Source organism: Taudactylus pleione, unplaced genomic scaffold (assembly GCF_031769625.1).
Source record: "Taudactylus pleione unplaced genomic scaffold, aTauple2 ptg000095l, whole genome shotgun sequence".
Taxonomy (NCBI): domain Eukaryota; kingdom Metazoa; phylum Chordata; class Amphibia; order Anura; family Myobatrachidae; genus Taudactylus; species Taudactylus pleione.
The window spans coordinates 5218947-5351206 of NW_028284497.1; the positions used below are offsets into that span (position 1 = coordinate 5218947).

General features: G+C 45.0%; 2 protein-coding genes across 4 annotated transcripts; one reads left to right on the top strand and one right to left on the bottom strand.

Moving 5' to 3' along the window:
• The first annotated feature begins 51954 nt into the window (after positions 1-51954).
• SDR39U1 (short chain dehydrogenase/reductase family 39U member 1) lies at positions 51955-70044 on the top strand. Its single transcript, XM_088469917.1, has 6 exons — positions 51955-52240; positions 56537-56643; positions 57878-57960; positions 64290-64411; positions 67171-67326; positions 69519-70044. Exons 1-6 carry the CDS (start codon positions 52225-52227, stop codon positions 69944-69946), a joined length of 912 nt encoding a protein of 303 aa, XP_088326043.1. The 5' UTR covers positions 51955-52224; the 3' UTR covers positions 69947-70044.
• Positions 70045-72295: 2251 nt separating this feature from the next.
• LOC148526527 (protein KHNYN-like) lies at positions 72296-116344 on the bottom strand. 3 transcript variants are annotated; one of them, XM_088469919.1, is made up of 9 exons: positions 116291-116344; positions 115260-115330; positions 114317-114583; positions 111484-113063; positions 83360-83490; positions 80280-80376; positions 74494-74601; positions 74252-74359; positions 72296-74176 (listed from the first exon to the last, which is right to left on the bottom strand). In XM_088469919.1, exons 3-9 carry the CDS (start codon positions 114557-114559, stop codon positions 73891-73893), a joined length of 2553 nt encoding a protein of 850 aa, XP_088326045.1. In that variant the 5' UTR covers positions 114560-114583; positions 115260-115330; positions 116291-116344; the 3' UTR covers positions 72296-73890. The 3 variants fall into 3 exon arrangements, 2 of the variants coding, with proteins under 2 accessions (XP_088326045.1, XP_088326044.1); XM_088469918.1 differs by lacking the exons at positions 115260-115330; positions 116291-116344 and adding an exon at positions 115218-115254; XR_015878223.1 differs by lacking the exons at positions 72296-74176; positions 115260-115330; positions 116291-116344 and adding an exon at positions 115218-115254 and having other exon boundaries at positions 74279-74359; positions 74494-74588.
• Between the last annotated feature and the right edge of the window lie 15916 nt (positions 116345-132260).

The following is a 132260-nucleotide window of genomic DNA, read 5'->3' on the forward strand; positions in this document are numbered from 1 at the left end:
CTTATACACACAGAGGGCTATTGCCCAAGGAGTCACGGTGCTTGTATATACAAAGGGCTACTTAATAAAAAAAAATTCCCTTTTTTAATAATATTATTTTTACTTTTTTTTTACACTGGAGTACTTATATGGAGGCCGAACGTCAGGCCGAACGTCATCCAAGTCTCGCGAGAATCCAACGCCGGGAGGATGCCGATCGGCTTAGAAGTAGGATCTGAGTCAGGTGGGACTTGGGTCCCCTATGTTTGGACTTTGGAGCGGTTCAGATTCCACAGAATACGAACCGCTCATCCCTAGGTTATACTTCCACACAACAAAGGGCCTGATTCAGTAAGGATCGCTATTGCGATCGCTATAGCGAATACGCATGCAGTCTCATTGCGAAGATATGCTAATGATTGCAATCGCAATGCCATATGTAGCCTAACATAAGGATGCCCACCTTACCTTACACACATCCGTAATACTTAGCAAGACTGTGAAACCATCGGTAACATGGAGTACCCTCGCAGCCTCACGCACACTTGCACAAGGTCTGACCTTACTCAGAAATTGCTAACCTCATGGCATCGCAATGGAGAAAATATGCATGCCGTTGTAATGGCGTTCAAACGCACTGGCTCGTCTGCTTTTTGCCAACCACCCCCCCGTCACCACCCCCAAACGGTACTTCCTGTCAATCACTCTGCGATGGGTCTGCGTAATCACAATGGAGTCTTCGCACACGCAAACTGCGATGTATACGCATGCGCAGAATGCAACATTCGGCTGCAGTTGCGACCGGTAATGAATCAGGCCCAAAGTCTGTAGTTGTGACAACAGACCCTTACTGAACACTCCCTACATAGAAACACCCCGTTACAGGCCAGTTATGCCTATTCACTTGCTAGTGGAGAGGTCACTGAAATGTGTACGACTCCCGCAGTGACATACTCCTGTTTCTGGAGCATACACAGCGTGAAAATCTGCAAAATACGCTCTGTAGATAGGCATATGCTCAACTCTGCTTTGGCTGCATAGAGTTGCCCTGTGGTCTTGAAGTGGTCAGTAAGTAAAGTTATGAATTCTTATTCATTAATATTGTATACATGATAACTATCAATGTGTTACTTCTCCAGTTATCATTTGTCAGCTTTCCTACATCATTAGCATATTATGTATGTGCAGAATCTGCAATAAACCACAGCATCCAACCAGATATTTGCTTTCCTTGTCTAACATCCACTAGAGTTGGTCATTAGCCTTAAAGTCTGCAGTTTTACATTAAGACAGATTAACCCATCTTACAGTAATTCAAATAGTTTTCCCAAATGTACAAAACTTCATACACAGCATATGACTTTGGACGTTGGATGTAAATAAGTAATCATCAGACCCATCAATTATAATGTGTCAGCAGAATAATAGTTGCAGGAGTATAGGGAGGAGTAGATAGAATAACTTTTTCATTGTTCTGCCAGAAGTATGAACATTACTCCTGCAAATGATGTGGTTATACTACAGTAACTGACAGGGTCGTAACAGGGCTTAACAGCGCCCTGTCCTCTCTGTCCAGCGGCCGGCAGCGCACTGAGCTGTGCACGGCAAGCGCCGGAGTTATAGACTCTGGGCACTAGAATGCGCCCAGAGTCTATAGAGTATGCGCAGGTCACCGGGAAAATGGCCACCGCGGCCATTTTCCCACTACTGCACATGCGCAAACTACGGGAAAGATGGCCGCAGCGGCCATTTTCCAGTCATTTTTACAGCGCCAGACACCCGCGCTGACTTGGGACTCCGGAGAGGTAAGTAATACTATGAGTGCAGGGTGTGTGGTGCGGGGCCCCCCTTGACCCAAGGGCCCATATGTACCGCACACCCTGCACCCATTATAGATATGCCCCTGGGCTCTGGGGGAAGGCAGTCATTATCATCACCAGTACGCATTTGCACAAGCTTTACACTCAGGGCCTGATTAAGGTTTGTGGGGGCCCCAAGGCAACTAGCTTATGGAGACTCCCAACCATCCCCCTCCCCTACCACGCCCGTCCTACCATCTCATCCCCTCTGCTGTCCGTCCAGGTGCTGTGCAGTCCTGTGTCACAGTGCAGGCATTTTGCTCCTCTGGACCGTGCCCTCTTCCCTACCATATATCCAGTACTGCCTATACTTGGTGCAAGAGGTCCAATTGAAAGTGGACAATCTTTGCATTTGCTGAACTCTGAATAACCTGCAATTCCATCAACGCTCTCGTGGAACACTTATTCAGCGTGCAAAAGCCCTGCTGCTTCGGTATCTTCTGTACATGTGCAGCAGGCATCTGGGGGATAGCATCAACTATATATATTTGTAGACATTATTTTCGCAGAGCTTATCTGGGAACACATTTTTTTAGTGCACATCAGTTTATGCTCCAGTCCTGGTTTATTTTATATCTAACCTGCATATACCCCTACCACTTCATTATAATCCATCAGTGTTTAATACACTTCACTTTATAAAGGAAGTATAGTTACTGAATGGTCTACATTAGAAATTATTATATCATAAGTACCCCATCAGGCTTTGGGGGAGATGTATTAACGGCAAAATGCGGTAAAACCCCCGAAAATGCAGTTTTCGGGGGTTTTAGCGCATTCCCTGTATGTATTAAGCAGCAGAATGCATGACTTTATTCTGTACAACATTACTCTTTTTATTTGGCATTCTATAAGGTCTTTGATGAATTCCAGTCCTGTACATCTTAGACTGCTGGGCAATGAGCTGCACAATTGGGAACTCCTCTTCAGAAATCAACTGGGACAATGGGCCTGATTCAGAGGTGCTGGAGTCACGGGAGCGATATTATACCAATTCTAGTTTCAGCTTTCCCCTTGTGCACCAGCATGCGCCGAATGTGCAGGCCTGCTAATGCTGCGGACATCGGCAGCACCATCGGACATTAGAGAAACCCTATGGTTATTCAGAATGTTAGACGGTACATGACTGTCGTGCCAGTAGAACGGCGTCTCCCGATGCAGTCTCTGACACTGGCTTGCCCCTTTCACCCCAGTCAACATGCCGCAGATGAAAGCCATCTCCCAGTCACCACCCAGGAACACCTATCAAAATTCCATGGATCTCCATGCGGCAGGATACATGCGCAGTGTGACACGTGCAGATTTAAATTGAACTAATTACTTGGGCCCCTCCCTCCATCTTGTGTGCAGCCCAGCATCACTGTGCGTGCCCCTACAGTGATGAAAAAGGGGTGCTTCTCAAGGACACCCCCCTTTTCTAATGACCACGCCCCTTTTTCAGCGAGCGCAAAACAGTGCCCCTCACTGAGAGCCGCACAGCCCACCCTAAAAAGATGACTTTATACAATTTTTTTTTATTTTTGTATTATTTGGCAATGACCGGGTACCCAGGAATCAAAGCAATTGGCAGCTCAATACACACACCAGAAGAGGGGTAATGACTGCAGAGCCATCATTGTATCCGGAGATTTATTTACCTGTCAGAAAGAATTGATGTCTGACACCAGGCATCATTACTACGCAATGAGTTTCCAAAGCTACTCATTGACAGGTGTTTTGGCTGCATGATTTAAAATGGTAATGATATTAAAGGCAATTTAAATTCATTGCCGTTTTAAATCCTGCAGCAAAATTGTCAACAATTGGAGGCTTTGAAAACACGTTGCTTAGTAAATTTAGCCCATAGGACCTTATACAGAGTTGAACGCCAGTCGGCCACAGATGCTCCCATTTTGCATGTATGGGAAAGAATGCATGTATTCATCCATACGCAGAGTTATATGCATCTTTGTGGCTGGATCACCTCCTATCCATTCGCTGAGTTTCATAGCCTTCATCATCATCAGGGCGCATGTGTACGGCCTATACGTGGTTTAACAAATGCACCTGGAATCATGCATTTATACTAGGGATGTGCGCCGGACCATTTTTGCTGGATTTGGATTTGGCTCCGATTCGTCGTCTGGCTTTGGATTTGCCAATTCTGCCGTGACTGGTTTTGGAGTTTTTACAAAAATTTACGAAAAAAGCTAAAATCACATAATTTGGGCTTTTATTTGTTCCTAGAGTATTATTCACCTCAATAACATTCATTTCCATTCATTTACAGTCAATTTAGACCACCTCACAGCTTACAATATTGTTTTCACCATTATTGGCCAAAGGCTGCAGTGAGCTGGTTGGTTACTAAGTGACAGAGCAGTGACACACAGACACCACAGTTTAAAGAACGTGTATGAAACATTGCCACACAGCAGTGGCAAAAATGAAATGTAGTGCAAGATGGAATTGTCCTTGGGCCCTCCAACCCACCCTTATGTTGGATATTAAAGAGGAAATGCACACTTTAACAAACCAAGCATTTCAGCGACAGGGACTTCCACTTTTGTGGCTGAGGTGCTTGGTTTGTTTGACAAGCTACCAATCGGCTCAAGGCAACAGCTCTACAGTGGCAAGATGTCACCGTCATTGCCATCCTCACCCTCATCAATGTGTACATCATCCTTACACAATATTAATTCATCCCCGCTGGAATCCACCATTACAGAAGACTCTGTACTGTGACGTAATTGCCAGGAAAGGTCTTCCTCGTGGAATTTCCAGTTAATTTTGCTGAACATCATCTTTTCCACATTTTGAGGAAGTAGCCCCCTACTCCGTTCGCTCACAAGGTTCCCGGCTGTGCTGAAAACTCTCTCCGAGTACACACTGGAGGGTGGGCAGCTGAAGAAATTGAAGGAGGAGACGTCGTAATGCTTGTGATACTTGCCAACTTGCTCACCAGCAGCTCTTTGCATCTTTTAAGATCTGGGTCAGTTGGAAAGAAAGACACAGCATACGACTTACATCTGGGATCAAGCATTGTTGCAAAAAGTAGTGATCAGATTTCAAGATCATGGCCACCTGTGGATCCTGGCGAAGCGAATAAAGGACTTGATCTACAAGTCCGGCATGCTTTGCGGATTCGCTTTGTTTAATCTCCTCCTTCAATTTCTCCAGCTGATTTTCCAAAAGCCTCATTAGGGGAATCACCTTACGTAAGCTAGCAGTGTCAGCACTCACTTCACATGTGGCTACTTCAAATGGTTTGAGTACCTTGCACAAGACAGAAAGTACTCTCCACTGTGTTGGGCTAAGGTACATTCCCCCTCCTCTCCCAATGTTATGGCTTGTTGTATAGCTATGGATGGCTTTTTGCTGTTCCTCCATCCGCTGAAGCATATAAAGGGTGTAGTTCCACCTTGTTACCACCTCTTGCTTCAGGTGATGGCAGGGCAAATGAAACTGCTTTAGCAGGTGCGGCAATCTCCTGCATGCTGTTGCTGAATGCCGAAAATGTCCCAAAATTTTTCAGGCCACAGACAGCATCTCCTGCATACCCCTGTAATTTAAATAAAAAACCCTGCACCACTAAGTTGATCGTGTGAGCAAAACAGGGGATGTGTTAAAATTTACCCAGCTGTAATGCTTTAACAATATTTGTGGCGTTATCAGAAATCACAAATCCTGAGGAGAGTCTAAGTGCGGTAAGCCATGTTTCTATGACATCTCTTAGTTTTTCTAAGAGGTTGTCAGTGGTATGCCTCTTATTAAATCTGGTGATACACAGAGTAGCCTGCCTCTGAATGAGCTGGCGTTGTTTGTTAGATACTGCTACTGCTGCTGCTGAAGGCAATTCACTCATCCAGTGGGCTGTCACAGTCATGTAATCTTTAGTTTGCCCACTACCGCTTGTCCACATATCTGTGGTTAAGAGGACAGTTGTTACAATGGCATTTTGTAGGGCAATAATTAGGTTCTTTTTAACGTCCTGGTACAGCCGAGGACTGGCTTTTCGGGTAAAATTAAACCAAGATGGAATTTGGTACAGGGGACACGGGACCACAATTAATTGTGTAAATAATTGCGGATATTGGACGCAGATCTAATAATAGCATAGCCGTCATGGCATGAGTGATCCGCTGTGCGACTGGGTGAGAGCTGTCATACTTGCTTCCCCTTGCAAAGGATTGTTCAACAGTTAACTGTTTTGTTAAACTACTACTCGTAGTCTTCAAGGTCCACTTCTGGGATGAAGATCCACCCCGAGCAGCAGCAGTAGCAGGCCTAGTGCTCAAGGATTCTTCTGAGGTCCTGGAAAAGGGAGGAGTCACCTAGCAAATTGAAAGCCGGAATACCTCTGATCATTATTGTAGATATTGAGGAGGAAAGTGTTGGCGGTGGAAATTGCAGATGCTGGGATCTAGTAGAGAGAAGGGAGCAAGCTAGACTGCTTGTTGTCATTTTTTTAACACCAGTTTCTGATCTTATAAAATACTTGTCATGAGCTTGCTGCAGATGACGTAATAGCGTGGAGGTTCCTAAATGCTTAATGTCCCTCTCTATACTTACTGTGGTTTCACAACGACTACAGATGGCTTGACAAATGTCAGGATTTGGGTAAAAATAATTCCAGACATAAGAGGTGAATTTGATGGTCCTATGCCCAGGCATGACAGTGGCCTTCATTTTATCATAGCCAAGAGGTGCTTCTACCATTGCCTGATGTACACAAACAACATTCTCATCCTCAATATCCTCATTAGCGTCAGCTACAGAAATATCCCCCTCATCCCCTTGCAATTCCACATTGGCATCCTCAATTTCTATGTCATCAGCAATACTTATGATGCTCATCCCCACAAATACAGAGCGAGCAGAAACTGTGAAAGGCGGCTTCTTGAAAGGTCAGGCTCACACATAACACTTGTGGACACACTAAGGGGTAAATTTACTAAAGTGAGAGTTTTTAGAAATGGAGATGTTGCCCATAGAAACCAATCAGAATTTAGCAATTATCTTCTAGAAGGTGCTAGTTAAATGTTAAGTAGAATCTGATTGGTTGCTATGGGCAATATCTCCACTTCTAAAAACTGTCACTTCAGTAAATATACCCCTTAGACTCTTCTCAGGGATTTCTGACATTTGTGTTTCTGAATGCACAGTTTGATCTACTGCCTTAGTGGTTTCAGTATTTTTTTAGGGATGTGCAGGCTCGGATAGGTTCGAATTTGCACGCCGAGTTCGGATTTTTCCCTCCAAAAATCAGATATCAGAAAGAGGCAAAACGTCATCTTTCATGGACAAACATCATCATTCCTGGACAAAAGTCCATGGAAGATGATGTTTGTCCATGAAAGATGATGTTTTGCCTCTTTCTAAGACCCGATTTTTGGAGGGAAAAATCTGAACTCGTCGTGCAAATTCGAACCTATCCGAGCCTGCACATCCCTAGTTTTTTACACTTCTTCTATAGTCAGAGTGAAAAGGTCTTCCATTGTCATGAGAGGCAGAAGATACCTCACTGACAGTTGCAGAACCACCACTAAGAAATAAAGGCCAAGGCCTGAGCCTTTCCTTGCCACTGCGTGTGGTGAATGGTATGTTGCCAATTGGATACTTTTCTGCACTAACCTTTAGAGTTTTTTTTGTCTTAACCCCTATGAAATCTTGATTTTTTTATTTCAGATACCCTAATTTTTTTAAAGCCTCTACGCCCTTGAGCATCAGCTTTAGATGATGGTGAGTAACTAGAATCGTCATCATGACTGTTTCCAGCAGCTGCACTGCTAGCATCTTCTTGCTGCTTCTGTTCTACACTCGGTTGGTTGTCGTGATTCATATTGATGAAAACACTCAAGTTATACAAAACTACTAAGTTATGAATATTATATATTTATTTACTAATCAACACTCACTGCGAGTCACAGTACTTGTGTGTTATGGAGTCATGGTGCTTGTACACACAGAGGGATATTGCCCAAGGAGTCAAGGTGCTTATACACACGAGGGCTATTGCCCAAGGAGTCAAGGTGCTTATACACACAGAGGGCTATTGCCCAAGGAGTCAAGGTGCTTATACACACAGAGGGCTATTGCCCAAGTAGTCAAGGTGCTTATACACACAGAAGGATATTGCCCAAGGAGTCACGGTGCTTATACACACAGAGGGCTATTGCCCAAGGAGTCATGGTGCTTATACACACAGAGGGCTATTGCCCAAGGAGTCACGGTGCTTATACACACAGAGTGCTATTGCCCAAGGAGTCATGGTGCTTATACACACAGAGGGCTATTGCCCAAGGAGTCACGGTGCTTATACACACAGAGGGCTATTGCCCAAGGAGTCACGGTGCTTATACACACAGAGGGCTATTGCCCAAGGAGTCATGGTGCTTATACACACAGAGGGCTATGCCCAGTGAAATGGTGCCAAATCCCAGGCACGGCGCCTTATAAGGAGGCCGAACGTCATCCAAGTCTCGCGAGAATCCGACGTCGGGAGGATGACGTTCGGCTTAGAAGTAGGATCTGAGTCATGTTCGGAGCAGATCAGATTCCACAGATTCCGAACCGCTCATCCCTAGTTTATACTTCCACACAACAAAGAGCCTGATTCAGTAAGGATCGCTATTGCAATCGCTATAGTGAATACACACGCAGTCTCATTGTGAAGATATGCTAATGTTTCCAATCGCAATGCCATATGGAGCCTAACATAAGGCTGCCCACCTTACCTAACACACATCCGTAATACTTAGCAAGACTGTGAAACCATCGGTAACATGGAGTACCCTCGCAGCCTCACGCACACTTGCACAAGGTTTGACCTTACTCAGAAATTGCTAACCTCATGGCATCGCAATGGAGAAAATATGCATGCCGTTGTAACGGCATTCAAATGCACTGGCTTGTCTGCGTTTTGCCGACCACCCCCCCGTCACCACCCCCAAACGGTACTTCCTGTCAATCACTCTGCGATGGGTCTGCGTAATCACAATGGAGTCTTCGCACACGCACACTGTGATGTTTTATGCTTGCGCAAAATGCAACATTTCGGCTGATTGTGTGCGTATTCGCAGTTGCGACCGGTAATGAATCAGGCCCAAAGTCTGTAGTTGTGACAACAGACCCTTACTGAACACTCCCTACATAGAAACACCCGTTACAGGCCAGTTATGCCTATTCACTTGCTAGTGGAGAGGCCACTGAAATGTGTACGACTCCCGCAGTGACATACGCCTGTTTCTGGAGCATACACAACGTGAAAATCTGCAAAATATGCTCTGCAGATAGGCATATGCTCAACTCTGCTTTGGCTGCATAGAGTTGCCCTGTGGTCTTGAAGTGGTCAGTAAATAAAGTTATAAATTCTTATTCATTAATATTGTATACATGATAACTATCAATGTGTTACTTCTCCAGTTATCATTTGTCAGCTTTCCTACATCATTAGCATTTTATGTATGTGCAGAATCTGCAATAAACCACAGCATCCAACCAGATATTTGCTTTCCTTGTCTAACATCCACTAGAGTTGGTCATTAGCCTTAAAGTCTGCAGTTTTACATTAAGACATATTAACCCATCTTACAGTAATTCAAATAATTTTACCAAATGTACAAAACTTCATACACAGCATATGACTTTGGACGTTGGATGTAAATAAGTAATCATCAGACCCATCAATTATAATGTGTCAGCAGAATAATAGTTGCAGGAGTATAGGGATGAGTAGATATAATAACTTTTTCATTGTTCTGCCAGAAGTATGAACATTACTCCTGCAAATGATGTGGTTATACTACAGTAACTGACAGGGTCGTAACAGGGCTTAACAGCGCCCTGTCCTGCCCCTGCTCTCTTTGCGCATTACATCATGACATTGAGCATATGTGTGCGGGGCCGCCAGCATGCGGAAGTGCAACGGTGCTCAGAGTGTCTTTAAGACCTCTGGACAGCTGTACACACGGCACGGGTATCTGCCTGTAGCAAAATGATGCCAGAGGGATGAAAAAAAACATACTATTTGCAGATATTGTAATTGCTGTCGCTTTATGGTTTAAAAAAATAAATGCTGCTTTTTATCTGTATTCAGATGCATTTATGCAGTCACACCACCCGCAGTCATCCGCTGTGAAAAGCAGGGCCGTAACTAGGGTAGTGCGACCATTGCCATGGCACAGGGCAGCGCAGGGCAGGGGGCGCTGTTTGGGTCTGTCAATTTTCCTGTTTATTATCATTCTCACTTGTAGCTTCCTCTTCTTTTATACCCAGCATCTCCTGGCTGCCACAGGGGTACCCCTATCTCTTCCCTGGCCCTTCCCCATGAAGCCAATGCCCTTTTTCAGGTGCATTAACTTATGTGCCTATTTAAGAAATGGGGGGTGAGCAATGCTCTTTCTAGCACAGGGCACCAAAAAGTTTAGGGCTCTGGCAGGGGCGTTTCTAGAGAGGAGGGGGCCCTTGTGCAATGTCCGACGTGGGCCCCCTCCTCTCTGTCCAGCGGCCGGCAGCGCACTGAGCTGTGCACGGCAAGCGCTGGAGTTATAGACTCTGGGCACTAGAGTGCGCCCAGAGTCTATAGAGTATGCGCAGGTCACCGGGAAAATGGCCACCGCGGCCATTTTCCCACCACTGCACATGCGCAAACTACGGGAAGATGGCCGTAGCGGCCATTTTCCAGTCATTTTTACAGCGCCAGACCCCCGCGCTGACTTGGGACTCCGGAGAGGTAAGTAATACTATGAGTGCAGGGTGTGTGGTGCGGGGCCCCCCTCGACCCAAGGGCCCATGTGTACCGCACACCCTGCACCCATTATAGATACGCCCCTGGGCTCTGGGGTAAGGCAGTCATTATCATCACCAGTACGCATTTGCACAAGCTTTACACTCAGGGCCGGATTAAGGTTTGTGGGGGCCCCAAGGCAACTAGCTTATGGAGACTCCCAACCATCCCCCTCCCCTACCATGCCCCTCACCATCTCATCCCCTCTGCTGTCCGTCCAGGTGCTGTGCAGTCCTGTGTCACAGTGCAGGCATGTTGCTCCTCTGGACCGTGCCCTCTGCCCTACCATATATCCAGTACTGCCTATACTTGGTGCAAGAGGTCCAATTGAAAGTGGACAATCTTTGCATTTGCTGAACTCTGAATAACCTGCAATTCCATCAACGCTCTCGTGGAACACTTATTCAGCGTGCAAAAGCCCTGCTGCTTCGGTATCTTCTGTACATGTGCAGCACACCTCTGGGGGATAGCATCAACTATATATATTTGTAGACATTATTTTCGCAGAGCTTATCTGGGAACACATTTTTTTAGTGCACATCAGTTTATGCACCAGTCCTGGTTTATTTTATATCTAACCTGCATATACCCCTACCACTTCATTATAATCCATCAGTGTTTAATACACTTCACTTTATAAAGGAAGTATAGTTACTGAATGGTCTACATTAGAACTTATTATTTCATTAGTACCCCATCAGGCTTTATGTGCATGACTTTATTCTGTACAACATTACTCTTCTTATTTGGCATTCTATAAGTTCTTTGATGAATTCCAGTCCTGTACGTCTTAGACTGCTGGGCAATGAGCTGCACAATTGGGAACTCCTCTTCAGAAATCAACTGGGACAATGGGCCTGATTCAGAGGTGCCGGAGTCACGGGAGCGATATTATACCAATGCTAGTTTCAGCTTTCCCCTTGTGTACCAGCATGCGCCGAATGTGTAGGCCTGCTAATGCTGCGGACATCGGCAGCACCATTGGACATTAGAGAAACCCTATGGTTATTCAGAATGTTAGACGGTACATGACTGTCGTGCCAGTAGAACGGCGTCTCCCGATGCAGTCTCTGACACTGACTTGCCCCTTTCACCCCAGTCAACATGCCGCAGATGAAAGCCATCTCCCAGTCACCACCCAGGAACACCTATCAAAATTCCATGGATCTCCATGCGGCAGGATACATGCGTAGTGTGACACGTGCAGATTTAAATTGAACTAATTACTTGGGCCCCTGCTTATTGGAGGGGCCCAGGTTCGATGCCGCCCCCCCTCCCTCTTGTGTGCAGCCCAGCATCACTGTGCATGCCCCTACAGTGATGAAAAAGGGGTGCTTCTCAAGGACACCCCCCTTTTCTAATGACCACGCCCCTTCTTCAGCGAGCACAAAACAGTGCCCCTCACTGAGAGCCGCACAGCCCACCCTAAAAGATCACTGTATACAATGTTTTTTTATTTTTGTATTATTTGGCAATGACCGGGTACCCAGGAATCAAAGCAATTGGCAGCTCAATACACACACCAGAAGAGGGGTAATGACTGCAGAGCCATCATTGTATCCGGAGATTTATTTACCTGTCAGAAAGAATTGATGTCTGACACCAGGCATCATTACTACGCAATGAGTTTCCAAAGCTACTCATTGACAGGTGTTTTGGCTGCATGATTTAAAATGGTAATGATATTAAAGGCAATTTAAATTCATTGCCGTTTTAAGTCCTGCAGCAAAATTGTCAACAATTGGAGGCTTTGAAAACACGCTGCTTTGTAAATTTAGCCCATAGGACCTTATGCAGAGTTGAACGCCAGTCGGCCACAGATGCTCCCATTTTGCATGTATGGGAAAAAATGCATGTATTCATCCATACGCAGAGTTATATGCATCTTTGTGGCTGGATCACCTCCTATCCATTCGCTGAGTTTCATATCCTTCATCATCATCAGGGCGCATGTGTACGGCCTAAACGTGGTTTAACAAATGCACCTGGAATCATGCGTTTATACTAGGGATGTGCGCCGGACCATTTTTGCTGGATTTGGATTTGGCTCCGATTCGTCGTCTGGCTTTGGATTTGCCAATTCTGCCGTGACTGGTTTTGGAGTTTTTACAAAAATTTACGAAAAAAGCTAAAATCACATATTTTGGGCTTTTATTTGTTCCTAGAGTATTATTCACCTCAATAACATTCATTTCCATTCATTTACAGTCAATTTAGACCACCTCACAGCTTACAATATTGTTTTCACCATTATTGGCCAAAGGCTGCAGTGAGCTGGTTGGTTACTAAGTGACAGAGCAGTGACACACAGACACCACAGTTTAAAGAACATGTATGAAACATTGCCACACAGCAGTGGCAAAAATGAAACGTAGTGCAAGATGGAATTGTCCTTGGGCCCTCCAACCCACCCTTATGTTGGATATTAAAGAGGACATGCACACTTTAACAAACCAAGCATTTCAGCGACAGGGACTGCCACTTTTGTGGCTGAGGTGCTTGGTTTGTTTGACAAGCTACCAATCGGCTCAAGGCAACAGCTCTACAGTGGCAAGATGTCACCGTCATTGCCATCCTCACCCTCATCAATGTGTACATCATCCTTACACAATATTAATTCATCCCCGCTGGAATCCACCATTACAGAAGACTCTGTACTGTGACGTAATTGCCAGGAAAGGTCCTCCTCGTGGATTTTCCAGTTAATTTTGCTGAACATCATCTTTTCCACATTTTGAGGAAGTAGCCCCCTACTCCGTTCGCTCACAAGGTTCCCGGCTGTGCTGAAAACTCTCTCCGAGTACACACTGGAGGGTGGGCAGCTGAAGAAATTGAAGGAGGAGACGTCGTAATGCTTGTGATACTTGCCAACTTGCTCACCAGCAGCTCTTTGCATCTTTTAAGATCTGGGTCAGTTGGAAAGAAAGACACAGCATACGACTTACATCTGGGATCAAGCATTGTTGCAAAAAGTAGTGATCAGATTTCAAGATCATGGCCACCTGTGGATCCTGGCGAAGCGAATAAAGGACTTGATCTACAAGTCCGGCATGCTTTGGGGATTCGCTTTGTTTAATCTCCTCCTTCAATTTCTCCAGCTGATTTTCCAAAAGCCTCATTAGGGGAATCACCTTACGTAAGCTAGCAGTGTCAGCACTCACTTCACATGTGGCTACTTCAAATGGTTTGAGTACCTTGCACAAGACAGAAAGTACTCTCCACTGTGTTGGGCTAAGGTACATTCCCCCTCCTCTCCCAATGTTATGGCTTGTTGTATAGCTATGGATGGCTTTTTGCTGTTCCTCCATCCGCTGAAGCATATAAAGGGTGGAGTTCCACCTTATTACCACTTCTTGCTTCAGGTGATGGCAGGGCAAATGAAACTGCTTTTGCAGGTGCGGCAATCTCCTGCATGCTGTTGCTGAATGCCGAAAATGTCCCAAATTTTTTCAGGCCACAGACAGCATCTCCTGCATACCCCTGTAATTTAAATAAAAAACCCTGCACCACTAAGTTGATCGTGTGAGCAAAACAGGGGATGTGTTAAAATTTACCCAGCTGTAATGCTTTAACAATATTTGTGGCGTTATCAGAAATCACAAATCCTGAGGAGAGTCTAAGTGCGGTAAGCCATGTTTCTATGACATCTCTTAGTTTTTCTAAGAGGTTGTCAGTGGTATGCCTCTTATTAAATCTGGTGATACACAGAGTAGCCTGCCTCTGAATGAGCTGGCGTTGTTTGTTAGATACTGCTGCTGCTGCTGAAGGCAATTCACTCATCCAGTGGGCTGTCACAGTCATGTAATCTTTAGTTTGCCCACTACCGCTTGTCCACATATCTGTGGTTAAGAGGACAGTTGTTACAATGGCATTTTGTAGGGCAATAATTAGGTTCTTTTTAACGTCCTGGAGGAATGGCTTTTCGGGTAAAATTAAACCAAGATGGAATTTGGTACAGGGGACACGGGACCACAATTAATTGTGTAAATAATTGCGGATATTGGACACAGATCTAATAATAGCATAGCCGTCATGGCATGAGTGATCCGCTGTGCGACTGGGTGAGAGCTGTCATACTTGCTTCCCCTTGCAAAGGATTGTTCAACAGTTAACTGTTTTGTTAAACTACTACTCGTAGTCTTCTAGGTCCACTTCTGGGATGAAGATCCACCCCGAGCAGCAGCAGTAGCAGGCCTAGTGCTCAAGGATTCTTCTGAGGTCCTGGAAAAGGGAGGAGTCCCCTAGCAAATTGAATGCCGGAATACCTCTGATCATTATTGTGGATATTGAGGAGGAAGGTGTTGGCGGTGGAAATTGCAGATGCTGGGATCTAGTAGATAGAAGGGAGCAAGCTAGACTGCTTGTTGTCATTTTTTTAACACCAGTTTCTGATCTTATAAAATACTTGTCATGAGCTTGCTGCAGATGACGTAATAGCGTGGAGGTTCCTAAATGCTTAATGTCCCTCTCTATACTTACTGTGGTTTCACAACGACTATAGATGGCTTGACAAATGTCAGGATTTGGGTAAAAATAATTCCAGACATAAGAGGTGAATTTGATGGTCCTATGCCCAGGCATGACAATGGCCTTCATTTTATCATAGCCAAGAGGTGCTTCTACCATTGCCTGACGTACACAAACAACATTCTCATCCTCAATATCCTCATTAGCGTCAGCTACAGAAATATCCCCCTCATCCCCTTGCAATTCCACATTGGCATCCTCAATTTCTATGTCATCAGCAATACTTATGATGCTCATCCCCACAAATACAGAGTGAGCAGAAACTGTGAAAGGCGGCTTCTTGAAAGGTCAGGCTCACACATAACACTTGTGGACACACTAAGGGGTAAATTTACTAAAGTGAGAGTTTTTAGAAATGGAGATGTTGCCCATAGAAACCAATCAGAATTTAGCAATTATCTTCTAGAAGGTGCTAGTTAAATGTTAAGTAGAATCTGATTGGTTGCTATGGGCAATATCTCCACTTCTAAAAACTCTCACTTCAGTAAATATACCCCTTAGACTCTTCTCAGGGATTTCTGACAGTTGTGTTTCTGAATGCACAGTTTGATCTACTGCCTTAGTGGTTTTCAGTATTTTTTTATGGATGTGCAGGCTCGGATAGGTTCGAATTTGCACACCGAGTTCGGATTTTTCCCTCCAAAAATCAGATCTCAGAAAGAGGCAAAACGTCATCTTTCATGGACAAACATCATCATTCCTGGACAAAAGTCCATGGAAGATGATGTTTGTCCATGAAAGATGACGTTTTGCCTCTTTCTAAGACCCGATTTTTGAAGGGAAAAACCTGAACTCGGCGTGCAAATTCGAACCTATCCGAGCCTGCACATCCCTAGTTTTTTACACTTCTTCTATAGTCAGAGTGAAAAAGGTCTTCCATTGTCAGGAGAGGCAGAAGATACCTCACTGACAGTTGCAGAACCACCACTAAGAAATAAAGGCCAAGGCCTGAGCCTTTCCTTGCCACTGCGTGTGGTGAATGGTATGTTGCCAATTGGATACTTTTCTGCACTAACCTTTAGAGTTTTTTTGTCTTAACCCATATGAAATCTTGATTTTTTTATTTCAGATACCCTAATTTTTTTAAAGCCTCTACGCCCTTGAGCATCAGCTTTAGATGATGGTGATTAACTAGAATCGTCATCATGACTGGTTCCAGCAGCTGCACTGCTAGCATCTTCTTGCTGCTTCTGTTCCACACTCGGTTGGTTGTCGTGATTCATATTGATGAAAACACTCAAGTTATACAAAACTACTAAGTTATGAATATTATATATTTATTTACTAATCAATACTCACTGCGAGTCACAGTACTTGTGTGTTATGGAGTCATGGTGCTTGTACACACAGAGGGATATTGCCCAAGAAGTCAAGGTGCTTATACACACAGAGGGCTATTGCCCAAGGAGTCAAGGTGCTTATACACACAGAGGGCTTTTGCCCAAGGAGTCAAGGTGCTTATACACACAGAGGGCTATTGCCCAAGAAGTCAAGGTGCTTATACACACAGAGGGCTTTTGCCCAAGGAGTCACGGTGCTTATACACACAGAGGGCTATTGCCCTAGGAGTCACGGTGCTTATACACACAGAGGGCTATTGCCCAAGTAGTCAAGGTGCTTATACACACAGAGGGATATTGCCCAAGGAGTCACGGTGCTTATACACACAGAGGGCTATTGCCCAAGGAGTCACGGTGCTTATACACACAGAGAGCTATTGCCCAAGGAGTCATGGTGCTTATACACACAGAGGGCTATGCCCAGTGAAATGGTGCCAAATCCCAGGCACGGCGCCTTATATGGAGGCCGAACGTCATCCAAGTCTCGCGAGAATCCGACGTCGGGAAGATGACGTTCGGCTTAGAAGTATGATCTGAGTCATGTTCGGAGCAGATCAGATTCCACAGATTCCGAACCGCTCATCCCTAGTTTATACTTCCACACAACAAAGAGCCTGATTCAGTAAGGATCGCTATTGCGATCGCTATAGTGAATACACACGCAGTCTCATTGTGAAGATATGCTAATGTTTGCAATCGCAATGCCATATGGAGCCTAACATAAGGCTGCCCACCTTACCTAACACACATCCGTAATACTTAGCAAGACTGTGAAACCATCGGTAACATGGAGTACCCTCGCAGCCTCACGCACACTTGCACAAGGTTTGACCTTACTCAGAAATTGCTAACCTCATGGCATCGCAATGGAGAAAATATGCATGCCGTTGTAACGGCGTTCAAATGCACTGGCTTGTCTGCGTTTTGCCGACCACCCCCCCGTCACCACCCCCAAACGGTACTTCCTGTCAATCACTCTGTGATGGTTCTGCGTAATCACAATGGAGTCTTCGCACACGCACACTGTGATGTTTTATGCTTGCGCAAAACACAACATTTCGGCTGATTGTGTGCGTATTCGCAGTTGCGACCGGTAATGAATCAGGCCCAAAGTCTGTAGTTGTGACAACAGACCCTTACTGAACACTCCCTACATAGAAACACCCCGTTACAGGCCAGTTACAGGGTCGGACTGGCCCACAGGGGTACAGGAGAAACCCCCGGTGGGCCCCAGTGCCTGAGGGCCCACCCCCTTCTTTAGGGATCAGGTTCCAGACTGTGCACTTGAATTATACTGCACAGGACTATTGTGTATTTTCTACAATGTATTGCTGTTATTAATGTGGTACATTATCATGCAGTCACTAGCAGTATTTGCTATATCTATATATATATATACATATTATATATATATTTATTTAAAGGGGCCCAGATTTACTATATATATATATATATATATATATATATATATATATATAAATCCAGGTAGACCCGGCACTCCCACCAACAAGAAGGTAATGCTCCGGTGCCCTCCAGGGCAAACAGCCCAAAATATAATAATCCACAAACGGAGGCACTCACGAGACTGAAGTTTCCAAAGTTTTAAAAGTCCTTTAATCCTACGTTTCTGGAATTACCCGTCGTCAGGGACATACAGCATACAATAAAAGACCACAATCCCCACATCTATATACCCACAATGCATCCCCAATCAATCATGAAATGCAACACACCTATAAGGTGATATCACCCACCTGTGAAAAAGCGGGCCCGCTTTTTCACAGGTGGGTGATATCACCTTATAGGTGTGTTGCATTTCATGATTGATTGGGGATGCATTGTGGGTATATAGATGTGGGGATTGTGGTCTTTTATTGTATGCTGTATGTCCCTGACGACGGGTAATTCCCGAAACGTAGGATTAAAGGACTTTTAAAACTTTGGAAACTTCAGTCTCGTGAGTGCCTCCGTTTGTGGATTATTATATATATATATATATTTTAAGGGGCCCCCTCTGGAAGCTGGCCATACCCCTAAGTATGGGCCCCTATCACTGCATTCCCCCGGTGGGCCCTTCATGCCCCAGTCCGACACTGGCCAGTTATGCCTATTCACTTGCTAGTGGAGAGGCCACTGAAATGTGTACGACTCCCGCAGTGACATACGCCTGTTTCTGGAGCATACACAGCGTGAAAATCTGCAAAATACGCTCTGCAGATAGGCATATGCTCAACTCTGCTTTGGCTGCATAGAGTTGCCCTGTGGTCTTGAAGTGGTCAGTAAATAAAGTTATAAATTCTTATTCATTAATATTGTATACATGATAACTATCAATGTGTTACTTCTCCAGTTATCATTTGTCAGCTTTCCTACATCATTAGCATTTTATGTATGTGCAGAATCTGCAATAAACCACAGCATCCAACCAGATATTTGCTTTCCTTGTCTAACATCCACTAGAGTTGGTCATTAGCCTTAAAGTCTGCAGTTTTACATTAAGACATATTAACCCATCTTACAGTAATTCAAATAATTTTACCAAATGTACAAAACTTCATACACTACATATGACTTTGGACGTTGGATGTAAATAAGTAATCATCAGACCCATCAATTATAATGTGTCAGCAGAATAATAGTTGCAGGAGTATAGGGATGAGTAGATATAATAACTTTTTCATTGTTCTGCCAGAAGTATGAACATTACTCCTGCAACTGATGTGGTTATACTACAGTAACTGACAGGGTCGTAACAGGGCTTAACAGCGCCCTGTCCTGCCCCTGCTCTCTTTGCGCATTACATCATGACATTGAGCATATGTGTGCGGGGCCGCCAGCCATGCGGAAGTGCAGCGGTGCTCAGAGTGTCTTTAAGACCTCTGGGCAGCTGTACACACGGCACGGGTATCTGCCTGTAGCAAAATGATGCCAGAGGGATGAAAAAAAACATACTATTTGCAGATATTGTAATTGCTGTCGCTTTATGGTTTAAAAAAATAAATGCTGCTTTTTATCTGTATTCAGATGCATTTATGCAGTCACACCACCCGCAGTCATCTGCTGTGAAAAGCAGGGCCGTAACTAGGGTAGTGCGACCATTGCCATGGCACAGGGCACCGCAGGGCAGGGGGCGCTGTTTGGGTCTGTCAATTTTCCTGTTTATTATCATTCTCACTTGTAGCTTCCTCTTCTTTTATACCCAGCATCTCCTGGCTGCCACAGGGGTACCCCTATCTCTTCCCCATGAAGCCATGGCCCTTTTTCAGGTGCACTAACTTATGTGCCTATTTAAGAAATGGGGGGTGAGCAATGCTCTTTCTAGCACAGGGCACCAAAAAGTTTAGGGCTCTGGCAGGGGCGTTTCTAGAGAGGAGGGGGCCCTTGTGCATTGTCCGATGCGGGCCCCCTCCTCTCTGTCCAGCGGCCGGCAGCGCACTGAGCTGTGCGCGGCAAGCGCTGGAGTTATAGACTCTGGGCACTAGAGTGCGCCCAGAGTCTATAGAGTATGCGCAGGTCACCGGGAAAATGGCCGCCGCGGCCATTTTCCCACTACTGCACATGCGCAAACTACGGGAAGATGGCCGCAGCGGCCATTTTCCAGTCATTTTTACAGCACCAGACCCCCGCGCTGACTTGGGACTCCAGAGAGGTAAGTAATACTATGAGTGCAGGGTGTGTGGTGCGGGGCCCCCCTCGACCCAAGGGCCCATGTGTACCGCACACCCTGCACCCATTATAGATACGCCCCTGGGCTCTGGGGGAAGGCAGTCATTATCATCACCAGTACGCATTTGCACAAGCTTTACACTCAGGGCCGGATTAAGGTTTGTGGGGGCCCCAAGGCAACTAGCTTATGGAGACTCCCAACCATCCCCCTCCTCTACCATGCCCGTGCTCACCATCTCATCCCCTCTGCTGTCCGTCCAGGTGCTGTGCAGTCCTGTGTCACAGTGCAGGCATGTTGCTCCTCTGGACCGTGCCCTCTGCCCTACCATATATCCACTACTGCCTATACTTGGTGCAAGAGGTCCAATTGAAAGTGGACAATCTTTGCATTTGCTGAACTCTGAATAACCTGCAATTCCATCAACGCTCTCGTGGAACATTTATTCAGCGTGCAAAAGCCCTGCTGCTTCGGTATCTTCTGTACATGTGCAGCACACCTCTGGGGGATAGCATCAACTATATATATTTGTAGACATTATTTTCGCAGAGCTTATCTGGGAACACATTTTTTTAGTGCACATCAGTTTATGCACCAGTCCTAGTTTATTTTATATCTAACCTGCATATACCCCTACCACTTCATTATAATCCATCAGTGTTTAATACACTTCACTTTATAAAGGAAGTATAGTTACTGAATGGTCTACATTAGAACTTATTATTTCATTAGTACCCCATCAGGCTTTGGGGGAGATGTATTAACGGCAAAATGCGGTAAAACCCCCGAAAATGCAGTTTTCGGGGGTTTTAGCGCATTCCCTGTATGTATTAAGCAGCAGAATGCGCTGCATTCTGCTGCTTCGCGTCGCTAGGTAACACCACCTTCAGGTGGCGTTACCCAATAGAAGCCTATGGGCTTCTTTGCGCGACGCTCGGAACTGGGAGGGATCCGATCGGATCCCTCCCATGAGCCCCCGCGGCCCGCGGCCTTCTGCGCAGGCGCAGAAGGACTTCTGGGTGCTCAACCCGGAAGTCCCTCTGCCCGGCAGCATCGCAAAGGACAGCTCTCATCGAGAGAGCTGTCCATTGTGAAATCCTTGGTACATACCGCGGTAATGAACCGCGGTATGTACGCGAAGTCGGGGGGATGTACCGCAACGGCGATGTCGCCGTTAATACATCTCCCCCTTTATGTGCATGACTTTATTCTGTACAACATTACTCTTTTTATTTGGCATTCTATAAGGTCTTTGATGAATTCCAGTCCTGTACGTCTTAGACTGCTGGGCAATGAGCTGCACAATTGGGAACTCCTCTTCAGAAATCAACTGGGACAATGGGCCTGATTCAGAGGTGCTGGAGTCACGGGAGCGATATTATACCAATGCTAGTTTCAGCTTTCCCCTTGTGCACCAGCATGCGCCGAATGTGTAGGCCTGCTAATGCTGCGGACATCGGCAGCACCATCGGACATTAGAGAAACCCTATGGTTATTCAGAATGTTAGACGGTACATGACTGTCATGCCAGTAGAATGGTGTCTCCCGATGCAGTCTCTGACACTGGCTTGCCCCTTTCACCCCAGTCAACATGCCGCAGATGAAAGCCATCTCCCAGTCACCACCCAGGAACACCTATAAAAATTCCATGGATCTCCATGCAGCGGGATACATGCGTAGTGTGACACGTGCAGATTTAAATTAAACTAATTACTTGGGCCCCTGCTTATTGGAGGGGCCCAGGTTCGATGCCGCCCCCCCTCCCTCTTGTGTGCAGCCCAGTATCGCTGTGCATGCCCCTACAGTGATGAAAAGGGGGCACTTCTCAAGGACACCCCCCTTTTCTAATGACCACGCCCCTTCTTCAGCGAGCACAAAACAGTGCCCCTCACTGAGAGCCGCACAGCCCACCCTAAAAAGATCACTTTATACAATGTTTTTTTATTTTTGTATTATTTGGCAATGACCGGGTACCCAGGAATCAAAGCAATTGGCAGCTCAATACACACACCAGAAGAGGGGTAATGACTGCAGAGCCATCATTGTATCAGGAGATTTATTTACCTGTCAGATAGAATTGATGTCTGACACCAGGCATCATTACTACGCAATGAGTTTCCAAAGCTACTCATTGACAGATGTTTTGGCTGCATGATTTAAAATGGTAATGATATTAAAGGCAATTTAAATTCATTGCCGTTTTAAATCCTGCAGCAAAGTTGTCAACAATTGGAGGCTTTGAAAACATGCTGCTTAGTAAATTTAGCCCATAGGACCTTATGCAGAGTTGAACGCCAGTCGGCCACAGATGCTCCCATTTTGCATGTATGGGAAAAAATGCATGTATTCATCCATACGCAGAGTTATATGCATCTTTGTGGCTGGATCACCTCCTATCCATTCGCTGAATTTCATAGCCTTCATCATCATCAGTGCGCATGTGTATGGCCTATACATGGTTTAACAAATGCACCTGGAATCATTCGTTTATACTAGGGATGTGCGCCGGACCATTTTTGCTGGATTTGGATTTGGCTCCGATTCGTCGTCTGGCTTTGGATTTGCCAATTCTGCCGTGACTGGTTTTGGAGTTTTTACAAAAATGTACGAAAAAAGCTAAGATCACATAATTTGGGCTTTTATTTGTTCCTAGAGTATTATTAACCTCAATAACGTTAATTTCCATTCATTTACAGTCAATTTAGACCACCTCACAGCTTACAATATTGTTTTCACCATTATTGGCCAAAGGCTGCAGTGAGCTGGCTGGTTACTAAGTGACAGAGCAGCGACACACAGACACCACAGTTAAAAGAACATGTATGAAACATTGCCACACAGCAGTGGCAAAAATGAAACGTAGTGCAAGATGGAATTGTCCTTGGGCCCTCCAACCCACACTTATGTTGGATATTAAAGAGGACATGCACACTTTAACAAACCAAGCATTTCAGCGACAGGGACTGCCACTTTTGTGGCTGAGGTGCTTGGTTTCTTTGACAGGCTACCAATCGGCTCAAGGCAACAGCTCTACAGTGGCAAGATGTCACCGTCATTACCATCCTCACCCTCATCAATGTGTACATCATCCTTACACAATATGAATTCATCCCCGCTGGAATCCACCATTACAGAAGACTCTGTACTGTGACGTAATTGCCTGGAAAGGTCTTCCTCGAGGAATTTCCAGTTCATTTTGCTGAACATCATCTTTTCCACATTTTGAGGAAGTAGCCCCCTACTCCGTTCGCTCACAAGGTCCCTTGCTGTGCTGAAAACTCTCTCTGAGTACACACTGGAGGGTGGGCAGCTGAAGAAATTGAAGGAGGAGACTTTGTATTGCTTGTGATACCAACTTGCTCACCAGCAGCTCTTTGCATCTTTTAAGATCTGGGTCAGTTGGAAAGAAAGACACAGCATACGACTTACATCTGGGATCAAGCATTGTTGGAAAAAGTAGTGATCAGATTTCAAGATCATGGCCACCTGTGGATCCTGGTGAAGCGAATAAAGGACTTGATCTACAAGTCCGGCATGTTTTGCGGATTCGCTTTTTATCTCCTCCTTCAATTTCTCCAGCTGATTTTCCAAAAGCCTCATTAGGGGAATCACCTTACGTAAGCTAGCAGTGTCAGCACTCACTTCACATGTGGCTACTTCAAATGGTTTGAGTACCTTGCACAAGACAGAAAGTACTCTCCACTGTGTTGGGCTAAGGTACATTCCCCCTCCTCTCCCAATGTTATGGCTTGTTGTATAGCTATAGCAATATTTGTGGCGTTATCAGAAATCACAAATCCTGAGGAGAGTCTAAGTGCGGTAAGCCATGTTTCTATGACATCTCTTAGTTTTTCTAAGAGGTTGTCAGCGGTATGCCTCTTATTAAATCTGGTGATACACATAGTAGCCTGCCTCTGAATGAGCTGGCGTTGTTTGTTAGATACTGCTGCTGCTGAAGGCGATTCACTCACCCAGTGGGCTGTCACAGTCATGTAATCTTTAGTTTGCCCACTACCGCTTGTCCACATATCTGTGGTTAAGAGGACAGTTGTTACAATGGCATTTTGTAGGGCAATAATTAGGTTCTTTTTAACGTCCTGGTACAGCCGAGGAATGGCTTTTCGGGTAAAATGAAACCAAGATGGAATTTGGTACCGGGGACACAGGACCACAATTAATTGTGTAAATAATTGCGGATATTGGACGCAGATCTAATAATAGCATAGCCGTCATGGCATGAGTGATCCGCTGTGCGACTGGGTGAGAGCTGTCATACTTGCTTCCCCTTGCAAAGGATTGTTCAACAGTTAATTGTTTTGTTAAACTACTACTCGTAGTCTTCTAGGTCCACTTCTGGGATGAAGATCCACCCTGAGCAGCAGAAGTAGTAGGCCTAGTGCTCAAGGATTCTTCTGAGGAGTCCTGGAAAGGGGAGGAGTCACCTAGCAAATTGAATGCCGGAATACCTCTGATCATTATTGTGGATATTGAGAAGGAAGGTGTTGGCAGTAGAAATTGCAGATGCTGGGATCTAGTAGAGAGAAGGGAGCAAGCTAGACTGCTTGTTGTCATTTTTTTAACACCAGTTTCTGATCTTATAAAATACTTGTCATGAGCTTGCTGCAGATGATGTAATAGCGTGGAGGTTCCTAAATGCTTAATGTCCCTCTCTATACTTACTGTGGTTTCACAACGGCTACAGATGGCTTGAAAATGTCAGGATTTGGGTAAAAATAATTCCAGACATAAGAGGTGAATTTGATGGTCCTATGCCCAGGCATGACAGTGGCCTTCATTTTATCATAGCCAAGAGGTGCTTCCACCATTGCCTGACGTACACAAACAACATTCTCATCCTCTTTAGCGTCAGCTACAGAAATATCCCCCTCATCCTCTTGCAATTCCACATTGGCATCCTCAATTTCTATGTCATCAGCAATACTTATGATGCTCATCCCCACAAATACAGAGCGAGCAGAAACTGTGAAAGGCGGCTTCTTGAAAGATCAGGCTTACACATAACACTTGTGGACACACGGGAGGCAATCGGGAAGCCGACTGCCTAAATACCGGCAGTCGGCTTCCCGACTGTCTTATCCCGGCAAGGGTGAAATGCCGGGCGTCTAGATGTAGACGCCCGCATTTCCCCGACACCGGGAGACCGGCGCCCGGCATCACGATCGTAGTGATGCCGGGCGCCGCGAGCGGACAGCCGCGGGGGGGAGGGTTAGGTTTAGGGCTCCAGGGGGGGACTTAGGGCTAGGCACCCCCCCGGGAGGGTTAGGCTAGGGGGAGGGAGGGTTAGGGTTAGGCACCCCCGGGGGGGACTTAGGGTTAGGCACCCCCCTGTGGGACTTAGGTTTAGGCAGCGGGGAAGAGGGTGGTTAGGGTTAGGCACTTAGAGGGGGGATTAGGGTTAGGCACTTGGGGGGGAAGTTAGGGTCAGGCACCCCTAAGGAGGGTTAGGGTTAGGGGGGTTAGGTTAGGTTAGTAAATACTTACATATCCACGATCGGGATTTCCAGCGATGTCGGGCTTCCGCTGCATCGCACTCTGCTCCTGTCGGGCTGCCGCTGACGGGAATCGAACCGCCGGCCAGGCGGCCGGCGGTATTTCATACCAATCCCTGACACACTAAGGGGTAAATTTACTAAAGTTAGAGTTTTTAGAATGGAGATGTTGCCCATAGAAACCAATCAGAATTTAACAATTATCTTCTAGAAGGTGCTAGTTAAATGTTAAGTAGAATCTGATTGGTTGCTATGGCCAACATCTCCACTTCTAAAAACTCTCACTTCAGTAAATATACCCATTAGACTCTCCTCAGGGATTTCTGACATTTGTGTTTCTGAACGCACAGTTTGATCTACTGCCTTAGTGGTTTTCAGTATTTGTTTAGGGATGTGCAGGCTCGGATAGGTTCGAATTTGCACGCCAAGTTCGGATTTTTCCCTCCAAAAATCAGATCTCAGAAAGAGGCAAAACGTCATCTTTCAAGGACAAACATCATCATTCCTGGACAAAAGTCCATGGAAGATGATGTTTGTCCATGAAAGATGATGTTTTGCCTCTTTCTAAGACCCGATTTTTGGAGGGAAAAATCTGAACTCGGCGTGCAAATTCGAACCTATCCGAGCCTGCACATCCCTAGTTTTTTTACACTTCTTCTATAGTCACAGTGAAAAGGTCTTCCATTATCATGAGAGGCAGAAGATGCCTCACTGACAGTTGCAGAACCACCACTAAGAAATAAAGGCCAAGGCCTGAGCCTTTCCTTGCCACTGCGTGTGGTAAATGGTATGTTGCCAATTGTATGCTTTTCTGCACTAACCTTTAGAGGTTTTTTTGTCTTTACCCCTATGAAATCTTGATTTTTTTATTTCAGGTACCCTAATATTTTTAAAGCCTCTACGCCCTTGAGCATCAGCTTTAGATGATGGTGAATAACTAGAATCGTCATCATGACTGGCTCCAGCAGCTGCACTGCTAGCATCTTCTTGCTGCTTCTGTTCTACACTCAAGTTGTACAAAACTACTAAGTTATGAATATTATGTATTTATTTACTGATCAACACACTGCGAGTCACAGTACTTGTGTTTTATGGAGTCATGGTGCTTATACACACAGAGGGATATTGCCAAAGGAGTCACGGTGCTTATACACACAGAGGGCTATTGCCCAAGGAGTCAAGGTGCTTATACACACAGAGGGATATTGCCCAAGGAGTCACGGTGCTTGTATACACAGAGGGCTACGGCCCAAGGAGTCACGGTGCTTGTACACACAGAGGACTATTGCCCAAGGAGTCACGGTGCTTATACACAGAGGGCTATTGCCCAAGGAGTGACGGTGCTTATACACACAGAGGGCTATTGCCCAAGGAGTCGCATGCTTGTATACACAGAGGGCTATTGCCCAAGGAGTCACGGTGCTTGCAGTGGCGTCAGAAGGGGGGTGCGGGGGGTGCGGGCCGCACTCGGGTGTCACCCGCCGAGGGGTGACACCAAGGTGCAGGCTCCCCCTCGGTGACAGGAGGCGGGTGCTGCACTGTAACATCATGTGCAGCACTCGGCTCCTGTCACAGAGAAGGAGCCTGCACTGCCCGCACCTCCGGCACCCCCCATTGATAACTAACTACCGGCGGTCTCGGGACGCGAAGCCACGCCCCGTTCCCAAGGCCACGCCTCCTCCATCGAGGCCACGCCCCTTTTCGGCTAAGTGCGCAGCTCCGCCGCGCTCAAGGCATCCCTCCCTGCACCGGGTGTCACCGCGGGGAGGGACGCCACTGGGTGCTTGTATAGACAAAGGGCTACTTATTAACTTTTAATACATTTTTTCCCTTTTTTTATATTATTTTTACTTTTTTTTACACTGGAGTACTTAATCAGTAGCAGAGTAGCGCAGTATACATTCAGCGTGCAGTGTGACCCCCACATAGTCACTTAACAGTTAACTTAACAGCACAGCCACTGTAGTATGGAGTCAGGACACAGGCTACTATAGCCACTTTAGCAGAGCAGAGAAGTACAGCAGACATCAGCATGCAGTGTGCCCCCACAGTCACTTATTATCACAACAGCACAGCCTCTAGTCACTCTGAACACAGCCACTTCTATCGTAGAGTAGTGCACAGCGTGCGAGTAACAGTGAAATGGTGCCAAATCCCAGGCGCGGCGCCTTATATGGAGGCCGAACGTCATCCAAGTCTCGCGAGAATCCGATGTCGGGAGGATGACGTTCGGCTTAGAAGTAGGATCTGAGTCAGGTGGGACTTGGGTCCCCTATGTTCGGAGCAGATCAGATTCCACAGAATCCGAACCACTCATCCCTAGTTTATACTTCCACACAACAAAGAGCCTGATTCAGTAAGGATCGCTATTGCGATCACTATAGTGAATACACACGCAGTCTCATTGCGAACATATGCTAATGTTTGCAATCGCAATGCCATATGTAGCCTAACATAAGGCTGCCCACCTCACCTTACACACATCCGTAATACTTAGCAAGACTGTGAAACCATCGGTAACATGGAGTACCCTCGCAGCCTCACGCACACTTGCACAAGGTCTGACCTTACTCAGAAATTGCTAACCTCATGGATCGCAATGGAGAAAGTATGCATGCCCTTGTAACGGCGTTCAAACGCACTGGCTCGTCTGTGTTTTGCCGACCACCCCCCATCACCACCCCCAAACGGTACTTCCTGTCAATCACTCTGCGATGGGTTTGCGTAATCACAATGGAGTATTCGCGCACACACACTGTGATGTATACGCATGTGCAGAACGCAACATTCGGCTGCAGTTGCGACCGGTAATGAATCAGGCCCAAAGTCTGTAGTTGTGACAACAGACCCTTACTGAACACTGCCTCCATAGAAACACCCTGTTACAGGGCAGTTATGCCTATTCACTTGCTAGTGGAGAGGCCACTGAAATGTGTACGACTCCCGCAGTGACATACTCCTGTTTCTGGAGCATACACAGCGTGAAAATCTGCAAAATACGCTCTGTAGATAGGCATATGCTCAACTCTGCTTTGGCTGCATAGAGTTGCCCTGTGGTCTTGAAGTGGTCAGTAAGTAAAGTTATACATTCTTATTCATTAATATTGTATACATGATAACTATCAATGTGTTACTTCTCCAGTTATCATTTGTCAGCTTTCCTACATCATTAGCATTTTATGTATATGCAGAATCTGCAATAAACCACAGCATCCAACCAGATATTTGCTTTCCTTGTCTAACATCCACTAGAGTTGGTCATTAACAAACAAAAAATACAACACTGCGCACTGGGCTCTTAACTAGTTGTTTGTGGTGAGCTGCTGATAGTAAGAAAGGGGGAGTGTCTTCCCTCTTAAAGTATATCACAAAAGGGGAGGATACAATCGGCGCTCAACCAATGAGGGTATGGAACAATATTGTATAGCGTAGGAATCAATGAAAATAGATCAAAAATGATGTGCCCATATAAATGTGAATCAAAGTAGATGGTATTATGGAGGTGAGTCTCCGTACGGAGGGGGACGCGGGCAGTGATCGGGCACGGCTGACTCCAGCTTTTTCCCCTCCAGTAACAGGGGACCACCAGGGTTAGCATCCTGAGTGTGGGATAGGTCTTTGGTTAGATACATCACCCGCTCGGGAACTAGCCGATGGGACCCAGTCCGGAGTCCCTGCACTGACCTACTGTGTGGTATTTTCTCCTACCCGGGCAGAAGACCAAGTACACCTGCAAAAAGTTATTTCTACTTTATTATTGACTTATTACATAGATCATCTATTTACAACAGTTCACAGCAGCAGATTAATTCACCAGCGGGACGCCGCTATTGGACATAATTTACTTTCATCCTCGGTCAATAGGGTCTCATTATCATCTACATTGTGCTGACGGACGATCTGAGCACAGAACATTTGTGGTTGCTACTAGCAACATCATATACCATCATTTGAGTCTGTCCTACGGATTCAGCAGGCGACTTTTTCTTAGAGTTGGTCATTAGCCTTAAAGTCTGCAGTTTTACATTAAGACATATTAACCCATCTTACAGTAATTCAAATAGTTTTACCAAATGTACAAAACTTCATACACAGCATATGACTTTGGATGTTGGATGTAAATAAGTAATCATCAGACCCATCAATTATAATGTGTCAGCAGAATAATAGTTGCAGGAGTATAGGGAGGAGTAGATAGAATAACTTCTTCATTGTTCTGCCAGATGTATGAACATTACTCCTGCAAATGATGTGGTTATACTACAGTAAGTGACAGGGTCGTAACAGGGCTTAACAGCGCCCTGTCCTGCCCCTGCCCCCTTTGCGTATTACATCATGACATTGAGCAGAGCCGTAACTAGACTTTTTGGTGCCCTGTGCCAGAAAGAGCATTGGCGCCCACCTCATTTTTCAAAAGGACATGTTGCACCCAAAAAAGGGGAATTGGCTCATGGGGAAGAACCAGGGAAGAGATAGGGGAGGCCAGGAGATGCTGGGGATGAAATAAGAGGAAGCTATAAGTGAGAATGATAATAAACAGAAATTTGACAGGCCCAAACAGCGCCCCCTGACCTGTGGTGCCCTGTGCGATGGCACCGGCCGCACTACCCTAGCTATGGCCATGACGTTGAGCATATGTGTGCGGGGCCGCCAGCATGCGGAAGTTAAGACACTCTGTATACCCGGGACAGGTATCTGCCTGTAGCAAAATGATGCCAGAGGGAAGGTCAGATGAAAAAAAACATACTATTTGCAGATATTACCAGTTATTTTATATAGCGCACACATATTCCGCAGCGCTTTACAGAGACACTATTTGACCATTCACATCAGTCCCTGCCCCAGTGGAGTTTACAATCTATGGGCCTGATTCAGACCCACTCGCGAGCGGCTGTCCGCTCGCAAGTGGGTCGATGTTATGGACTGAGCATGCGCACGACGGAGGGAGCTCCGTCGTGCGCATGCGCCAGACGCGACGAGCGAAGGAAAGTCCTTCGCTCGTTGTGTCCGATCAAAGGGGGCGTGCTGTCAATGTTGATTGACAGCACGCCCCCTTTGGTGGGCGTGCTGGGGGCGTGCCCCCCTGACGGGGGCGTTCCCACGGGAACGCCTCCCGTCAAAAGCCGGCCCACTGACATCACTAGTGATGTCAGTGGGAGTGAGTTTGGCTCTGATAGAGCCAAAATCACTCCGGAGCTTGCGGTTGAAAACCTCAACCGCAGGCTCCGGCTCGCAATTTCGATGGTCGCGATGGTCACGACCATCGCGGCCATCACAATGCACGCTCGTATAGCCGGTGGGTGGTGACCCACAGCTATACGAGCGTCCAGGAGGACGCTCCATTTTCATGGAGCCCGGCCCTCATTCAGAGCGTGCGCTCTACTCAGAGCGTACGGCTCTGAATGAGGGCCTATGGCCCTCATTCAGAGCCGTAAGCTCTGAGCAGAGCGCACGCTCTGAATGAGGGCCGGGCTCCATTTTCATGGAGCGTCCTCCTGGACGCTCGTATAGCTGTGGGTCACCACCCACAAGCTATACGAGCGTGCAGTCACCCCACCCGCAGTCATCCGCTGGGAAAAGCAGGGCCGTAACTAGGGTGGTGCGACCTGTGCCATGGCACAGGGCACCACAGGGCAGGGGGCGCCATTTGGGCCGGTCACTTTTCCTGTTTATTATTATTCTCACTTGTAGCTTCCTCTTCTTTTATCCCCAGCATCTCCTGGCTGCCCCAGGAGTACCCCTATTTCTTCCGTGGCCCTTCCCCATGAAGCCATGGCCCTTTTTCAGGTGCACTAACTTAATTATTAAAAAATTAGGGGGGGGGCAATGCTCTTTCTGGCACAGGGCTCTGGGGAAAGCAGTCATTATCATCACCAGTACGCATTTGCACAAGCTTTACACTCAGGGCCGGATTAAGGTTTGTGGGGGCCCCAAGCCCTACCATCCACCTCCAGTCCCATGTCCGTGCTCACCATCTTATCCCCTCTGCTGTCCGTCCAGGTGCTGTGCAGTCCTGTGTCACAGTGCAGGCATGTTGCTCCTCTGGATTGTCCCCTCTGCCCTACCAGTAATCCAGTACTGCCTATACTTGGTGCAAGAGTTCCAATTGAAAGTGGACAGATCTTTGCATATGCATATAACTTCCATCAACGCTCTCGCGGAACACTTATTCAGCATGCAAAACCCCCACTGATTTGCAGTAAAAGCCCTGCTGAATCGCAGTAAAAGCCCTGCTGAATCGCAGTAAAAGCCCTGCTGCTTCGCAGTAAAAGCCCTGCAGCTTCGCAGTAAAAGCCCTGCTGCTTCGGTATCTTCTGTACATGTGCAGCAGGCATCTGGGGGATAGCATCAACTATATATATTTGTAGACATTATTTTCTCAGAGCTTATCTGGGAACACATTTTTCTAGTGCACATCAGTTTATGCACCAGTCCTGGTTTATTTTATATCTAACCTGCATATACCCCTACCACTTCATTATAATCCATCAGTGTTTAATACACTTCATTTTATAAAGGAAGTATAGTTACTGAATGGTCTACATTAGAACTTATTATTTTATTAGTACCCCATCAGGCTTTATGTGCATGACTTTATTCTGTACAACATTACTCTTTTTATTTGGCATTCTATAAGGTCTTTGATGAATTCCAGTCCTGTACGTCTTAGACTGCTGGGCAATGAGCTGCACAATTCGGAACTCCTCTTCAGAAATCAACTGGGACAATGGACCTGATTCAGAGGTGCCGGAGTCACGGGAGCGATATTATGAAATGCTAGTTTCAGCTTTCCCCTTGTGCACAAGCATGCACCGAATGTGCAAGCCTGCTAATGCTGCAGTCGATGCGGACATCGGCAGCACCATCAGACATTAGAGAATCACTATGGTCATTCAGAATGTTAGACGGTACATGACTGCCGGTGCCAGTAGAACTGCGTCTCCCGATGCAGTCTCTGACACTGTCTTGCCCGTCATCCCAGTCAACATGCCGAAGATGAAAGCCATCTCCCAGTCTCCACCCAGGAACACCTATCAAAATCCCATGGATCTCCATGTGGCGGGATACATGTGCAGTGTGACACGTGCAGATTTAAATCACTGGGCGCTTGCACCCACCTCTGAATCAGGCCCAGAGTACCTGTTTACCATAGTTATCTCACACACAGATCCACAAGCTCCTCTTAGGCGCTTACGCCAGGATAGTCAATGCTCTTTTAGCTACTGAGGCACATTTTGTGATGCGGCAACACGTATTCAGGCTCATGTCTATGAAATCAATTTCTTGACCACTTTCTGTTCTCTAGTTGTTTTAGCTTCTTATTTATATTAGATGTCTGATTCTCTTTATATTATCCCAGTTTTTTTTTTATTGTCTACCAGTGACATGACCTCAACTTGTTTACCATTTAAAAATCCACACTGTCTGTCCATGACCTTTGACCAGGAGCACATTAATGCCAGATGCAGTTTGTGTGCAGTGGGCCATCTTCTCTGAGCAGTGGGCCCCACCACATCCTACATGGTGCCAAGGGGCAGAGAGGAGGGGGGAGCGGGCACTAATTACTCGGGCCCCTGCTTATTGGAGGGGCCCAGGTTCGATGCCACCCCCCCTCCCTCTTATCTGTCAACAGCCAAGCACACGCTGCTGTGTGCTGGGTTTTAGTGGGAGACCAGGAAGACTGCTGCAGAGCAGCAGAAGTCTCCTCTCCTATGTCTGTGGGGGAAGCGATCACACTGATGGCGCCCCCTGAATTTGCGCTGGGCTGAGAGACTTACAGCGCCCCCCATTCCCAACGCAGCTGCGCTGCAAATAGGGTTTTTTTTTCTAAGGGGGAGTGATCACGCCTCCCATGATTAGGCCATGACCCCTGATAGTAATGGGGCCTGGGCTGGCTCTCTACGGCCCTGCCTGGTGCCGGCAACTGGGTCCCCTCCTCTGTAGTGCCATCTTTCCAGTGATTTTCGGGAAGAAGGCGTATGCGCACAAGTTAGCAAAGGCTCTGACATAGTGCCAGAGTCTTTGCTTCCACTGTGCTGCGTCATCACCAGCATCAGGTAGGCATACTCTGGGTACAGAGTGTGTGTAGTCCGGAGGCACCTGGGTACAGGGGCATGTGTGCACTGCGCACCCTGCACCCATTGTAAATGCCTATACTTACCGACTATTATTATCTGCTTCCCAGGAGACACAGCTGGACACCGGGGATGGATTAAGGCCTGTGTAGGCCTCTGGGCAACAAACTTATGTGGACTTGTGTGTTCCTATGTCATTTGGTCCTGCCCCCATAATGGCAAACTGCCACGAACTGCGTGAGCGCGAGGAGGGGCGGGGCTAATTGTTTCGCACCATTTAGCCCCCTCCCTCCATACGGAGCCACGAATCATGGCGTTTATGCCGCGATTCCCAGCAATTATCTCCCCTTCCTGCCCACTTCACTAGGATATGCGCGTGATGCGCGAGATCCGGATACTCTTCTGGGGGTGCAGGGGGCTTCCAGAAAATTCAGGAGCCTCCTTTTGACGTGTTTTACTGATTGTGACTCTGACAGTTAATCCTGAAATTGAGAGACAAAATGTAAGTTTCTCAAATCAATTTAAGTTAAAAACAGATGGGTTAGACACACACAAATACTCCTCCAGCACACTGCCATAAACCAGTGTAATTATTTATAAAATGCAGAAGTTTTGATACACACAATTTATACACTACGCCACGCGCCATTAGAGTAGCATATCACATAAATGTAAATGTGTGCAACTAAGACTTCTGCATTTTATATATAGATAGAATGCAGGCTTCTTTGTAATTGTTTATGGCAGTGCGCTGAGGAAATCTTTTTTTCTGTTTTTCTTGACTAGGCACAGTGTGTGTGTATATATATATATATATATATATATATATATATATGCAACCAGTGTCATTGATTATAGCGACCAGCGTGTTTCGTAGAAATAGACTGGAGCACCAAACGCGTTTCATCCAATCAGGACTTCACCCCTTTGATGAAATCCTGATCGGATGAAACGCGTTGGTGGCTCCATTCTACTTGCTTCATGAACTATTTTGCATTCTGATCCAGATAAGCACTTGCCTTTTAACTATTTATTCCTATATGTATTTTAAATATGTTTTATAGATTGAGATTGGAAAAATTAATACAATTTTTGCACACATGTATGGCTATATAGTGGACGGTTGTTATTTTTAGAAATGAATAGCTTATATTTTTTAATCCTTAATTTATTGTGTCCAATAATAATGTATTGTTATTCACTATATTGCACTTTGGTACACATATATTAGGGGTGTGCACCGGACACTTTTCGTGTTTTGTGTTTTGGTTTTGGATCTGGATCTTTCTTCGTGTTTTGGATCTGGATTGGTTTTGCCAAAACCACCCTTCCGTGTTTTGGGTTCTGGGTTTTGTGTTTTGGATCTGGATTTTTTCTTAAAAAATAAAAAAAACCGCTAAAATCACATAAATGGGCCTTTTTTTGTTCCTACGCTATTAATAACCCCAATAACATTAATTTCCACTCATTTCCACTCTATTCTGAACACCTCACACCTCACAATATTGTTTTTAGGCCAAAAGGTTGTACCGAGGAAGCTGGATGACTATGCTAAGCGACACAAGGGGGCGGCACAAACACGTGGCCCATCTAGGAGTGGCACTGCAGTGGCAGACAGGAAGCCAATCAGCGTTATGGTGCCCATTTGCATGTAGCACGAACCCGGGAGATCCGTGCTACATGCATCTGTGTGATTGGCACAGAGCAATGACAGGTCCGTGAGACCCGTCTGTGCTGCTGTGGTAAGAAAAAAAAAAAAAAACCTGTGTAAAAAAAGAAAAAAATGGCGTGCACCCCCCCAAAAAAGAGCAACCAGCCCCGGGCATTAGTAACCCAGTGCTGGGTGTGCTTAAATACAGGGGACAAACGACGTAGGGGTCCCCTGTACTTAAGCACAACCAGCACCGGGCTAGTCAGAACCAGCGCTGGTTGCCAAAATACGGGGGACAAACGACGTAGGGGTCCCCTGTATTCTGCGCAACCAGCTCTGTGCTCTGATCCGGTCCTGGTTCTGGAAATATAGGGGACAAAAAATGAGTAGGGTTCCCCTGTATGTTCCAGAACCAGCACTGGACTTTTTCTAGCGGGGGGCTGATGCCACAGCCAGGGGAGCCCTTTCACCGGGCCCCCCAGCCGCAGCATCAACCCTGACCACTAGTCAGCCCAGGCCGGGGATCCCTGGAGAGCTGGGGACCCCCCCAATAAAGGGGTCACCCTCTCCAGGGCACCCCAGGCCCAGGCTGATAGCCCGGGGCTATCCCCGCCACCCCTGGTGGTGGTGGGTGGCGGGTTGATTGTGTGGTGTGGTGTAAATAAAGAATATCAAACATTGTCTTTACAAGTAGAACTGCAAGTCCCAGCTAGCCTGCCCCGCATGCTGGTACTTGGAGAACCACAAGTACCAGCATGCAGGGCATTAAGGGCCCACTAGTACCTGTAGTTCACCTGTAAAAAAAATGTTTAAAAAAACACAGGACACACACACCGTGACAGTATAAGTTTATTAAACATACATACACACACACACATGTACACATACTCACCTATGTAACCTGTAGCATCGGTCCACTTGTCCGGTAAAGTATCCCTAGGGGACCTGTGAAAAAAAACATACTCACCATCTCCTATGCGAGGTTCTGTCCTCTTCGTTCCAAAGTAGGCATCCCCGGACTTGGCAAAAAAAAAAACGAAAACGCGATCCACGAACTTAGTACCGTTCTATAGAACGGTACTTCCCGAATGAGAGCTTAGCGGCGGGGTATCACCATGGAAACCCCGCTGCTAAGCGTTCATTGGCTGAGAGAGGTCATCTCCCGTCTCTCAGCCAATGAACGGCTCCCTCCATTGTAGTCAATGGTGGGAACCGCAGGGTAAACTTTAATAACCTTGCGGCTCCCAGCATTGACTACAATGGAGGGAGCCGTTCATTGGCTGAGAGAGACGGGAGATGGCCTCTCTCAGCCAATGAACGCTTAGCAGCGGGGTTTCCATGGTGATACCCCGCCGCTAAGCTCTCATTCGGGAAGTACCGTTCTATAGAACGGTACTAAGTTCGTGGATCGCGTTTTCGTTTTTTTTTTTTTGCCAAGTCCGGGGATGCCTACTTTGGAACGAAGAGGACAGAACCTCGCATAGGAGATGGTGAGTATGTTTTTTTTCACAGGTCCCCTATGGATACTTTACCGGACAAGTGGACCGATGCTACAGGGTTACATAGGTGAGTATGTGTACATGTGTGTGTGTGTGTATGTATGTTTAATAAACTTATACTGTCACGGTGTGTGTGTCCTGTGTTTTTTTTAAACATTTTTTTACAGGTGAACTACAGGTACTAGTGGGCCCTTAATGCCCTGCATGCTGGTACTTGTGGTTCTCCAAGTACCAGCATGCGGGGCAGGCTTGCTGGGTCTTGCAGTTCTACTTGTAAAGACAATGTTTGATATTCTTTATTTACACCACACCACACAATCAACCCGCCACCCACCGCCACCAGGGGTGGCGGGGATAGCCCCGGGCTATCAGCCTGGGCCTGGGGTGCCCTGGAGAGGGTGACCCCTTTATTGGGGGGGTCCCCAGCTCTCCAGGGATCCCCGGCCTGGGCTGACTAGCGGTCAGGGCTGATGCTGCGGCTGGGGGGCCCGGTGAAAGGGCTCCCCTGGCTGTGGCATCAGCCCCCCGCTAGAAAAAGTCCAGTGCTGGTTCTGGAACATACAGGGGAACCCTACTCATTTTTTTCCCCTGTATTTCCAGAACCAGGACCGGATCAGAGCCCAGAGCTGGTTGCGCAGAATACGGGGGACCCCTACATCGTTTGTCCCCCGTATTTTGGCAACCAGCTCTGGTTCTGACTAGCCCAGTGCCGGTTGTGTTTAAGTACAGGGGACCCCTATGTCGTTTGTCCCCTGTATTTAAGCACACCCAGCACTGGGTCACTAATGCCCGGGGCTGGTTGCTCTTTTTTGGGGGGGGGGCACGCCATTTTTTTCTCTTTTTACACAGGTTTTTTTTTTTTTTTTTTTACCACAGCAGCACAGACGGGTCTCACGGACCCGTTAGTGCTCTGTGTCAATGACACAGATGCAAGTAGCACGGATCTCCTGGTCCGTGCGTGCATCTGTGTCATTGAAATACACAGCAGCACAGACGGGTCTCACTGACCCATCTGTGCTCTGTGTCACTGTCAATCACACAGATGCATGTAGCACGGATCTCACGAGTCCGTGCTACATGCAAATGAGCACCATAATGCTGATTGGCTGAGAGCCGTGACAGACGGCTCTGTCAGCCAATCAGCACTTTGCCCATAAACTTTCTATCGTCAGATGATAGATGTGACCCATAAACTTAAACTAAACTTAACTAAAATAAACACAGGAGACCAAGTTATGCCTTTAAATTAATTGGTCAGCTTTATTTGGTTACAAGGTAGACATGGTGGCAGGAGAAAGAACGGCAACTAACCAGCGTCCACTTGTCTTAGGCCGGAAGTAGATCACAACTTGTGAGGGCCAACTATCCCAGACAAGGGTAGGGTGATCTTAAAACTTGCAAGGGCCAACTATCCCTTTCAGAGCAAGTGATGCGGCCCCAACACCCATGCCAATGCACCATACATCCTGCTCGGTCGAGAGGTGCCGCTGACCCCAATAGGGTGAAATCAGCCTATCAGTGCATTGAAGGGGTGCGCACCGCTATTACTGCTGCAAGATGGACACTTCAATATTGCCGGTCTTTCCCTGCTAATGAAATAAAGCCGACACAAGACACAAGAGGGTAGGGAGGGTGGGAGATCAATTCAAAGAGGCAGATTTTCCACAGTAGATTCACTACACCCTCTCACTCACCCCGCCCCTAACCTAACGTCCTATCACATCTGCCTACTACTGTCAACAAACATTTTTAACTTTATTAACCCCTCTATCCCTGACTAGAAGTTTATGTGCCGTCGGCTCTATTCCTAACCTCCGTTATATTAAACTTTCTATCGTCAGATGATAGATGTGACCCATAAACTTAAACTAAACTTAACTAAAATAAACACAGGAGACCAAGTTATGCCTTTAAATTAATTGGTCAGCTTTATTTGGTTACAAGGTAGACATGGTGGCAGGAGAAAGAACGGCAACTAACCAGCGTCCACTTGTCTTAGGCCGGAAGTAGATCACAACTTGTGAGGGCCAACTATCCCAGACAAGGGTAGGGTGATCTTAAAACTTGCAAGGGCCAACTATCCCTTTCAGAGCAAGTGATGCGGCCCCAACACCCATGCCAATGCACCATACATCCTGCTCGGTCGAGAGGTGCCGCTGACCCCAATAGGGTGAAATCAGCCTATCAGTGCATTGAAGGGGTGCGCACCGCTATTACTGCTGCAAGATGGACACTTCAATATTGCCGGTCTTTCCCGCCACAGCGGCTCTCAGGAGAGAAGCAGCCCGCCACCATGCTAACAAACCAAACCCTTAAAAACTGCAAAAATATCTTCTAGAAACAAAAAATTACCCTCCTCAGTAAGATGAACTCCATCCCTGCGGAAAAGGTGGGCATCCTGAATCCGAATTAAAGGATGGTGCACCACCAACCCTCCCACTTCCAGCACGTGCCTAGCCACCCATTTGCCTGTCCCAAGCCACACTATTATAGCAATATCGCCATGAAAGCCTGGCGATGATAGGGGACCACACCAAAAGGCAGTTAGGCAATAACCGAACCACCTTTCTCAAGTCACGAACAATCGCATGGCGCAACTCTAAGGAAGTTTGCTGGCCCAAATCATTGCCCCCGAGATGTATAATTAACACTAAAGGGGAACCAAATTCAGCCACTGACCTGTGCAAGTTGCGCAACAAAGCTTCCCAAAAAAAAAAAAATAAAAGAGTGACCAATGAGCCAAATGGGCCTAGCGTACTGGACACCTGCAAATATACAGAAATAAAATAGATAAGCATATATGCAGCATGTAAATCACAAAGGAGGAGTGGGAGGATGGGAGGGGGGGAGGAAGACTTGACCCGAGGTGAAAACCTACAAAAAACCTGCTGGATCTTTTCTATATTTCATTCGTTCACATTAATATTATATTAAGCTAAACGATCAATGTCCAGAGCAGGGCAAAAAACAGGGCAAAATCTCTCGGGACCCCCACCGGAAAGGCAGCGAGTTGGCCAAGGCACTCAAGTCCAAACGAATAAAGTATAACAATTTATGATTCCAGACGAACATAATTTCTGTAGGCATTGGACTTCCATCTTCCGAGAGCCTGGATCTCCTGTGAAGAAAGACCCGAGGAGGCCGCAAAAGTGGCGGCACCCATTCTAAAAGAATGGGTGCCGTAATCCGAAGGGGAAAGCCCGAGGTGCCGTATGCCGCGATGGAAGACCGATCTAAATTGGAATTTAGTCAAAGGACTTCCGTCCTCGTGCATAAGCCAAGCCCCCGGCCGCATTGGCCTGCAAAGAGTATATTGGGAGGCCAAGTGAACCGGACAAATCCCGTCATCAGGACAGGACTTCAGGAAAACCCAGCGACCTCTACCCAACTGATCGGTCTTGGAACGCAGAACACGGCACAACCGCGTATCACGCAGCAAAATGTGACAACGAAGCAGAGGGGGCTGAGCGCGGCGTGAAGACGCTACCAGCTCGCTGATGCGAAAAGCCATGAAAGGCCATCGCAAAAGCGAGGCGGAATAACAGAACCTCGAATTGCGAAGAACAAATGCCCGTCAAACTTTCACCTAGACGCGCTAACAAATCAGGACCAATAGGACGACGCTGGTCATCCGCGGCAGGCCTGACGCGAGACCAACCCCTAAGGGCCCTTTGTATTAAAAAACCCTTAGTTATGTCCCTCCGCCCCGCTAGGCGCAAAAAGAACGAAAATCCCAGCAAGCCTCTGGGCAACATAAGCCCGCGACCTGCCGGAATCGAACAAGAAACAACAAAAGCAACCATATTAGTATCACGAGAGTTACCTGACGAACTCCGTCCTTGCAAAAACTTCTCCCACTGTTGCCAAGATGTCTGGTAGGCCGTCAACGTCCGTGGGGCCACGGACCGGCGTGCGAGATCTTCCATTCTGGTTTGATGATCTGCCAACAATGAAATGGACAAAGCTCACCTTTTAATGCCGCGTACGGGTCCAATTCACGGAACCTTCGCCAATCCTGACTGGAGAGCGCATCAGCAATGGAATTATCAGTACCCGGCACATGACGAGCTGTGAACAATATGTTAAACTGCAAAGCGCGCAGAACCAGCCAAGCAAGCAGCCGCAACACTGGCAGCGACGACGATCTTTGGTTATTGATCGCATGTACTACCCCCAGGTTATCGCACCAAAAAACTATGGAACGGTCGCGCAACCGCTGACACCATAGCTCTAATGCCACCACTATGGGAAACAGCTCCAGTAGGAGCAAGTTCTTGGTCAATCCTGCCTGTACCCATTCAGCCGGCCAAACTGAAAAAACACCAATCTCCTCCCAAAAAGGATCCGAAACCTGATGATCCAGCAGCATCCGTGAAGAGCTGCAGGCAAGCATTAGGCTGAGGATCCGCAGGCCAGACGCGCACTCCATTAAAATCGACCAAAAATGCGTTCCAAACCGCCAGGTCCAGCTTTAGTTCAGACGACAGTCGCAGAAAATGGTGCGGGTGACGCAGCCCTACCAAAGCCCTCTGTAGCTTCCGACAGAAAATCTTCCCCATCGGGATAACTCGACACGCGAAGTTAAACAGCCCGAGCAGGGATTGACCTTGACGAAGAGTTACCTTTCCTCCTGCCACCGCTAGGAGTATAGTATCCTGCAAATGACGAATCTTGTCCGGCGGCAGCCGGCAAAGACCCTCCAAGGTATCAATTTCAATACCCAAGAAAACCAGCTTAGTGACTGGCCCTCAGTTTTATTGTGCGCGATAGGTACTCCAAATTCCGAGAAGAGTGCTTGCAATGAAAAAAGGAGACGATTGCAGCGACGCGAACCAGCTGGACCTACGCACAAGAAGTCATCCAAGTAATGGGCTATGCTCGTCTCCCCAGACCCCACCGCGACACACCAATGGAGAAAGGGACTGAAACGCTCGAAGAACGCGCAGGAAATAGAACAGCCCATCGGAAGACATTTTGTCCAGGTAATAGCCATCCGTCAACCGAAACCCCATGAAGCGAAATGATTCAGGATGCAGGGGCAACAATCTGAAGGCGGACTCAATGTCCACTTTCGCCATGAAAGAACCCGGACCCGCTGCGCGAACCAATGCTAGCGCAGATTCGAATGACTGGTACTGTACGCGGCAGACCTCAACATCTATGGCGTCGTTAACCGACGTGCCTGACGGATGTGACAGGTGCTGAATTAAACGGTAACTCCTGGGGGCCTTCTTGGGGACAACACCCACCGGGGAAAGGACCAGATCGGGTATCGGAGGCTGCGGGAAAGGTCCAATCATGCGACCCAGCCCGACCTCCTTCATAACCTTATCCTTTAGCACGTGAGGTAAATCGCAGGCCGAGCGTAAATTCCTAGGGGACCCGGAACCGACAGGCCGTATTATTGGAAGCGAAAATCCCTCTGCAAAAACACTTACGCAAAAAGGCGGCGTTGTCCCGCACCGGATACCAGTCTAACCATTTTGCCATGGCATCCAGACGAATGGGAGTCGAGGCTTTACTTCGAAGTCCCAGCCCCCGACCGTTTGGCAGAGGGTGCTGCAGAGGAGGCCTGAGCTCCCCCTGGACCGTGGGAGCAGTCCTTACTGGGGTGTGCCGCGCCGCAGCGGAGGCACTGGTGTCGAAAGCGACACCTGTTACCAAGGGTACAATTCCCATTGTTGTATGCGTAACACTTCCGCTTGTTTTGCCATCCATTGACTGTCCTTGGTGCCGAGGGGGACGAGGGTTGAACTGGCCGCCCAGGGGACTGATCAACAAGGACGTGTGTAGGCTGAGTCACCTCCATCCACACTTCAACATCTTTACAACCCAATTCCATGACCTTAACCCGATCTTGCTTTCGACGAAACTCTTCGTCGTATTGGCGCCACGCCGTACTGCGTGAGGCCTTGAATAGGCCATGTATCAGGTGTAAATATCTTATCACATTAAGGTACTCGGAAGGCCTGGTTTTGAGATAGCAAGTTGAGAACACGCAGAACCCAGATAACCAATTCGTGTAAGACTTAAAGGCCTCCAGACCAATACCCCCTTTTTCCTTTGCGGTCGCAGCAGCTTTCTTCGCCGTAGCTGTAAGGGTGAACATATCTACGTAGCGCCCTTTTTTGATCCGCTGCTTAACCCTGGTACGCATACCTCGAGTGACAGCTGTATTAGCGCAGTGTACAACATCCTCCGAACCCGCTCCGCGATCTACACTGGTACTACTGCCAGAGGACCGTTCGCTAGAATGCCTGTGACGACGTGAGCGACGTCTGCGAGACCTCCTTGCCCTTTTACGCCTAGCCTTCCGCGAACTATCGCTTGAAGAGGAGGAGGAAATGGAAGTAGACCCGCAGTCAGATGTACTGTCACACTCACCAGAAGCACTGGCAAGGGCATTGGTAACTCCAGCGCCTGCGTTAGCTCCGACTTCCGCCGTCGCGCTTCTGGTCGGGGCTGCGACCACTGTTAACTCCTCCAGACTGTCGTCTGTAAAAGAAGAGACTGAGGCGGCATCGTGCGCATTGTCTGTGTCCGTAGCCTGATTGGGCTGTGGAAGGGAGATGGCAGAGGGAGAGAAAGAAACGGAAGGAGCTGCGGGCATGGGAGCGAGGGGAAGACCGCAAATCCTGCCTAATTGCTGCACCAGAGGGCCAAGCTGCGTCTGCACGGCGGACACCGCTGACGCAGAAGGGCCTCCAGTGTCAGCGTTTCCAGGCTGCTGGGTCAAAAGCGGTGTCAGTGCACCCACCACAGACACCAGCATCCAGCAACGGAGCATTCCCTGGTGTCGCAGGCCCTGCAGGCATAGCAGGCGCCTGAGCAGCTGCCACCCCCGTAGGCCTGGGGGAGCTGGCAACTGCAGACATGGGGGACCCCATGTCTGCATCATCATGAACAGAGGGCAGCAGAAGAGGGGGCGGATTAACCTGCCTGTCACTATGCAGGCGTTGGCTCCGCCCCCTTCGTCTCCGCCCCCCGCCTGTAGGAATATTGGCCTGCGTGCAAGCCGGCGCCATGACAGGCATCCGGCCTGCACGCTTATGTGGCCGCTTCCGCCGCCCTTCCCCCCGGACTTCAGCCGGCTCACTCCGAGCGGCCATTGGGGGAGAAGGGCCGGGCGGTGTAACTGCCCGCTGCTGGCCGCGTGAACGGCCGGAGCGCGCACCCGCTACATGCGCGGGCGCTGTATTATGCCCGGCCGCCGATCCCCGCCTGCCCTGGTCCCCCGTCGCACTAGTACTGGCGACCAGCGGGGAACCAGGGGCAGGCGGAGGCAGCAACCGCGGCGTTTCGCGGGACCGCCGCGTCCGCGTGCGCGGGACCGCAGCGTCGCCAGAGAAGGGGGCCGCTGTACCTGACCCTCCCGAACGCCGGGAGGGTAGGACCTGAGGGGGATAAAGCGCGCCGGGCCCGACACCGTCTGACAGACGGGCGGGTACCGAGCGCGCGCGCTGGGGGCGGCTCATAGTGCAGGGAAGCAAGATAGGACAGGTAAAGAAAGAGAAAGAAAAGTTAGATAAGAAAAGAGAGAGTGTATATAAAGGGAAAGTATAGAGAATAGAGTAGGGAAAGATATAAAGTAGGGAAAGAGAAAGTAGGGATGAATAAAAACGATTATCCCAACAGACAGATCTGTTAATAAAGGAACTGTACTTTCCTGGTCGCAGATCAATTCAAAGAGGCTGATTTTCCACAGTAGATTCACTACACCCTCTCACTCACCCCGCCCCTAACCTAACGTCCTATCACATCTGCCTACTACTGTCAACAAACATTTTTAACTTTATTAACCCCTCTATCCCTGACTAGAAGTTTATGTGCCGTCGGCTCTATTCCTAACCTCCGTTATATTTAAAGGCAAAGGCATTTTTTTTAAAATGGCCGCTCGAGGCAAAACCTCGAGATCCGACAGCAGATCTCGAGGTTTTGCCTCGGGAGAGGGATCCGGGGCAGACAGGGAGATCCGAGCTTGGGCTCGGATCGCCCCGGATCCCCGAAGTTCGGGTGGGTTCGGTTCTCAGGGAACCGAACCCGCTCATCCCTAACATATATATATATATATATATATATTCACATTTTTTGGGTTGTTCGAAACACACTGGTCACTATTATCAATTGCACTAGTTGCACTTACATTTCTATAGCATACCATTAATGCTATTATCTTATTGATTTAGCTGACACCCACTCATTCATCTATATTCCTACACATCCCTCTATATATAAATATATATGTCAGTAACCAGCAGGATGGCGCATGCATACGTGTGGTGCGAGATTCCCGGCACGATTCCCACACTTTGAACTTTTTTCTCTATTTTGTGTCTTAGGACCTTATTCAGCAGCGTATGCAATAGCGATTGTGGACGCAGATAGAGCGATTGTTTGCCATTTGCATGTGTACAAGCCATTCTGAGTGTGCACAGCGATTGTATTGCGATTACAGACGCACAAAGAAATACATCGCAAAGTGAGTGACAGGCTGTCAGCGTTTGGGGGTGGTGATGGGGAGTGGTCAGAAAAACGCAGGTGTGCCTGTCCATTTGAACGCTGTTACATGGATGTTCATAAATTAGCCACTGCGATTGCATACGCAGCATGAGTTCTCAGTCTGTGTGACAAGTCTTGCAGTTTCTGCAGCTGGTCAGACCTGCTGTAAATGCTGCGTGACAGGCCACTGTGCGTCAATGGTACCGAATTATACGCAGGAGAGCGAGGTTGGACGTAAATGAGAAAGCAGCATTGGGAGTCCCTATGCCGGTTGTGCTTTGGCAAGCATTAGCATATTTTCGCCTGTGCATTCGGTATGAAATCGTAGCTGTGATCACAATTGCGTATGCTGATGAATCATGCACTTGGTTTGCATATAGGGAGTAATTCAGCAGAAGACAGAATTGCAAACCCGCACACAAGCAGCTTTGCAATTCTGTCCTTGCTAAAATGCAAATACAACAGGAGGTTTCTGATACCTCCTGCTGCATCTGCAATTCCAGCGCTGCAACCAAGGTCGCAGCCTGGGATCAAGATCGCAACCATCAGTCGCGATGCATGCTGGCGCCGACCAGTTGAGTGAGCCTCAGCTTACACAGGTTGGCTGGCTGGCTTGCGAGGCCCGGAATCTGCGTCCATGCACGCGGCCCTGGCTTTGCCACTCCTTTGCATCTTAGTTTACTTATAATGTATTAGGTACTTAGGATTGGTGTTTTGCATGGCTAAGTCGCAAAGTTTGTGGCAAACTAAATGGGGCTAATTGGCACAATGTGAGGATAGGTGTTCATCTGTACTAGTGCCATACTGGAGGCTATTTGGTTACCTCCTGGTTGGTTAACAGTCAATTTAAATATACATGAATGTATGACTTCATTTAGGCACCCTCGTTGTTAGCAGAAGCACAGTGAAGTGATAGGCCCGTATTCAATATTGGAGCGAAAAGTCCAGAAAGTCCGTGCTGGACTTTTCGCTCCACATCGGAGATTTTCTGGGGATAAAGTATCGGGCGCGTGCCCGCTTTATCCCCGTATTCAATTTTTAGCCGCCAAAAACAGGAGCCTGCGGAAAGGTAAGTATCGGGAAAAATAGGGGAATTTTTGGGAATTAATCCTGGGACCCCCCTAATGATGTCCAGACATGGGGGATCAATGTGGCTACCCCTGTTTAGCCCTGCAGAATGTGTTCTGCATTTTTAAATAGCCAAGGCAGGTGTTTTTTCTCGACATTAAAGAAGTGATGCAGAAGAGCACTTAGGTTTTTTTTTTTCGTTTTAAAAAGTGTTCCAATCAAATTTGAGGTACATGAAAATGGGTACTAGCATATTTTTAAGTCCCTAAACTAATTTTTTAAAAATTCTGCAAAAATGCACCTGCCGCTAATAGCCTATTCTAGAAAACACCTGCCGCATACTTACAGAATACCCCTGAACTTATTGCGCTAGTTTTAAACACTGTTCCCCATTTATTTATTTTTTATGCCAAAATTAAAATAATTTTTTTGGGGTGTCCCTATTTTGTTTAAAAATCTTTTTTTGACAGTTCGTTTTTATGGGCTATTCCCAGGGGTGCAGGCTATTTTTTTTAAGCCTGCACCCCTAAACCCCAATTCTGCACTTTTTTTTTGCCATGTAAAACATGGTGAAAACTTATCCCCATTTTTTTACAGTTTTCGAACCGGCGAAAAGTCTTTGTAATTGAATACGGGGATAATTGAAACATGCGAAAATGACGTGATTCCGACTTTCACGCATCCAAATTGAATACCCCCATAGTGTCTTATCATATGTTTGTAAATTTGTGTAACTAACACTTCTGCATTTTATTTATAAATAAAATGACAGCATTCTGACTGGTTTATGGCAGGGAGCTGATCTGTTTTTCCAGTACTGAAATTGGCCTGTTTCCTGACCACCCTTGCGCTAGACAACAGCAATAACAGTCTACTAGGGGCTGCAACTTGTGGGTTCCTTGCACTGAAGCCTATAAAGATCTCAGTTTTCATTAGACTCCAGGCCCCAAGTAACTCAGCACATACCACAAGTTAAAAAGTGGGACAACATCTGGACCAGACCATCCAAATAGGCTGCTCGACAAGCCAAACAGGGACATTTTTCTCTAGTTGACATCAGCCTGTGGCATCCAGACTTATAAATGCTCAGACCTATAACATGGTTGACGTGTGCATTTTTATGGGTGCTGCAGAGTAGTGGAATGCCCCTAGGCATTTGCTTAGAATGCCTATGCCTAGGGCCGGCTGTGAAATACATTATTATTACTTATTTAATAGTGCCACGTGTACAGCATGTACAGAGACAATCTTTTTCATTGACATCAGTCCCTGCCCCATTAGAGTTTACAGTCTACATTTCCTAACACATACACACATTAGTCAGCAGCCAATTAACCTAGCAGTATGTGTTTGGGGTGTGGGAGGAAACCCATGCAAACATAGGGAGAACATACTGTACAAACTCTGCACATGTATGCACACCAATTCTAAAGATCAGAGAGATTAAAGATAATTATGTATGCTTTCCATTAGCAGAAAACCATTAACAAATACATGCCTGAAAATATTTTTTTTTTTACCATTCAGTCACTTGCTGTTCGTTATCAGAGCACAGAACAGTATCTCAAAGTAGAGGTGTTTGTTGGATCATTAATGAGGGGCTACTGCCAGCGTTATTTCTGATATGACAGGAGGTACGGAAAGTGGAACTCACTCAAGGCCTGATTCAGAGCGCTCTCTCTGTAGATCAGTGTCCTCCCTCTCTTTTTTTAGAGTGGCCTCCTGGCCGCTCACATAGCGTTGGTTGACCACCCACAGCTATAGCGAGCGGCCAAGACCATCGCGACCATCGGGCTTGCGACGAGACCCTTGTGGTAGGGTCTCGTGGCCGCAAACCCTGGAGTGCTTTTGGCTCTATCAGAGCCGAGAGCACTCCCACTGACATCACTTGTGATGTCAGTGGGGCCGGCCCCAGACGGGAAGGGGTTCCCATGGGAACGCCTCCGTCTGGGCAGCCACGCCCCCGGCACGCCCACCAAAGGAGGCGTGCTGTCACTCACCATCGACAGCACGCCCCCTTTGTAGTGAGACCCATAGCGACGGCTTGGCCGTCGCTATCCAGGTCTCACGCATGCGCACGACGGAGCAGCTCCCTCGTGCGCATGCGCACTTGGCCAACATCGACCCGCTTGCGAGCGGGTCTGAATTAGGCTCTCAGTCTACAGTTGTTACAGAATCAGAAGACAAGAAGTTCCTAAGGTTTTGAGAGCTAGTACACAGATGAAGAAAGGATAGGACTATGGGGGACATGTATCAAACCTTGGAGAGTGATAAAGTGGCGAGAGATAAAATACCAACCAATCAGCTTCTAATTAGGGATGTGCAGGCTCGGATAGGTTCGAGTTTGCACGTGGAGTTCGGATTTTTCCCTCCAAAAAAACGGAACTCAGAACGAGGCAAAACGTCATCTTACATGGACGAACATCATCATTCCTGGTCTTTTGTCCAGGAATGATGATGTTCGTCCATGTAAGATGACGTTTTGCCTCGTTCTGAGTTCCGTTTTTTTGGAGGGAAAAATCCGAACTCCACGTGCAAACTCGAACCTATCCGAGCCTGCACATCCCTACTTCTAATTGTCACTTTTCAAACACAGGGCCTGATTCAGCAAGGATCGCAACTGCAAAGCTGCACGCAAGTAGCTTTGCAATTGTGATCCTTGCAGATATGGTAATGCAGCAGGAGGCATCACACCTTCTGTGCATTACTTATCTGAGCTGCGTTGTCCAACACAGAATCAGATAATCTGCGTAACATCGGCCGGCTAAGGTAACCCATGGAGTCACGCAGCCGGCCAACACAGTTGAGAGGAAGAGGCCAGGAAATCTCCGCCAGCCGATGGAGATCCTGGCCTCTTCCCTCCCCCCCCCCCCAATGTCGACGACATGCCTCCGTTTCAGGACACAGGGGCCATCGCCGCCCCCTCCTCACCCACAAACTGCAGCAGACTGTCAATCTCTGCCAATCTGCGAGCGAAATCACATACCCGTTCTGCACATGTGCAGAACGGGACATGCGCCATAGCAGATTCCTGAACATTGGGAATCTGCGTTCAGCAGTGCACTAGTGCACTGCTGAATCAGGCCCACAGCCTATACAATGACAGTACTTTATCGCTCTTAATTTTCTCTCTCTCCAAGGTTTGATACATCTCTCCCTATGTCATTTATGCATACTTGCCGATATTCAGCTCCCTCCTTCCGGGAGGGAGCTGAATGCAAGCATAGAGGGGGCGGCGTGGCCGGCTATGACGACGTTTTGGGGGCGGGGCCAGGGGCGTGTCCGCACGAACGCGTTATCGTGGCCCCGCCTCCTCTTCACGATGCCAAAAATAAAGGCATTGTTAAGCGGGGGGCGGAGCCACGATGACGCGATTCAGCGCGAATCGAGTCATCGGGCATCCCCGCTGCTGGGGTTTCAAGTAGTTGTGCGGGGGGCAGGCGGCAGCCGGGAGGCTTGCCTGCCTTTCCGGGGGGTCGGGAGCGGCACCCGATATTCGGGAGGCTCCCGACCAAATCGGGAGGGTAGGCAAGCCTGCATTTATGACGTGCACTGAATGCAAGCAGAAGAGCTCCTCGGTTGTCCACCAGTGTACCCAGATGGTCCAGAAGCACACATCGAGGTCCCTTAGAACATACCTCCTAAAACTGGAATGGTGCAGAAACATTTGAAAAGGTGAATTGTACAAAAGTTGCAAATGTCACAACAAAGTTCAATCTCCTTTCGTTAAGCTTTTTTTGTTTTCTTTCTAATATACTGTTCTGACTAGCCTTATGTATGGTTTATACAACGTATGAGAGTGAGGGGACTTAAGGATTGTTTCATTTGCATACAAGTTTTATATGTGAACCTTATTACATTGCTATAATGAGCCTAGAAGAGCACTTCTCTGCAAGTGTAACATGAAAGCGCAAAATGTGTCCCATTAAAAGCCTAGCCAAAGATCACCAACCCTGAGCTGGTTTAATATGGACTTTTGCTGAGAGAAAATGGCAATGCAACGCTTTCCATGGGAAGGAACCCTTTAAAAAGTAAACTCTACAGTCTACATCCTTTTATTGCATTTCAATAATCTGGTCTAGCTAAATTACATCTTGTTCTATAGTTATACACTGCTACAGAAACAGTAATTACACCAGTGCACCTACTCCATACTTAGCAGATAATATTCTCACTCCACCCAGCCCCTGCAAACATCTGCAACTCCTCAAATGCTAACATCTTGCTCATACCAGAATAATATTCAACTTGGCAAAAATGTTTTGGTAAATTGCAGCCGTAACTAGGGTAGTGCGACCAGTGCCATGGCACAGGGCACCGCAGGGCAGGGGACGCTGTTTGGGCCTGTCAATTTTCCTGTTTATTATCATTCTTACTTGTATCTTCCTCTTCTTTTATCCCCAGCATCTCCTGGCCTCCCCTATCTCTTCCCTGGCCCTTCCCCATGAGGCCATGGCCCTTTTTCAGGTGCTCTATTTAAAAATGGGGGGGGCGCCAATGCTCTCTCTGGCACAGGGCACCAAAAAGTCTAGTTATGGCTCTGCAGCCATTAATGATAATTTACTCATGTTCAGTAGAGCACTCTATTTATCAACAATTCTGCCCGTAAAACTATATGGAAACTGTTGTTTCCACAAATTTAAGGCAGAATTAACTATCCTTTAAATGTAGCTAGAATGCAAGGAGGAGATATTGGAGATCTCCTGCCTTCCGGTCGCCAGCTCTCACATCAGCAGTCCCCGTCGTTTTGCATGGGGACGGTATGTAACAAAATCCGAAAAAAAACGCAGTTTTTCCGATCATGCATGGGCCAACACCATCTTCAGATGGCGTTAGCCCATTAACCTCAAAGGGGCAGCCTGCCGGAGTGGGATCTTGTGATTCCCTCTCCGGTGGTCCAGAGCTGTTTGCCAATCTTTATGCAATGTTTTTGCATTGCACATGAACGTACAGTTGCCTGGCTGGGGCCTGATCGTGTATGGAGTAACTTTACTTCTTAGTGATTGTTGGGATGTCCCGGTATCTAAAAATTATACATTCACCCCAAAAAGACTCCCTATTCCCGGGCAATGGATTATTCACTTTTGAGGGCTGGTTGCAATTGTTAATCAATATGCCCCAATATAAGAATAGATAGCCAAAGGATATAAGTTGTATTGCACAATTTGTAAGATTAAGAAGGTACATATTTTATTAAATCAAGTGCAGTGATCTTAACACAGTAAACATAGAATTATAGGATACAACTTTCATATAAAGCAAAATAAGCTGAGATTGGCAGATACAGAAATAATATGTAATAAAGGCATGCAAACTAATATCTAATATCAAAAACACAAGCATAAAAATAAAACAGCAATAACATAATCAAGAAACATATGCTTTACATCTTAGCAACCACACGAGGGTGCTCTAGAGCGACAGTGTTATGAGACACTCTACCTTCTTACGTAATTAACTCTATGGTTATTTGACGAACAGTCATTCTCTTACTAAAGGAGCAAAACATCCTGTAACATTTGGTAGAAACTGTGGGCGTCCTGTTGTACGGTGGCGGCCATCTTTTTGGAGACAGTGTTTCATTGAGGGAAGCTGGGTACACTTGACTATATCCAGTTATGGGTTCTTAGAGCAGACGGGTGGATAACACAGTGCTGCCGCTCTTGACAGCTGTGTGGCGCTAGGCACTGTACAGTGTGTGCGGGAGAACAGCTGCACCCTGCACAGAAGAACACTGCGGCGCTCTAGAGGCGGATACGGCCCCGCTCAGTATTACAGCTGCAGTTATGCGGGTTCTTGTCGGTGAGATCACGTGATGGGCCTCCTGCCCTAACCATGAGCACTGAAAGTTACAGACAGTTACCTGTGTGCAGTGTGCACCATACATAATGGAAACAATTGTGAACTCTTTATCTGCTTTCAAAGTTTATGCTAATACTGTAGCACTCTATTCTGTATATTTATGTCCTGAAGTTCCTTCTGGCCAACAGTCTTATGGTGCATACACACTGACAGATTTTTCCTTTAGATCTGAACGATAACTATTTAAAAATCGTTCAGTCGTTCATATCTGAAGGAAAATCTGACATATCTGACATGCCTGAACGATGCGCGTTCCCGTTTGTCAGATAACGATATCTGACATCTGATGTGTTTGCAGTCAGACTTGGACGATTCCATTAATTTTATTGCAGTCAAAAATCGTTCAAATCATTCAATTGTTCATCTGACAAATCTGACCGTGTGTATGCTCCATTATATCCAGGGCCGGTTCTAGACATTGTGGAGCTCAGGGTGAAAGTTCACAGTTGCGCCGCCGCCCCCCCCCCCCCCCCCCCAAAAAATAGAACCCAACAACTACTTTTTGTAGATTATGTTCCTCTGTGCGCGCTGAAAGCACGCGCTTCCGGAAAGGGGGCGTGTCCTTGTGGAACACCCCCAATTCATTACACTGTGGGGCGTGCCCAGCACTTATGAAGGGGCTGGGCTTCCCCCAAGCTCTCCCCTCGTGGCGAATAATTGCCATGTGCAGTAATGCGCCTTACACAGTAATGCCCTTTATAAATACATTATGCCACATGCAGTAATGCCCTTTATAAACACATTATGCCACACGCAGTAATGCCCTGTATAACACATTATGCCACATGCAGTAGTGCCCTGTATAACACATTATGCCACACACAGTAATGGCCTTTATAACACATTATGCCACATGCAGTAATGCCCTGTATAACACATTATGCCACATGCAGAAATGCCCTGTATAACATATTATGCCATACGCAGTAATACCCTGTATAATACATTGTGCCACACACAGTAATTCCCTTTATAATACAGTATCCCCAATTCAAATTACACCACACATTAGTCCCTTATTCATGTTATGACACACAGTGGTGCCCCTTTTACACAATGCCCAAATTAGTGCCCCTTATACACAAGGTCCATAGTACTTAGTAGTGCCCCTAATACAATGCCCACAGTAGTAGTGCCCCCTACAGTAGTGCCCCAGTAATAATGCCCCCTATAGCAGTAGTCATGATGTCCCTCCCATAGTGCTCTATGCGGGAGCCGGAGCTCTGGAGTGCGCGTCGGCTGCCGCTGCAGGGAGGGAGCCGGGTGCCAGCTGATAACATATATCAGCGGGCGCCTGGCAATGCGGGGGGTACCGGAGCTGGGTTTTTTTTTTTTATTATTATAGGAATTTTTATTTTTTGCCTTCTGGGGACTCGGTGGCGCCCTCTAGGGGCCGGCGCCCCGGGCGACGGCCCTGTTAGCCCGCCCCTAGAACCGCCAGTGATTATATCTATGTAGTTCTATGTCACACATCGCCAGTAACATACAGCAAACCCTCCAACATGACCCGTACAAAATACTCTGCTCCTGGACTTCCCTCTTAACCTATGATTGCAAATCAAACATCTGTCTCATCTATTACCTAGTTCAGCACAGGTGTCGGCAATCATACATTAGGTGGGAAGTCCAGGAGTAGAGTGTTTTGTACCTAATGGAATGGAACGGGTCATGTTGGAGGGTAGGATACAGCAAGCATTTGATTCATTCTCTCTTGAGGCGGTAAGATGTAATCGGAGATACAAGACAAGCATTACTACGAATACCATGGAAGTGGATAGATCCCCTTCAGTTTTTGTACCCCAACGTAATCAGTTAAGCTGGCCATCCACTATACAATTTTCTGTCAGATATCTGTCCAGTCTGGCTGATTGGCATGAAAACCTGGTAATGTATGGGAGCAAATGTCAAATCATTTGGTTTTTAAACACTGAAAAGAGGACAAAAAAAAAATTGTTCAAATTGGTTACATTTGTGTGTTTTAAGTGAGCTGGCTCGGTTCTACTCGGTTCTGTTCGGATTTAAAAACCGAATCTTAATGGCTATCCAAAACTCGTGATAGCTGATAGCCAATAAGATTCGGTTTTTAAATCCAAACGGAACCGAGTAGAACCGAACCTGCACATCCCTAGTTTTAACCAATTTGTCTGAACAACCATTTTTGCATACGGGAGTTGGGACCTGCACGTGCATCCAAAAAGGAGGTGTGGCCTAATCGTAAAGGGGCGTGGTCTGATGATATGCCCCCATTTGCATCACTAATGAGGCGTTGCTGGGCAGCCCCGGGCTTCCCCCCGTACTCTGAATAGATGCTGTGCCCATGCGCACAGCATCTATTATAGCTCTGCATACACGCTGCTCTTCCCCTCCACCGTGGGACAATGCGGCCCACGGGCGGGACAGTCCCAGAAAAACGGGACTGTCCCGCTAAGTTCGGGACAGTTGGGAGATATGTTTTTGGCTGTTTTCCAGTGTTTGTGAGCAAATGGACAATTGTCATTAACTCCCATACATTACCAGGTTTTCATTCCAACCAGCCAGATTGGACAGATAATTGTATAGTGTATGCCCAGCATTACTGTCCAACGTCATTCCCTACCATCCATGTGGACATAGAGGGGAAATATAATCTTGTGGCGAGCCCTCACTTCACTTCCACCCTCAATGCATGTCACTTCCAGGTACAGAAACTGAAGGTACCTTTCCGTAATACCATCCATCAATGATAGGTTACAATAAGTACATTTTTAGTTACCTTCCCCATTAACAGACCCTCCAACATGACCCATTCCATTAGGTACAAAATGCTCTGCTCCTGGACGTCCCTCTTAATTTATGATTGCAGACACCTGTGGTTAATCACCTGTCTCATCAATTACCTGGTTCAACAGGAAGTCCAGGAGCAGAGCATTTTGTACCTGGTGGAACGGGTTATGTTGGAGGGTAGGCTCATTAAAACTCAGTGGTGCAGTTGACCATAGAAAAGCAAGATCTATGATAGATTACTGTTTATTCCAGTGAATCATGCAATATGTACCTGCTTTTTCCTGTATGTCGGCTGTCCTGCTATATGGTATTCTGTGTAAGTGAATACTCCCTGGAGGTCTATTCATGATGTTAATTATCGGGGTCTGTTAACATCCTAACTCGCCGCAGACACAAGAGGTATTCATCATCCGAAAATCAGCTGTCCCAGCGAGCGGCTTCACTTCTCCTTTCGGAGCAGTGACACTAGTGCACATGCATTTCCTACAGGTCACGCATACACACAGAGCCCCGACGTCCGGCTGAAGGAGCCGAACTGGGACGAGGGATCCGGAAGGATCCCTCTTCGCAACCCGGGACTCCCGTTCCGCTACAGGAAGGTAAGTAGGAGATATCTGTGATGTCTCTTGCTTTACCTTCTTGATGAATGGCCTGATAACTTAATTTTTACAATTGCAGGTGAAAATGTTAATTTTCACCTGCGTTTGTAAAAATTAAGGGTCATATGTATCAATGTGATTTTTACATAAAATTATACAGAAACTGCAGTTTGCAAAGTGCTAATTAGCGCTGCAGATTGCAGTCCCCTTTATTATAAATGGGTAATACGATCTGATCCCTATACTAAACTCAAAAAAAAACCCAAAGCTTTTCGGAGTTTAGCACCAGTAGTTTACACCTTCTTCAGATGGTGTAAAGTACGGTTTGCCGATGGGGGCAACAAGGTGCAGAAGAGCGATCTTTCGGTCTCTCCCCTGCTGACGCTGTGTGCATGTGCAGTCTCAGCTTCCCCCAGGGAAGTCTTCCATTTCTGCGAAAGACTTCTCCTAAATGCCCGGGTTATAACTCGTGGGGACAGCAGTTACCGCAACCGCTGTCCCTGCGAGTTCCCCATAATACATAGCAGGGATATATTTATTAAAAATTAAAATATTTCCGACGAGCTAGGTACATAATAATTGCGGCAGTACCGAGATTATTAGTACATAGACCCCTAAGTGGATGAATAGTCGCCCTACGAGTGAGGGTGATGCATATGATGTTTTTGTAAATGAAGCTTAAAGGCAAAGTGACTATAAAACAATTAGAATCGTTTTAGCCCTGACGAAAAATGTGGGGTTGGGGTTATATGATTAAGTTTTAATCCACTACTGATATGTACAGTATTTGTAGATCCTTTATTTCATACTGTTACTACATATATTTATCCTTTAATTCCTGATGTTGTTAATGACTCACTATTTGACTCTATAGGAGGAGGCAGTGGGTTCATTGGCCAGTCACTGTCACAGTTATTAAAGAGACGAGGTCATAAAATTACTATAATTTCCCGCCACCCTGGAGAGCAAAGAATCACATGGGTAAGGAAATTGGTGGCAAGAGTGGTTGTTTTTTTTGTTTTTTTTTCAAATAAGGTACCAAAAAAAATATATGTGAGAATGCACAGCCACATGTCACAGAAATGTTTATTTATATATATATATATATATATATATATATATATATATTCTACAAGGTCAGCACTAACACACAATAGGTCCAACAGCTGGGGTTGCTCCTCAGTGTTAACCCCAATTGGGGCCCCACAGTAATAAATGTAAATAAATAGAGTGCACTCACCAGAGCTTACAAAGGAAGGAGAAAAGTTTAATTTACATCAGTCCATATCCATATGACGTTTCGGTCTGCTATGAGATCTTCCTCAGATCAAAACAATAAGCCAACAAGAACTGAACTGAACGGTTCTTGTTGGCTTATTGTTTGGATCTGAGGAAGGTCTCATAGCAGACCGAAACGTCATATGGATATGGACTGATGTTTCCTTCGATTTTTCCCTCCAAAAAAACGGAACTCAGAAAGAGGCAAAACGTCATCTTGCATGGACGAACATCATCATTCCTGGACAAAAGTCCAGGAATGATAATGTTCGTCCATGTAAGATGACGTTTTGCCTCTTTCTGAGTTCCGTTTTTTTGGAGGGAGAAATCCGAACTCAACGTGCAAACTCGAACCTATCCGAGCCTGCACATCCCTAATATATATATAAAGTAAAGAAAATAAATAATTTTATCCATTAAGGTGTACAAAGAGGCAGACTTCTTACGTATAGGCTTTTTAGTGTACATTTTATACAAACAATTTATTAAACTTGCGGGAAATACGTGATTGTGCAGAAACAATATAGAGTGTAAAGGAATAGTGAAGTATAGTTGAAATTACACTGACTAAAATCTATATTCTCTAATGTTGGCTGCACACATGTAGAATTGGTATTTGACCGAGTTGGCCAATTAGTGTATGGCTACTGGCCCACACTGTTCTATATGAACTGAAACAGATTGTATTTGGTTGGACAGGATGTAAAACCAGGTTGTGTGATGGCCTCAGCTTGTGCCTACGGTTAATCAGCTGATACAGAAGGGATAAATGCTAGTGTGTTTTTATGTAGCCAAATTGGTAACTTGATTGCAGTGTACATAGGCGACACGCTAGACTAGAGACTAGACAAAGGCAGAGAGGAATCATGGTGTTTTACCCATATTGTGTGCTCATTGGTTACTCCATTTTATTTTGCTTTTTGTTTTGGTCTTACAGGAAGATATCTCTAAAAAGGGTCTGCCACCATGTGATTCCGTTGTTAACCTTGCTGGAGAGAATGTACTGAATCCACTGAGGAGGTGAGTGATGTGAGAATGTACTCACCTGATTCACTGCTTAGCAGACTTCAACGTAAACCTGTCTCTCATATTAATTTCATGTTTTTTGGCTCATAACACACTAGAAGGGACAAGAGCTGCCACGGTTGATTTTAGTCCCAAACAAGAAAAGCTTCAAAATCTGCTCATGGTAAAAGCCTGTTACAAACACTCCCCAGTGTCTAAAGTCTAAGGGGGCGATTCAGTACTCACATGGGAATTTAGCGCCCGGGCTAAGTAGACTACAGATTCTCAAACTCGGTCCTCAGGACCCCAAACAGTGCATGTTTTCCAGGTTTCTTCACAGAATTACAAGTGAAATAATTAGCTCCACCTGTGGATCTTTTAAAATGTGCCAGTGAGTAATGACTACACCTGTGCACCTGCTGGGTGACCTGCAAAACATGAACTGTGTGGGGTCCTGAGGACCGAGTCTGAGAACCACTGAAGTAGAGGGTAGGGCAAAGGTACTCCCCATGACTTGCCAGGAGCAAGCAATGTTGGGAAGGGGAGTAGTAAACAAAATAGCATTCAGCTAGCCCGTACTGAACAGATATGTTGTTGTTGGTGGGGAAAAGGTGCACTGATGACAGGGATAGTGTTAGAAGGAGAGAACAAGGGAAGAGGGCTCTGGCTGTGAGGGCTTACAGTCCTAAGAGGGAAGGGTGTAACACAGAGTGTGTCCCTGGAGAAGAGGGTTGGCGGGTGGTTAGTATGTATGGAGGGAGGAGTCGAGGATTACACCCATGCAGTGGCGTGAGGCAGAGGAGAGAGTTTAATACAGAAAATATAGGATAATAATATAATATGCACTACAGCTGTGGTTCCCAAACTCTGTTTTCAGTCCAGGTTTTATGGATATTGATGCTTGAGCACATATGGTTAAATCAAATTGACTTAGGCACTAATTAAACCACATGTGTTCAAGCATGGGTATCCTTAAAACCTGGACTGTTAAGGTGCCTTGAGGACTGAATTTGGGAACCACTGCACTAAAGTAATTATCTGGTCACCTTATACGTATATCTTATTTGAAACACCAGGTTGTTTAGTAATTTACCCACTGCTGCATTGTTAACAGTAGCCTGTTTATTTACTTACAACACAAAACAATTCTCAAATATTGATAAATGCAAGCTTTAAGTACATTTGCCTCTGCTGCATTAAGGGGCTATTCAGTTAACTGCGGAAGCTGTCAGAATGGCTTTGTGCATTTCCTTGCAGAAGGCAGATTCTGTTTGCATTGTATGGCGGTGTGAGCAGAATTAGCCTACATTATAAGTGCAATATGAGCTGCCAGATGAATGAAACAGGCCCTAAATGTCCTACATTGGATCTCTAGGTAGGTGCTAACTAGCTGAAAATTAAAAGTGAATATTAAACTTATGGTGCATACACACGGTCAGATTTTCTGTCAGATCTGAACGATAAAGATTGTAAAAATCGTTCATATCTGAAAGAAAATCTGACATGTGTGACTGCAACGATGAATGATGCACGTTCCCGCATGTCAGATAGCGATATCTGACATCTGATGTGTTTACAGTCAGATTTGGACGATTCCATTCATTTTAATACTGTCTGAAATCTTTCAAATCGTTAGTAAAATCGTTCATCTGACCGTGTGTATGCACCATTATACTCCTTTCAGACATAAGCAATAACTCTGGACTTTGCCGGAGCATGGCTAGTTAACCTGGGTCCGATAACCTGTTATTCCAGGGACTTGCCACCCGTGTCAATGCTCCAGCCTTTGGCCCGTATTCAATTAGAAGCGAAAAGTTTAGATCCGCAAAAAAGTATCGCTGATTGCGACTTTTCGCCTGTCGGAAAAGTATCGCCGTATTCAATTCCATCTGCTTTTCGCATACACGGAAACGCAATGTAATAGACGAAAAAGATTCGCCTCTGAATAGGTGAAGAAAAGAAGTACAAAATTTTTATTTTGGGGTGCAAAGGTGGAGAAACCACTCAGAACCCTTGGGACAGCCCCCCAATGGGCAACTGCATCAAAAAATTCCAGGAAAAAACACTCCAAAAAAGTAATATGAATTTGGGGATGAAAAAGTGCAAAGTGGGGGAAAGAGTTTGCAAACTAGCGAAATAAGGTTCTGGGGGTGCTCTAAGAAGGGGTCAAGTGTTTTGGGGATTGCAGGTGCATATTTGGGGGTGGAATTTTACTTTATTTAAAAGTTCACTTTAGAGACATTAAAAGATGCTTGCACCCATATTTAGGTACCCCAAATTTGACTGAACTACTTATTTTCACCAAAAAATACTGCTTTATGCCATTCTTCACCACTTGTGCAAAGACGCTAATTAGTGGCAATTGAGCAAACTTAAGTACCCCAAACAGTTTTATTAGGACTAATCGGACACTACTACATTGATCCCCAATGTTTCTGCAGCTTATTGGGAGGTTCAGGCTGATTTCCTCGATTCTGACACCACTTTTCGCCTGTTCTGACTTCACGTGTCACCGTTTTGGCGTCTTTTGGAATTGAATACGGCGAATAGCGTAGGTGCGCACGATAAGTTTTCGCGCCTAAAATACACTACGTAGGTGAAAAGTGCGGCTTGCAAAACTAATTGAATACCGCTCTTTGTCTGAAGGGGATAATCCGGGTCAGGCCTAAAAGGACTTGATTGGCAGGTACAGTAGCGCTTGGAGAGGACATCATCTCCAAGCATCCACTGTTACACGGAAGACCCGGGTTCGGTGTTAAGGGTGACAACTCAGGAATAACATGTGTTCATCACCTGGGTGTGAAAAGATGTAAGTACTGAAACCCCGGCTTCAACCCGTGTCTGGGGTCCGAGCCGGGTTAAAGCCAGGATTTATGTCTGAAAGGGATATCAACCATCAGACCGCAATCAACTGGAAAACGGAAACATTTCAGAATAGTGTGATATAAAAGAGATAAACTTCATATACAGGTGAGGAAAAGTGTATGTATAGTTACTTCTGATATTCTCCCAAGTGATTACTGGTGTATGTGTGTATGTGTATATATATATATATATATATATATATATATATATATATATATATATATATATATATATATATATATATATATATAATAAAATAACTGAAATATTTTTACTAAAATCTGTTTCATCCCCTTGCTCATAAGTGACAACCTTAGGTAACTGCTAATGAGGGCAGAACTATTCTTGTGTCACTCTGGTAGTCTGTGTGACGACACAGCCATATAAAATCATTTAACTAATAAAAACCTTGTAAAAGTGTACCAGAATTCTAGTACAGTCTTACGGGGAAATTCAATAGTTTTTTGCACACCCTTTAGTCATGGGCGCCCAACGGAGCTATTCAATTGTTACCCAGATCAGGCATGAGTAGCTTGGGTGCCCAGATTTCTGCTTCCTTCCTCCTGAGGTGGCAAGCAGAAGTCCACAAAAAGTCGGGCTGTGCATGCCTAAACTGCCGTTTGGTCGTGCTTACCAGAACTTTGCATGGATTTAGTCGCTTTGCCTGTCTAAACCCAGTGCTTTGGGCACACCATGCGCGAAAAGTAATGGGCACCCAAATTAATTGATTGATTATTAGCCTTGATCTCCTGTCACTTTAGACGGGTAATCGAGCATGAAAAAAAACAATTGGATTCCCTCCTGAGTGTAGACCGAGCAGGTAATATACAAAATGTTTGTTTCTTTATGTTTACTCTACTGTTTATGTTATTACAAATAAATAAAACAAAAAAATGTTTACCCTGTGTATGTGACTCTTGCCCCAGGTGTAAGTATCCATACTATGGGATTGCGTTGATCTACTCTGACTGGTTAGTGTGACTTACACACACTTGCCTAGTAAAATCAGTGCCTTATAGTGAAAGTAGATTGCCATACAGGAAACAAAATATACAAGTTATGCTGTTGCCTTAAATTAGAATGCAGGGCTGAAAACGGGTCCAGCTGACACGGACAATATTTGAATATTATCACACGTGCAACAACAACAAAAAAAATTGTCCCCCAAGGATGAAAATAGCTGTTTTTTATACAGGTGCGTCCATCTTTGCTGCAGTCACGCTAAAAAGGCCCTCTCAGTGCGCCGGGGGTCTTTTTTTTTTTTTTTCGGCCTTATGATTCCCCAACAGTTTGTGCGGACACTTCTGAAACTTTGGCACGCAGCTTACTCAAATTCATTCAACTCTACTGTCCCACTCACATAAAAAACAACAGTACTTGGTGTAACCTAGCTGCAACCCCAGCAAAAGTGCAATGTCCTTTACATCTCCATATATTTCATGTTTTCGTATGATTCTTTCATGTTTGTAGCTTGTGCAGTAGGTACAGAAGAAAATGTATTTCTGATATGAAGGAAATAAATGACTGCTTTAGAGAAGTCAATGAACGAGCTCCATTCATCCACGTTGTGTTCATGAGTGAATTAACATCTTATACTGCCAGCATTACCAATTCTGCAAATTCTCCTTAATATTCAAAAATGTATAATATACCATTTTGTTTATCCTGGGTTTATTCTAAATGAGGAAAATAAACATTGCACCACAAGAAAACTAAGCCTGATAGAAAAAATATAATTGCTTATTTGAATTCAGCATAAAAAGGATACTTAGAACACCCATCAAAACCCTTGGAACAAAACTGTCATTGACAAGTGAATTATTTATCATGTGACACAAACCTGGCCGTCCCTTGAGTTGTTTAACTTTGCTACATGGCTTTTATAGTATGTGCACCTCTTTAATAGTTATATTTATATACTGCCTGCATAATCAATGAATATAAAATATCTGCTTACACAATGGGGCATTTTCCCGAGGGTAATTGACACCCCGGACCTATTTAATTATGTCCAGGATTCCCCGCGTAATGCTGATTTTTACTCACAGCCTCAGGAGCTGCAAGGAAAAATCTGCGTTCAATGCAGCCTCTGGGGTTTCACGCTGGGATACCCATAGATTCCAGCATTTTACACTGAATCTATGGGTCACCGCATGGGGACAATGCCAATTAATGGAATAGCTTGAAACCCGGATCTTTTCCCAGAGAGGTAAGCCCCGCACCTCATTGATATGACCCTATGATTTTGTAGAACTGCACTTACTCTGCCCTAGTTTAGAGGAGCATGGCACAGCTCCCAGCACCTGGGGCAAAAGTATTCACTATTTGGATGGTGGGACAGTCCCATAATAGCTGCATTTTTAGCTGGATGTATTTAGAGGTTATAATGTAACAGACATAAGTAAAAGTGCAACAACTTTATTTCATACATTTGTCATGTAAATAACACATAAATAAAATAACAGTTGTGCTATAGAGCTAGATGAACAGAGAACTTAATTTTGACATAACATCAGGTCATTTTAAAACACACACATTCCGTAACATTTATCCCAACCCACTGCTCCATGCTCCTCCCACTATCTACCCCTCTTCCCTCACGTGCTTCTCCTTCCCTACTTATATTATCATATACTCCTAGCTCCCCAAACGGCACCTAACACTTTGTTGCTGATGCCCTGCTGCTTATGTCAGTGTTATGCAGCAGTGTTTATAAACCATGTCCTTGTCCTGCATTGTTTGGTACTGTTAATAACTATTTTTCTTGTGTGCTCATTTGGTTATGTACTTTGTAAGGCACTGCGGAACCTTTGTGGTACCATATAAATATAGGATAATAATGCTAAAGTCCTGCCAATGGCAACCACTAACTGCAACAGACTTGTAAATTAAAGAACCCTGCTCACTACTAAATGCTTATTTGATATGCTCTCAGATATAGGCCCCCATTTAGTAACGAGTTTTATCACCAAAACGAGTAATAAATATCACTGTGTATGATAAATGGTGCTCCAGCCAATCAGCTCCCAACTGTCATTTTTCTAACAGTTGACCGTTGGGAGCTGATTGGCTGGAGCACCATTTATCATACACAGTGATATTTATTACTCGTTTTGGTGATAAAACTCATTAGTAAATGAGGCCCATAATCATTTGCACTTTATTAAAGTTGGGTTCATAAAAAATTAACATTTGTTGCATTTAGTGGTGCACAGGGCTTTATACTTTACAATGAATTTGTATATTAAACTTTTCTCTTTATTTAAAATATTTAAAACTCTTTATTTGTCACTAATTTATCCTAATATGGGAATACTGAATGAAAATTCATATTTAACTGTGGCATGTTCCTTTGTCTTAACTATTAAGAAATGATATGCCTTATGCTAGTCTCTTTACCACTAACTAGAGATCAGAGTATAAATCAAGAATATGGTTTGGCAATTAAATCCAGAACACACAATTTTCCCCTCTGCCAGGTGGACAGAGCTGTTTAAACAGGAAGTTATTTCCAGTAGGATTGAGACTACGCGCACTCTCACTCAGGCTATTGGCCAGTCACAGAATCCCCCCCGCTCTTGGGTGGTAGTCACTGGAGTGGGTAAGCCTCTTGTATGGTCGTTACCGGAGTAGGTGAGTCACTTGTGTGGTAGTTGTTTGAGTGGATAAGTCACTTCGGTGGTAGTCACTGGAGTGGGTAATTTCACTTGGATGGTAGACGTTTGATTGGGTAACACCACTTGGGTGGTAGACGTTGGAGTGGGTAATTTCACTTGGATGGTAGACGTTTGATTGGGTAACACCACTTGGGTGGTACACATTGGAGTGGGTAATTTCACTTGGGTGGTAGACGTTTGATTGGGTAACACCACTTGGGTGGTAGACGTTGGAGTGGGTAATTTCACTTGGGTGGTAGACGTTGGAGTGGGTAATTTCACTTGGATGGTAGACGTTTGATTGGGTAACACCACTTGGGTGGTAGACGTTGGAGTGGGTAATTTCACTTGGGTGGTAGATGTTGTAGTCAGCATAACTAAACCGCTATAGAAAATAGAATATTAAGTAAACTAATTTAACACTTAAATTGCTACTTACTAATGTACAAAATAGTGGTTGCTCAGATCAACCTAATAGTTTTTCACAGGTGCTTGTAAAGAGAGGGGTTTACTCTAGACTTAGAAAATAATGTTCCCTCCAGCACACTGCAAAAAAAAATCAGCAAAAGGACTTGAATACTACATGATAATAGAAAGTCAGAGATCTTTTGTTGCATATATTTGCAAATACATGGTTAAGCACTGGGCCACGACAAGGCTCCTCTGTATCAGAGTCCCTAGTCCCGAACGCTCAGTACATGATAATAGCACCCACTCTGGGTCATATAATTGCATACTGTTGTGCCACATTTAAACGTCACATACATAAATATATCTAAGTTGAGAGCCAACTCACTTGAAGGTACCCCAGAGACCTACAAATATCACTACAGGAACCAGCACACCGACTCAATGCTGGTGCCATCCATCCAAAATAGTGGTTGCTCAGATCAAAGTAAAGGGCAGGGTTACTATAGACTAAAATAGAAATTCAGACATTGTTGCATATATTTGCAAATATATGGTTACTTCTTACTAATGAAATGCTTTAGTAAACTGTTAAATTCTAATGTAACACTTCTCAGTGTCTTAATTTCTCACCGACACATTTTAAAAGATCCACAGGTGGAGATAATTATTTCACTTGCGATTCTGTGAGGAGACCTGGAAAACATGCACTGTTTGGGGTCCTGAGGACCTAGTTTGAGTACCTGTAGTATAGAGTCTATTTCCATGATGCCTACTCAATCCTTCCCTGATTGGCTAGCTGTCTAATGCTGGGTACACATTAGGACGATGTCTGCCCAATATGTAGTTTCCGGCCTAATTGGAGCAACATATAGGCTGGATCGTCCAGTGTGTATGGACTATCTGCGCGCTCCCGCGGTCGCATGCGATATCGTCTGGTCGGCTGTGTGACGACGTTGCAAGTAATGAGGGATCGTTCTGTTGTTCATTACATCGCTCAATGTGTACCCGTGGTACCATATGTCAGTCCGTTGGTCCCACATTCAGTATTGTGCAAAAGTTTTAGGCAGGTATGGAAAAAATTTTGCAATGTAAGTTTACTTTCAAAAATAGAAGTGTTAATAGATTATTTTTATCAATTAACAAAGTGAATAAACGGAAGAGAAATCTAAATCAAATCAATATTTGGTGTGACCACCCTTTGCCTTCAAAACAGCATAAATTCTTCTAGGTACACTTGCACACAATTTTTGAAGGAACTCGGCAGTGAGTTTGTTCCAAACATCTTGGAGAACTAACCACAGATCTTCTGTGGATGTAGGCTTGCTCATATCCTTCTGTCTCTTCATGTAATCCCAGACAGACTCAAAGCATTCTTTGCAGCATTTTTTTCCACACCTGCCTTAAACTTTTTCACTGTATTGTATCACCCGGGTACACATCACTAAGTGTGTACCCATCTTAACTCTGACTGACTGTACTGAGAGACTGCCCCGCAAGTGTTTGTCCCACCTTTTTACGCAGCAGCAGTAGCTGCTAATGTGCCACCAATGTGACGGTTGCTGAGCGGAATGGAGCCTCCCACACAGTACCCACCGCTGTCAATGGAGAGGAGACAGATCTGTGGAGGACCTGAACCGCAGACCTGATCCCATTGTAATGCTAACAGCCAGTGGCGCCACCATCTCCCACACATTACCTGACGTGAATAGAGAGGAGACATGTTTGCAGAGGACCCCTACCGCAGACATGTTCCCATGGTAATTCTAACAACCAGCAGCGCCACCGTGTCCCACAGAGTCCCCGCCACCGCAAGAAGTGAAGGTGGCGCCGGCTGCTAGCATTATCATGGGAGCAGGTCTATTGTCTGGGTCCACCACAGACATGTCTCCTTACCAGCGATGGGTACTGTGGGGGAGGCTCCATTCTGCTCAGCAGCTGCTGTATCAAAGGAGGGGAAAACACTTGGGGCCGGTCTCTCAGTTCAGTCAGGCAGTTAGGGGATGAATGAACAGGCGGCATGGAAGTACACTCTATCCTCCAGACACTGAAAAGTATTACATTAGGAAGGATTTAGAAGCTACAGAAAAGTGTCTCATTGGTATCAGTTTATTAAAGCATTTCACTAGTAAGAAGTAGCAGTTTGTGATAAATTAGTTTACCCAATATTCTGAACAAGTTACTGATGTTCTGAAGCAGTTTAGTTATGCTAACCCAGGGGCTCCATGTTCTAAACTTGAACCCAGCAGACCTTGTACTTGTAGGCTGTGGTGAATCTCTTGTGCTTAATCTGTAGGTTATTATCCTCCCAATCAGACTCAGCAGTATTCTGAGTATAGCCCTGGAGGAGATGCTGACTTTCTGTCCCGTCTTGTGAGAGATTGGGAGGCTGCAGCACAGCTGCCCCTTCAAGATGGCAGACCTATCACACAGCTGGTAAAAGTGCGATCAGGTGCGTATGTTGGTAGTTAATAACAGCCAATTTAACATAAAATACTAATTCAAAATTAAACTATCATCCACCAATTTATTGAAAGTCCCCATAATTCACATCATAACATGGCTTGAGATATTTTCTTTGTATTCATTGAAAGCTACTGAGTGTTGTTCCCCTACATCAGTGTCTCCCAACCTCAATCCTCAAGACACACTAACAGTCCTTAAGGATAGCTGTACTTGAACACAGGTGACTTAATTAGTACCTCAGTTATTTTAATTTAACCATCTGTGCTCAAACATGGATTTCCTTAACCTGGAATGTTAGTGTGCTGTGAGTATCGAAGCTGGGAAACCCTGCCTTACATTGTAGGCTCAGGCAGGCTTTGTGTATGGTCAATAGACTTACTGAGAGGACGTGTGATGTGTAGGAATGAGTAAGTCTCTAGACTATGATATGCGTCTGAAATACATAATGCATGGTGCTGTAACTCCCAGGGTTGGTCGAACTCGGTCTTCAAGGACCCAAATCAATTAATTACTGACATATTTTAGGATTCACAGGTTGTCTGGAAAACACGAACTGTTAGTAGTCCTTGAGGACCAAGTTTGCTGTATTTAATGCAGTTCAAAGTAAAATACAGATGGAGTCCCATGGGCATCTCTGTATGCAGTGGCATGTAGCGAATATACTCATCTTTGTGTAAATCCCGACGGATCCAGATGGACCTCGGCCGTTCCTCTCCGTACATGAAATGGGTGTTTCTGAGTGACAACCTTACGGATGCATAGAAGAGAACCCTCTCGTAAGTGTGTAGTCAGCTGCATCCTACTCTGAGTTGTGAGTATGCTGAGCGGATGCCAGTTTCAACATGGACTTGGTGCAAATCTATGTACTAGCAATGACTGCAGATAGAAAAGCTGTGGTCAGCGCGATGCGTATACTGAATGACGCATTAGCATTCAGTTAGCAAAATACTAGCATTCCAAATGCGGTTTTGTATGGAGCTGTATGTGACTCAGAATCAGGCCCAGAGTTTCCAAAAAAAAAAATTGTTCACTTACCTGCCTGGTGGTCTCTGTGGCTGCTGGGAGGGGCAAGGGCTGCTGGGAGATGTAGTTCTCCCAGTGCCCATTCCGGGGGGGGGGCCACACACACAGTCGCTCATACACACTTACAAGCACCACATACTGACATACTCACCCTGTTGCAGAAGAGCCGGCTCCTGACGCTGAAGAAGACAGCGCTGCAGAAGGTAACTAATTACTGACTAATTAAGCTAATTGGAAACTTCCAATTGCTTCATTAGTCCACAGAGAGGGTTCCGCCGGGATACCAGAGGAAAGTCCCAACGATTTTAGGGAAAAAAAAATCACACTTGCTTGGAAGGTGCGAGAATTAAAAGCTCCTGGCGTGTAAAAAAGAAAAATCCTGTACCTAATTGAATTGCAAAAAAACCCGCACCTGCAGGAAAAACCTCACAGGTGTGGGGTTTTTTGTAATTCACGCACCCAATTGAATATGCCCCATAGGGTGCAATTAGGTGGAGATAAGGTGAGGAGTGAGAGAACATCAGATTAGTAATGGCACTTATTTATATGGAGTCCAAACACATAAATAAGTATAACATTCAAAACTTTTTACATTAGTGTGTGACAATTATGCAGAACTTTGTTTCTGAGATGGGGGAAAGGAATGGACCACAGGGAGTATCAGAGACTAGGACAGCAGGGATCCACATAACCCTTTCAACTATAGCAAAGGTCTAATGCTAGCTGATATTCCACCTAGCGATAGATCACGGTTTGCAGTGATCTATTATTGCAGTACTACAGGAAAGGCCTGGATCATCTCACCCCTGCTCTGCCTTGGCATCCCTCAAAATTGTGGTTACACCAAAGGTGCTTTCATTCCTGGGGGATCACCAGCAGAAATATTCATAGGTAGTGTGCAGTACTACATTTTATAACCTATAGTTAGAACTATTGCTTTAGTTGTGTAGATGGATTTTAGTCTATGTACTTTTTAAAAAGCTTAAACTGCAGCATCCCATGTACTGTGATGTAAAGTAAATTGTGAGAAATAGTCTTCAATTGAGGGTGTTAAATGTACAGACTTGTTACCAGTCAAATTGTACATTCACAGTGGTGTGTGAGTAATAACATAAATGGAAAGGAAGCTTCTAATTCTCTCCTTCTCCCCACAAGGTGTCGTGTTGGGTCGAAATGGGGGTGCGCTGCCTGCCATGCTGTGGCCCTTCCGATTGTGCCTTGGGGGCACAGTGGGCTCTGGCCACCAGCCGTTCCCATGGATTCACATAGAAGATCTGTGCAGGCTCTTGGTTCAAACAGTTGAGCAGGAAGATGATGTTGGAGGCATCCTGAATGCAGTCTCCCCCTCCTCAATCACAGATACCAATGCTGACTTCACTCGAGCTTTAAGTAAGGCATTGGGTCGTCCTGCCCTGCTGTTCACACCAGCCTTTGCTGTGAAGCTCCTGCTGGGGAATGACAGAGCGCCAATGCTGCTAGAGGGTCCAAAAGTAGCCCCACAAAGGACTTTAGAGAGTGGATTCAGCTTTCTGTATCCCGACCTGGACTCTGCACTCACTCAGCTTTTGAACTCAAATCAATGAAGTACTGTATGTTGAATGAGGGATCTTAAGTGTATGATGAGGGACCTCCCATTCTACATTTATTTCTGATAAAAAATATAATTATTAAAGAATTAAGTGGTTGCATCAGATCATTGTATGCTCGTTATACTGTAGTAGTACTATGTATCCGAGTGTCAGTGTATCATGCATGTATGAGTTCTACTTTCTACCTTGCAAGAGGCTCTACAAATGTGTCCACATACATCTTACCACCGTGCCCTACAAGTCGCATTAAACATAACACGTGAGCGGCGTGCAACTCTGTAACACTGAGCGTCTTCTCATGTGACTTTTTACCTTCAAATGTGTCTTATAAATAGGACGCACAAGCAGCTTCTGCAGAATAAAATGATATGCAGCATGCTTATATTCTGTGTGAGATTGGCGATGTATCTGCATGCAAAGCGCTATGTTACAGTGTCAGTGACACTGTAACGTAGCATGCAGATGCAGTCGCACATAGAATATAGATATGCCACATATCATTTTAATCAGCAGAAGCTGCTTGTGCTTTGCAAATGAGATGCATTCGAAGGTAAAAAGTTGCACGAAAAGACGCTCTCTGCTACAGAGTCACAGCATGGCGTGACTAGAAAGGCTATTTAACGCGCCAGGAAGTAAGATGTATGAGGACACATCTGTATGAATGTATGAATTAACACCAATGTATAATTAATTATAATATACAACTTATAATAGTAAACTAATGAAAAATAACTGCCGTTCATGGCAGGGACCTTAAATTGTATTAGAACTAAAGGCAAAAAAAATGTAGCAGAGACAGTCATTTTGTGGCTTAAACCAATATTCATATGAATGCAGCCTATCATTTAACTAGGGAGCAGTGTCTGAAGAATATTGGGCATTATATGTTCCTTGTGACTGGATATCTTCTCATGCATATAGTTTCAGCCTGCAAAACACTTACCTCTGGTGCGCTGTAATAAGGCTACACTAGAGAACAGAACTTCTTCATCTTACGTCACTCAATACAAAACCCTACTCCTGAATGATGGGAACTCTTTTGATCACTGTTTCAGAATTCTACAACAGTGATATTGGGGCTGCTGCAAAATGAGAGCTATACCAGTTTGCATACTGTAACCTACATACAATCTGCATGAGGTCTCGTGTGCAATTATGTACACAGCAGTACCACATGCAATCTGTCAGCACTTTTGGAACAGTTCCTAGTAACCTGCACTTGTAGTATCGTGCAATTTAATGGTCCCTATTTTCAGCCACAAATATGCAGAGTTTATAAGCACTGAAATGCTTAAATGACACATACGGGAATTGGAAAAGCTCCTCATCTGTCACAGAAGGGTACCTCAGCTGTTAACACTATGGGAAAAGGACGGAGCATTTGTTTTTGAGCTCAGGGTGTCAGTGTACATAGTGCTAGTACATTTTTCTTAATAAAACAAGTCAGTATTAAACAATTCAAGAGGCCCCTGGTCACAAGCTTACAATATATAAGAAATAGGAATGTGATACATGAGTTGAAATTTCACAGACTGCAATACTGGTTAATTTATTCCTTCACTGTCATTATAGCGCACACATTATGCAGCGCATTACAAAGAGTATTTAGCCATGTTAATCAGCTTAAAATATCCCATAGCACAGACACAAATATACACTAGGGCTAATATTTCGCAGAAGCCAATTACCCTATCTGTATGTGTTTGGTTTACTCTGTTAAAGTGGGTTTACTCCCACTCTCCAAACACGTAAACTTGTTTGGTCAGGAATGAACTCCAAATCTCAGTGCTGTGACGCACTACGCCACTGTGTTCTCGCCATGTGGCAACACTCTAATGGGGCAAGTCATTTCTGGGTGATGATTGGTAGCTATGTGCGAATGCATACACTATTGTACATTAAGGTAGCACAACATTGCCTGTTTCCTGTGCACGTCTGTGGGTTGCACGGCAAAATTGGTGGTGTTGATGGTCGTAAGGTGCCAGAATGAACATTGCAACCATAACACAATATTGAATTGCCCCATGAGACAAGGACACAACAAGTCTGCCTTTATCTGTGCTTTGGATAGAAGCCAGGTATATTCTATAAATATTTCTACTGACCATGCAACAGTGTAGTAATCTATACCAACCAATCAGCTTTCATTGTCAAATTTGCACTAGAAGGATCAAAGCTAATTACTGTTAATCACTGCAGAGTTAAATGTTCGTAATTGTCTTGCGTATTTGTTACCTATTGAATGCAGGATTAACATAATTTACAGACTTACTGTAAGGTATATTAATATACCACTCACCCTTAATCCACAATTAAAAATATATTTTTTACAATGAAAACCTGTAGAAAAAAAAACACATTTATTTAAAATTTTACGAAATTACAATGTAGGGTCTTAAACTGTACAATTATTTCTTTTCTTTTTTAAACAAAACAGATAAGTCAAGTATCAAACACATAGGGGCATATGCAATTAGCCGCGGGGATGTCCCCGCGACTAATTGCCGTGCCGGTCTTATTCAATTGCGCGTGAGTTCTCGCAGTTGGACTTTACCTCGCAGCTCCTGGAGGTGCGAGGTAAAATCCTCGTTAATACAATCAAATCGGCCTCCCGCTCAGGGAAAAACACGTTGATTCCACGTAAACTGCGTAATCAATGTGTTTACGCATGTGAGTCCCAATTTTTTACGGTGCGGGGAAAAGGCTATTTAATTGAATAGCTTTCCCCACGCCGCAGGGATTTAGGATGGCAATTAGTCGCAGGCGCAACCCCGTGGCCAATTGAATATGCCCCATAGACTTGTGGCTACAATTTCTGGCAACAACCAACTGTAAGTATTTTTAACATATAATATTTATTAAAATTAACATTTATTTATAGAAAACCAGCATAGTCCTCAGTGCTTTGCATTTGGACACAGACACAAATAAGTAATGAAACAAAACTGATAACAGACAGAGGTAAGTGGGTTCTGCTCACAGTGCTTTACAAACCTAAAGAATATAATAGCATTGGAAATAGATTTTTTTTTTTACCATATTGAAGAAACGTGTAAATGATTTATTACTTCTTCTACTGCCAGTCATCTAATTTTTAGTAATTTGGGCAATACATTTTTATAGTCAAGTATCACTTTGATTGCCAATTAGAAAAACATTTAGTCACCATAGGCGAGTGTAACAGTGTATCCTAGACGAAATGGGCCAAATTTTATAGCGTGACAGTTGCGGCGAGTGGTGAGATTTTGGCAATTTAGCCATGAGATTTACAGATGGGTTCTCATACACTATTGCTGCAGTCACGCCACACAGCCCCTCTCGGCACGCCATGCAACTCTGCTTAGTCCGAGCATTTTTTACACATCCTTTTCACCTAAAAATGTGTCTTAAGGTGCATACACACGGTACGATCTGTTCAATGAACGATATCGTTGAAAGATTTCCCTTGAACTTTCTGTAGTGCAGGGCAAACTATGTTGGGTGTACACACTAATAGATATCTGATAAATATCAGTGTAGTCATCCTGACACATCTCTGAACAGGCAATTCTTGACGATATCGCCCAGATTGGCCTGCATGTACGGACGTCCATGCGGGAGTGCGCATCATTGGTCATTGATTGCATACGATATGAATGATATATCATTCAACGATATCGTTATTCAAATATATCGTACCGTGCGCACCTTTAGTCGCAATGTGATACAACTAGGATGTTAGCTACATTTCAAGAGTACATGTATTATTATTGTATGTTTGCTTTTGTCAAAATGTATGGCTTGATTATGTTTCAACATTCTATGTGTATACTGTCTTGCTATTTGTACTCCTTTTGGTCTTCCCCAATAAAATGACTTTGTTTAAAAAAAAAATATATATATATATATATATATATATATATATATTGTTGGCTTTCCCAATTTGACACTTAAATTGTTCAAAACTTAAGGTTAATAATAAGATCTGAGAGTGCATTGATGTCACTCAGGAACGGCTCTCTCTGAAGAATAAAATCCACTTTTGTTTCTTGACAGGGGAAAATGCTTAAAAGATCATGTCTCAGCCTTTCAGTGTCTATGTGAGAACGGACATCTGTGTCTTCTCTTCCTTTATGTCCACCTGGCTTCCTATCGCGAAGATTAAGGACTACTGTCTGAGATGATGGCTTTGGAGGTGAATGGTGCATTCTTCGAGCAGCAAATGAGTGACCTTTCGACTTAGGCCTACATGAAAGGAAATAAAGTTAGGAATATAAAATTGTTCAGATAGTATCCAGAACTATTTGAAACTATTCTTACTTGGGTAGAGAGCTCTTAGTGAGAAACTGGTCCAATGGTGGTCCATTTCTTCCCAGAGGGTCATCTGGAACCATGAATAGGTCTCCAACAAAGGTGTACTGCAGTAGTCTGTAAGGCCCCCAAAATTTGGTACAGGGAAGAAGAGAGCAGTTACTGAAATAGACATTTGTTTGCAACCACATCAAATGAAAAGTAGGTGTGTATGTATACTGTATATTAATTTAAAATGTGATTGTAGTCACCTGTCCTTTATTATATTCTGCCAAGCTTGGGATTCTGCAAAAATGTCTCGTAGATAATCATTTGTGACTATTACCCCGTCTGTCCTCTCTGCCAGCTGTAGCATAAACCTGTGTTAGATTAGACAGTACAAGCTGCTATAACTCCTTCATACAATTAGACTACATTTAGCAATTGATGTATTAAATGAGCTTTGACCCACACAGAGCATTAGGATACATCAGTGGTTCCCAAACTCGCTCCTCAAGGCACCCTAACAGTCATGGTTTTAAGGATAACCATGCTTGAGCACAGACAATTTAATTAGTACCTCAGTCAACTTGGTTTATCCATCTGTGCTTAAGTATGGATATACTTAAAACCTTGACTGTTAGGGAGTGCCTTGAGGACAGAGTTTGGGAACCACCAGATAATGTGTTAGGGCAACTTCAAATCCTGCGGTTTTCCGATCAAGAAAAGATGGACAATAAATTGTATTTGTTTACTGTTCCATTATCACACCAGAGAAATTCCAGTCAGAGAACTGCATGGAAAACACTGTTCTGTTGAATTAATGTTGCATGCATACTGGGCTATTTATTCCATTCAATTATCAGTGCATAACCCACAAATGTATGTAGAGATTTATTGTGATCAACCAGCAGAGATCTCTGCTCAGACTCCATGTGCTAAAAATCAATGATGGAGGATGTAAGGCAACAGTCCATACACGAGGGTAAATTTACTATGCAGTCCTTTTCAAAGTAGCAGGATCTTTGGTAGTTTAGGCTGCTGGATTTAAAAGGGGTAATAATATTAAATAAGGAGAGTTATGGTAAAACTTACCTTAGTTAACTCTCTTTCTTTGAAGTCCATAAGGTCCACAAGGAGACATTGGGTGTAGGTGGGACCTGGAAGACCGGACACCAACAGCAAAGCTTTCAATCCCAGGATGCTCCGGTCCTTCCCCCTATACCCCGCCCACAGCCTGAGAGCACTTCAGTTTTGTTAACAAGCCCAAGGCAGGAGCAGGATAGAAGAGAAGGAAGGCTGGTACACTGAGGAATCATACTCATACAGAGAAGGAAACAAGTGACCAGGAGAAGAAACCCATAGAAGCTAGGCGCGTCAGGGCGGGTGCCCTGTGGACCCTATGGACTTCGAAGAAAAAGAGTTAACCAAGGTAAGTTTTACCATATCTCTCCTTTTCTTCTTCAGGGTCCATAGGGCTCCACAGGGAGACATTGGGGATGTCCCAACTGCTTTGGGGATGTCCCAAAGCAGTTGTTCAAGGGCAGGAACGCTCCTAAGCTGATAGGAGAACCCTACACCCGAAGGAAGCATTCTGAGAGGCAAATGTATCAAAGGCATAAATCCTAAGAAAGGTGTAGACAGAAGACCAGGTGGCCGCCTTGCACAACTGTTCAGCTGAGGCACCACACCGAGCTGCCTATGAGGGACCCACAGAGCGAGTAGAATGAGCAGATACTGAAGCCGGTTCAGGAAGGCCAGTCTGCGCGTAAGCCTGTGAGATAGTCATGTGAATCCATCTGGCCAGAGTCTGTTTGTTAGCTGGCCATCTCTTCTTGTGAAATCCATATAGGACAAAGACGGAGTCCGATTTTCTGATGGAAGTAGTGCGGTCCACATAGATCTTCAGAGCACAGACCACATCCAACGAGGCTTCACCTGCTGAGAGGTCTGGTGAATGAAATGCTGGAACCACAATTTCCTTATTCAGGTGGAAGTGAGAAACCACCTTGGGAAGGAAACCTGGGCGTGTACGAAGGACAGGCCTGTCCTGATGAAATATTAAAAAGGGGGAGCGACATGAAGCGCCCCTAAATCAGATACACTACGGGCAGATGCTATAGCCAGAAGAAACGGGGTCTCCGCAGTGAGCCACTTGACATCCACTGATTCCTGGGGTTCGAATGGAGGTTCCTGAAGTGCTTGGAGCACCACTGACAAATCCCATGGTGCCACAGGAGGGACAAAGGAGGTTGTATACGAAGAACACCTTGCATGAAGGTGTGAACATCCAGTATAGTAGAAATTCTGCACTGAAACCAGATTGAAAGTGCAGGTCTCTGCTTTGTCAGAGATGCTAAGTGGAGGCCTAGATCCAGTCCAGCCTGAATAACGGCAAGAATTCGAGAAACCTTAAAGACTTGCGGGTCATAGTTTCTTGGAGCACACCATTGGAAATTTGTATGCCATATTCTATGGTAAATCCTGGCTGAGGGCGGTTTACGTGCTCTGAGCATGATCTCGACCACAGAGCTGGAGGAACACTTAGCCATTAGGATGGAGGTCTCAAGAGCCAAGCTGTTAAAAATAGACTAGCTATGTCCGGATGTAGTTATGGACCCTGAAACAACAGGTCTACTCATAGAGGAAGTTGAAGACAAACATCTATGGAGAGCCTTTGAAGATCGGAGTACCAATGACGTCTGGGCCAAGCCAGAGCTATGCACAGGACTGTGCCCCCTTCCTGTCTGAACTTTCAAAGCACTCGAGGAAGTAGAGATATTGGAGGGAAGAAATATGCCAAATGGAAGTTCCATTTCACCAACAATGCGTCGGGGTCCTGTGTTCTGGTTCCATAAATTGGAAGTTTCTTGTTGCGTCTTGAGGCCAAGAGATCCACTTCCGGAAGACTCCATTTGATCACTAGAAGCTGAAAGACTTCTGGATGTAGAGACCATTCTCCTGCATGCACGTCCAATTGAGAATCCCCAGGATGAATACTGCGGAGATGGCTGGGAGATTGCGTTCGGCCCATGTGAGAATGCGGGACCCTTCTGTCGTTGCTGACTGACTTCCAGTGCCCCCTTGGTGATTGAGGTAGGCCACAGCCGTGGCGTTGTCAGACTGTACTTGTACTGGCCTGTTTTTCAGAATATTCTGAGCCAGAGTGAGAGCTCTGTAGATGGCTCAAAGTTCCAGGATGATGATTGGTAACACTGCTTCGACTAAGGACCATCGGCCCTGGAAGGAGTGCTGGCCGGTTACTGCGACCCACCCTCGGAGGCTTGCATCCGTGGTGAGGAGAGCCCAGTCCGGGATCCAAAAGGGACAACCCTTGTTCAAATGGGAAGTCTGTAGAGACCAGGCTAGGGACAGGCGAACCTCTGGGGGGAGGCTCATCATCTGGGATTTGAGCCGATGGGGTAGCCAGTTTCACCTGGAGAGGATCAGGTGTTGTAGGGGCCTGGAGTTAAACTGGGTGAACTCCACCATGTCGAAGGTGGACACCATTGATCCCAAGGCCTGCATTGCAGAGTGAATTGACACTCGACGATTGTGGAGCACTCTGCGTAATCTGTGCTGGATTGCGGAAATCTTGCCCGCCATTCGGAAGATTCTCTGAACTCGAGAGTCCAGTAGGGCTCCCAAATGTACCATCCTTTGAGAGGGTGTTAGAGAAGATTTTTTTCCCGTTGAACAGCCAACCGTGCATTTGAAGAAAGTCAATGGTTATCTGGGGAGCTGCCCAACAGCAAGAGATCATCCAAGTATGGGAGCAGTCTGATCCCGTGATGATGAAGAGAGGCCACCATAACTGCCATGATCTTGGTAAAGACCCGGGGGGCCGTTGAAAGGCCGAACGGCAGAGCCTGAAATTGGTAATATTGCTGTGGTATAGCAAACCAGAGATATTGTTGATGAGAAGGCGCTATAGGTACATGTAGGTAGGCGTCCCGATTGTCTAGAGGTACCATAAAATCCCCAGGCTCCATAGCTAGGGTAATGGAACGGAGGGTTTCCATACGAAATCTGGGCACCTTGATATACTTGTTCAGAGATCTGAGATTGAGGATAGGCCGATAAGACCCACTGGGCTTCTGTACTAAGAAAAGGGTAGAATAATAGTCCTTGCCCCGTTGTGAGGAGGGGACCAGAATTATTACTCCTGGATGGCTATTTGGAGAGGGTCTTGGTTGGATCCGATGGAGGTCCTGTGCAAAAGAACTGCTGGGAGGTCGCCTCAGGAATGAGAGGGTGTGTCCGTGGGAGACCACTTCCCTCACCCAGGCATCTGACGTGGTTTGATGCCAAACCTAGGCGAATTAAAGATGTCAGGGAGAGTCCCGCCCTGTCAGGCTGTAGGCTTGTCCTCAGACTTGGCAGGTGGATGTCTAGCAGCCCAGGCCCGTTTAGCCCTAGGCTCGAAGGCCTTGGTTGATGTCTTCTGTTGTGGAAAAACTGACCCTTGGCTCTTCCTTGAGGGCGAACGGACCGAAAAGATGACGTTCCGAGGCTTTGTATTATATGCAGAGGGCAGGAACGCCATCTTGTTAGCTGCCAAAGTAGTCACAATTTTATCCAATTCTGGACCAAATAGGATGTCTCCTGCATAAGGCAGAGACTCTAGAGCCCGTTTTGATTCCGAATCTGCTTTCCAGGAACGTAGCCAAAGAGGTTATGGATTAATAGATCTACAGTAAAAAAGTAGACAATGTCTAGATAGACACCAGATGTTAGAAAGGCAATAGGTTGACAGGGACAAAGGGTTGACAGGGGCAATAGGTCGACATACTAAAGTTAGACATGAAAGAAGGTCGACAGGTACAAATGGTCGACAGGGTCAAATGGTCGACATGCATATGGTCGACACATGGTTTGATTTTCTTTCTAACCCTAATCTTCACCCTAGCCCTCTGATGTCTTGTAAGTCCTGCTCTGCGGGCTTAGCCACAGAGGAGGAGGAGCAGCATTAGGTTGCTTGTTATTCTTTCCTCTGCCAGCCATAGCCACAAGAATAACACAATACACAGTATGATATAGTGCAGTGAACATCCTGGATAATATGGCACAGTGTATCGTGCAACCGCGTTATAAAGTATGTGATAGCACTCACAATTATATAGGACATGTGAGGTACAAATGAACCCCCTATACGGGTATGTATGTCAGGGTATAGTAGAATAAAGGGAAAGGTATAAGCTGTACAGTATAGAAAGTAGAGATCAGCGCTAGAACAAGTCACATACAAACACAGAAACACATTACATGTTTACAATGAGCACTACAATCATCTACACAGACCACACTGGCTGGTATGATATAGCGCTGTATGACCTGGCCCGTGGGAGAGGTATACAGAGAGACTGGACCCAGCGTTCCCGAAGACCTGCTTGTAGAAAATGGCTGCCGCGTGTCTTTGGGGGGCGAAGCAGCCCAGGGAACACCAAGACCACAGTGGAATGGCACCTTGGACTGGGGAAGGGGCTGCAGGGAGAGCGTCTTCTCCCCTTGCTGACATTAACCACCGGGTCCCCTGGTCTCTACATATGCCCTGCGCCAGCATGTTATATGCCCCGGTGGTCTAATGGAGTCGTGGGCGCACTAGCGAGACCGGAGGCAAGACTGCGCAACAATGCAGGTACCCGCGAACGGGGTTCCGCCTTACCTGCCCCCTAAATTCCGGGCTGCAGTCTGGGGTCTGAGGAGCCTGCTAGCTAGACCCCCTTCGGTAGCTCCCCTGGGAGTACCTAGCACAGGCTTGAAGTCACGGCGCCTCGGAGGGGTGACGGGGCGGCAGCACAGACATCCTGGGATTGAAAAGCTTTGCTGTTGGTGTCCGGACCTCTAGGTTCCACCTACACCCCAATGTCTCCCTGTTTAGCCCTATGAATCCTGAAGAACACGCCTGGTTTTGTATTTATCCAGCACATGAAACCATCAAAGAGAAGCTTCGGCTTTGAGCTGGGTCACTTGGTATATATTTACATCATGGACTTGCAGCCTGAATAGTCTCAGTCATGTGTTTTGTGCAGAGCATAGGCAATACATTCACTGTTACCTGTCATCATAAGATGTAATTCTTTTGCCTTCAACAGTTCTTGATGGGGTGTAAGAGAGAAGGCCGAGATCGTTCAGCTCGGTCAGAAAGTGCTGCTCTATGTGGAGACAGAAAAGGATGACTGAGAGCTTGCGTATAACTCTCCTCCCTAGGCTCAGCTATGTGGGTCAGGTTCAGAAATTTACTTGTCAGTAGTTATTTTGTAGAAGAAGCAACACATAATGCTTACATTACCATCTTAACAGTGCTACTACCATTTACTAATTTTGAAAGAAATGATAGTAGGATACATTGAGTCTTTGCTGGCTATGAAAAACTAGCAATGCATTATGTAAAGAATGTGCTTTGTTTTCCTTTTCTACAGTATGCGAGATAAAGATAAGGTTTAAGAAAAAACATACAGTATCATAGGTTATTAGTAACCCCTAGTGATTCAGGGATGTAGTTCAGATCCCGGAGCGCACAATGCTGGAGGACGCAATACAAATGCCAGAACCCTGACAAGGGTCAGAAGCCCGGCTCCACAATCCCAGCGTCTGCGATCCCGAAGGTGTTTTAGGATTAGGGGTGAGGCTGCGAGAGGGGAGGGTTAGGCTGCAGGACATGTGGGTTAGGGTAAGGCTTAAGACCACCCCACACGGTACGATTTTTTAAACGATATGGCCGTTTTCGATAGATTGGAACAACATATTGTTTAGAAATTTGCCATGTGTGGGGATGCTAATGATGCGATGCACGATTCTGCTGGTCATTGGTCGTGGTCAGTGATCTCTTCAATAGGCAGAAAGATCACCGACCTGTCTTTCACGATTTGCCAAACATCGTTCCGTGTGTATGCACGGTGAACGATGTGATGAATGAGACAGATGCACCAATGGATCAGGGAGATCCGTGATGCATGCATCTGTGTGTAAACAAATAAACACAGATGCATTCGACGGATCAGTGAGATCCATCTGTACTTCTGTGATTAAAAAAATTTCAACCTGTGTAAAAATGAAAAAAAAAAAAACGGCGTAACCAGCACTGGGCTCTGAGCCGGTCCTGGTTATGGAAATACAGGGGACAAAAATCGTAAGGGCCCTCTGTATTTTCCATGACCGGCACCCGGCCAGAGCATTACCCCTAACAGCTAATCAGCACAGGCCGGGGATCCCATTAAAGGGGTCCCCCATCTCCAGGGCACCCCAGGGACGCCTTTTGTCCCCTGTATTCTCATAACCTTAATGGTTCTCACCATTGAAGTCAATGGTGGGAACCGCTCACTGGCTGAGAGGCGGAAGCCAATGAGCACTCAGCACTAGGATTTCTACACACAATTTTTTTTTTTTCTTTTTACACTGGTTTTCATTTATTAACACAGAAGCAAGGACGGATCTCACTGACCCGTCCATGCATCTGTGTCTTTATTTTTTTATTATTACACACAGATGCATGTATCACGGATCTCCCTGATCCGTGCATGCATCTGTCTGCTATCACACACAATCTAATGAATATGCAAATCATTAGATCGTGCACGATAGATCTGGTGTACATTGTGCAGCTTTTGCTGCACATCGTGCACTGGAGCTGCCGGGGAGAATTCAAGGGAGATCGTTAACAAGACTGGATCGTTAACTACATCATACCGTGTGTACCCACCTTCAGTTTACCGCAGGCGTCAGCATTTCAACCATCAGGATTTTGACCGCCGGCATTCTGTGCGCCGGGATCACGTACCTAACGCGGGATTTGGTCAGGAATTTGGGATGGGCGACAGTGAAAGGGGTTATTAAACAAACAAAAAAAAGGTGGTTACACTATGAGGTGAAATATAGCTAATGGGGAAATATCCTTTTTTAGATGAAGGTTGGGGAACAGAAGAGTTTAGAAAGATTATTGAAAAACAGTAACTTTACATGACAGGTTGTGGCTATTACAGTAACAAAAACCTTGTAGAATACACAAAGCCACCTGATATATTAAATAAAATAATGAGTGGATGGATGGATGCAACTGCACATGCATTAGGGCCTGCATAAGCAACTTTGAACAAAAGCGGGTAAAGCAGTCATACATATCTCAGCTGCATCTCCACTTGTGGCTTAGTGGGTTTAGGTGGATGCCAAATTGGTAGTTGCACATAGGATAAGTATGCCATGGGCTTGTAGATAATAGGTGAGCGCATGCATGGATCAGACTGAGGCCCTGATTCAGAGCCGGACGCTCTGACAGAGTTCTCGCTCTGAATCAGGGTGTCTTTTTTTTTTTTTTTATGGAGCGGCCTCCTGGCCCAGGATGATGGTCACGATGGTCAAGACCATCGTGACCATCGGGCTTGCGACGAGACCCTTGTGGTAGGGTCTCGTGGCCACAAGCCCCAGAGAGCTTTCGGCTCAAACAGAGCCAAAAGCTCTCCCACTGACATCACTTGTGATGTCAGTGGGGCCGCCCTCAGACGGTAGGCGTTCTCATGGGAACGCCTCCGTCCGGGCTGCCACCTCCCGGGCCCGCCCACCAAAGGGTGCGTGCTGTCACTCAACATCGACAGCACGCCCCCTTTGGTGCGAGACCCGGAGCGATGGAGAGCCTGTCGCTATCCGGGTCTCGCGCATGCGCACGACGGAGCCGGCTCCGTCGTGCACATGCGCTCTGGGCCACCATCGACCCGGTTGCAAGCGCTCAGCACTTGCGACCGGGTCTGAATCAGGCCCTGATTTCAGACAGATAATTTGTACCAGGTATAGGGCTGGTGCAAATGTGTGCAGATAGTGATGACAGCTAGTTTCACAAGCGGTTGGACGGGGCTGGAGAAGCAGCACACTGCTCATTGCTGTGCAGTGTCTGCTTACATCGTTTGGAATAGATACGTAGTGTATTGTACAGATACTGTATATTTAGTTATGCGACTTGGTTATATCAGTTAGATCTTCAGCTCAGTAATAAACATGCTATAAACATTTTCATATCTTCATGTGGTTTTAGTGTATATTTAGGTATTATATATTAAGTTTACAGTATGCAGTTTACATGTCCTCCATAGATATTAGACATATAAATGTAGTCTCTAGACCATAAAGGCTACTTTAGATGTGTACCTTTGGCATTACAGTCCTTCTTCATTCTCCATTGGGGCACAAAAACAGTGATGTTGCGGTGTCCTCTGTCCCAGAAGTATTGGACAGCCAGCGCAATACCGCGGCAGGAGAAAAACCGGTGGAAACCGTGTCTAGGGAAGAAAGACTAATATTAACTCCTTTTATGAACAATGAGCAGCATGTCCTGCAGACATTCTGGGTCATTAGCATTGTATGTATCTTTTAATACTGAGTAATATTAACAATTGATAATATTCATACATTAAGGGGTCTATTACTAAGCAGTTTTAGGAGACAGAGTGAAAAGTGATAAGGTGCCAGCCAATCAGCTCCTAACTGCCATCTCACAGGCCGTTTGAAAAATGACAGTTGGGAGCTGATTGGCTGGCACCTTATCACTTTTCACTCTGTCTCCTAACACTGCTTTGTAAATAGACCCCTAAGAGTTTGCAAATATCTTGTGTACAGAAGAATTTCATGAAACAAGGCATGAAGTAAATAATATCAGTATCAGACATTATCAGCTTCCATTATCATTTGTCAGCATCAAATATCATTGTTCATTATAATCAAACATGTGAAAATTGTGGGGTCAATTAAATTAGATCGAGTTTGCAAAAGCGAGTTTGTTTCATCAAACTCGCAGACATCGCGTGAATGTGTGCTTCCAAAAAATGCAATATTCAATTAGTAATGCCAATTTGAGGTGAGATTTCGTGACTTTTCTACAAAAAGCGAATTGGGAGACACCAAAAATTGACAACTGAGATAGCAGGACCATATAGAAGACTCTTAGTGGCTTTAAGTAAAGTACTGGAGGTTCTTAAAAGGTGTCAAATGGCTTTTTATTAATGCTTGAAAAATTAGAAATGAATAGCAAGCAAATTCAAGTGTTTCAGCATTTTGGGGTACAGGAAAATGTCTGTAAAGTGATTATTCAATGTTTTAATACCATTTTGTAAAGAGTTGGAAAAGACCGCTTTTTAGCTCCCATCTGCAAATTGTAAAACCCGTCTCCCATCAATAGAACATCTCCATCTACCTGTCCCACATCATTACACCTTCACATAGCTGTCCCACATCATTACACCTTCATATCCTGTCCCACATTATTTATACCTCCACATACTTGTCCTACATCATTTACACGTCCACATCCCTGTCCCACATCATTTACACCTCCACATCCCTGTCCTACATCATTACATCTCCACATACCTGTCCTACATCATTTACACCTCCACATCATTACACCTTCACATCCCTGTCTGACATTATTTACACCTTCATATCCTGTCCCACATTATTTTTACCTCCACATACCTGTCCCATATCATTTACACCTCCACATACCTGTCCCACATCATTACACCTCCACATACCTGTACCCCATCATTTACACCACCACATACCTGCCTCGCATCATTACACCTCCACATACCTGTCCCACATCATTTACACCACATACCTGCCTCGCATCATTACACCTTCACAAACCTGTCCCACATCATTACACCTCCACACACCTGTATCCCGTAATTACACCTTCACATACCTGTCCCACATCATTACACCTTCACATACCTGTCCTACATCATTACACCACCACATACTTGCCTCGCATCATTACACCTTCACATACCTGTCCCACATCACTTACATCTCCACATACCTGTCCTACATCATTACACCTCCACATACCTGTCCTACATAATTACATCGCCACATACCTGTCCCACATCATTACACCTCCACATCCCTGTCCTACATCATTTACACCCCACATCCCTGTCCTACATCATTACATCTCCACATACCTGTCCTACATCATTTACACCTCCACATACCTGTCCTACATCATTACACCTCTACATACCTGTCCTACATCATCACATCTCCACATACCTGTCCTACATCATTACACCTTCACATCCCTGTCCCACATCATTACACCTCCACATACCTGTCCTACATCATTACATCTCCACATCCCTGTCCCACATCATTACACCTCCACATACCTGTCCTACATCATTACACCTCCACATCCCTGTCCCACATCATTACACCTCCACATACCTGTCCCACATCATTACACCTCCACATCCCTGTCCTACATCATTACATCTCCACATACCTGTCCCACATCATTACACCTCTACATACTTGCCTCGCATCATTACACCTTCACATACCTGTATCCCATAATTACACCTTCACATACCTGTCCCACGTCATTTAACCCATTATTGAGCTTTATAGAGAAATTCACTTGAAAATTAACATGTTTTTATTGTCAAAATTATGCTATTTAAAACCCCAACAAGTTTGGGAACCACTACACACATTTGTTTAATTTTTTACATTAAATAGAACTCTGGGTTGAACTGCTAATTACTCAATTCCTTCTGTACCAAGTTGCTATGCAGCAACTTGGTACAGAAGGAATTGAGTAATTAGCAGTTCTATAACTCACAAAGAAATGTAAATCAGTGCTGCGCTGTCACCGAGCAGCTGGTTCAGATGGAGGGTGCCAGCTCCCAATGTAAACAATAATGATGAGATAAACACAAATGAACCTGGTAGCTTTAGGCTATAGCAACACAATTAGTTGTATAACAAATGATAACATATGCATATATGTCTGACAATTTTTTTACATGAATAATGTAGATTGAGTATACAATCATTTGATTTATATAATCAATACCAACAATAAATATAAATTATAAATTATTAATAATTTGGAGTTGTGCACCTGAGATTTGTCTGTTTTTGTGCCTCCAATTAGTCTCATCAGGTAGCACCTCCCATTATATATATATTACAGGGTGTGCAGTCCAGAAATCTTTCCCATATACTCCATTTAATGTGCTTTATTGCACACCTGAGGGAAAGGAGACGCCCTCAGTCTGGATTAGCACCCCTACCTTATTGGTTTAAAAGCATGGAGTCTGGTAATAGATATGCACACTGGTATTAGGCACAATTCTAGGTAAGTCCTACAAGTTTTATATACTGTAGTGCAACTTTGGTTCATTTTTGGGGCGTGGGTCCCCCTGGATTGCCTTGGTTGATCTGTTTCAGGGCACCGCATTATAACACATTTTTCTTTTATAACACATTTTAACCCTTCACTGTTTGTTTATTATACATGTACCTCACTTTTTTATTTTCTTTCTTTATATGCAGCTGTGGCTGCTCTTAACTATCTCTTTTACACTGCACTTTTCTTACTATGGCGGTGCCCTGGGGTGGCTTAGCTGGGCCAGTTTGGGGGTGTCCTGCGCTCTGGATTTGAATCCTAGTATGATAGGGACCTACCCTAAAGAGGTTACCTGGATGTGGTGGGTAGGCCCATAACCTTGGCCAAGATTATGCTAAAAACCTCTATTGATTGCAAAATTCTATTGCATTTATATATTATTAATAATTTGGAGTTGTGCACCTGAGATTTGTCTGTAAGAGTGAATATATTGCCAAACAACATCTAAAAAAGCCATTACAGTTCTGGAACAACATCCTATGGACAGATGAGACAAAGATCAACTTGTAGCAGAGTGATGGGAAGAGAAGAGTATGGAGAAGGAAAGGAACTGCTCATGATCCAAAACATACCACCTCATCAGTGAAGCATGGTGGTGGTAGTGTCATGGCGTGGGCATGTATGGCTGTCGATGGAACTGGTTCCCTTGTATTTATTGATGATGTGACTGCTGACAAAAGCAGCAGAATGAATTCTGAAGTGTTTCAGGCAATATTATATGCTTCAGAACTCATTGGACGGCGCTTCACAGTACAGATGGACAATGACCCGAAGCATACTGCAAAAGCAACCAAAGAGTTTTTTAAGGCTAAAAAGTGGAATGTTATGCAATGACCAGGTCAATCCCCTGACCTGAATCCGATTGAGCATGCATTTCACTTGATGAAGACAAAACTGAAGGGAAAATGCCCCAAGAACAAGCAGGAACTGAAGACATTTGCAGTAGAGGCCTGGCAGAGCATCACCAGGGATGAAACCCAGCGTCTGGTGATGTCTTTGCATTCCAGACTTCAGGCTGTAATTGCCTGCAAAGGATTTGCAACAAAGTATTAAGAAGTGAAAGTTAGATTTAGGATTGTTTAGATTGTCCCATTACTTTTGGCCCCTTAAAAAGTGGGAGGCACATATAGAAGCCATTGTAATTCCTACACTATTCACCTGATTTGGATGTAATTACCATCAAATTAAATCTGAAAGTCTGCAGTTAAAGCACATCTTGTTTGTTTCATTTCAAAGCCATTATGGTGGTGAATAGAGGCCAAAATATGAAAATTCTGCCAATGTCCCAATATTTATGCACCTGACTGTTCATACACACACACGTTATACGCATATGTTATCATTTGTTATACAACCAATTGTGTTGCTATAGCCTAAAGCTACCAGGTTCATTAGCGCGGTTCATTTGTGTTTATCTCAGCAGTTCTATAACTGGCTGATACATAATAGATTGAAAAAAAAATATGCACAGACCAGTGCCCTGTATTGGGGAACATACATTTTTACACTCTTCAATATCAATCTGAGGTATGATGTGGTAAGTAACACAGCACCATACATCACTCATTATTCTTACTTACCTGAACACTCTGGCAAATTAAAATATACATTATGTATTTAAATTAATATTGTATAACATCTGTAGTGCAGTGTTGAAGTTCAGCAAATCACAAAAATAAACAGAAGGAGATGTAGTGAACATTTTAAAAAACATACACATAACAGTTGCATGCAGAGAAGCTTACAGTCCAATTTGGAGGAGGGGAACTATAATAATGTTTGCAGGGTGTGGACATAATTAAAGCAGCCTGCAGGTGTGTGGTTAAGTAATGACTGACAGATGAAGAGAGTAATGGTGCATACACACATAGCGATCTGCCAGCGATATGATTGCGCTGGCAGATCATACTGCACCCTCCCTGGTGTGTTGGATGACCTATATAGCTCATCCAACACACCAGCAACTATAGCGACCCGCGATCAGGGCTCCCTATAGTAAGCTGCTCGATATCGAGCAGGTTGTCCAGCGTGCAGGTACGATGGGCGATATCACTATCGCCCATACGTGCCTGCACATCGCTGATCGTTCAGCGATTGGCAGGGGCGAAAACCTGAACGAAAAGTGAATGATTTGAACGATAATGATATGCTTGATATCGTTATCATTCAAATCGGGCAGTATTATCGCTGCGTGTGCACGCACCATAAGAGAATGCTTGTTCTGTTTCTTAAGCTGCATACACACGGGATGATTTTCCTGAACGATAACGATATCGTTCAACGATAAATCGTTCATTGTTATGCAGTGAACGATCGACCAACGATGTGCGTTCCCGCATGAACGATAACCATATCTATGGTCTTTCATGCATGCAGTCCAACTTGGACGATTTTGTAAAGATTTGCCTGTAAAAACATAGATATCTATGATAGCTTTACTGAAATATCTATCAATCAGTGTCTACAACCAAAATAGTTTGCCCTGCACTACAGAAAGTTGGAGGGAAATCTTTCAACAATATCTATGGTTGTTCAAGTTGTAACGTGTGTATGCACCATAATGGAGCATACACACGGTTAGATGAACGATGAACAATTGAACAATTTTACCAATGATTTGAACGATTTCAGACAGTTCTAAAATGAATTAAATCATCAAAATCTGACTGCAAACACATCAGAAGTCAGATATCGCTATCTGACATGCGGGAACGCGCATCGTTCATCGTTGCAGGCTCACATGTCAGATTTTCTTTCAGATATGAACGATTTTTTAAATCGTTATCGTTCAGATCTGACACAAAATCTGACCGTGTTTGTATGCACCATAAGAGGTCAGGTAAGAGGGATGTGTTTCATACCTGAGTAGTAATGTGGATAGCAGTGATTAACAAAGTGGGAAGTACTCTGCATTGCCCTAGGTGGGTGCTAAGAGACAAGAGGGTGTCTAAGGGGTGCTAGAGGGGTAAACATACTGACTCTTTGCTGCTTGGAGCCAGACAGGGCTAAATACACCTTAATGCGCAGCTGTAAGACCAGAGTTGGAGAGGAAAGAGAGCAGGTAGGATGTAAGGACGAAAGCTGTGATTAAATAGGAGGATCAGTGCTAGAGAGTGGGACAAAAGGCACAAGAAGTCTGACAAGAAGTGAACTTATGAAGAGAGCAGTGACACAGAAAATAGCAGATAAGTACTCTCTCTCTCTCTCTCTCTCTCTCTCTAATTGTTTTCTGTGTGAATTGCTTTTAGTGTTATAAATTAAATAAAAATGTTAATTCCTTTATTACTATCATTAATCAATACTGTTATTAATTAAAAACTAATCAAAACTTTGAATCATTTGTTTTGCATAATGGTCCCAGTGAGGGGGGACGTTAGAATAAATTTATGGAACCGAGCGGCCAGAAAAAGTCTGAGAATCCCAGGGAGTACAGTGTGTGACCACTGACCAGTTTGTCCATTTTGAATACTATTTTCTCCTCTAATCATGGGAGTGTAGAGCAGAGTACCCATTGTAAGCAGCAAGTGGCCGTTTCCCCAATCCGACGTTTGAAAAATTCAAGTCAGGTAATTGGGGAAATTTTTGAAAATCTCCAATTTGCTGATTCCAATCATATTTTGGATTTCACGGGTGTCCCAAGGATCGAGGAATTGAGAGGCTCCATCGCTAATGTATGGGGTCCATAACTGTCATACCATATAGCAAACAATCATTACCCAGCTGCTGGGCGATTCCACACAAACTAAGGGGCCTATTTATCAAGGGTTTTTTTCATAAAATTATGCAGAACCTACAGTTTAAGCATAAGTTTATGTATCAGCGCTACGTACTAGCAGCCTCATGCAGGAGAATACAAAGGCTAATTAGCGCTCCAGATCACAGTCCCTATTATTATCAATGGAGACTACAATCTGACCCTATGCACTAAACTCCAAAAGCAAAGCTTTTCGGAGTTTGGCCCCGCTGGTTTACACCATCTTCAGATGGCAAAACCAGCTTTATGCCTATCTAGGCATATTCACATACGATAGATGATCCCTCTCCTGCAGCCTCTGGAAACTGACACTGTGTGCAGTGAGGTGTCAGACTCCTCCAAAATGGCAGAGGTGTAACTCACAGGGACAGTGGTTATCACTAACACTGTCCCTGCAAGTTACCTTTAGTACATAGGGGGGGGGGAGCGGGGGGGGGATTTCTGTAAAAAGTAAAGTCTGTAGTGAGACAGACAGTTACACAATTATTTTATAAATAGGCCCCTAAGTGACTGATAGCAGTTACACAAGTAGGTAAAGCAGAAAATGTATTGGAATGTACAGATGTTTATGTTACACATTCTTATTATTAAACAAAAAACTACCTCCATTTACCTAACCTGATCTTTGAATACAACAGCCTGTGTGATCTGTTCACTACATAACACCAACATGCCTACTCCACATAAAAACACAGCTCATTTATGCTTTAAAGGGAAAATAAAGTTAGATAAACCAGTGGTTCTCAACTCCAGCCCTCAAGTACCACCAACAGGTCATGTTTTGTGGATTTCTTTGCTCATGTAAAGGTGAGTTAATCTATTTTGCTGGATCAGTAATTATCCCATCTGCTTCCACAGACTGAAATCCTCAAAACATGACCAGTGGGGGAAAATTGAGGTTGAGAACCACTGAGATAAACCTTTTTATTTGCCTTGGTTAAACATTTTTCATCATTTGTACCTGTAAGGATGTGCTTATTTGATATTTATTAGATTCTGATCTTCCGAGACTAACTATTCACCACCTTATTAGGGGTCTATGTATTAATAATCGTGGCATTGCCGCAATTATTACCAATCTGTATTGTGACGGATATTTTCAATTTGAATGAAAATATCCCTGGTATGTACAACTGTAACTCAGAGAGACACCAGTAGCACCAACCGCTGTCCCTGCGAGTTACATCCCCGGGATATTGGAGGAGTCTTTTACATTTGTTAAAGACTAATCCGAGGAAATGTGACACTACATTTTAGATTCAGGGGCCAACCAGAGGCTGTGGGAGAGGGATCATAAGATTTGCTCTCCTGCAAACATGCCTCCATAGGCTTAAAGCGGTTTACACTACTGAGAATGATGCAAACCTACGGGGCCAAACTCCGAAAGGCTTCACTTTGGTACACGGGGATCAGACCATAATGGGGATTTTGGTCTGCAGCGCTAATTAGCCTTCTGCAGGAGATTTCACAGAAATTAGGCTGTTAGCACATAACAATTCATAAGTTTATGCAAAATCTGTGGTAATTTTATGAAAAAATGCTTGATAAATAGACCCCTTAAGCATTGGTTCAACTATGAAAATGATTTTGTAATTGAGCTTTTTTTTCATACTCATGCGTTAAATATCGATGTAGTAAATATACCCTTAAAAATTAAAAAAAAAGTGTCTGAAAACTTTAGAAATAGTCAACGCCATTAGTTGTTACGAGTCATGGAAAGTATCAGAGTCACGTTGCAAAGTGTAGATGATAAAGTTATGGGATTGAGAGAGTGAAGCAGAAGAGAATATGTTAATGTTCAATTATAAATAGAATGTATTTTCCCTTAAAAGAGGAAGTGTCACTTTTTGCTAGGCAACTAACATTCTCTATTAAGATATAAAGAGAAGCTAAGGCACTATTCAGTTAATACTTTATTAAAAATACCAAAAATAAATATCAAATTAATACAAAAAAAAAAAGGAATAAGAAAAAATAAGGCATTCAAATCGGGACTGACGTAAGCCCGACGGCCGGCATCCCGATTGCTTTATCCCGGCGAGGATTAAATGACAGGCGTCTAAATCTAGACGCCTGTTATTTTTCCGACGCCGGCGCCCTGCATCCCGATCGAAGGGATGCCAGGTGCCTCCAGCGGACAGCTGCGGGGGGGGGGGGGGGAGGGTTAGGTTTAGGGCACCCAGGGGGGACTTAGGGTTAGGCACCCCCCTGGGAGGGTTAGGCTAGGGGAAGGGGGAGTTAGGGTTAGGCACCCTCGGGGGGAGGCTAGGGTTAGGCACCCCCCCCCGGGGTGACAGGTTTAGGCAGCGGGGAAGGGGGGGGGTTAGGTTTAGGCACTTAGAGGGGGGATTAGGGTTAGGCACAGGGGGAGAGGTTAGGGTTAGGCACCCCTAAGGAGGGTTAGGGTTAGGGGGGTTAGGTTAGTTTGTACTTGCCTAGGGACGATCAGGATTTCCAGCGCTGTCGGGCTGCCGCTACCGGGCTCTGCTGATCTGTCGAACTTACGCTGCCAGGAATCGAACTGGCAGCCACGCGTAAACCGGTATTTCATACCGATTCCAAAAAAATAATGAAATATGACTAAAAACAAAATATTACACTTAATCGTTAAAATGAAAAAATAATAACTGCCTTCAAGCCTAGATGAACCATTAAATTAATGGGCTATTCCCTGAATAAAAATACACATCACAAACATCACATAGACATGTTAATCAGACACTGCAAACAAACAAAATCTGTAGCTTGAAATCATGCTATTAGAAAAGCAGTGAGGACTTTTCTGTAGCTATAAAAAGGTAATATGAACGCTTTGGCAGCAGACTCCATACAAACAACGTGAGTAACCAGCGATGCGAAACATGACCTCCCTGACGACAGGCCAACATATAAAGCGGTCCGTACACACTGCCCAACCACCTGGTACGCTGGCCCCCGCCGCATAACGCTGCATGTGGTAGTTAGCCGCATCGCCCGATTGGACTGTATGTACAAAAGATCAGACGATGCGACCGACGATCGCACCAGAGCTCGCAACCCACGATGTAGTGCATACACACTGCGTGATCTGAACGATTTGTCATTCCGATGCGTTGGAATTGGCCAAATCATTAACAATATCATGTAGGGGCCTTAAAATGTTCACAGTAACAAATTGTGTATCCAATTAGTAATATTACTATGTCTCATTGAAAAAAATATGAGAATAGATACATTTGTATAGTCAATATGTATGTTGCAGTTTCAATTAGCTCAGCTAAATACTGCTGGATGTCTTTGGTTCTGCAGTAGCTCAAACATGCATATCCAGTATTCCTTGATTACCATTAAGAGTAATAGCACATCGGAAAAGAAAAATAATAAGCCGTAAAAATATCACATCAAACATACAAATGTAAAAGACCCATATTCTGCCCAAAGAAGAGCATCGTATAGCAGCGTAAATGTTAAGAAAAAGCAAAACTAAAGATTACAAATCAGATATTACAGTGCAGCAGCACATCATTGTCAGAGTAATAATAAATGAGACAATGTAAGAGCTGATCATCTTAGTAATTCAGGGAGACAATGTAATAGCTGATCATCTTAGTAATTCAGGGAGACAATGTAAGTAAGAGCTGATCATCTTAGTAATTCAGGGAGACAATGTAATAGCTGATCATCTTAGTAATTCAGGGAGACAATGTAATAGCTGATCATCTTAGTAATTCAGGGAGACAATGTAATAGCTGATTATCTTAATAATTATTTTTGTTCAGTATTCACTACTGAGAGAGAGGGAAAGGGGCCACAGTAAAGTTGCAGGTGTAATCAGGAAAATGAGGTAGGAACAAGCACATTTACAGAGGAGAAGATTCTAACAGAACTCTCAAAACTGAAAGTGGATAAATCAATGGGGCCAGATGGGATACTTCCAAGGATACTAAAAGAGCTTAAAGGGGTGCTGGTAACACCATTAACAGAATTATTCAACCAGTCACTAGCTACTGGAGTAATTCCAGAGGACTGGAAAAGAGCAAATGTTGTCCCACTGCACAAAAGTGGAAGCAAGGAAGAGGCAAGCAACTACCGACCAGTGAGCCTTATATCAGTAGTAGGGAAATTTATGGAAACACTCTTAAAAGAAAGTGTCATAGATTATCTCAAATCCAACAATTTGCAGGATCCCAAACAGCATGGATTTACTGGGGGGAGATCATGTCAAACAAATCTAATTAACTTTTTTGACTGGGTGACTAAGGAAATAGATAAAGGGGGGTCATAGATATAGCTTATCTAGACTTTAGTAAGGCTTTTGACACTGTTCCACATCACAGACTGTTAAATGAACTGGAAAGCATGGGATTGGATACAAAGATAGTTGAATGGATAAGATCATGGCTGCAGGATAGGAAACAGAGAGTTGTAGTAACTGGAGTGCAGTCTCACGAGGGAAATGTTACCAGTGGAGTACCTCAGGGATCTGTGCTTGGACCAGTGCTTTTAAATATCTTTATGTGTGACATTGCAAATGGTATTGAAGGGAAACTATGCCTTTTTGCAGATGACACAAAAGGTATGCAACAGGGTAGACACACCAGGAGGGGTAAAACAAATGATTGATGATCTATGTAGACTAGAGGAATGGTCAAGAACATGGCAACTACAGTTTAATGCCAAAAAATGCAAGATCATGCACTTGGGTCTCAAAAATCCAAAGGCTAAATATAGTATTAATGGCACTATACTGGAAAGTACTGAAGAGGAAAGGGATCTAGGAGTCACTATTTCAGGTGACTTACAGGCAAGCAAACATTGTAACAAAACAATGAGGAAGGCAAGTCAGACGCTTGGTTGCATAGGGAGAGGAATCAGTAGCAGAAAGAAAGAAGTGATAATACCACTGTACTATCAGTTGTTCAGTTCTGGAGGCCATATCTCCAGAAGGATATAAATACATTAGAGACTGTACTAAGAAGGGCAACTAAAATGGTGCACGGTCTACACCACAAAACGTACCAGGAAAGACTAAATCATAAAATGTATAGTTTGGAGCAGAGAAGGGAACGGGGGGACATGATAGAAACGTTCAAATATATAAAGGGTTTTAACAAGGTACAGGAGGGAGACATTCTTCAAAGAAAGAGAAGTATTAGAACAAGAGGACATGTTCTGAAACTGGAGGGTGGTAGGTTCAGGGGAAATTTGAGGAAAAAATATTTCACAGAAAGGGTAGTGGACAAGTCGAATAGCCTCCCATCAGGGGTGGTAGAGGCTTAGACAGTAGAGCAATTTATACATGCATGGGATAGACATAAGGATATCCTTCAGAATAATTAAGGATCAATAAGGGTTGAGGTAACAATATGTTTAAAAATGGGGCAGACTAGATAGGCCAAGTGGTTCTTATCGGCCGTCAAATTCCATGTTTCTATGAGACTCAATTACCAATATGAACAACAGAAAATGAAGTGTGGGAAGGGGAGACAATCACTAGGATAACTAAATGCATCATTTGGTGACAGAAAATTAATACATGATGTTAAAGCATTTTCTGCAAAATAAGTATGCCAGTATATGATCTATTCCTAGTGACCCGGAATCCAGGAAGTTCTGAAATCCAGGGAGAAATTAAATGAAATTGCTATGTCCCAGTGATGATGCTATATACACAGATGTGATCATTGATCTCCTCCACCTACTTGTGAGCGTTTGTCAGGAGCACAGCTATACTAGGTAATGAGGAAGAAACTGCTGTGGCACTGTGGAGCATTCTTAAATTCCTAAAAGAATCCAAATCAATCGCCTCACCCTCACTTACAAAGCCTTTAACCAGGCCACCCCATTCATCTCTGACCTTGTCTTTATAAACTCTCTGCCACTTTCTCCATTCTGCATCTCAACTCCCTGCAGCTTACCACCTCCCTAACCCTGCCTCAAGATTTCTCCCACCCCGCTCCTAACCTATGGAAGGCTTTCCACTTGCCCAATGATCTCTCACTGGCCAAGCCTGCCATGGTATCCGGTCAACCCATTGCATGTCTAACATCTGGAATCTATCTAGACATTGTCTACCTTTTTACTGTAGATCTTTCAATCCATAACCGCCTGCCATCACCCACAATCCCACTCTACCTAGTATTATACCATACTGGTTCCTGCAATGGCCGTCATTATAACACACCCACTTGGGGAATAATCTTAAGAAATGTCCACGAATGTAAGTCATGTTATGTTGGGAACAGAAGGTCCCCCCATGTTCTGAGTCATTAAATCCCACATGCATCGCACAGATATGAAGATTAATGCAATCCATAGTCAATAGCTGATTAAAAGAAAATTGAAGGGCGTCACACGAGCAAAATAACAGTGCAGCTAAGGGCCCCATGCATCTGCCGGCTGTTTAAATGATTCTCCGATCCGACTGGAACCGCCGATCTGCGAGCGGAAATTCCAACCAGAGGCCATCGATGAACGCTGATTCGTCTGAGTAACTGTGAAATTCTTCATGTTAGAGATCCCCAATTTGCTGATGTTAGATTTCACCGATGCAGGAATTGGCCCTATACACCGCATGCATGGGGGCTTTACGTTATTCAGAGAGATATACCATTCTTATAGGGATGTAGTTATGAGACCAGTCTCAATACCTACACTGAAATCCCGACAAGGGACTTAAGAAAGGCGTCGAAATACCAACACGTATATAAATCCCACCGGAATGCTGAAGGACGCCAGACAGAACAGGGCTAGGGTTAGGTTTTTTGGGGGGGAGGTTAGGGTTAGGCACAGTTAGGTTTAGACACTAACAAGGAGAGCTAGGGTTAGGCTTCAAGAGGGGGGAGGGTTAGGGGGGGAAGGGGGAGGGTAAGTATACTTACCTGACCCCTTTCGGGATACAAATCATCGTGTTGCTGCTGTTGCTATGGAGGCATCCCGACAGTCGGCATTACATACCCATTCTGTTCTCAACCCTGGTTCCATTATATTATAAAGAGGATACACATAAAACAGTTGTCAGCCGTCACTGGTATAGCACTGGAAGTCTCTACATGTAAATAATACAAATTCGTTCAATTGTCATATACATGGAGGAGCTTCTTCTGGATTTTTTATTTCCTTATTTGTGCATAGAACTAGGGGAAAATTTACCAAAGGTCAATTTTAATCAATTAAAAATGGATTTAAAACCACGTTTACAAACAGATGATTTTTTTTTTAATATTGATTTTTAAGTGCTAGTAAATGTGTGATTTAGGTGCCTATGTATCAAGCTTTTTTTTCCCAAAAATTATGTAGAAACTGCAAATTGTTGCTAATACCTGTAGCACAACGCAGGAGACTTCACAGAAATCTCCGGCAGAGTGTTAATTAGCACTGCAGATCACAGTCCCATAATTATCAATGGGGACTATGAACTCAGCCCTATGTACCAAACGGCGACCATCGAAGCGATATTTACAAAAGCCGACAAGCGAAGCCCTATGTACCAAACGGCGACAAGCAAATCTTTTCGGAGGTTGGCCCCGTTACAGTTTACACCATCTTCAGATGGAGTAAACAGCTCTAAGCTTATGGAGGCTTACATGCAGGAGAGAGATCTTCCTAGTGATATCTCTCTCCCGCAGCCTCCGTCCGGCAGCAGAAACTCACACTGTGTGCAGTGTCAGCTTCCCCTGAAGACTTCTATGAAATGGCAGGGATATAACTCGCAGGTACACCGGTTACCGCAACTGCTGTGCCTGCGTGTTTCTCTTTATACATAGCCAGGATATTGTCATTAAAAATTTAAATATTCACTGTGAAATGGATACTTAATAATCGTGGCACACCTTTAGTAAAGTTACCCCCTATTATCCAGAGTAACAAACCTTGTATGGCTTTATTTACGAAGCAGCGGCTTGTGTAATCTGCCGCAGATAAAGCCCGGCGTTCTTTTTCACACTGACTGCGGGTGCTGTTTTTCAATTTCATCTGCATCCCATCGTGAAACAGCGGAATGCTTCATAAATAAAGTCCATAATGTTTACCAGACAGATGAAGCATTTTAAAATGCATTACAAGTAATACTGGTTCTAGAACGCTACAGAAGTGTTACATATCTTATAAAGACTAGGTTAAAAATGTAGACTTATTTTAACTTTCAGTATCGGTTTCATCAAATGAAACAAATTTTATTATAAGCTGGGAGCTTCATGCAATCTTCAAATAAAAGTCAGTTACCGTCCTGGGGAAGCATCAGAGTAAATAATTGACAGATGACTTGCTGGATTGAACAAGAAAACAAGACCCCTATCAAATGATTAGGTTACAATTGTTAAAAAAAAAACAGAAAGGGGCATCAAAGTGATGACATTTCTTTTACCTGCCCCCACTGTTCCTTTAGTTACCACACAATACTAGTAGAGATTGTACATCTTTAAAATGTGGAACTTTTGGTAGATTTGAGCAGTTTCCTGCTCGGTCCCTTTCCACAATCTGACATAGATGCTCCCATTGCTTGAGATATTTAAACGTGGCAGCGAAAAATTAGTAAAGCACACTAGGTGGGTTTTCATTCAGGAAAGCTAACCTTGCAGTACAACAGGCTTTTTGGGGACATACAATGGTATTGAGTGGGATGTATGTTGAAAGAGGTTATAAACTCTGAGCAGTGGGAGGTTTCTCACATAGCTTGTACTAAAGCAAATAAAAATAGTCTGTCCTTGGTTGCAGCAGTCAATATAGAGTTTCATAACGCTCTGAAACCAGAATCGGCACGAGAAATGTCCACTGGGAGCTTCATGGATTAGGTTTCCAATGGCCAAGAAGCCAAACACAAGCCTCAGATCACTAAGTGAAATACCAAATGTCACTTGGCATGATGTAAAGCACACTGCCATTGTGACAAATCATTAGTTTCAGTGAAGGGAAATTGTAATGCAGCAGTAATGGAGCAGATAGGGATGGAAAACAAAGCTGAGAAATTTCTGGAAGCAGCCCTAATAGGGACAGGTTTGTTGAGGAGATGGGTCTGTGGAGGGGGTCAGGATACTCCCTCCTCACAGGGCATGATTCCGAGTCCGAGCCAGTAGCGGCCTTCTAAGCGTCTTTCGTTGTAGGTGCGTCTGCGACTTTATGCTAATGTTGCTACAAAGCCCTTCCCTTCTGTACATTCGTGCATCCGAATGTGCAAGGACTGAGACATCCACTGTCAGTGTCTACAGACGCTTCAGCCATGCTTTGTGCGTCTTTAGATGCCACTAAGTCACACCAATGAAACTTGCACCAGCCCTATGCTATGCACAGTTTATCTAGTATGGCCTCCAGTATGTGCAATTCAGTGTCGCTGTGCGCAACCACTTTCAGCAACATGCAGTGTCACTCCTATACCACGTCCATACTACGCTACATCTGCGTCTGATTAGCCAACCCCCTGTAACCACCCAGGAACACCAAAACACTTCTAAAACACTTCTTAGGCCATGCGTATAGATAAAACAAAACAAAATAAAATGTAAATTAATAATAAGTGTAGTATTAAAAAGGTAGTACCTAATAAGGTTCAACAGGTAGTATTCCGTTTATAGCTCTTAAGACAGTGGGGTAGATGTACGAAGCCTAGAAGCAGTATCAGCGCACGTTATGTGCGCTGATACCGCTTCTCCCCAATGTATGATCGGGGGTCTGGGCGGTAAATGACAGGGGCGCTAAGCGTCCCTGTCATTATCGGCGCCGCTATCTACAAGATAGCAGCGCCGAGCGGCAGGGCCATGTACGAACGTTCATACCGCATGACCGTTCGGCCGGCTGTAGCTGTCGTTATTGACAGCTACAGCCTGGCGCTAGCCTATCCCCACAGCAGGGACAGCGCTGTCCCTGCTGCCGGCTCCAGGGCTGCACGTGGGGATACTTGCGAGATCCCACGCATGCTCAGTGGAGCTCCCCCTCTCTGGCCGATGAGATGTTCTTACATCTCATCGGTAGTGCTTCCTGCTTCGCCTCGGTAAAGAGGCGAAGCAGTAAGCGGTATAGCGGCACCTTAAGTGCCGCTATCATACATCTACCCCAGTGTGCGTTTAAGTCCTGTGGATGAAGTACTGCAGGGTTTCAAACTATCCCTATCTTACCCTACCACCTTGCTTTTCACCAGTTCACCGGCTGCTGTCATGGATGGTTAAGTGTGCAGGAGTCCCGTGTCCGGTATTCCGTCCTGTACTGTACGTGTCACAGCCCGTTTGCTGATGCAGTCTAACTCGGCGGCACGGCAGGTCTATGCGGGTGAAGGCAAACTTGATGTCCAGCGTCTATAGTGAATGTCGGAACATCTCTCGGTCTGCCCCCGCAGTGTAGCCTTCAACGCGTTTCAACAAGTAGCTTGTCTTTGTCAAGGAAACAGGTTTTCCTTGACAAAGACAAGCTACTTGTCTCTGATATGCTGTCTTATGTTTATTTAGATGTACAGGTTTCTAATGCTTATTAAGTGTGAATTGGTAAAACATGCTCTCAGTATTGTGCGCCCCAAATCTGTTAACAACTTTTACAGATTATTTGGGCCTGTGGGAAAAGGCTTCTCCGGGATGGCATTGCTACATTACTTTACAATCCACAAGCAGAAGTGACGAAAGAAAGATAAACATTATTAGCGCTGGATACTAGGAACATAGTAGACAAAGTCCTTGATGATGAAGCACACAAGGGCGAGCCCTATATACACATAGAGGCTGATCGATTTGGACATTATGGATAATCGCTCCTGTAAAGTCACAGGTTTTTCATGATATGCTATAACAAAAGATGATCTGGTACACCTTTTAAATATTGCTGAATGTAACAATAAAATTGTTTACCTGTTAATGCACCATATTGTTCTGATTTATTATAGAATCTGTTCAGCCAGCCTGGATATGGGTAATTTGTGGGAAAGACACGGTATTGAGAATATCTGGTACAAGACTATTAACAGCAGCATTTGGTCTATGGCAAGAAAAACAAAAACATTTCTTGTGGGACAGCTTGTCTTTACTAATTGTGAGATATTAGTAAAGAGCACCAACAGCTTTGACACCCATTCGATACCCACCGTGAGCTCAAAAAAGGGTGTGACCCATGTTCACAATGCCCGACTTCATCATGCTGTGGGCTACCCCAGCACTCCGCTTTGAGTTGATTGACAGGCTGAGACTGTTTTGGGGGAGGTAATGGGGAGTAGCGGCAAAAAACATAGGTATGTCCCGGCTGTATCATAGCCTGCATGTGCGATCCCGTATACAGATAAAGTGATTCTGACGACTCAGTTCAGGCGGCCTTTCTGCGTGACCATAGGGCTACTCAGATGGCCGATTATCGAATGATCTGCGACGGCATATCTAAACGTACTTGCTTGGATCTGTAAAGCAGCCAGCAGGAGTCTCAAATACATTTCAAGCTGGGCACAGCATTAGCATATTTTCGCACAGCAGTTGCATGCGCAGCTGAGAATGCATTAGCGTACATACCTGAATCTATGACCCAGAAGTCCCTCTGGCATGTGCAGCTGAGAATGCATCAGCGTACATACCTGAATCTATGACCCAGAAGTCCCTCTGGCATGCGCGGCTGAGAATGCATCAGCGTACATACCTGAATCTATGACCCAGAAGTCCCTCTGGCAGTCGCGGCTGAGAATGCATCAGCGTACATACCTGAATCTATGACCCAGAAGTCCCTCTGGCAGTCGCGGCTGAGAATGCATCAGCGTACATACCTGAATCTATGACCCAGAAGTCCCTCTGGCATGCGCGGCTGAGAATGCATCAGCATACATACCTGAATCTATGACCCAGAAGTCCCTCTGGCATGCGCGGCTGAGAATGCATCAGCATACATACCTGAATCTATGACCCAAAAGTCCCTCTGGCATGCACAGAAGGAAGGAAGCGCGATGCGGGGGTGCTGGGAGGGATTCGATTGGTTCCCTCTCACAGCACTCTCCAAACAGAGGGCCTGATTCAGACCGGCTCGCGAGCGGGTCAATGTTGCCCAAGTGCGCATGCGCACGACGGAGGCGGCTCCGTTGTGCGCATACACGAGACCCGAATAACGACGGCCAAGGCGTCGTTATGGGTCTCACACCAAAGGGGGCGTGTCGGAGGCGTGGCTGCCCAGACGGAGGCGTTCCCATGGGAAAGCCTACCGTCTGTGGCCGGCCCCACTGACATCTCTAGTGATGTCAGTGGGAGTGCATTTGGCTCTGATAGAGCCAAAAGCACTCCAGGGCTTGCGGAAACGAGACCCTACCACGAGGGTCTCGTCGCAAGCCCGATGGTCGCGATGGTCTTGACCATCGCGACCATCATTTTGGCCGCTTGCTATAGCTGGTCACACACAGCTATGCGAGCGGCAAGGAGGCCGCTCCGAAAAGTAAGAGGGACGGCCCTGATTCAGAGCGAGCGCTCTGTCAGAGCGTCCGGCTCTGAATCAGGGCCAGAAGCCGATAGGCTTCTATATGTTAACACCATCAGAAGAAGGCGTTACCCACAGCATCCAAGCCCTGGATTGCATTGCATTTCGGGGCATAGAAGAAATGCGGTCAAACCCGCATTTTGGGGGTTTGACCGCATTTCTCCCATTGCTGCATCCCGTCCATTATGAGCTATGTGAAAAACAGTGAAAATATATGTGGAGGAAATAAGAAGATAAAGAAAGTCAAAAGGACACTCCGATCAGATTAAAAGGAAGGACACAAATTGAACAATATACAGTATATCAAAATGAGCATATAATCTGTCTCCCAGGGTCAATGATAGTGTAATAAATTTACAAAAATAATAATACTAGGGGGTAAATTTACTCAAGTGAGAGTTTTTAGAAGTGATGTTGCCCATAGCAACCAATCGGATTCTAGCTATTATCTTCTAGAAGGTGCTAATTAAATGTTAAGTAGAATCGGATTGGTTGCTATGGGCAACTTGTCCACTTCTAAAAACTCACTTTAGTAAAACATACCCCTAGGTATCAAATTAGCACAAACAAACAAAAACAAAATATCTGCGTTAAACACTGCCTTAGAGTCTATAAGGTTTAGGGTGTTCAATATACATAAGAATGTTAATCAGCAGTGAATTTACAGGTTAACCACATAGGACCATATGTTGCAAATAGAGCATGTAGTCAGAATATCCCATGTTTGAGAATACCATATTTAGTCCTGTGAATTAAAAAAATCATAAGGCATGTAATCAGCATATTCCATGTCTTAGTATACAATATACCATAAGAATCACAGGAAACCAGATGTTGCAGGTGGGGCATTATTTCAGTGTATCCCACGTTTAAGTATGCAGGTTGAGTCTCCCATATCCAAAATGCTTGGGACCAGGGGTATTTTGGATATCTGAGTGCATGAGTTGTATGAGTGCTTACCAGAATAAAATATCTTGGGAATGGGACATAAATCTCAACACAGAAAGCATTTATGTATTATGTACACCTTATACCAGGGCTTGACAAATTTTGCTAAAACCTAGGAGCCAGGATGAAAGTGTAGGAGCCAGACCCCCCTTTCCCCCGGGGCAGCATTACTAAGCACCTACGACCCAGACTACCAACCCCCATGGCCACACCACTAACGGGGTACCCCAGGTAAACCACCCTCCCACAGTCACATTATTGAGCAGCTAACCCGCCTCTCCAGGCAACCAACCCCCAGAAAGACCACCTCACCGCAGCCAAAAAATCCCGGGCAAGCAAAGCCACCGCCGGCAGTGGCCGAACTAGAGAGTGGTGGGCCCAGATGCAAGAATATGCTTTGGGCACCCCTATGCAGTTCCCCCAGTAGTGGTCCCCCTATGCAATGCCCCCATTAGTAGTCCCCCCTCTGCAATGCCCACAGTAGTAGTCCACTATGCATTGCTCCTAGTAGCGCACCCCTATACAGTGCCCTAGTAACACCCCCCCTTATACAGTGCCCCAGTAGCGGCCACACACCCCCGTACAGTGCCCCCAGTATCTGCCACCCCCCCTATGCAGTGCCCCCAGTAGTGGTCCCCATATATAGTGCCCCCAGTAGTGGTCCCCCTATGTAGTGCCCCTTTAATCAGTGCCCCCAGAAGTGGTCCCCCTATACAGTGCCCCCAATAGTATGACCCCAGTAGTAGTCCCCACTATGCATTGCCCCTAGTAGCGGCCCCACCCTGTACAGTGCCCCAGTAGTGCCCCCCCCATACAGTGTCCCCAGTAGCGGCCACCCCCACCTATGCAGTGCCCCCACAGTAGCAGCCACCCAAACTATGCAGTGCCCCCACAGTATCCCCAGTAGCAGCCACCCCCCCTATGCAGTGCCCCTTAAAAAAAATGAAAACGCAACTTATCTGATCCACACTCCTGCCGACGACCGCCGGTGTACGTTCCTCCTGACCGCTCTGCACTATGGGAAAGATGTCATGACGTCTCTCCCAACCTGCTGCGGGGTGAACCGTAAGGTGGAGCTCATGAGTGAGCTCCAGCAGGCTCACTCCGTTGACGAAGCAGCAGCCAATGAGAGTCTGACAGACTCTCATTGGCTGCTATAACAAACATACAGCTGCCGCTGGGTGTGCTTGTTACTCTGTAGTGCGGACCACGCTCGCAGTCTGCACTACAGGGTCCAGGGGTTGCTAAAAATCTGGTCACCAGGCAACCAAATCTGATCGCCATGGCGACCTGGCCCCCGGGTTTTGTCGAGCCCTGCCTTATACACATAGTCTGCAGGTCATTTTATACAGTATTTTCAATAATTTTGCAGCTCAAAGTTTTTGTACATACATGAAATTAATTTGTGCTTCATATACACCGAGCCTGGAGGTAATATTAAACAAAAATTTTAATAATCTTGTGCCTTAGGTTTCACTATCTCAGTCATGCTAAAAATATTATGTATTTCGGAATATTTGTATATGGGAGACGCAACCTGTACCAAAGAATAGCCTGTAATGAGAAATCTAAATAGAGTGCTTATTAGGTGCTGCTAAACACAGGACCAAATTTATGCAAATAAAGCATGTGTTCAGTATATCCCAGGTTTCTGCATACCATATTTAATTTGTGAATCACAGGTAAATCACAAGCAAATATTCAGTATATCCCAGGGATGAGCATGCCATTTAGTTCACAAAAGACTGTCTGTAGCAGATAATGTATGTTTTCAGTAGGTTTTTGCTTACCAGTAGCCTATAATCAGGAGGACCTATTTCTTATACAGTGATGCTTAATCAGTATACATATATTTGTTAATACAAACAGAACACTTATCACATTTTATAGTGTAATAGTGCTTTAAAGATAACATGTTTAGCCTTGTCTCATACTAGTGGTATTAGTAAGAGAGTGCATCACTTATAAGTCATTGCTACTGCTGTTCCCTGTTATACAAAGAAGTGATCAGGGAATGAGAGCAGACACAAAGTCTCTCAGACAATAGACATAAGCAGCATCTACTGTTAGGGTACATTTGTCTGCCCTGTTGCTACTGCAGCGCAGGACAGCACAATACGGGGACCACCAATGACAGTGTTGCTGATGGAGTACCTCTGGAGCCAAGACCCAGAGAGGCGTTGTGAGTAGGGGGGGGGGGGGAGCTCACTGTGCACAGAGGGGGCTCCCAGGGAGTCCCCCCACACCTACTCAGCACAAACCTACTTTTGTTCGTGCTCATTTGATACCTAGTATCATTCATTTGTAAACTTATTGATCAATCATTGATCCTAAAAGGCAGATTATATGCTCATTTGGATATACATTGTTCAATTTGTGGGTGGGTGTCTTCTCTTATAATCTGATTGTCCTTTGTATTCTTTATTCATCCACATATTTTCACCGTCTTTCACCGATATTTGCTGCATATACACTACAGGTAACGCTCTTTCTATACCTTCAGTCGGTGCTCTACACTGCCAGCTCCAGGCTTGGGCATGGCTGTTCTGATGGACAAATCCTGCTGCAGGTGCAGCTTCACCAGTCCTCTCCTACATCTAGTGCTGGTAAGTTATACAGCATAATTATTGTGGATCATCACTGCAGCCATTGGTTTCACACTGTATTTGGCAGTGGCACCTGGATAACAGTGGTACAAAGGGATTGGTACCACTGTCATTATCATACGGGATAAATCAGATTTGTCATGGCCCGTATCCACGGTCCTTTATCAGATGCGCGTCTTATGTCTTGGTTTAGGTAAGGGGGGTTATGGCTCTGACTGTAGGTAAAGGTATTGTGGGAGCTCACAAGGCTGGCACTCATGATCCTTCTGGTTGAAATCTTTATATCCAATCTGAACTAATTCTCAGCACATGTATACATCTATATTTGTTTCTACTAGATTAAAAATAGTAAGCAAAAAAAAAATAAGATCAGAATTACTGAACGCATTAAATGATTGGCAACATGTGTGGAAATATTTATCACTTGGAAAGAAGATGAAACCCGAAACAAAGCAATAAATAATGGAAAAGTAAAGAAAAAATAATGTTAAGAAATATAAAAAATAAAAAAACGCACCATTCTTTCCAAGGATAAAAAATGCAATACATATTTATTTTTTTTGCAAGCACTGCCTGTTTTTTTTCAGTACTGTGCTAGAAATAGAAATTAGTATCTGTACATACAGGTAAAGCATTTTAAATGCTACTTGGTGCTATCCGGATGCAACACTTCAGTAGTAGCAGACTCAATTAGACGACAACAGCGTGATCAATATGTTGTGCACCAGAGCTCGATTGCACCTATTGTCTACATTGAACTTACTCCACCTGTAGTTCCAAAACCATTATCAATTTAATTATGTAAAAATCCACCTGGTTAAAAAAACTAAAAAAAAACACCTTATAAAATAGCTTAAATTGTGAAGTTAAAAAGATAATAACGGCAAACAAAACCGAATACTAATTTGGTTACTTACACACTTATGGAACAGGATGATTTTTCTAATTGCTTAGCAAACTTTATATTTATGAAAATATCATGGCAATGATCTATCTGATCTGTTTTACACTGTATATATCAAAAACACGTAAACCATAAAAACTAATGGTGCGTACACACCGGGCGATTAAAGTGGACGACTGAACGATAACAATATCCTTAAGTCGTTCACTTTATCGTCCATTTTTTTACCTAAATGATGAATGATAACGATGAACGACGAATGATGCGTGTTCCCGCACGTCGTTCGTCTTTATAGTTCATCGGGCAAACATGCAGGCCAACCTGACGATATTGTCAGGTTGCTGCATGTTGGGGAATGGGGGAGAACGATATCGTTAATTATATCGTTCAGCGGGTGTGCTCTATGTCATGAACGACATTGAGCACACCCTGCCAGGGACACACTAGACGATATCGCTCAGGGAGCATATCATCTAGTGTGTATGCTCCTTAAAGGTGCATACACACAGTCAGATTTGTCAGATGAACGATTGAACAATCTGAACGATTTGATGAACGATTTGACCAACTATTTGAACTATGAACGATTTTTGACTGCAATAAAACTGACTGAAATGGTCCAAAACTGACTGCAAACACATCAGATGTCAGATATCGTTATCTGACCATCGGGAACGCGCATCGTTCAAACATGTCAGATTTTCCTTCAGATATGAATGATTGAACGATTTTTAAAATCGTTATTGTTCAGATCTGAAGAAAAATCTGACCGTGTGTATGCACCATAACAATTGAAAAACACAAACACATGCCCTTTCCATACTTTTTAATTAAGTGCACAGTGAGTTAAATACTGAACATCTAAAGCTGGATACACACTAGACCACAGGTTCTCAAACTCGGTCCTCAAGACCCCGAACAGTACATGTTTTCCATGTCCCCAAAGAATCACAAGTGAAATAATCAGCTTTGCCAGTGGAACTTTTAAAATGTGACAGTGACCTGAAAAAAGGGAACTGTGTGGGGTCCTGACGACCGAGTTTGAGAACCACTGCTCTAGACGATGGGCGAGATGCTTGAGGCATCGCAATCGGGATGAGGTGCATCTCGCCACGCTTCGCATGCATGCCGGCGTTAGCTAAGTGTTTTAGAATTTATTATTTTTTTTTTTTAAGAAATCCTCCATTTATGTTTGTGAAAATGTAAATACAGGCTGAATAGCGTTCCGGCTGTTTTAGCGGGGCGCCGTGCCCTGCCCGATTTCATAAGGGCAGAATGCACCCTGCCCTTTTGGTGGTGCCCCACTAGATGCCTTGCGCATGGTATTCACAGACAGAGGAGAGCTTGGGGGCAGACCGGCATGTCCGTAGGTGCTGGGCACGCCCCTAAGAGTGATGAAAAGGGGCGCGCCTTAAAGATACATCCCCTTTTTGGACGCGCACGCTGGAGTGCCCTTTCTAGGTACTGTACCAAGAGTGAACACTAGCTGAATGACTATATCTATACTTATATTAGAAGAATATTGTGTCTGTCTGTATGTTCCAAGTTGGAGCAGAAACTACTGAACCGATTTTCATGAAAACTATAATTTTTTAGTGGAAACTCCGATAAATAACACACACTTTGATTCGTCAAGTTATGGCTTAGCAATTACAAAAACAAAATTTATTGACATGATCAATGCAAGAGATAGGTGGGGCCGGTAAGGGGTGTGCGGAGAGAGGGGCTTTGGGTCCGCGTTCACTTTAATAGGATAGTCTACATAGCAGTCTTGGCACAGGGCACACAGGGACATTGGTGTGAGCGGTGGGTGAAGACGCAGCTGTCACCAGTCTGTATAGCATTGCTGGTCATGGGCCACTCCCGCATCAGGGCCCCTATTACAATTAGAGCAGCTCAAATAAAAAAAAGGATGCAGAAGCGATTTCATTGTGGGCGAAGCTGCGGGGAACAGCTAGTGTTCATATATAATTGTTTGACTGAAACCGAGTGAACCATGTTTCATCATTTGCATCAAAAGATTACAAGTATCATTGTAGTACAATATCAGTCAATAAAGTCATATTTAGTTTGTTTATACCAATTTAATCAGAAATATATATAGTTCTGAAACTGTGATATAATTTTTTCCAATGCATTTTTAGGTAGTAATTCCATGGGGGAGATCCAGTTATAGGAGACTCACAGTTTGTCTCCACGCGATATCACAAAATTATACAATATGTGTACTGTAATATCTACTGAAGAAGAGAGTGTAGCAACACCTAAAGCTTAACTGAATCGTCCCCTATGTTAGAAAAGTACAGCTATAGCATGCATCACGATTACTATTTACTGTATTAAGAATGCAGAAAAAATGACAGCCATTGGTAGACTCCTCGGTCTTACATTTGCTGGAGTAACAGTAAGTGGTCTATGTATTAATAATTAAAGTAGTGCCACAATTATTAACAGTCCGTATTGCATTTGACTTTCTTTTTAAACAAATGTATCCCCTTTATGTAGTAAAGATAACGGTCAGGGACAGCGCTAGCAATAACAGTGAGTTCTATCCCCGGCACATTGGAGGAGTCTTTCACATTTCAAAAGACTCCTCCAAAGAATCTGACATGTACATGCAGGGCCGGCTCTAGGCATGCTCTACCAGTGCGGTCGAACAACCATTCCTGATTTCAGCTGGACAGTCCCGTTTTTCGGGCACGAAGTGTCCAGCGGGTGGTCGGGCACCTCCACTGCCACAGCTGTGCGGCGGTACCGGCCCCGGAAGAGGTATGGATGCCGCGCACATCCATTCAGTGCTGGAAGAGGGCTGGGGGCAGCTCAGCTACTGACGAAGTGTTGGGCTCGCCCCCAGTCTGAAGTTAACGTGGGGCATGCCATACGGGCACGCCCCAAATAATGTAATTTAGGGGGCGTGGTGTATGGAAATTAGGCCATGCCCCAATTTTGCCCATAAGGCCACTTCCCCATTTTCGGGGTAAATGGCAACGAATTACAATCCTGCACAGGGCGGGGGTGCATGTGTCAGGTTTCTGAAGCTGGACAGAGGCTGCGTTGAGAGGGATTGTATCAGCGTTCCCGCCTGCAAGTTCTATCCCTACCCGTGGGCCACAGTGACCGCAGCACTTGGGGGCTACCCCGCATGTCTGCAAGTGCCGGGCACGCCCCTAAGAGTGACAAAAATGGGATGAGTCATAATGACACGTACCCTTTCAGGGAGTGCGCAGAAGTGACCTTTCTCTAGGTCCGGCGCCGGACCTAAAGTGAACACTATTGTAAGATCCCTCTTCTGCAACAATACCTCCACAGTCATAAAGCGGTTTACTCAATCTGAAGATGGCATAATCAAAAGGGGCCAAACGCGTTTGGTACACATGGGTCAGACCATAGTGACCATGAGGACTGCGGCCTAATTCGCTTTTTGCAGGAGATTTCTGTGAAATCTCTTGCATAGTGGAGATACATTAAATGATGCAGTTCCTAAATAATTTAATGCAAAAAAAAAAAGCATTATAAATAGGCCAGTGAATCTGAGCATTCACTTTACAGTGCAACTTTCTGTCAACTCAATGCATGCCCACATACGTGAAGGGCCTCACTACATAGATACTATTGTTCAGTAGTTAGTCCAAATGACAGGACCACAATGTAAGCATGACCTCACACAAGTGCTAAATAAAAACTATTAAGCTCTTCAATCAAATCTGCAAATGCAAGGCCAGTATTTATGTGTAGATATAATAATAATAATACATAATTAAAAAAGAAAATAGATTACAAAAGCTTTACAAGCAGAGAGCATAATGTCTATGGAGAGAAGATATACTAGTTAGAAAAAGAGAAATATCTTAACCACAGAGGTAATAGCATACCATGGGCCCGATTCAGAGTTTTACGCAAACCCAATGGTTTACGTACAATTCCAATGTTAGAAGATCTGTGCATGGGCAGGTCTCCTTCTGCTCGCAGTGCCCAGATGCTGCAGCATGACCAACAGGCTGTGGCCATTTGGGGGCGACTTCAGGCAGCGCCCCGTTTTCTGGGCATACTGAAGCCAGTGGCCTGAAGGTTACCAAGACGGCAGACGGTCACGCAGATTTGATCTGATGCTGCGTCCTTGGACGCAGCTGCGATAACATAAGCCGGCAGGAGGCATCTATTGACACAAGACGTCTCCTGCCCCATTAGCATATTATTCCACAGTAGCTGCGTTCAATAGTGTACAACTCAGAATCAGGCCCTTTGGATTAGAAACATAAAAGGGGTTATCCAATTTTGGACAATCCCTCCCTAATTTAATCTGTCCCACTCCACGTTTCAGGTAGCCAGAAGATGCTACATTTGCTACACAGGGAGGAAAGGTGAAATCAAGGAAAGATTTCCCTCCCAGTAGTAAAGACTGCATGGAACTGAAATAGACTCCTGATAATTATGGTGAATGAAACTAAACTCAAAGTTACTTACATCATAGCAATATTACTTCCGTCTATAATGATATGTCTCAGCCGGTCATTTCCTTTCGCATTTCTTAGGTTGAGCTGAAAAGGTGTCTGCATGGCTTCATTAAATCTCTGTACTCCTGTGACAATAGGGACTTTCTGTTCTTCCTTACCAGTTCTTTCTACTGCTGCCTCCATGAACACAGTGTCCTGTTGGGTGCCACCATGAAATACATCCTCCACTGGATGGTTACCACTCACTGCTTTGGGCCTGACAATAGTGGGGTTTCCCACCTCATGATTAGAAGTCTTTGGTTCAAGCCATGTTTGGAAATCAAGCGTTTGCTGGTGCCACAAGTCTGTCTCTTGTTGCCCTTTTCGTATTTCAGTCGTCATTAAACTATCGTCAGAATTATTTTTTTCATTGAGTTTCCTCAGGATTCCTGCCACGGAACCATCCCCAATATCCACAATTTCACTGGGTGAATAGCCACAGTTCTTGGCAGCTGATTTCATTACTTCTAAAAGGTAATTATCATCATCATTTTGTGAAAGTGTAGGTGACATGTGATTCAATGTTGAGGGTCTGTTTGTGGGACCAATTCCACTCTGGTCATGGTTAGATTGCTCCATATTAACTTTGTCAAGTATCTGAGAAGGCTCCTGGATCCCATTCTCTGACAGTACTTTAAGCACAACAGATTCCTGATAACCCATGGTTTTAAAAAAATCCAAAAGCATGTTGAATTCTTTTTGGGTTCCCAAAGAAAATTGGGCATGAGAACCTGGATCTCCTTCATCCCTCCCCATAATAGTATCCAGGAGTCCAGAGATTTGTCGGAAGTCATCTTCATCATAATCATTATTTCCTACTGGTACCAGTTTTTCATTCAATGTCAACTTTCCTTTAGGGTTGCTACCAGCATGGTCCTCATTTACATCCTTTATGAGTCTCTCCTTTTTACTCAATCTACTTAGATGTGTTGATTGATTATTATTATCCCATTTATGGTCACTAACCAGTTCACTTGGCTCTGAAGCCCTCTCACGTAAAACTCCTTTAGTAGGCCTTGATTTAGTTATGTCTACTGGATGCGATGTCATAGGTTTTTCAAGTCTCAGATTATTTGGGAATACTATAGGTGCAGGAGTGAAAGCCTGGGTGCTCATTGCATTGTCTGACAGTTGTTTAGAAGTCATCTGATGGTTTATAGGTTGTTTTCCTTTTCCATCTTTGTCTTCCTCTACTAGAAACAGTAACTGTTCCTTGACAGAGGTTGGTAGAATAAGAAGGTCCAGTGCATGATGGTCATTATTTTCCTCTACCAGACTTTTAAAACGCCTTTTGATGATGGCCTCTTGCTCTTCTGGCTTGGATATACACATATCTAAGAAAACATGAATCCGGCTCTGGGCCATTACTACCCCCTCTGCTAGGCCAGAGATTCTGATACGTCCGGGAGCTTGAGGGGTCACACATGCTGAAGTGGCTCGAATTAAGCAGTCAAGAAACAGACCATTTGCCCCTACAAATATACAATGCATGTCACGGGGGTAATTAAAGTCTTCAATTACCTCTGGAGTACACAGCCCTTTAATATAATCCTGAGGGGAGAAACGGAACACAATTATTTTTTCATAATGTCCATGGCTAATGATATGATGTCAAATTCTTTTTTTGCCTTTATAAAAACATTTAAGGGCCTATGGGCCTGATTCAGAGCCGGACGCTCTGACCAGAGCGCTCGCTCTGAATCAGGGCACTCCTACCTAAACTTGGAGCGGCCTCTTGGACGCTCACATAGCTGTGGGTTACCACCCACAGCTTATGCGAGCGTCCATGATGATGGTCGCGATGGTCAAGACCATCAGGCTTGCGACGAGACCCTGCGGTAGGGTCTCGGTGACCGCAAGCCCTGGAGTGATTTTGGCTCTATCAGAGCCAAAATCACTCCCACTGACATCACTAGTGATGTCAGTGGGGCCAGACCCAGACGGTAGGCGTTCCCATGGGAACGCCTCCATCTGGCAGCCACGCCCCCGGCACGCCCACCAAAGGGGGCGTGCTGTCAATCAACATCGACAGCACGCCCCCTTTGGTGCGAGACCTGGAGCGACGGCTTCCCCGTCGCTCCCCGGGTCTCGCGCATGCACACGACGGAGCTCCCTCCGTCGTGTGCATGCGCACTAGGGCACCATCGACCCGCTTGTGAGCGCTCTGCGCTCGCGAGCGGGTCTGAATCAGGCCCTATGTATTAAAAATCACAGAACTGCTGCGATAAATAAGGATGCGTATCGCGGCAGATATTTTAATCAAAATATTCCTGCTATGTACAAAGGGGGACTCCCAGGGACAGTGGTTGCTGTAACCACTGCCCCTGCATTATGGAGAAGTCTTTCACTTGTGTGAAAGACTTCTCCAGGGGAAGCTGACATTTCGCATGTGGACAGTAATGTCAGCTTCTGGCGCCAGCCGGAGGCTGCGGGAGAGTGCTCAAATGGGTAATCGGTTCGTAAGCCTCCACAGGCTTAAAACAGTTTACACCATCTGAAGATGGTGTAAACTACAACGCGGCCAAACTCTGACAAGCTTTGCTTTTTGGAGATTAGTACATAGAGCTGAGATTGTAGTCCCCATTGATAATAATGGGGACTGCGATCTGAAATACTAATTAGCACTTTGCCGGATATTTCTGTGAAGTCTCCTGAATTGTGCCATTAGTACATAGCTAAAATACATAAAATTATGCAGAAACTCGTTTCTACATAATTTTACATAAAAAAAAGCTTGATACATAGGCCCCTTAACCTCAATTATCTCCAAAATCCCATATAAAATGGTTCAAAATCCAACTTACCTTGGCTTTTACTATGCTCTTTCTTTCACCGTGAAGTTGAAGCCATATCTGCTGATGTCCAGTGGCCTGCAGGGGTATCTGATCCTGGTTAAGAACTCCTAAAATGTTCAGGGTAACGCCAAATAACCTTTCAACATGCGGGTGCTGGTCCCGAAGAACTTTTTCTGATCCCTGAGGCACAGCAAACTCATCCATGCTCTCACTATCATGTGCTGCTTCATACTCACCTACAGCCATCAGCATTTTAGGTAGATTAGCTTGTACGGACTAGGAATGAATTGGGAATGACATGACATAAGTATTGTCCTCTAATAAAAGGGTTTCCTTTTCAGAAGAGGATTAGCTCTTGACCATGGGTAACCCCAAACCTTATTCTGTTGTGCCTCTCACACTATTCACATATTCTTTCCTCTGCTGCTGTCTCTCTGGCAGGGGCATCAGGTAGATACTGATAGAGCAATATTTGCATTTTACCTACTTCTATTTTCTGCATGCAATGTTTTCATTCTCCTTCCTCATCCTGCTGTAACACCAGCCCCATCCTGCACCCCGCCCCGTGCCTGTTTGTATTTCTTAGCAACACCCGAATCTCTCTGCACCGTTTGCAGCACGACGTCTCTAAGCTCTGCCTTGCTCCCACAAGCTGCTATATATGCTGTTACTGCTGCTTAGTCTACCGCATTTCTTTCTGCAACTGCATAAGCTGCTCTAACACAGTGCCCTTTCATTTACATAAACAGAAATCACACAGACTTGCCAGTAGCCGTTCTTTCCTTTAAACGACTATACTACGGCTGTATTCAGCACTTGCAATACCTCCTACACTAATAATTACTACTACTACTACAGGATTATCTATCTAATATTGTGCATGCCTGTGTACAGCAGCTTCCTCACCCACCATGCGTCAAACCCATCCTTATGATTTATCGGAAGTTCCTACCTATGTGTGTATCATACCGAGGGGGAATTCCATATTTTGCTCACACGGGGGGAGGAGCACTGTTGCCAACTCTGAAATGAGAAACAAGCAACTCTTGAGTGAAAAACAAGCCCAACCCAGTCCGATAAAGCCCAAAACATAAGCCCAACGTAATATGGTGGTACTGGTGTGGGCGTAATTTAATGAAAACCACAAACGTTATTGTTTATTGTTCATTTTATTAAAATACATATAAATATTTGCTAAGCACAGCTTTTTCCTTCTCTACGAATAGACTCTACTGTGCCACGTAAAGCGCAGGGCACTCGGGGCCTGATTCGGCATAGTACGGAATTGCAAAGCCACATACAAGCAGCTTTGTAATTCCGTCCTTGCTAAAATGCAAATGCAGCAGAAGGTGTCTGAAATCTCCTTGCTGCATCTATGATCCCAGGCTGCGACCGAGGTTGCAGTCTGGGATCACCATTGCAACCATCGATTGCGATTGTTGCACCTTTGGTCAGGCTGCGGTAGCTGAAGCTGGCCGTGTTCTGTCATCCTGCAAGGCCAGGAAGTCTGCGTCCATGGATGCAGATCCTAGCCTTGCCACTCCCAGAAAACGGGGGCTACATGCCCTAGTTTCCGGGAATGCAGAAAACAGGAGCAACATGCCCCCGTTTCCAGGAACATAGGCCGTCTCCGCCCCGCAAACTCCTCTGCCTATCAGACAAATGCATACAGGTGCCTGTGTGATATAGCAGGACCCGTTCTGCACATGCACAGAATGGGTCCTGCGCAGATTCCCAAGCAACTAGTATGCAATGTTGAATAAGGCCCTCTGTGCGTGGTAAAGTACAGGACAAAAGAGTCATTTAAACAAACACGTCAAAACAAAATAACTGACATATGGGAAAATGTAACTTCTATTGATCATTTAAACGAGTCATTCTAGTAATCCAAATCTATATAACTACATATACAGAGAGATATACATACAGACAGACAGCTAAACATAAATGGATTGGTGAAGGAGCTATATAACATTTGCTCACCTTAGTAGTGGGACCTGGCTATCAAGCCCAAAAACAAGCTACCTAAAAAAAAATTAGCCCAAAGACAAGCAACAAGCAACTATCCAAAAAAACAAGCAACTGGGAAAAAAACAAGCCCAATTCCGCTTGTTATAAGCGGACTTGGCAACTATGGGGAGGAGTAAAGTGAATGTGCTTTCATTCAAGGCTACAAGAGATCGAACATTCATTTAGGTTTCGGTATCCAGTGTAGGAGCTGCGATGCCATATTGCCGGTGACTGGATCGGGCATTCCTGGGCTATAACGCAGGAGATTAGATATTGTGGCCAAATTGAGTTTGTGTCCCTTAAATCCTGTTGCAACATGGCATCTCTGCTAGAAAATTATTATTATTGTAGGTTTCAAATTTCTGCAGGATTTTTCTCAGCTTGTTTTAACGCATGGGGGTTTTTCAGCAATGATTTTTATTACATAAAAAAATGCGGAAATCATAATTTCCGCATTTTGTATGTAAATTCCCTATTCAGCGATGGGATAATGGAGAAGATAACGCAATTATCCTCTCCATTAATTCTCATCTGGCAGAGTACTGCACTGTAGGGATCAGCCATTGATCTCTACAGTGGTATAACGTTTTTTGCTATTCAGCAAAGTAAAAAAGCGTTATATAAAGTAAGGATTTTTCGAGTAATTTAACGCCATCTCAGAATGGCGTTTGAAGAAATGACATTAAATTCCCCGAAAAATGCAGGGACATTTTCCCATAAGTCCCTGCAGCATCGTGTAACACCACCCAGTCTCTGTCCCTGCTTCCCAGTGACCGCCGACAGACAGGTTTGACAGGCCGACAGCCTGTCAAACCTGCCGAAAGTGATTGACATGTGTATACAGGCTTCATACATGTATATTTATGTGCTATTATATTTAACATTTAGGGGTCTATTTACTAAGCAGTGTTCGGAGACAGAGTGAAAAGTGATAAGGTGCCAACCAATCAGCTCCTAACTGTCATTTTTCAAACACAGCCTGTGAGATGGCAGTTAGGAGCTGATTGGCTGGCACCTTATCACTTTTCACTCTGTCTCCTAACAGTGCTTAGTAAATCAGGGCTGAAACTAGGATATCTGTCACACGATGCAAGGCAGCAATTTTGCGCCCCCTTCCTTCCTGTACCTGGAGTTTATCCTTTCTCCTCCATAAGGCAGTGCACTACTCAGACGCCCCTGGTATAGTGACTTACATTATTCCACACACCATAATGCCCATTACACATTATGCCACACACTGTAATGCCTATTACCAAAGTGCCACTTACATATTTGCCCAACACCATTTTATACCCCACAGTAAGGCTTCTAATTACTTTAAAATTACCTGCTCTTTGTCAGGGGCTTTATACTCATTACCATTTACTTGCTCGTTGCCAGGGGTTACATGCTCATTGCCATGGGGTTTCGTGCTTGTTGCCAGGGGGATTCATGCTTGTTGCCACGGGGTTTCATGCTCGTTGCCACGGGGTTTCGTGCTCGTTGCCAGGGGATTTCACAGGAGAAGATGCAGCTTGCAGCATCTTCTCCCGGGAACGCTGTGTGCATTGCACTGGCCTATCAGACACTAGAGGTCCAGTAGGACCTTGTTGAATCGTCAGTATTAACCTTTTAATATATTCCTTCCTATAAACCTCTAAGATTCACCTGCCTATAAACCTCTAAGACAAAACCTGCCTATAAACCTCTAAACACAACGCTAATTGCGTACGCAGTATGATCGCAAATAAAGACAGGAGTGGAAATCTGTGGTTCCAACGCACAAGTATTATTCAGGTAAAAGTACAGTCAGTTACACGCAATCTATACATACACAAGTTAGGCGTAAAAAGGAAATAATACAGACCAAGTTCGGTTATACATACGCTGCGCCTCTGGACCCAGAGATAGACTTCTGACTAGATATCCTCAGTTCACCCAAAATTCAGCATGAACTGGCAAACCAGTGTTTGGACACGTGTATTTATTCCCCCCCAGACTGAAACAGGACAAAGGGAGAACTTCCTGCTGATCTCATTGGTTCCGAGAGGAGAAGCATATGTAACGACACATTTAATAGGTTGTTTCAAATAGACTTTCCCTGCCTCTAACAGTAGGAGTCTTTCTGGTAACGCATCCTGTAACATTCCATCAACTAAAACATTTTGTTGCTTGTAAGTTCTGTGATCCGTAACTTGAGTTTGCATGATGCGATCTCTCCACCGATAACACTGGGATTCTGTAAAAAGCGTACGCATCAGAACGAGACCAAACATACCTTGCTTATCATGTATAATACCTTAGATATCAAAAACCTCTATTTCTTAGCATTTAAACTAACTTAACCAACTTGAATCATACAATTTGATGCTAATGGAACTTTATATGCGAATATGTAGTGTGTGGGTATTCGGGGTTTGGTAAGGACGCTAGTTATTAATGGGTGAGATTTAAGTGCATAATCTCTCATACACGAAGTGAACATCCAGCAGTGTGGATGGCTGAGAGTTGTAATTCTACATGCCCTCTGTCAGCAGGCCCCCACCTGCTGTGTTCAAAGGAAAACAAAACCTCTTTTGTTCTCACAGACTCTTGTGTGAAGTGCAAATGTATTATCACCTCAAACTGTGGGATTTGGAGCCATCTTGTCTAGGATTCAGGCAAATCCAATTGTGTAGATATTATATTACAATTACCACAACTATACTTTACCTGCATCCAGGGATTCCAAATTTGTATGTAAAAATACCCATTGTCTCTTCTTATTTACTTCTACTTAGAAAGCTGTTTTTTTCCCGTTGTCCTTGGTAGGTTAACAAAAACATTGCCATCTGTTCGTAGCTCCTGGGTTATAACTTGAATTAATGCTGACCACACAAAATGGTGTCTTGTGATCTCATTTCCAAAATGGAGTCTTGCGGACATTCGCAAGATGGCGTCGCTGCGATTAAATTTTAAACTGAACTTGTCTCACTCAATTATTCAACTTCGACAACCTCTAGCATCTGTCTCCTCCTAGGCGGCAGACAATCCATAGTTGGTATAACTCTCTATTACTGATAACTGCCATCACAGAGAAAAAGGCTACTGAGCCTTTACAATTACAGTAAAATGCAACTTTGCATCAATTAAAGAGACAATTAGTAAGCCCCACCCATTACTCATAATATTACCATAATCAATACAACTCTTCTACACAGGCTAGAAATCCAGGGCTACCATCAGGGTCTAGAGGGAATACTGGTGTACAGGGCCCCACTGTTGCTGATGATGCCACTACACAGCTCCCTCACCAAACAGCTCCTCTCCCCGCCAGCCACCGCAAATTTACCTGCCGGCTCCTGCACAGCGGGGGACTGGCAGCAGCGGTGGATTGGCGGCAGCAGCAGCGCCATCATTAGTGTGGACTGGGCCGGCACTTGCTGACCGCCCAAATGACGTGGCCGTCCTAACGGCTCCTTGGCGTAGGGCAATATGGGAATGAACTGGGAGATATCACTTTCCTCCTTACTAGACCGGGCACTGATTGGGTTCACTAACTTCTGGTTGCGGGTGGCACTTCTGGGCGGTGCCACCCCCCCTTGGTTGGCACCCTTGGCAAGTGCCATCCTGGCCAATGGGTAGATTCTCCCCTGCTTTTCACTATATATCGCATCGGTTCCATGCAATATATAGCTGCAACATGCTCCTTCCTCCCTGCCTACCCCATCTGTGTCACACCTGTTTGTCTGCCTCTCCCCTATAGAATGTAAGCTCTTACGAGCAGGGCCCTCTCCCCTCTTGTGCTTCTCCTTACTTTACCTTCATCTACTTCTTGGCCCCCACCAGGGCACCTAACACTTGGATGCTTACGCTCTGATGCATATCTAGGTGTTATGGTCACTTATGTAGCAATGTATTTTATCCATGTCCTTGTCGTAAATTGTATTGTACTGTGAGTCTCTTGTCAAATTATTTGTTCATGTACTTTGTAAGGCGCTGCGGAACACTTGTGGCGCCATATAAATATAGGATAATAATAGCTTTGTTAAGTAGCAATTCTATATGTATACTTACTTTACAGTGATGCGATCCGTATCCAGCGGTCCTGTCAAGGCCGGTTCTAGGGGTGTTCGACCAGTGTGGTCGAACAGGGGCGTCACCCATGGAGGGCGCACCCCTCCCCAACATCCCGATTTCAGCGGGACAGCACTGTCCCGCTGTTCCACCCGTGTGCCGAAGTGGCCCGCGGGTGGTCAAATCGGGAGGTTGGGGACCCCCACCGCCGCAGCTGTGCCAGACCCCAGAGTCTGAACGGATGCTACACGCATGCGCACGGCATCCATTAATCGATGGGAGAGGGCTGGGGGAAGCCCGGTTAGTGAGGCCTGACATTGTTTGGAGGCGTGCCATGCGGGCACGCCTCAAATATCACATAGGGGGTGTGGCCTATGTTAGTTTGGCCACACACCCACTTTCAGTCACGTGTGGCTTCGCCGCATGCGATGTTGGGGTGCTCCGTCCCCTGGAGCTAGCCCTGGGTCCTGTCTTCAGCAGCGGCCCAGGGTGAGTAGCTGGGAGGCGAAGGCAGGTCCTTCCTGCGCATGCGCTGGCGGCTGAGGTCAGGGAAGGCTGCAGTGGCTGCTGGGACATCAAAGAGGGGGCGTCAGCGATGGGTGCGGGACACTGTGGGCAGAAGACAGGGAGGTAAACAACTTCCCTGCCTGCTTCGTGACGGTGTTCAGATTAGGCTATCCTGAGATGGTGAATCATAACAGACAGAAGAAGCGGAAAGCAGAGCTTTCGGTTCCTTAATGCAACGCACTCACGATACTAAAGTATGATGATACGATTCAGCCATGGAGCAGGGGTGCCGCTGGAGAAGTAATTAACTTTTCCTCGATAACCCGCTCTGTGAATTGCACCAAGCAGAAAAAAAGCACTGTTTACCACAAAACAGGACTTTTCTCTGCTACATGAATAGACCCCACTGTGGGCCTGATTCAGAGCCGGACGCTAATTTGCGCTCGCTCGTTCAGAAAAAGGGGCCGGCTATTTAAAGAGTGCTCGCTCTTTGCGGTCTGTTCACGCCTCTATGTCTGAGCGAGCGAACAAAACATGCGCTCGCTATTTTGTAAAGACGCCCCCTGGCTGCTCGCATCATACGTCATCTCCGCTATTTATTAGATTAATCGAGATTAATCGAGAAAGGCGTCTGAACTGCTCGTAGTGCTTGTGGTTGGATTTTCCTACCGCAATCATGCGAACAGTTCAGGCTAAGAGACAACCAAGTGACGTGGCCGATGACGCTGCTTTGTTAATTATGCACACCCTTAAAACACCCGTTTTGACCGTTTGGCACGCCTGCGTTCTGATCTCCACTCCCCGTTTTCAAGCACCTTCCCCTGTTACCACCCACAAACGCCTCATCCTGTCACTCAAATTAGCAGGCACTCGCTGTTTTGCAAGCGCTCGATTTCTGACCGCACTGACTGGTTGGCACATGCGCATTACGACCCCTACGCATGTGCAGATGTGCGAACATCGCTCAGAGCGAACGAGCGGCCGTTTACGAGCGGCTCTGAATCAGGCCCTGTGTGCTATCCTTTCTCCTTCCCTGTGGCTCCGCCCCTCCTCTCCACCTTTTTTTTTTTTTTTACACTTATCTGCTCCTGACTGACTGTCCTCCACTGCAGTGCATGGCCTGCTATTAAAATATAATAGATTGTGCCTATGCGAAATACAACAAAATTAAATAAATACAATCTGTTCATAGATATATTCCACAAAAATAGCTTCAATTAAGCAATTAACATAATTTATTAGAAATAGCAAAAACACAAATACATAAAACATAGATCCACAATGACTAGATAAAATTATATAAAATTAGCTACAATCTGCCGCAATGACAAACACCATAAAGTCGGATAATATAATACTGTTGGTATATAATAAATTGGTGGTCTTATTACCAGAAGCAGTAGAGTCACACACTTGCTATGCAGAGAATATCCTGAGAAAAAATTTAAATCAATAACAATTTCGGTAAAAGAAAAAATGCCACTAGTAGAAACTCGCTGCCTAGCTTTAACTTACTCTGCGTACAAGGAGATTTGTGGTGGCAGAGCCGTAACTAGACCTTTTGGTGCTCTGGGCCAGAAAAAGCATTGGCGGTCCCACCCTATGTGCCCGAAAAAGGGGCATGATCTCATGGGGAAGGAACATGACAAATAGGAAATGATCCAGGTGTCATTGCCAAATACAGTGTGAATCCAATGGCTGCAGTGATCATATATAATTATGCAGAGGTGATGGATTCGAGTCCATCACCTCTGCATAATTATGTGTTAAATAAAAGAGGATGTGACTGAAGGTGCTTGTGGAGTTGGTAAGATGGAGAGGGAGTAGGACAGGGAGGCAATAGGGGCAGCCAGGAGATGCCGGGATAAAATAAGAGGAAGCTACAAGTGACAATGATTATACACAGAAAATTGACAGGTGCCATCATATAGCACCCCCTGCAATGCGGTGCTTTGTGCTGTGGCAAATGTTGTACCACCCTAGTTACAGCCCTGGCAGGTGGTGTAAAGCTGGGTACACATCAGACGATGTGTACCCAGCATGACGTAGCGCTGGGACATGACATGCGGCAAGCGCATACACACTTGCCGCTTAGGGGTCCGACAAGGGAAGGGTCATTCTGCAGCATGGCATCGTTAGCGTCAGCCTTGCAATAGGGCCAACGGAATTCCATCTTGAAAAAGGCTACAGTGGTAGCCAGAACGCATTGCTGCTCTCCTACAGGATTACTGGGGATCAGTTTCAAGTCCAGCCGCCCGTTAACAGAAACATTTGTGACTATTAACAAGTGTCTACCATACGCTACAAGCTCCACATACCCAGGCTCTTGCAGAGACGTGAGCCGACTGCGATAACTGCACAGACACACATGGTCACTGACTGCTGGCTAACACCCGCTGTATCCCTCACGCCGCAAGAACAACACAGAGGTGGGCGCCGCCTGTGACTGCCAGCGGATAGTCACCGACAAGTTCCCATCCATTTGTCTGCTTATATAGGGGGCTATTAATGGCAGACAAGTTGGGGTGATACTGGCTATATTCTTGGGCTGTATAAGATGGCAGGACTGTTAAATACTAATTAGGCCTGGTCAATTATAACAGCAACTATAATATCCATTATGACGGGCTAATCTTTTAATTTCTCTCCATCTAAACATCCAGGGGAGAACTGGCTTTATAAACTGCAAACTTTATATATTTGTAAGGAAGATTCCCCAGGGAATCACCATCTAGATACTAATTGCAAAAGTATCAGTTATGTGGATACAATTAAACCACAATCTGGAATCTGACATTGCTAAGCTGTTACTTTTGGATATTTATATTTTTATTTATTCTTATTTACATTTAGTATCGAGTGTGATCTACTCCTTTTTATTAAATGCCTGAATATAATTATTATGTAAAGGGAATATATGTTGTATTCATTATATTTTAAAAGAGCCGTGAAATAGTAATATACTGTATGTGCAATTTGTTACAGTATATTTCTTTGTGATGTAAGGTTTTTTTCCTAATATTACTTATCATTAAACCACTTCTTATAGTTAACTTGCTCTGTGTCTTACTAATGTCCCAGCATAAAAGTTAGAGCGCAGTATATTTTTATCACTTCTTTTCTTACTGCTGCATTACCTCTTGGTCCTCTTGCTCATTTAGCGCTTGGTATATATTTAACTTGGTATATATCTAACTTTTGCAGCCGAAAACCCGCAGGAGCGCACATATCATGGGTACACACTAGACGATGTTCCTGATATTTTGTCCAATCCCGCGGATCGGAGCGACATATCATCTAGTGTGTACCCAGCTTTAGTATCCAGACTAGAGAAAACAATTCCAGGTCGTTGTTTTTAATCCCAGGATTCGGGTTTGAAAAAATGCTCAATACTTTTTCTAAAATAAAATGAGTGACTCATACAAATAAAAGGTGTGAAAATAACTTGCAAGGCCCCAACACCACAGGACTAAAATAACATTTATTATAGCCCAGCAGCACAGGCCCACAGAAAACAAATATAATTTTTTATCTTTGGGCCTATGCTGAGCCATGAATGTTATTTTATTCCTGTGGTGTTAGGACCAAGCAGGGGGCCCAATACCACAGGTATAAAATAAATAACATCAATGGCCTAGCACAGGCCCACAGGAAAAAAAAGAATCTTTCATGGCCCCTGGCTGGGCCCCAGCCCCCGACAGGAATAAAATAACTTTCATGGCCCCCAGCTGGGCCCAGCACAACATAGGAATGAAATAATATACATAATAATGGCCCAGCCCACAGGAAAATTATAAAACTTTCATGCACCACTGCACCCCCCCCCACCACGGGAATAAATAACTTTAAGAACCCCTCCCCCCCCCCAAGAAAAAATAATGATTCACTGACCCACTCTTCTCTTGCCTCCTCCAGTCCTCTCCAAAAGAACAGCACAGCAGGACACACGTCACACGAGTCGACGATATCATCAACACGACAGTAGTAGTAGTCAGGGGGGCTCAGATTCACTTCAAGGCCAGCAGCAATCAGTCGACACATTGATACAGCAGCACAGTTCACTTCAGGTTCAGCAAATTGGCACTGGTCTTGCACCTTGGTAGATTCTGACTGGTTGAGGGCTTGATTACTTGCTGGCCTTTGGCATTGGCAGAGCAGCAGAGGCTAGGCACTGTCTCAAACTGGGCATGGGGCTGGGTGGTGATGGTACTGGCAGGCAGCAGCAGCTGCGGGACTCAGAGGCTGGACTCTCGAGTCCCTTAACTCAGTCAGCAGAGTCCCAACTAGGAGTGGACTTATGAGGCCTTGTGCTCCTCTCTGTCTGACAACTGCGGCTGCCTACAGTCTGTCACAGTCACACTGGCTGACAGCACAGGCCCACGCTGCGCAGCTGTTCGGTACTGCTGTGCTGCAGCAGTTCTACACTTAAGTGGGCAGAAGTGGCTGAGGGGGCGGGTCGGCGTGGGGCTGAGCAGCAAGACCTGATGTCACGTCATTAAGAAAAAAAACCTCCGCCAAATCAGTGACTCTGTGTGCAGAAGAGATAGTGAGAAGTGTCTTCGCTGTCAACCACTTCAACTCTACTGGAGTCCAGAGGTTCAAATGGGGAAGCCTGTAGCCCCTTGAGAACCAAAGACAAATCCCACTGTGCCACCGGTGGGACAAAGGGTGGTTGAACCTGGAGAACACCCTGAAAAAAAATTCTAACATCCGGCAGAGAGCAATCCTTCGCTGGAACCAAACTGACAGCACAGAAACCTGTAATCTCAGGGTTGCCAGGCGGAGACCGGAGTCTAACCCATTCTGCAACTACCCGGGAAACCCTAAACACCTTAGGGTCATACTTTCTGTGGGAACACCATTGACCAAAAGAGTGCCAAACTCTGTAATAGATGGCTCTTAAGATGGAAGACTCTAGAGCCACGCCATCAAATACAGACAAGGTAAGTCCGGATGCAGGCAGGGACCCTGCACTAACAGATCCGGCCATAGAGGAAGAGGAAACGGAGTGTCTATGGCTAGATTTCATATATTGGTGAACCAATGGATCCTGGGTCAAGCAGGAGCTACTAGTATTACTGTGCCATCTTCCTATTTGAATTTCCTGAGAGCCCCTGGGAGGAGGGAAATCGGAGAAAAAAAAGATACGCCTTTTTGAAGTCCCACCTAACTGCCAGTGCAGCTGAGGGATCTCTGGTCCTGGACCCGTACCTGGGGACCTGTGGTTGGGACGTGAGGCCATGAGGTCTACATCTGGTAGGTCCCATTTGTTCACCAGGAGTTGAAAAACTGGGTGGAGAGCCCACTCTATGGCGTTTATGTCCTGACGACTTAGGAAGTACGCTTCTCAGTTGAGGACTCCTGGGATAAAAATTGCAGAGATAACCGGTAGATGATGTTCTGCTCAGAATGTTTGTCACTTCCCTCATGGCAACTTGACTTAGCGTGCCTCCCTGATGATTGATATAGGCAACTGTGGTTGCATTGTCGGAATGGATCTGAACTGGCCTGCCTTGGAGTAGGTCCTGTGCCAGGATGAGCGCTTTGTATACTGCGTGAAGGAATGGATACCCTTTGCTTGCGGAGCAATTTGTGTACTTTCAATAATAGGGACGAAAACTTGTCCTCTGTCAGAAACACCCTTTGTGCCTGAGAATCCGGAAGTGCCCCCAGATGTACCATCCGCTGTATTGAAGAAAGAGAGGATTTCTTCCAATTGATGATCCAGCCGTGTGTCTGTAGGCAGGCAATATTCAGTTGGAGATGGTTTTGTAGAACAGCTGTAGAGTGTGACAATATCAGAAGGTCATCCAGGTATGGCAGTATTCTGATTCCCTGACGCCTGAGGTAGGCCGTCATAACTGCCATTATTTTGGTGAAGACCCGAGGGGCCGTTGATAGACCAAAGGGCAGTGCCTGAAATTAGTAATGTTGTTGCAGGACAGCAAACCGTAGAAATTGTTGGAGGGATGGCGTAATAGGTACATGCAGATGCGCATCCTGAATGTCCAGAGAAGCCATAAAATCCTCTGGTTAAATTGCCTAAATAATTGACCGAAGAGTCTCCATATGCAATTTGGGTGTATGGATAAACTTGTTGAGGGTTTTCAGATTTAGAATACGGTGATGAGACCCATTTGGTTTCTGAACCAAAAATAGTTTGAAATAATAACCCCTTCCTTGTTGAACCACAGGAACCGGGATTATTGCCCCTGCCCACAGCAGTGAGTAAATGGCCTCCTGGAGGGCCAAGGCCTTGATAGAATCTGAAGGGGGAGTTGTACAAAAGAACTTCTAGGGAGGATGCCTTTGGAAGGTGAGGGCATACCCCTGAGGGACCACTTCACGGACCCAGGCGTCCGTTGTTGCTGTTTGATGCCAGTAGTCCGCAAATTGAAGAAGTTGGCCTTCCACCCTGGGATCCCCCAGGAGGAGGCCCGTCCCATCAGGCAGATAGTTAGTTGTCCAGCTTAGATGCTGGACCTCTGACCGGCCAGGACCTCTTAGTTTGCAGCTTGGTGGTCCTGTGAGAATTAGACGGTCTGGAGGAAGGCTGTCCTTTTGCTCTTTCCTGAGGGCGAAAGGACCGAAAAGAAGACTGCCTAGACTTTGATGTAGCTGTTGATGGCAGACATGCAGATTTTGATGCTGCCAGAGTAGTCACTATCTTATCCAATTCTGCTCCAAAAAGTATGTTTCCATAAAAAGGTAAAGATTCCAGAGCCTTCTTGGATCCTGTATCTGCTTTCCAGGACCATAACCAAAGGGCTCTAACGGCAACAACCGAAGCTGCCGATGCTTTAGAAACCAGGATCCCAGCATCTATTGCAGCTTCTCCCAAATAGGAGGCTGCTTCCTGTATGTGGGAGATCTATGTCAGCTATTCTCTGGTAGCATTTGGTAGAGTGTCTTCCAATGCCCCCATCCATTCTTCAACAGCCTTGGATACCCAAGCCGCAGCCACAGTTGGCTGAGTAACAGCTCCAGACAATGAAAACATGGATTTGAGATGTTTCAAGTTTTCTATCTGTAGGATCTTTAAAGGGAAGATGCTGACTGTACAGGCAAGGTATCACTCCTGACTCAATGAGTCAGATGAGCATCCACCATAGGAGGGACTTCCCGCTTAGTACATTCAGTAGGTGGGACAGGATACAAAGATGCTAATCTTTTTGTAACATGGAACCGTTTATCCGGGTTACTCCATGCTTCTTCCATATGTTCAGTGAGCTTCCCAGACTTAGGAAACTCAACTTTTATTACCTTCTGGTGTTTAAACACTGGGGCCTTAGGTCTAGGAGCTGGCTCACCGTCCTATATTTTGGATTGATTTGACTGCCCTTACCAAAGAGGCATCCATTAGAAGGATGGTCTTCCTCTCCTAAGATAGACCCTGGAGAAGAGCCCGAAGCATCATCTGACTCCTCCAATGATGCGTCTGAATCTACATGCTGAGGAGACTGATAAAATTATATCGTCCGCTTAGGCGTTTTAGTGGCTACCGGTCTGATCACCTGTAACATTTGTTGAAATGCAGCAGCTGACTGAGCCGCACTCTGAATTGAGTTGGCATAATCATCCATCCAGGAATAATGTATAGCAGGCTGGAACTGCTGTGGGTATGCCATTATGGGAGGCAGCGTAGGAGTAGCCAAACGGTCCACTAACTGCATCATAACCTGAGATAAGGAGATCACCCATGATGGCTCCTGTACACGGGCTGGCAGACCTGACTGGTGAGGTGGTTCTTTATAACAGCACTGTATAAAGTCCTGAGGGGACAAGCCTGCCAAACAACTTTTACATGAAACCAGCACCAGGGCCTCAGTTTCCCGTTTACCCTTATTCTTAGACATAATAAATAAGTGCAAATGTGACTGCCTTCACAAACAATACATGTGAAGTCCAATTTGAAAAAACACACACAAAAAAAATTTCCCCACACACCTGGAGCAAAGGGTTGAGGAGAAATAGTAGGAATAGTTATACTTGACAGTACAAAACATAAAGGCAGTAAAAACACAGCAGAGCTAGCAAAAGTCACATACAATGCTTATACAATATACTTGCAATGGGCCCTGAATCAACTACTCAAAGCACTAGGCTTGGTAAGATTTTGAGCACTGTATCACCTGGACTCTGTGGAGAGGTATACAGTGAGACTATACCCAAACCTCCCAACCTGCAGCTTCAGCACAAAGATAGTGGTCGCTGTGCATCTCATATGCAGAGGGTAGGAGCAACCCAGATGCGGGAAAACCTCAGCTGGATCGGCATCTGGGCTGGGAAAGGAGCTACCGTGGAGAGCCTACCTCCCCTATGCTGTACCAAACGCCCCCCCCCCGGGTGAGCTGGCCTTATAACATGGATGCTGCCACAGTCCCCAGACTGATTTGCCCCAGTGGACTAGTGGGGGAGCGGACACAGCGGTTTCCCCACTACAACAACCTCCGGCAGGTCTCTAACTGCCAGAGGTACGGATTTGCCACGTGGGTCGCCGCGAGCGGGGAACCACCTTACCTGCATCCCCATGCTTCCGGCTGCAGTCACGTGTCCCTGCATCGCTGCTAGGCAAGCTCGGCTTGGGCCCACCAAAATCACCAGTCCGGTTACTGGTGTTGCGGCGCTGGTGGGGGTAGGTGGAGCAGCAGCACAGGTGTCCTTTAGGAAGCCTAGTGCCGCCTGCTCTAAAGTAAAAATTAATAAAATAAAACATAAAAAGCTTGGGACTGCTTAAGCAGTCCCCATTATAAAGGTGCGTCTGAATCCTTCCGAACCAAACAAAACAACTGAATGCCTGTGGCCAGGGGCGGAGAATATGTGGAGGAGGACCTGAGGCATCCTTGGAGCTGAAAGCTTAACTGTTTGGTGCCTGGATCACTCCAACCACATTTCCCCATGGTATCCCTGTGGATACCTATGAACCCTGAAGGAGAAAGGTGGAACAATTCTTAAGAAAATATTAAATAGAGCATCAACTGACCATTGCCTATACTCCTGGACAAATTAGTGTCAGTGAACGAGCAAACCGCACACTAGTAGAGAGAGAGCAAAATGCACGCTACAGGGGGAAGGCCTAAACAAGCAGTTCTGGGCAGAAGCCATGTCCACAGCAGTGTATCTCAAGAACTGTTCTCCTACAGTTGCCCTAAAGGTCATAACACCTATTGAAGCGTGGTCAAAGAGAAAACCAAGTGTAAAGACATCTCAGAACCTTTGGAAGTACAACCTATGTGCCTCTACAAAAGGAGAAAAGATGTAAGCTGGATTCAAAGTCAGTAAAGTACATCATTCTTGGCTATTGCCATGAGAGCAAATGTTACAAATTGCGGTATCCAAATACCAGAAAACTTGTTAACATCTCTGGACTTATCTATAAAGAATAAACAACAATTGAAGAAAAGTTGGAAGCCGATATGCAGGCAAATATGTGTCACTGGAAATGCCAACAGCTGAATATAGTCAGAGACGATCAGTTTGGAAGTTCAACCACAGAAAAGATCTTTTGTAAGATCAAATATTGGCAAACCACCTAAGAGGTATGATGAAGAATTTGCAAACTTTGCAATCAGTAAGCCTCTAGATATTCTAGAAGCACAGTCTGAATGGAAGTCAGCTATAGAGAAAGAGATAAAATCGCTTGATGAAAACAACACATGGACTATAGTTCAGAGACCAAGTCATCACAAGACAGTTAAAAGTAAATGGGTGTTCTGCAGGAAAATAAAAACAGATAGAAGTACAGTATTGTATGGTACAAGGCCCTATTGGTTGCAAAGGGTCACACTCAAAAATAATGAATCTATTAAGGTTGAGACCTATTCTACAATGACAAAATACAGTACCTTACGACTGGTCATGGCTATATCACCATTGCATTATATGATACTGTACCAACTGGATTTGAATTAAGCATTCCTGAACGGTGAACTAATGGAGGAAATTTACAAGGAAGCAACAGAACACTATAAATGAGAAGATGTTCCAGAGAGTAGTTTGTCATCTAAAAAAGGTACTATATGGCTTGAAGCAGAGTGGCCAATGTTCGTACATAAAATGAGATGCTTTATTGCAAATGTGTTTCAACTGTTCAAAATCCAAACATTGTCTCCACTATAAATATATACAGAAGAAACTCTTCGTTATTGAAGAGAGACTGCACATCTTAAAGATCAGAGTTAATTGTGCCAGAATAGCTGGAAAAACAAGGGGGAGACAAGATTGGAGATCCAGGGTGTTTTAGTAGAGGAAAGGAAAATAAGGAGTGAGGAAAAATAAAGGATGACAGTGAGGAACCACAAGGCCATTGTACAGTCAAGCGGACAAAGTAGGAAGACGTGCTAAGTCTTAAAATGGTCAACCTAGGAGCTCCACTCAGAAATAAGTGTGGACGTTTGTGAAGGATAATGAAATATGCTCGTTATATGCTTTTTTTAGCACTTCTACACTTATGACTGAAGAAGTGTTGCTGCACTGTACTGTAGGCAAAGTTTAGTGATAGCCTGTCAATAGAACTGCAGGCTATGTAGACCTGAATAAGTGTATATGCCTGCTTGAAAACAAATTTTTGCACCTAGTATACAGTAGTTGGAAGTGCTCACCGTTGATGACTAAGCATACACATGGGCTGGGCCGTCAAGGGCATGGGTACTGGGGGGACTTGGCCAAATGAGGGAGATGTGACCACATCCCCATGCACACAGTTTGGGATGAAACATACACCCAACTTTCATCCAAACGTCCATCAGGCTCAATGAGTACAACCATTCAGCAATACAAAAAACTCAAGTACAAATTAAACAAACAAAAAATGAAGACAAAGGGGGTGAAGAAATGAGATAGAAGATGGATGGGGTCCTGCTTATTAAGAGTTTACAATCTACAGAAAGGAGGGTAAGTTACAGACATTATGAGTGGATGTAGGAGGTAAAGCAAGAGGGGAAGATTAATCTCACTGCAGCATTCAAGACGAATTGTAGAGTGTAGAGAAGGGTGAGTGCAAGGCTGGATAGAAAGAAGTTGCAGTAGTCAAGGCAGGGGATGATAATGATGGAATGGGTTAGGTTATCCAGGTGGAGATGACAGAAAGGCAACTGGACCCATAAGATAGTAAAATAGTTAGACTGCAATTTACATAGACCTGTTGTTGGAGGCTCAAATTTTGTATGGATCCACGAGAGAATAGCTACAAAATAGAAAGTTAGTTTGAAGGAGCCAAAGGATAAATTGGAGGAGTAGCATGAGTCAGGAATAGAGATGCTGAAGGAGCAATCACAGGAACGGACAAGGGAGCAAAGGGTGTAGGAGAATAAAGGGCAGTTGAATGTGTTGAAAACAGACAGGTCAAGGTTTAGGTGCAGTGGCAGTCCATGGGAACAGGTGTTCATTTTTATTAACACGA

Excerpts from the sequence above, each read along its gene's own strand:
- SDR39U1 (XM_088469917.1), top strand. Across the intron at positions 56,644-57,877 it reads GAGAGCAAAGAATCACATGG|GAAGATATCTCTAAAAAGGG; the intron begins GTAAGGAAATTG and ends TTGGTCTTACAG. Across the intron at positions 64,412-67,170 it reads GGTGGTAGTCACTGGAGTGG|GTTATTATCCTCCCAATCAG; the intron begins GTAAGCCTCTTG and ends CTTAATCTGTAG.
- LOC148526527 (XM_088469918.1), bottom strand. Across the intron at positions 113,064-114,316 it reads AGAGCATAGTAAAAGCCAAG|GATTATATTAAAGGGCTGTG; the intron begins GTAAGTTGGATT and ends TTCTCCCCTCAG. Across the intron at positions 83,491-111,483 it reads GGAAGTAATATTGCTATGAT|ACACGGTTTCCACCGGTTTT; the intron begins GTAAGTAACTTT and ends TTTCTTCCCTAG.